At 37.0% G+C, this 142755-nt stretch overlaps 13 protein-coding genes and 1 pseudogene across 18 annotated transcripts; 9 read left to right on the top strand and 5 right to left on the bottom strand.

Annotated features, from left to right (window-relative positions):
• Positions 1–5377, top strand: part of LOC121268496 — a 6234-nt pseudogene extending 857 nt beyond the window's left edge.
• An 8842-nt stretch (positions 5378–14219) lies between these two features.
• Positions 14220–18325, top strand: LOC121267985 (glutamate receptor 2.9-like). Its single transcript, XM_041172077.1, has 5 exons — positions 14220–14524; positions 15750–17047; positions 17524–17830; positions 18086–18213; positions 18314–18325. The coding sequence occupies exons 1-5, from the start codon at positions 14302–14304 to the stop codon at positions 18323–18325; spliced, it is 1968 nt and encodes a 655-aa protein (XP_041028011.1). The 5' UTR covers positions 14220–14301.
• Positions 18326–46570: 28245 nt separating this feature from the next.
• On the top strand, positions 46571–50351 carry LOC121267984 (glutamate receptor 2.9-like). Its single transcript, XM_041172076.1, has 5 exons — positions 46571–46777; positions 47019–48334; positions 48684–48990; positions 49081–49478; positions 49908–50351. The coding sequence occupies exons 1-5, from the start codon at positions 46624–46626 to the stop codon at positions 50349–50351; spliced, it is 2619 nt and encodes an 872-aa protein (XP_041028010.1). The 5' UTR covers positions 46571–46623.
• A 12331-nt stretch (positions 50352–62682) lies between these two features.
• Positions 62683–66610, top strand: LOC121268170 (glutamate receptor 2.9-like). The gene is made up of 5 exons (XM_041172307.1): positions 62683–62971; positions 63330–64639; positions 64771–65077; positions 65172–65569; positions 65849–66610. Exons 1-5 carry the CDS (start codon positions 62683–62685, stop codon positions 66434–66436), a joined length of 2892 nt encoding a protein of 963 aa, XP_041028241.1. The 3' UTR covers positions 66437–66610.
• A 272-nt stretch (positions 66611–66882) lies between these two features.
• LOC121267925 (apoptosis inhibitor 5-like protein API5) lies at positions 66883–73708 on the bottom strand. The gene is made up of 16 exons (XM_041172025.1): positions 73402–73708; positions 73118–73279; positions 72720–72819; positions 72570–72635; positions 72081–72178; positions 71937–72011; positions 71646–71795; positions 70880–70945; positions 70731–70796; positions 70504–70614; positions 70117–70206; positions 69924–70030; positions 68280–68394; positions 68130–68195; positions 67941–68044; positions 66883–67583 (listed from the first exon to the last, which is right to left on the bottom strand). Exons 1-16 carry the CDS (start codon positions 73492–73494, stop codon positions 67394–67396), a joined length of 1659 nt encoding a protein of 552 aa, XP_041027959.1. The 5' UTR covers positions 73495–73708; the 3' UTR covers positions 66883–67393.
• A 959-nt stretch (positions 73709–74667) lies between these two features.
• On the bottom strand, positions 74668–83892 carry LOC121267983 (ATP synthase mitochondrial F1 complex assembly factor 1-like). The gene is made up of 5 exons (XM_041172074.1): positions 83864–83892; positions 82756–83050; positions 76217–76296; positions 76012–76070; positions 74668–75169 (listed from the first exon to the last, which is right to left on the bottom strand). The coding sequence occupies exons 1-5, from the start codon at positions 83890–83892 to the stop codon at positions 74865–74867; spliced, it is 768 nt and encodes a 255-aa protein (XP_041028008.1). The 3' UTR covers positions 74668–74864.
• A 1951-nt stretch (positions 83893–85843) lies between these two features.
• LOC121267742 (peroxidase 19-like) lies at positions 85844–88843 on the top strand. Its single transcript, XM_041171771.1, has 3 exons — positions 85844–86525; positions 86747–86947; positions 88108–88843. Exons 1-3 carry the CDS (start codon positions 86250–86252, stop codon positions 88687–88689), a joined length of 1059 nt encoding a protein of 352 aa, XP_041027705.1. The 5' UTR covers positions 85844–86249; the 3' UTR covers positions 88690–88843.
• A 103-nt stretch (positions 88844–88946) lies between these two features.
• On the top strand, positions 88947–91258 carry LOC121267743 (D-aminoacyl-tRNA deacylase). Its single transcript, XM_041171772.1, has 8 exons — positions 88947–89107; positions 89179–89270; positions 89399–89465; positions 89599–89629; positions 89719–89859; positions 90808–90833; positions 90937–90992; positions 91108–91258. Exons 1-8 carry the CDS (start codon positions 88970–88972, stop codon positions 91136–91138), a joined length of 582 nt encoding a protein of 193 aa, XP_041027706.1. The 5' UTR covers positions 88947–88969; the 3' UTR covers positions 91139–91258.
• Positions 91259–91398: 140 nt separating this feature from the next.
• On the bottom strand, positions 91399–96908 carry LOC121267741 (negative regulator of systemic acquired resistance SNI1). Of its 5 annotated transcripts, none has more exons than XR_005941071.1 (15): positions 96645–96908; positions 96309–96375; positions 95932–96025; positions 95743–95826; positions 95537–95626; positions 94656–94727; positions 94147–94222; positions 94027–94076; positions 93609–93833; positions 93460–93530; positions 93263–93332; positions 93069–93134; positions 92747–92899; positions 92203–92299; positions 91399–91683 (listed from the first exon to the last, which is right to left on the bottom strand). XR_005941071.1 is itself a non-coding variant. In XM_041171767.1 (15 exons), the coding sequence occupies exons 1-15, from the start codon at positions 96739–96741 to the stop codon at positions 91611–91613; spliced, it is 1425 nt and encodes a 474-aa protein (XP_041027701.1). In that variant the 5' UTR covers positions 96742–96908; the 3' UTR covers positions 91399–91610. The 5 variants fall into 5 exon arrangements, 3 of the variants coding, with proteins under 3 accessions (XP_041027701.1, XP_041027702.1, XP_041027703.1); XR_005941072.1 differs by having other exon boundaries at positions 93609–93821; XM_041171767.1 differs by having other exon boundaries at positions 92203–92339.
• Positions 96909–115966: 19058 nt separating this feature from the next.
• Positions 115967–119300, top strand: LOC121266776 (GDSL esterase/lipase At5g45960). 2 transcript variants are annotated; one of them, XM_041170588.1, is made up of 5 exons: positions 115967–116366; positions 116632–116762; positions 117948–118181; positions 118473–118755; positions 118967–119300. In XM_041170588.1, exons 1-5 carry the CDS (start codon positions 116078–116080, stop codon positions 119125–119127), a joined length of 1098 nt encoding a protein of 365 aa, XP_041026522.1. In that variant the 5' UTR covers positions 115967–116077; the 3' UTR covers positions 119128–119300. The 2 variants fall into 2 exon arrangements, with proteins under 2 accessions (XP_041026522.1, XP_041026521.1); XM_041170587.1 differs by having other exon boundaries at positions 115975–116366; positions 118931–119298.
• A 1365-nt stretch (positions 119301–120665) lies between these two features.
• On the top strand, positions 120666–122606 carry LOC121268041 (ethylene-responsive transcription factor ERF091). The gene has a single exon (XM_041172148.1). The coding sequence runs from the start codon at positions 121175–121177 to the stop codon at positions 122051–122053; it is 879 nt and encodes a 292-aa protein (XP_041028082.1). The 5' UTR covers positions 120666–121174; the 3' UTR covers positions 122054–122606.
• Positions 122607–124107: 1501 nt separating this feature from the next.
• LOC121268622 (pathogenesis-related genes transcriptional activator PTI5-like) lies at positions 124108–125244 on the bottom strand. Its single transcript, XM_041172951.1, has one exon. The coding sequence runs from the start codon at positions 124955–124957 to the stop codon at positions 124397–124399; it is 561 nt and encodes a 186-aa protein (XP_041028885.1). The 5' UTR covers positions 124958–125244; the 3' UTR covers positions 124108–124396.
• Positions 125245–134371: 9127 nt separating this feature from the next.
• Positions 134372–135007, bottom strand: LOC121267981. The gene has a single exon (XM_041172072.1). It carries the CDS (start codon positions 135005–135007, stop codon positions 134372–134374), a length of 636 nt encoding a protein of 211 aa, XP_041028006.1.
• A 359-nt stretch (positions 135008–135366) lies between these two features.
• On the top strand, positions 135367–138775 carry LOC121267980. Its single transcript, XM_041172071.1, has 5 exons — positions 135367–135486; positions 135646–136143; positions 137718–138063; positions 138440–138658; positions 138756–138775. The coding sequence occupies exons 1-5, from the start codon at positions 135367–135369 to the stop codon at positions 138773–138775; spliced, it is 1203 nt and encodes a 400-aa protein (XP_041028005.1).
• The last annotated feature ends 3980 nt before the right edge of the window (positions 138776–142755 follow it).

The following is a 142755-nucleotide window of genomic DNA, read 5'->3' as shown; positions in this document are numbered from 1 at the left end:
GCAGTTTTTCAAATTAAAGTTTTCAGTTCATAACCAAAACTTCTATATATTATTTATATGAGAAACGATTTGTACAGTCTTATTAGGGTGTGCAATACACTCCATTTGAATAAAAGTTGAGACAAATCAAATCTCATTTTTTAATGGTGTGCTCGCTTTTATTCAAAGAGAAAGATATGAAACCTAACATGGCTTCTCGGATTAACAAGTATTGTAATGTAGGGGTTGCAATTCGCGTTTGTATTATGTTAAGTCATGGATATTTAACTATATATATCATCCTGAACACGATCTGTTAAACTAAATAAGATAAACTTTCAAACTCTAACATGACTCATTTAAATAATGGGTGACATGACACGATCCGTTTTGACCATTTGAGTAATTAATTAGAAATTAGAAATTAATCAATACAACACCACTCATTTCAACCCGTTTTATGTAAATGGGGTGAACTAATCCACATAATCCATTTGACATAATTAACATAATCTTATATATGTTAAAATCTATACTTATTTGTAGCCATAATATCTCCAAAAAAAAAAAAATAAATAAGGCTACCTACTAAAAGAAATATCTATATTTTTTTTTTCAGATTTTAGCCTATAATAAAACTAATATTAAAAACCCGCCAGTAACAAAATGAACATAGGTCTAAAATTATAAACTCAATAATAAAAATATAAGTATAGTGAGAAATACCGATATCAACCCAACAATAATAAAATTGTAATTTTGAAATAAAATTTAAATGAGTTATTGCGAGTTGACCCGTAATTGACCTGTTTATTAATCGTGTCTTAACCGGTCGGCATGTTTTGACCCGAACCAGCCATTTTTATGATCAAATCTAAACTCGCAAATGTTGTGTCATGCTCGTATTGACTTCACGAGTCGTATCATATATTGCGACCCTAATGTAATGTATGTATGCAAACTAGGGGTGTGCAAAATTTCAAAAATTTCGACTCCGTCCGACTTCCGCTCCGACTTCGTCGGAGTCATCGGAATTCGGAGTCGGAATTCGGAGTAGCTCCGAATATCTATTCGGAGTCGGAGTCGGAGTCGGAGCTCCAAGAAGCTCCGATTCCGACTCTGAAATTTTTTTTACTGTACACTTGCGCTCGAGCGAGGTGTCGAGCCCAAGTCGAGCACACGTTGTATTGAACATTGGCTCGAGCGACATGTCGAGCGGAAGTCAAGCGAACCTCTTCCAGAGAGGTTCACTCAAGCGACATGTCGAGCAGAAGTCGAGCGAACCTCTCTGGAAGAGTTCTGCTCGAGCGACATGTCGAGCGGAAGTCGAGCGAACCTCTTTGAAAGAGTTCCGCTCGAGCGCCACGTCGAGCGCACGTCGAGCTCCGATCTTATGTTGGAGCTCCGATAGGAGGTCGGAGCTCCGACCTCCGATCGGAGTTGGAGTCAGAGCTCCAATTTGGCTCCGACTCTTGTCGGAGTCGGAGGTCGAAAACGAGCACTCCGACTCCGTCGGAGTTGGAGCCCAACCCTAATGCAAACACTAAAAAGGTAGGATATATACAGCATCTTCTTTTGCATTAATTAATAGAACCCCCTTGCCTTTTCGTTTACCAGGCGTTAACTTAAATATCTAATATTGAGTAATGCTAGTAGTACTTGTAATTAATTAACACCATCAACATTACATCCGCGTAGCATTATTGATGTGACAAATTAACATGTTTTGGAGGTTATGATTTGATTATTGAATTTCAAATTTTTTTCTTTTATGACTATTTCATACGTACATGTCTTGTTCATGTTAACGTCACATACGTAGGTGTTACGCTAGCCGGCGTGTCATAAATAACATTAGTATTCTAACCTCATTAGCAAAGAGAAGTACTGAATTAATGTAAGTGTTAAGATGTACCGGTTAAATATCGGAATTTTGGTCGCAGCCGAAGAGATGATTAGAGACCAAAAGGCAAAAGTGATTATTGGCATGCACACATGGCCAGAAGCAGCTCAAGTAGCTGATGTTGGAAGGCAGGCTCATGTTCCAGTCATTTCCTTTGCAGCACCAGCCATTAACCCGCCTCTAATGCCACTTCTTTGGCCATTCATGATACAAATGGCCAAAAATATTGGTTCTGAACAAATACAATGCATCGCAGATATTGTTCATGCTTACAATTGGCAAAGGGTCATTGCGATTTACGAAGATGAAGGATATGGCAGTAACGCCGGCACGTTAGCACTTCTTTCCGAGGCTCTACAAAATGTTGGCTCGGAGATTGAGTAGCGTTTGGTTCTCCCACCATTTTCTTCTGTGCCTGATCCGGAAAGGGTTGTCCAAGAAGAGCTAATTAAGCTACTGAAAACACAAGCTCGTGTCTTTGTCGTCCTTCATTCATCATTAGAGATGGCAACTTATTTGTTCAAAGAAGCTAAGCATATGGGACTTGTCGGGAGAGACACAGCTTGGATAATCTCAGACAGCATAACAAGTCTGCTGGACTCTGTGAACAACTCCGTTATTTCATCCATGGAGGGCGCAATAGGAATAAAGACTTATTATTCTGAGATTGGCAATTCCGAGTATCGAGATTTTTATGCCCATTTTCGGAAAATATTCAGAGCTGAATATCTAGAGGAAGACAACTTCGACCCTGGAATTTATGCTCTGCGAGCGTACGATAGCATTAGAGTTGTTACACAACCGATAGAGAAAATGGCTACTAACACCAGCAATCCAAAGATATTGTTAGATAATATGTTATCGAGCAATTTCTCTGGTTTAAGTGGAAAAATACATTTTGAAGGAGGCCAGCTCTTAGACAGCTCTACACTGAGGATCGTAAATGTGATTGGGAAGAGATACAAAGAAATAGACTTCTGGACACCAGAGTTTGGCTTCTCATTGATCAGCCCTTCTATAGAAAAAGGTGAGCAGAAAAATGGACGTGGTAATGTAGATTCTAACTCGGCCAACACTTTGTCCGGTCCAGTAACTTGGCCAAGAAACTTGAAACGGACTCCAACAGGTTGGGAAATGCCTACCGATGCAAAGCCACTGAAAATTGCAGTTCCTGGCAGAGCAACGTTTGATAAATTTGTGAAGGTTAAGTATGGAGAGAAGCCAAATCAGAACAAATATGATGGCTTCTGCATCCAAATTTTCCATAAGGTACGAGACCTTTTAGGGTATCATCTTCCTTATGAATTTGAGGCACACAATGGGAGCTACGATGATCTAATTACTGGTGTCTATAACAAGGTAACAACTTTTTCTCTGCCATTTTTCATGGAGTTGTTTTTGTACTGTAGAAACTCAATACGTACTAAAATGTTCTCCATATAAACGACGCCTCGTTCTTTTAGAAACCACCATCCACAGCGCTTTCTGATTTACATTTAATATTGTTCAAAACTTCTCTGATAAGTCATTTGAAATTAACTCAGAGGGACAAAGAGACCCTTTAGAAGAGCAATTAATCAATGACTAGATACAAAAGAAGCGCCTGTGAAATAAGTTGAATCTTTGACTAGAACTAATCCGACTCGTTTTTTTTATTCCTTTTTACTCGGGTACAATTGTTTGTTCTGATTAAGATCTTATGCTTGTCATGTGGGACGAAAATGAAATACAATAAAAGACATACGATGCTGTAATTGGCGACTTCACCATACTAGCCAAGCGACTGCAGTACGTGGATTTTACTCTTCCGTATGCTGACTCGAGTTTGGAAATGATGGTACCGGCAAAACCTGAATGGTCAGCATTGATGTTTACAGTGCCTTTCACCTGGGAATTGTGGGTAGTCACTGGTGCCATCTTGATCTACACAATGCTCGTAGTTTGGTTCCTGGAGCACCAATCCAACCCAGAATTTAGTGGTCCATGGAAGAGTCAGATTAGCACTGCCCTATGGTTTACTATCTCCTCTCTGTTCTTTGCTCATAGTATGTATCAATTTCAGTACAGATCCTAAGATAATCTATTAGGCTTTACTTATGAATCGAAGACTCATACCACATGGTTTTATGTTGCAGGGGAAAAAATCCACAACAACTCCACACGCATGGTTATTGTAGTTTGGCTCTTTGTCGTGCTTGTCCTAACATCGAGCTACACTGCTAGCCTGTCTTCAATGCTCACCGTGCAGCAACTTCAACCAACGTTTACAGACATTCAGTGGTTGAAGAAAAATAACCTGAAAGTTGGTTGCAGTGGCAATTCATTTATAAAAGAGTACGTGGAGAATGTGCTTAACTTCAGTTCAGAGAATATTGTGAATCTCAGCAATGAATACATGTACCTTGAGGAATTCCAATGCAACAATATAGCTGCTGCCTTCCTCGAACTCCCATATGAGAAGGTTTTCCTCAATAAGTACTGCAAGGGATACAGTGGCACCATGCCTATCAACAGATACAGTGGATTGGCCTTTGTGAGTAGTTAACTTTAAACATTACACTAAAATTAAACCTTATCAATTTTTCAAGAATTCTGCGTTGACCACTCTAAAATGCTTCTCCATGTTTTAGTTTTATGCATCTGAACACTTTTCAGTATGCTTACCCAAAAATAGATTTTTGAGTATAAGATACATGATCATGACTACTGTGAAAATGCAATCATTTCATGCTTCGCAAAGAAACAATTTAGTTCTGATTTCTATTCAGCCTTTTCCTGCATGCATACATTATTGTTTGGAGTTGTGAGCAGAGCCAATTAAGGTTCACTTTAGACTACTCCCGAAACTTTTTGCTTTTTCTTGTTAATTGTCTTTTTCGATTCTTCTCAAAAGGTTGACAACTGTTTCATCTTCTGCAAGAAAACCTAATAGTAATTCTTGATCTTCTCTTGCTCCCTCTCTTAGGCCTTCCAGAAAGGGTCGCCAATTGTCAAGGATTTTTCTGAAGCCATTCTAAAGCTATCTGAGAGTGGAGAGTTGAAGTCACTGGAAGATAAATGGCTGACTCCATCACATGAGTGTTCAACCAACTTAACTTCCAACACACCTAATAGCTTGAGACTCCAGAGCTTTTTGGTTCTTTATCTAATATCTTTCTCCACATCCACCATTTGTCTTCTGCTATCCCTAATTCATTTCCTTGTAAATCATCGGCGACATCAAGATGCTTACGAAGGAAATGTTACTTCAGGTGATGAGAGCGTTTGGAAGAATGTGGTTAGACTTGTAAGATACTTTGAAATCCATAAGAGAGGAAGAGATGAGGGCGTTTGGAAGAAGGTGGTTGAACTAATAAGACAATTTCATACCAAGAATCCAGGAAGAGCTCCAATTCTGGCAGGCACATTAAGTAGTACTGCAGAAGAAGGGACATCGAGTGTAGTAGAAGACGCATCGAATGTGAATTAATCCTCTTCAAGGCAGGAAGACATGAGCACTTGATCTGATACTCTTAACGCACCGTTACATCTCGCCTGCCCGTATTATATGCTGGAAGGGCAGAACTCCTGACTAAAATAAGCATGCTTTTGTGATTTGCGTATTTTAAGTTATTTTCTGATTAAATAGCGGACATACAAAATGCCTAAACTCATCTCCCTTTTAGTCATTATCTTCTCGTTATCTTGTACGATGTATTATTAAATGATTAGAAAACTATTTGTACGTTACGTCATTTGTTTACTGATCATTTAATTTCCATCAAGAAATGATGAGAGAATAATGGTTAAAAATATGATAATTAGCATTTATCATATATACAGTTATATATATGTTTGTGTGTATGTATCTAGGTTAAGTATGTACAAAACGTTTAATTTGTGTAGAAAGAAATGCACCCTCCGTCTGTTGGTCATGCACATGATCAGCTTGTAGTATTTCAGCTTGCGTGGTAGGCGAGGAGTGACTGCATGCTCATGATGGCAGCTTCCTCCCTCGAAGAGCCTTCCTTCGCATCCAATGTGCCTTTCTTTTGTATTATGAATGTTATATTTTATCAAACATATTTTCCCTTTTGTTAACAATTATGTGCAGGCTAATTTTCCGTCCACTCCCTGCCCATAGAAGTCTACGTTGGAAATATTTCTCAAAATAATATATATTGTATTTATTGTTAATAATATATTTTTAAAAGTTATGAATTATTTTGAAAGAGATTTATTAGGTACAAGCAGTTTGACGCATCAAATTGCGTACCAATACTCATATAACTTTTTTATTATAAAAATAAATAAAAAAATACTTTATATTTAATATTGGTATCCGATTTACTTGTAAAAAGATTTTTTCATTTTAGAAATAGAGGAATTATGAAAAGATATAAACTTATGATATATTATTTTGGGTCCACATACTGTCAGAAGCCATTCAGTGGCTTACAAGTATTGATCGGCATCTACTGGGACTCGAACACCAACCAGTTAGTGGAGAAGCGTGGTGACAATTGGACCAAGTCCGACGGACGACACATTGCTTGGCATTAGATACAATAAATATTTCTATTTGGAACAGATGTTAGTGTAACGAAGTGTTATAACTTTTCGTTCGTATTTTTTGGCTATCTATAAATAAATTTATTGGCCTACAAATTAAACAATTTGATGAGGCAATTTCAAAGTTCTCTCTCCTAAAAGTTTTCTTTTCTCCAAAACAATTTATTAAGATTTGTTCATTAATATGTAGAGAATAAATTTCTGATCTCTTAGTTGAATAGTAAAATCTGAAGATATTCGAGATCTAATTTCATATGTACTTAACGTAGTTAGATAAAAAAAACTTATTCTATACTTCATTGGATCTTAGAGACAAATTTGTTTGTAACCCGTATGTATACCGTTATTGGTGGGGGTAAATATTATCTTAAAGAAAGTGACATTGTAACGTACGTGCCTTAAAGTAGACCCTTTTCTCTCACTATTTTTTGTTTTGCAACCCTTTTGCACCAACAGTCTAATTGGGTTCTCCTTTAGCTAGGTTTTGAATCTTCAAAACCTGTCAATATACATCCATAGAATGGAGATGTTTCCTTGGCACCAAATCAAAGCCAAAAAAATATATGAAAATTCGAACACAAAAAATTGTACTATATATAGAATTTGAATATTTCGTTGTTTTAATTAGACTTTGCGTGCGCGCCATGCAAGAAGAAAACTCTTTACTTGGCCATTGCCAAACACGTCTTCCACTGTGATGATCAGTAGAGTTTGCCAACATGATATTATGCACAAACCAACGTACATTCGATCATTGGATTTAGGGTTAATGGAAAGAATGCTTCGATCCTTGAAAAGCATGCACTTTTCGTGTAATGCCCCGACCCTGAGGGTCTGGAGAGTTAACTCATGTTACCTAAAATCATCTCCAATAATACTTTTAAAATAAACCAGAGTCTCCATAACATATATATTAACATATTTGTTCAACACAGATAGCCATGTTCCTACATAAGGGCACATCAGAAGTGTCTCATTAATATACATAAACTTTTCCATAAAGATTAGAAAAATCCATTACTCAAAATACCTAAGCCACATAAAATATCAACACTACCAAAAGACTCTCCAAAAGTCCTTGTACCCCAAGGCATCAGTCTTCTCTGATAAACAAAACTTGCAAGTACTATCTATTCCTGATTTCCAGCTGTTGCATCAAAATTATCTTAAACATATTATGGAGATAAGGCCGGGTGAGTTATCAACAACTCAGTAAGCAGAGAACATATACTAGTATGCAAACATGAGCATTTACAGAGTTCAGAATGCAAAACAAAATAATTTTTCTTTTTAGAATGCAGACTTAGAACATGCTATCAAAAATATCAAAACGAAAGTTCAAAAATATTCTTATTAAAAATTCCATTGGCACAGCACAACTGAAACATCATATCAGAACAGAATTCCATGTTTAACCCCCGTGGTAGGGTTGTGCAAGCCCCAGTGGCCTACCGAGTAGAAACAGAATGTGAATATTTCATTTATTATTCTCGGAGCCCCGAGTGTGCACACAGGAAAAACTACGCAGAAAATCACTTTGCTTCCAAAGTGAGTGCACCGGAAACAGAAAAGTTGGTACCAACCCAAACAGAGGCCACAATTTTACACCCGTGGTAAGGTCAGAACATAAGCAGAATGCCATGCCAGAGGTTTAAAAAATTACATCTTATCATATCAAAGTACAAAATATTTTCAGAACAAAATAGAATCATATCACAAAATTATAATTTATGCACAAATTTCATATTCGCTCTCTTTTGCATAGTTCTGAAATAAAATGTCAAAATAAGCTCATGTCTACACTAGTCATGTCAGAAAATATTTTCTTCTTATACAGAATTTCATGAGTAATGCAGAATAAATAATTGAGATCGTTTCCAAAATTTATTTTCATAACAAAAACATGCATATTTTCTAAAATCAATCTCAGATCATTTTATTTTATGCAAAGTGTAACATAGGAACCCCGTTTATCTGGACTTCTTAGCTATTCAGAATTTTCTTCAACAATGCTGAATAAATATTAATCGTCACCTATAAAATAAGCACGTAATTCCTGTAAATTTCAGTTGAACATGTATTTCAATATTTAAGCCCAAACTTCTCAAATAACCTATTTTAATTCCTCAAAACCTGAAATTCTCATAACCTCAAAATATATCATCACTTTCTAAAATCATCAATGACCATTTAATAACTTCGACTGAAACATTAAAAATCTAACTTATTTACTATCCAAAATGCAACTATAAAATCTAATACTAGATAGTATAATTACAAAAATATTTGAGTCCAATTACTCATATTTATAACAGTGAAACTTTAGCACGGTAAAAAAAAAAATCTCAGCCCAATAAAATTACTAAAACAGTTTATTAAGCATAATAAAATCAAGCCAAATAAAAAATACACAAATCTATCAAAATGATGTATATCTAATTAATCTCAAATCCAGCCCACTAAAAAGAAGGTAGCTCACTAGATTTAAACACCAACCAGTTAAAACTAAACCCATACGTATAAGTCTTGTAGCCCATTAAAGCAAAACCTTTAAGTTTTAAATAAAAAGGGGTAGAGAGGTAAGAACCAACACACACCCTCCTTCCTACTAGGTTAACTGATATATAATATATGTTTTCCCTTTTTAAGCAAACTATGAACAAAATAGAGGTGAGCTAAGGCGTGAGCGGCGGCAGCAGCAACACTTACAGAGAGATGAAGCCACGATGGCGGCGAGCTGGGCGAATAAAGTGGACAAGGGTTGTCCTGACGTAGGCACACTGAGTGGGAGAAAGCGATGAGCAAGAGAGAGGGAACGGTATGGGGCACTATGAGGGAGGCAGAGAGTGAGGGAAAGAAAAAAAAAAAAAAGGAGAAGGAAACCAGGGCTTACGGTAGTGCACTGGAAGTGCCTCGCGGCTGAGCTATGGTGCACAACGGCAAAAGGATAGGAAGTTTCGGTCGTTGCCTGTGGAGGTGTGACACTTGGCTCTGTTTTGGTTGCTGGAAAACAGGGGCTTTTCCATGAGGTGAGGGGTGGCTCTTTGTTTTGTGTGGCTGAGCAGCAGCTAAGCAGAGGTGTTACGGCGCAACGTTCGACTGGGGTGAGCCGTGGCAAGTGGCACCGAGGAGTTGGGGTGGTGCAGGTGTGGCTCTGTTTCAGGTGTCTAAAATGGAGGATTTTTATGGCTTGCAACGAAGGCTACGAAAGTGTTGGGCGGCGGCTTCGTGTGGCTGAGGTTCTGGGTGGACTGGGTTTGGGGGAGTAGCGACTCAATGGCTTGGCTGTGGGGGGTGGCAGGGCTGCCGAACGCAGCTGAGGCTTACGGTTTGGTGCTTTACGGAAGGGTGAGAACTGGCTGTGTGGCAACGTTTACATGTGTGCTGAGGGCGTGAAAAGAGGCAACGGCACTCATTCTAGGTTTGAGAAAAACTTAGCATATATATAAGCAAGTAGAAAACTAAACAAACCTAAATAAAAGGAAGGGATGGATGTGCATGAAAATAGAAACAGCTTGACACCGTGCTACGTGACGTCCGGACTCGTTCTCATGGGCTGGGCTCTTTAGCCTAAAAAAAAAAAATACACTTGTCCCAAAAATTTTGTAAAGCTGCTTGACTGGGTTCAGGTCTCGTCACGAGCTGTTGATGTTGCCAATCATTGCGATCCCACAAATAACGAAACTAGCCTATGCTGCCTATGTTTTCTTTAACATGAAGTCTTTATTCCACACTGCAGGCCATCCATTTCAACCTCTCGACCGGCATTGATTTTGGTTGCAGTTTCCAAAAGTCTTTTGATTCGTGTTCTACGTTTCTTTTCTTTTTCTTTTTCTTTTTCTTAAAAAATTATTAACCTTTACAAGATCAACAAGGCCAGATTATATTTTCTTGGAACGTATCTCTCACTGTCGAACTGTTAATCATATTAGTGTTCTTTTATAAAGGATATGTACGAGACTTTGTAAAGACAATAGGAACTCAAGTTGTTTGATACAAAGTCTCAGTCATCGTGAGTATGCCGAGAGTCTACCATTGCTATTTATATGTTCATTACATCAACACCAGAGGTATTGTACCATTTGAAGACAAAGTATACAAGGTAAGTTTGACAAAGAATACAATGAAGAATTTGCCGTTGGAGAGGGAGCGAGATTATCTTGAGACGATGATGTGATTGAGGAGGCTGGGATTGATAGTCGTTGTTGGGATTGAGGAGGCTGTGATTACGGGTTCTTCATTTGATTAGTCTTCGTCTATGCTTGGTAATTCTTCAATTGTTGTGCTTAGATTGTTTGTGTTAATATGCCCCCGCAAACTGTGTCGAGGTACGAGGCCAAGTTTTGTGCAAAGAGGAGATAGAGTCGGGCGCCCAAGTGGTTTGGTAAAAATATCAGCAAGTAGGGAGAAGCCCAAGAGCAACATGTTCACGTACATAGTGATAGTCGATCTCAATGTGTTTGCTGCGAACATGGAAAACTGGGTTAACGGTCATGTAAAGTGCATTGAGATTGTCACAAAGTAGTAATGGCGGGGCATGTAGCATGATGCCGAGATCACGAAGGAGGAAAGAGATCCAAGTGAGTTCAGCTGTGGTTTGGGCCATAGTTCTATATTCAGCTTCGGTGCTCGAGCGAGAGACAATATGCTACTTTTTTGCTGACCAAGAAATACAGTTACTACCAAGAAATACACAATAGCCTGTTGTGGACTGTCGAGTGAGTGCACATCCAACCCAATCTGCATCAGAGAAAGCATAAAGATCAAGTGGAGAGTTGGAACTAAAATGAAGGCCTAAGTCAACTGTGCCTTTCACATATCGGAGTATACATTTGACTATTTTAAAATGAGCGTCAGTAGGAGAGTGCATAAATTGAGGTACAAAATTAACACTGTGTGCAAGGTCAGGGCGAGTAAGGGTAAGATATTAAAGAGCACTAACAAGACTACAATAATGAACAGGGTCAGAATATGGTATTGTGGATGTAAGACCTTTGGTCCTAGCCATCATGGGGGTGCCCATGGGTTTACAATCACTCATTTGAGCACGGTCTAAAATATTATGGTCATATTTTGCTTGGGTCAAGGTAAGGTCGTCAGGAGTTTGAGTAATCTGGACTCCTAAAAAATAATGGATAGGACCCAGGTCCTTCATGGCAAATTGATTACTAAAGGTGGAAATAAATTCAGAAAGAAAATCTGAGGAGGAACCAATAAGTAATATATCATCAACATATAATAGTAATATAAGACAACCACGAGAGGAATGATAAATAAATAAAGAGGAATCAACAATACTACAATGAAAACCATATGTAAGTAAGAAACTACTGAATTTATCAAACCATGCACGTGGGGCTTGCTTTAAGCCATATAAAGCTTTGTTTAATTTACAAACATGAGAAGAGTGAGTTGAGTGGATAAAACCTAGAGGTTGTCCCATGTAGACGGGTTCATTGAGATCACCATGGAGAAAGGCATTCTTGACGTCCAGCTGTCGAATGTCCCAATGTTTGATCAAGGCAATAGTAATAACAGTCCGTATAGTGCTTGGACGGATCACCGGAGAAAAAGTTTTATGATAGTTAATACCAGCTATTTGGTGAAAGCCTTTGGCTACCAGAAGAGCTTTCAACCGATCAAGTGTTCCATTTGCATTGAGTTTGGTCTAAAAAATCTATTTGCAACCAATAACATCCATAGAGGACTCACGAGAAACAAGAGTCCAGGTATTGTTAGCATACAAGGCTTTTAGCTCATCAAGCATGGCTTGAGTCCATCCAGGGTCATTGAGGGCAAATCGAACGGTTTTGGGTTCTTTCGGTATGTTACTAAGATCATGGAGATTTGTATATTTAGGATTGGGTTTGCGAATACCAACACGGGATCGGGTAATCATTGTGTGTTCAGGTGGTGGTGAGGGGGTCGATATAGGCGAAGGAGCTGGAGATGGAGATGAAGGAGAGCTGTCGGGAGGGGCTGAAGGAGGGAGATGAGGTGGTGGGTGAGGGGCAAGGGAGGGGATGGGGATGGCTGAAGGTAGTGGAATATTTAGGTCAGAGAGAGAGGAGGAAGTAGGTGGGGTCGATGGAGGTGAAATCCAAATGTCAAAGATAGACAACGTTGACTCGGAGGGTGGAGAAAGGTGAAGATTCCCAAGATTTTTGTAAGGAAAAATAAGTTCATTGAAAACAACATGGCGAGATACATAAGTTCAACAAGTAGGTGGGTGATAGCATTTGTACCCACGATGGCGGTCACTATAGCCTAAAAAGACACATGGTAGGGTTTTTGGATCAAATTTATTTTGCTTAGTGTCCCAAGTGTAAGGATAACATTTGGAGCCAAAAATACGCAATGATCGATAATCAGGAAAGATGCCATAAAAAATAGAGAAAGGAGATTGTAAATCAAGAGTAGAAGTGGGGAGACGATTAATTAAGAAGACAGCAGTGGTAAACGCCTCAACCCAAAAACGTTTTGGAACACCACTATGAAAAAGCATTGTCATACCAAGTTCACGAATGGTACGATGATGACGTTCCATTGAGATTTTGTTTTTACTAGTGATTAAGTAAATATTTTTTTAATAATGTTGTGAATTTTTTTAAAAATATATATACTTAAAAATGTTTAAAAAATACATATATAAAAATGTTAAAAAATAAACAATCAAAATGAACTAGCGGAGTCCCCAACAGGAGCTCCCAGCGGTGGTTGAAGAGCCACCTTCAATTAATTTAGATATATGATAAATACTAAATATAATGCATGATCTTTCTACAAATAATTAATTGTGGCTCTAAAGATGCCAAAACAAAATACTTGTGGAAAATATCTAGCTTGTACAATAATTATTTCGTTTTGAAAAACTGATGATGAACATAATAAATATATATATATGTACATATATGTACATATATGTTTGACTCTTGAGATTATAGTTTTTTTTAATATATATATACATGAAGTGAAGAGGAAGATTCGATTATTGATTTTTTAATGAAAAATTAATATGTTGTTAATTGATCTAAATATCTTGTCCTGATGAGAATATAGTTACAACACTTGGAAATCTTATATATCAGCATTCGCAGTACTGTTCTCCACCACAGATGCGTTTTCACCCACGTGGTTTTGAATAAAGAAAGTCAAACAAGTTCCGTGACGTGCCCGCAATTCTGACACAAAGACTTGGATGAAAGAAGACATTCATTCAACGGTACTGCATGTCTTTTCTGGGCCCAGGTGGTAATGAAATGAAAAATGCTGCATCTATGGAGACCACAAAATTACAGATTCATATTTTATTTTATATCTTTATTCAATTATTAAAAAAATATTTTTAAATGAGTATGTAATTTCTTTAATATATAAAACAAAATTAAAAAATACTTCAAAAAAATATAAAATTAAAAAACACATTTATCACTCTTCGTAGGAATCCTAGAGGAAGCCCCTAGCAGGACGCCCGGTAATTTGGGTGCCAAAATTTTCCAAAATCACCCAAAAAGATAATTTTCAAAATCTTATAAAAATTAATTTTACCCACTAAAATATTATTTTTATAATTTTGCCCCAAGTCGAGTTCCTACTGTGTAAGTCAATTATTGAGGTTTGTAGTTCACACTGAAATGAATGGAAGTTGTAATTGCATGGATGCCCCTTATTCGCTGGAAGATTAACGCGTTTTTCCGTAAGCAGACCAAGCATGTATATATATATAAAAGGAAAAATATCTCCTCTAATTGATCTTTGATTCTTGATCCATTTATTATATGTAAGATTTTTTATAAGGTTTCTGCTAAACTACCAACGTCCTAAACAGTACCAGACTCCCCACCCAAACCACCAAGGTTTCTGCTAAAATGTCTGTAGTACTGTTCTTTCTTCTTCTTATCTTCTCCATTAATGGAGCTGAAGCCCAAACCAAAGTTACGGGTATCGGTATACTCATTGATTCTAATGCCCGTATTGGGAAAGAAGAGAAAGTAGCCATGAAAATTGCAGCTCAAAACTACAACAACCATTCAAACACTCACAAAGTCACTCTTCAGGTACTAGACTCCCTTAGGGTCACTTCTTCTGCCGGTAAGTACATCGTCTCTGTTCTCTTTCACCCATTTTGTTAACATAAACTACTAACGTCCCGTTTGGATGGAGTGCTGAGTTGAATAAAATATTATTAAAATATTAATTTTTAATATTATTAATTTTTTAGAATTTAAAAAAATTAAATTATTTATTATATTTTATATAAGAATTTGACAAAATTATAAAGATAAAATAAATTGAGATGAATTTTCAAACTAAATTGGGACTAAGATACTCCGTCGATGATCATGTAATGAAAGAAAATAAAGCAGAACGGAGTTAAGAAAGGCCTCATTTTCGCAAATGAGATGAGATGAGTTGAGATTAAAATTAAAAATTGAATAAAATATTATTAGAATATATTTTTTTAATATTATTTTTATTTTGAAATTTAAAAAAGTTGAATTGTTTATTTTATTTTATATGAGAATTTAAAAAAATTATAATAATTAGAAGAGATGAAATGAGTTGAGAAATTTAAAACCATCAAAAGGCAGGGATGCTTTTTTATTGAAGAGCAATGCTATATACAGTCCTCATTTTGGAGACTGCAATACAAGTCTAGGCAATTTTTTCTTTAAAATTTTTTAAAATTACAAAAACATTCCTTCTAAATTATTTTTTTCGCATTTAATAAAGGGCCTCCATATACAGACTTTAAGTGAGGCTGTAAATAAAATTTTTCTTTATTGAAATCTTGCTTTTTTATTAAAAACAAAAGTAAGAAATTCAAGTCCTTTGCCATTAACAAAACCCACAAACTAGTGCAATAAATTCTCGATGGCTCGTATATTTCAGAATACACCAAATAATCAAAAGGCAAGGATGCTTCAGAAAATAGTAAGAAATAAGATCTTTCGTATAATAGCACGTCCCTTATTGTTAGAGTGAGTTTCTGATTGGATATTGAGTTGAGTTGAGTTAAGTTGAATTGAGTTGAAATGATAAAATATTATTAGAATAATATTTTTTAATATTATTATTATTTTAAAATTTGAAAAAATTAAATTATTTATTATATTTTATTTTAAAATTTAAAAAAATTATAATAATGGATTGAGATGCGTTAACATAATTTAATTTCCAAACGGATTGACCGTCGGGAATTAGAACTTAGATTACGAGTCACAAACACTCTGTTCTCGATTACCAGTCTAATCACAGTACTGTTCTCGATTACCGGCTTATTTTGCTATATGTGGTATCTAAATGTTGGTTGCAGCAGAGAAGATGATTAGGAAGAAAAGGATAAAAGTGATGATTGGCATGCACACGTGGCCAGAAGCAGCTCTTGTAGCCGATGTTGCGGGGCAAGCTCATGTTCCGATCATTTCGTTCGCAGCACCAACCATCAACCCTCCTCTAATGCCACTTCGTTGGCCTTTCTTGATACAAATGGCTAAAAATGGTTCTCAACAGATCAAATGCATTGCAGATATTGTTCGTGCGTACAATTGGCAAAGGGTCATTGCAATTTCTGAAGATGGATCTTATGGCACTGACTCCGGCATGTTTGTACTTTTGTCCGGTGCTCTACAAACTGTTGGTTCTGAGATGGAGTACCATTCAGTTCTCCCACCAATTTCTTCTGTGTCTGATCCGGAAAGGGTTGTCCAAGAAGAGCTTATTATGCTAACGAAAAAAAAATCTCGTGTTTTTGTCGTCCTTCATTCATCACTAGAGATGGTAACTTATTTGTTCAGAGAAGCTAAGCAGATGGGACTAGTCGGGAGAGACTCGGTTTGGATAATTTCAGACAGCATTATGAATCTGCTAGACTCTGTCAACAACTCCGTTATTTCATCTATGGAAGGCGCGTTGGGAATCAAGACCTACGACTCCGAGAAGGTTGGCAATTCTGAGTATCAAGATTTTTATGCCCAATTCCGGAAAATATTCAGAACCGAATATCCAGAGGAAGATAACTCCGGCCCTGGAATCTATGCTCTACGAGCATATGATAGCATTAGGCTTGTCACAAAAGCGATAGGGAGAATGGCTAATAACACAAGTAGTAGTCCAAAGATATTGTTAGACAATATGTTATCAAGCAATTTCTCTGGTCTAAGTGGTAGAATACATTTTAAAGCAGGGCAACTCTCTGAAAGTCCTGTATTTCGGATTGGCATGGTTGGGAAGAGATACAAAGAAATAGACCTCTGGACACCAGATTTCGGCTTCTCAATGAGCCCTTTTGTTGATAAATATGAAGAGAAAATTTGCCATGGTAGCTTTTTTTATACGGCAAAGTCTTTGGTCATTCCAGAACGGAATCAAACAGGTTGGGAAATGCCTACTGATTCAAAGCCATTGAAATTGAAAATCGGAGTTCCAGGTGGAACCACGTTTAAGACATTTGTGAAGGTTGAGTACGGGGAAAAACCGAATCAAAATAAATATGATGGCTTTTGCATTCATGTTTTCAACAAGGCGCGAGACCTATTAGAATATCATCTACCTTATGAATTTGAGACACACAGGGGCACCTACGATGATCTGCTTTATCTTGTCCATAATAAGGTAACAACTTTTCTCCCGCCATTTATTATGGAGAAGTCCTTTCTTAGTGAACCTAACATTAAAATAAAAGGTTTTGCTGCCCATTAAGCACATTATAGAAGAGTTCTTATAGTTAAAATTAGTAACCAGTAGATTTACTGTAAATGAAATTGATTTGGTACTGTTCCGATGTTTATGCTCCAAAAAGACTCGTCAAATTATCATTATCGACAACATTAACTTCTCTTTCTGAAGTAATGTTATATGTCATTCAACACGAGTTCAGCACCTTCTAGAGAGACAGATCTTTTGGAAGAGTAGTGAATCAATGATTAGGAACAACAAAGCCCTAGGAAAGGCAGTGAATCTTTGACTAGAACTAATCTGACTTGCTGGTACTACTAACTTTTTTTGTTCTCATTTACTGGGGTAAAAGTATTTGTTCTGGCTTCTGATAAGGATTTTCTGCATGTCATCCGGGTCGGATACCATAAAAGACTTATGATGCTGTCGTTGGCGACTTCACCATACTATCCGACAGACTGCAGTACGTTGATTTTACTGTTCCATATACTGAATCAAGTTTGGTACTGATAGTTCCAGCAAAATCCGAGAGGTTCGAATTTATGTTTATAGAGCCTTTCACTTGGGGATTGTGGGTAGTCACTGGTGCCATTTTGATGTACACAATGTTCACAGTTTGGTTCCTGGAGCACCAATCCAACCCAGAATTTAGTGGCCCATGGAAGAATCAGATCAGTACTGCACTTTGGTTTACCTTCTCCTCTCTGTTCTTTGCCCATAGTAAGTATCAATTTCAGTACACAGCCAAAACTGTTCTATTATGTTCAGCAGAAGCCTGCCTAACTATTGCAAGACAGTCTGAGAGAGTTTCCAGTATGGCATTACTGGCTTCTTTCCTCGTATCATTGACTAGAACTCTGTTTCCAAAATGTTCAGAATGGTCAAAATTCATAAGAATGCTTCAGAAGGAAAACATTAATTTACCAATGAGAGGAAATTAAGCTCTAGCTAATGCCACATGGTTTCATGTTGCAGGGGAGAAAATCAACAGAAATGACACACGTTTGGTGATTCTGGTGTGGCTCTTTGTAGTGATGATCCTAACCTCGAGCTACACTGCCAGTTTGTCTTCAATGCTCACCGTGCAACAACTACGATCAAATGTTGCAGACATTGAGTGGTTGAAGAATCACAACTTGACAATCGGTTGTCAGTCTACGTTTATATGCGAATATGTGGAGAATGTGCTTAACTTCACGTCAGAGAATATCGTGAAAATAAGCTATGATTACCCTGAGGAATTCAAGAGCAAATATATAGCTGCGGCCTTTCTCGAACTCCCTTATGCGAAAGTTTTCCTCAATAAGTACTGCAACGAATTCACCGGCACCATGGCTAGCACCAAATATGGAGGATTCGGCTTTGTGAGTAACGCCGGAAACATTCATTACACTGAACCTTACGAATTTCATTACTTCTGAGTTGAGCATCATAAAAAAATTTTAGTGAAGAAAATCCCCCAAAAAGAATACTTGCATAAATTAAAACGTACATGATGCAGAAAAACAATTATGCCCACAATGCAAAATGATTTTCCATGCCATGCATGTCTTCACTGAATGCATTTATTGTTCTGTATATAGAATGCAACTCTGATTGTTAGAACAGAAGATATTCTAGGATTACCATTCCAGCTTACAAGAAACAATTCTGTAAGGAATCTATGGCAGCCAAAATTAATTTCAACTACCCTGCCAACAAGTATTGGAAAAACAACTCCTCAAACTTTTATCTTCCTTTTGGAATCTACTTAGAAAGTTAACATCTGTTTCATCCATTTTGAGAACACCTAATTAGGGAAATATTCTCTGGCTTTTCACTCAGGCCTTCCAGAAAGGGTCGCCAATTGCCAGGGATTTTTCTAAAGCCATTCTACAGCTATCGGAGAATGGAGAGTTGAAGTCACTGGAAGATGAATGGCTGACTCCCTCACATGAGTGCTCAACCAACAAAACTTCCAACAAACCTAATAGCTTGAGCATTAAGAGCTTCGGGTTCCTGTATCTATTATCCTTTTCCACTTCTACCATTTGTCTTCTATCATCGCTAATTCGTTGGCGAGATCCATGCAATGAGAGCATTTGGCAGAAGGTGGTTAGACTGGTAAGATACTTTCACATCAAGAATCGAGGAAGCCCTCCAACTCCCGCAGACATATCGTCCACAAATGAAGGCATATCAGATGCCAATGAATCCCCTTCGAGGCTGGACTTCATCGGCAATTCTAACAGTCCAGAGAGCCATCCTCCCTCGCCTGCTAGCATAAACTGAAAAGCTGCTTACTCTAAATTGTTTCAAGGAGAATAATCAATATATATATACTTACAATATCTCAGAATATCTGTGAATACACACTACGCAAGCGTATGTACTATGCTTATATCTAGGCATTACCCAACATAGTTTGTATAAAAATATCTTCTGAAATACTAGTGATATACAGTTGTTTGGCTGATCCTGGAAATGATCCTGAAAAAGCCTTTTTCTTGTTTACCTGCAATATTGAAAACAATCAATGTTTTATGTTATAATTCTGTGATTCTTTCAATCTTCATATAAATCTTCATATTTTACTTATCAAACAAATAATACTGTAATAACGAGGTCTTTGAACCGGGGTTTAATCCCATAATAACGAGGACCATTTTCCTCATAAAATCTGCACTCAGATGAAAACACTGATAAACGGATGCTTCGGGTCGTTTGGTTTGAGGAATTGCTTTTTATTTTTCTTTTCTTGTGTGTATATGGCGGAGAAACAGAAAATTAAAACGGGAAAAATCCTCAGCACCGACGAGATCCACGAACCTCCACCTCCACCCTTCTTGAAGCACCGAATCTGACAGTAGAATTTCGGGAACCGAGTGGGAATCAATGCAAGCGGAAGTTGGCATCAGAAGAAGAATCAAAAAACGACCAAAAGCTCTGCTTTTTCTCCTACCCACGAACAAGCAGTGATCCAAGACCCACGACGACGACCCCACTGCTAATTTCATTTGGGCATCCCTTGGTTTGTCTTCTTATGTCCGTTTGCATTTTTCTTTTTGCTTTTTTGCATCTTTTTAGCTTTTTGATTTTTTTGATTTATTTATTTTTCTTCCACATAAATTTTACCACGAGATCCTAGATGTTCATCTCTTTTTAAGTCTATCCTCCATTAAATGGAGGTAATAGAGATAAACCTGAGTGTTGAACATCAAGATGAAGGAGATGAACTTCCCTCCTGGGTGTTGAATAGTAAGATGAAGGAGATGAAGATAGGAGATGAACTTACCTCAACAGATGCCTCTTGGGTGTTGAACAGCAAAAGACGAAGGAGACGAATAAAGAATTTTATATTGAGTAATACTAGGATCAGCCTACTGTAGCTCATCATCCGTTGCATACTATACGTGGCTCTTTTTTTTTTTTCAAGCAAAACGCATGTTTTGCAGGTTTTACATTCATGAAGCCATTCAAAATTTGATTCACCGTGCCCACTCCTCCCTCGCCAGGACCCGCGTCGGCTTCCTCTTCCCAGAGCCACCCCACGACGATGCCTCTCTGTTCAGCACCACCTCGCGACGCTCCACCGTCTGCCACTCCCCACGAGCTGATAAAGGGTATAGCTTTTTCACCTCATCTCCACAGTCACGGTAGCAGAATACACCCTAGAAAACCCTCTCGTCTTCTTTCATTTTCAATGTCTTCTTGGGCCTGCAAAAAATGCACCTTCATCAACCCACCTTTTCAAAAATCCACCTGCCAAATATGCTTAACTTCTTCTTCTTCTTCTTCTGCTTCTCTGTCTTTTTCTCCTTCAGCTCCAAAATCGGCATGCAAGGCCAGCACTTTCTTGAAACCATACAGGAACACGAACTTTGAGTTTTGATCAAGTTTGGATTTTTGCATTTTTAGATATTCTTTTGCCTAGTTTTCCTTATTATTGTCGTAAATGTGCTATGTAGGGTCTACAATTTTTATTAGGGCAGGTTTTTTTTTTTGGATTATATATTGCTGGACACCGTAAACGATTGTGGGTGGTCTAATGGTAGTTTCTTTTTCTTTTTTGTTTTCCTTTCTACAAGATGATTGATTCTTTAGCAAGCCATGCTTTGTCCCTTTTGTGGCAATGTCTACATTGGTAATTATGGGAATTGTTAATGGTTGTCTACACAGAGCAATCAGAAAGCATATTGGACCTCATAAATTATTTTTTGGATATGGTTGGTTTCCAATGCACGATTAGTTTTCCATGACTTGGACTTTTCTCTTTCGTATTTTGGTTTTAATGTTTATACAATGGAATATTAGGTGTTTTTAGTTTCACGTGACTAAAATTGTGTGACAAGGACTCAGGTTCGGGCACAATATCTAGTTCATTGAAAGTTTTAAGCTATAATGTTTGGTTTCGAGAAGACCTGGAAATGCATAATAGGATGAAAGCCCTTGGTGACCTTATCAAACTGCGTTCCCCAGAGTTAGCTTTTATGCAGAATACATAAACATCATAGGTCAAGCCTTACTCCAGCCATCGTACTGCTGAATTTGGTAAATTTTTGCTTATCATTGTTGTCATTTAGCCAAGTATTTTGTACTTTTGAAGGTTATATAATTTTTCCAACTGCTCACTTGTTTTTTCTTGTAAAATCTCAAGGAATAGCAATCCAGCTTAGGCCACCAGAGCATGAATAAACCAGCCAAAAAATATTAATTGACGACAATTGATAGCATTCAAAAAAATGTGCTGCTTGTTTTATTTAGGAATGCGATATGCATGTATTTAGTGTATTGACAATTGTGGGGTCTAGCATTATCATTCAGCTATAATTATCTAAGACACACCAGTCTATAGAAGCTCGTTTTACACAGTATTCTCTTGTCTTGGTGATATTTATCACCTGTGAACCTTTTTTCCTTTTGCTTTTGTTCTTATATCATCTAGATTTGGCCTATGGTACTTAATAGGACTTGGTTCATGAGAATTATACGAAACCTTGGCCTGATTAGATTCAGTGATGATGCATACTTTGGTGTTACTTGGATGATGTAGGCACATGCATGCCACACACATGTATGGAAGCATGCCTGTAGGTTTGTATGTTTCTGTCATTCATGTATGCATGCTTCATGTATTGCTAGAAAGGCAATCTCAATCATTACCATTGCTTTCGATTGCTCTGTATAACTGTCTTATCTGTAGTTACATATCCTACCTTTTGAACTATTGTCTATCTATCATGAGCTTATTTGATAAATTATATATGATCTTCTTCATTCCTTGGTCCAGGGTTGCACCCATTGCACCCTTCTCCAACAGATTGGCTCAGGCAGTTCTTGCAAATGTGCAAAGCCTTAGATATTACCGAGTTATCTTGAAAATATCAGCTGCTTGGGTGCTTTGAGTCTTTACAGTGTCTCAGAGTTCCCATTTCTATTATTAAAGGCTCTAATTCCTAAAAATAAACAAGTCTTAAAAAGATAACTCATGCCGGTCTCTTGATTGCATCCCATTATCATCTCACCGAATTATGTAGCAACTTTTTTATTTACCATTTGACTAATAGAATTGCTTGTCAGCAATTATTGGTAATCCTTAAAAGACATTTTTTAAGGCTTATTTCATCAATTCCGAGCTTCTTCAAGCGAAAAACGAAAGCTAAAAGCATTGAAAAGTCAATTTGAAAACATATTATAGCCATCCATCATCAGCAAAGAATATTTTTTTACCTATCATCCTTTTTTTTTTCTTTTTTTTTAATAGATGGGAAGACTTCAGGATGCAAATGCAAGTCATGCTTCGCCAGAGTGATCAAACCTGGAGTCTCCAACCATTACATTTACTTACCAGTCTTTTGCTCAAGTGTTGCTTTGACTTGGAGACCCTTCCAGTTATCAGCCATCTCGAATGTAAGCAGCACTGTAGAAATTGTAATGTAATTGTTAAGGCAGCACTCCAAAATGTGGTTGTAGAGTAGTTTTTAGAAAGTGTAATTTTAATTTGAAGCTTGAAGAATGTTGAAATTTGTAGTTTTTATCAAATTGTGGTTGTAAATTTGCACTTTGTAGTTTGAAGAATGTATTATCTTAAGAGTCAAGATCTCCAAATTATACTCGAAACATTTCATCTTGAAAGTATGAATACAGTTGGGCTAAATTGTGACAATTGTAGTATGAAAATATTGCCCACCGATAGCCATGATTTTATTTTACTTTGCAAGTTCTTTTCTTCTTTCTTTTGTTGGATTTTGTTTTTTAAACTGCTGATTGTGGCATCCATTTCCATTTTGGCTTGATGACTTGAATGGCCTAATGAACAAGAGGAATGCATACAATTATGCTTGTTGATTTTTTAGCTAAATAGGAACCATTTATTTAGATGGAAAAGTAATAATATCTTGTGCAAGCTAAATTAAGGCAAAAACTCACATCAAGACCAAAGGCTTTTTCAATAGAAATGTTAAAGTGATTTTGATATGATTTTTCATCTGTTGATCCGAACCAACCAAAAAAATTACATATTTGATTTTTACACTATGCTTCCAGCTATTTACATATTTTATCCAAACCAACTAGAAACATTACAATAGATACAACCCAATGTTAAAGGGATGGATTGTAGTATTTTGTTGGTACAAATGGCATCCTAAATCTCACTGTCTTTTTCAGCTTTGATTCTGCAGAAAAGTATCGACGAGCGACAATCTTCTTATCAGCGTGAGCAAGCCGACGGGTTAATGATTGCCCAAGTTGCCACAAACCCCGCCTCTCATCTTCTTAGCAAAAAATACCTAATGAATAAAATTGGAGGAAGTTTTAGAGACATTAAATCGTCAAAATCGTCACTAATAAAATGCCAATAGCTTCAAAACAGAAACCAATTAAGATTGGTTAGGCAGACTTACCCAAAAAAGATTGGTTAGAAAGGCTAAAGTTGAATTGTTCATACTTGATTTTTTATCTTCATTTACAACTAGTACACCACCTGATCCAATTAAAAACAACACGCCTCAGCACAACTTGCGGCAACCATGTCCACCTATTTGGTTCCCCCAAAGGCATTTCATATTACATTCTACTTGCTTGATAATTGACTCAACCTGGACATGTTTTCCAAACTACATAACTACACAGGTCGCTTCCTCAAAAAAAAAAAAAAAATATTACGTACATGCACAGCTTGGAAAAATAATCAGCCTGTAAATCATGACAGTTAGGTAATACATAATTATATGAATTAGGAAATAAAAATGTACAGTCTGAGGAAATTGTCGATAAGCCCAATCACTAAACTACTTAAGTGCTTCAATGTTAATTGCCAGGTTGAAGTGTTTACCCATATAGTTACCATAAAGAAGATAAATATTAAAAGGACATCATCTAGGTACAGTATCATAATCAGCAATGCAGCGTTAATAAGAAAATTCATGAAATTCACAAACTCGCGGCTATAAATGAGAAGAGAAGATGAATTGAACATGAGAACTTACACTGTAAATACCACATAAATTGAGTTTAAACTACCTCTCAACAAATCTCGCTTCCTACCATTTTGAAGAAATTCACCGAACTATTCAAGAACAAGAAGGATCTATCTCAGCAGGAAACTACTGAAACGAAAAGCAATTTCCATGGAATCTGATTTCAAATATACAAAGGTAATAGATATCTTTACATCAAACAACAAACAAAATCACAAACCTTATATATCTACACGAACCTCTTTTATAAAGGGAAGAGAGTATCAGAGTGTGGGAGAGAGAGGGAAGCAGAGACTTTGACAACCTTTCATCAAGATGTTTCTAGAATCAAATTGAATAAAAGAGGTCAATAAATTAGCATACCTTGGGGAAATTCAAAATATGCATAGTGAAGATTGGCCAAGCTGAAGTTAGGGTTTCAAAATTTGGAAAAAATTACAGACATTCAAAATGTACAACCAATTCGTCTTAGTCACAAAGACATTCAAAATGTAAAACTAATAAATCAGTGGGAAAAAATCACAGAGAAGAGGACGGGACTTCATATAAAACCAAGAAATCATAGAAAAGAAATCACAGAGACGACATGCTTGGGGTCGAGGGTTTGGACTGGAAGCTTCTTTGCTTGGGAACTTCATCTTCCGTTGGGCTAAGGTCAAATGTTGGGGTCGGGGTGAGGTTGAAGATGAAGCCTTGAGGTGGGGAACTGAGGGTCGAGCCTTGAGGTGAGGTGGGGTTTGAAGACGAAGGTGCCTGAGTTTTGCACGGGAAAGGAAAAAATTCGAGTCTTGAGGTGAGATGGGGTTTGAACTTTGAAGACGAATGCGCCTGGGTTTTACACGGGAAAGGAAAAAATTTAGAAGCAATTTCGAATGAGAGAGGAACCGTGTGATCGGGGAGAGCATGACTGGGTGCCACGTAGAGTGTGCAACGGCTGATGACAACAGTGGGCTGATGAGAAGCTTTTTCGTTTTATATTTCTCTCCGTGTTGTTTTTGTCTTCTTTTTTTTTTCTTTTTTTTTTTAATAACATATCGCTGACGTGGTCAGCTGGTTCCCCAACAGTTTCATTTTAAGGTGGTATATAGAAGAACTGATTCTCTTAATCCATTTTGTTTCTATGTTGGCAATAAGAAATACCTCAAACTTTGATGAAGTAAAAAAAATTGACCAAAAACTATTTTATTGTGTAAAAACAAACAGGAGAATGTTACGAAAACTAAAAGAATAACAATTGTAAATAAATAAATAAAACTAGTAATTTAAAGGTTATGTAGTGTATAAATACAGTTAGAAGTGTTAGAGTACTAATTGACTTAACTAAATGCCAGTGCATTTAAAAATATGCCTCTTTTATCTCTTAAACCTGCTGCATTGGACTAGTTAAAATATGGGATCTCAACTGTTGAGCTACAGTATATCCAGAGTCATCTTCATCTTTAATGTGATATTGTCCATAACCAAAAAGCGTATTTTATTCCAAAATCACTCAGTCCAACTATAGGAAATCCTTTCCCTCGTGAATCCGTTCCCTGACACCTCATTTCACTCTCTCCCTTTCTCCGGACACCCTCTTTTCATTTTTTTTTCTATATTTTCTCTCTTTTCTTCTCTTCTCTTTCTCTTCCTTCTTTCTCCGTCGTTGAACACCCCCTTTTTTATTTTCTCTCTTCTCTTCTCTTCTCTTTCTCTTCCTTTCTCTCTTCCCTCTAGATTGGCCCGACACTCCCTCTCTTCCGTACTCTCCTTTTTTTTTTCTTGCTTCTTTCGTTGTCCCAGGGTTGTCGAAGTACTCTTCTCTCTCAACTTAGCTAAGGAACATGAATTGGCAGGGACAATCGGTTTGCAAGAGGAAATCAACATCGAATACTACCAAGAAGAGTGGGAGAGGACTTGAGATTTTTACCCTAGACTGCCTCTCCAAAGCCTCTCTATTTTGATTTCTATTGTGCTTCACAAGGGTAAAAGTTTGTGACCGTTCTTTTTTTTTTTATTATTATTATTTCTATTTCTATTGTTTGGTTGTTTTTAGAATTGGTCTTATCTGTGGTGTTGGAGAAACCATATTGTTTAAATTGGTGCTTGCTCTGTGGTCTTCTATGTGTATGCTCAAGTTGCTTGGTCTATAAAAATGCGTGCTTGATATGTGTCTGATCTATGTAGGCTTGGTTGATTGGCATTCTGTGTAGGCTTGGTTCAATTTCTTTTTGTGTAGGCTTCGTTCTTGTCATACACAAATTAGACACGAATTAGCATGTGGATATTTGTATAAACAAGATAATTTGACAACTCCAGTGTAAACAATAAACATTTTGTGTTGTTCTTGGATGCTCCAGTGTAAACAAGATAATTAGTTCGATGTGTAAGAGCAGATATAGTCATTGCACAAGCAAAGTTATTACTAAAACTCCTCACAACAAAAATTAATTTGGTTTGCATGTGAAAAACATAAATTGTAATATTATTCCCCAACCCCTCTATGTTCATGTCTTTACAGCATGCATACCAGAACAAAACCAACATGCATGCAAGATTTGCATAGTCATTGTGGGCTGGCTGTTAATTTTTAGAATTGTGGAAATTGATGTTATTCTTTTGTGGGCAGGTCTGGTGGGTTGGATTTAATTTCCAAGACGTTTTGTATTTGAATTGTGGGCTAGTTTGTGTACGGTTTGGATTTAATTTCCAAACTTGAACTTGTATATGGTTTGTGTATGGTCAAGTTGCATGTACCAGACTGCTAATTTTTGGCGTTCTAATGTTGAAAGGCCTCTCTTTTATAGTTGGTTCAATTTCTGGCCCTTTTCTTTTACAGTAATAGAGTAACTCAAAATGTGCATGGATTGGAACGTTCAGATTTTTTTCGGAAATTGCAGCAACCACACGATAATTAGTTTAGAAAATATGTTGGACAGGATTGGACAGTTTTGTGCGTGTATTGGACAAGATTGTTAGAAGACAATGAAAGTTTTTCAATAGCTTATAAATAAGATAAATTAATGTCCATTTTAAAAATAAAAAGAGAAATCTTAAATAATAGAAGTAGTACAAATAACCATATTTGTTGGATAATTAGGTTGAGAAAAAAAAAATAGTTGGGAAATAATAATTTAAGTAAAAATTAAATTTTTATTATAAAAAAATAATATTATATTATTATTTTGACTAATAGATGGATAATCCCATATGGGATTATATCTTGAATAGCAAAAGTTTTAGGCAAAATATGTAATTTTAGGCAAATTTTGGCTTTAGTTTTGGTTAGAACATTGGCATTGCCAATGCACTTAGATTCATGCTTTGACTTGAGTGATATTTAGACCAGATTTAGTTTGGGGTTTTGTGACTGATTTTATTTTATTTTTTTAAACCGAACCAAGCTATGTAATACCCGGAAGTGGAAGGTGTTGGAGTATTTTGGCAGTATGATTACAGGGGGACTACAATTTTTAGTGAGACAGTCGAAATTTATTAGGTTAATTATTCTAAGTAGTTAGGAGTACTATAGTTAAATATGAGTTAGTTTCATAATTCAAATGCATGGTTCAACCACTCCATTACATTATGCCATATCATTACAATGATATAGTTGATAGGACGTGAGTATGTGCTACATCTTCCATATTTCAATATTACCTACTAGTTAATCCTATTTAAAATTAACTACATTGTCATTACATGCTTTTACTGGAAAACAAATAATCTAATTTAACTATTCTTATAATTTCAATTCCATAACATGTGACTTAAGCCTCTTGCAATTATCAGATTCCAATTCTTTAGGGTTGGGCTCCTATCAGAGTCAGAAAGTCTAACTCTAAACTTTGATTGGAGCTCCGACCTCCGATCAGAGTTGAAGGAAAGAAGAAAAGCAAAAAAAAAAAAAAAAAAAAGGTTCAAAAACTAAACTCTCAAATTCTTGCATACAAAACTGTTACACGGTTTGATCAAACCGATCTAGAGTTCCACTAGAAAGGGCGTGATTGAGTTCAGGAGGAAGAAGAGAAGAATTCTCGAGAAGGTTCGGTTAAACACGTGAAGTATGATGGGATTAACAGAAGTCTTAAGTCGTTTGGGAGTCAACAGAAGGGCTGGATCAGGCAAAGCTTCATCTCCACAGGCATTAATTTCGTTAATGGGCTAGGAGTGTGTTTCCCTGGGGCCCAATTATTTTATGTCTTGTATTTCCTTATTCTGGCCTTTTGGCCTTACGACAATATGGTCTTATGGTATGTTGCTTTTATTGTTAGCTTATGTTGTTTGTTTTCTGACCGTTAGCCAGCTGACACCTTTTAAGCTGGATAGTATCCTTTGCTACGGCATACTAAATGAATTCAGACTTTTGTCTTCTTCTATCTTTTCTCTCTATCTCTCATTCTCTCATTTCTGGAGGAGGTCCCCTCAAAGAGAGCAAACCCTAGTTTTTATGGCCTTGTTTCAATAGGCTTGTTACAAAGTGGTACCAAAGACACCTCCTGTGAAATTCTGCATTTCCCTTTTCAGTAATGGCAGAAAACACAAGACTCAAGGACGTACAAGAAGGACTGAGAAATCTAAAAAAAAATACAGATGGCCAATATAAAACTCTTGAAACCAAAATGCTGTCAATAAAAGGATAGATGGATACAATGTTACAACATATGGCAATAATATCGGGTGAACTGCAGAAGAAGGGTCGCAATAACAGCTCTGGAGGATCTTCATCAGGACTACATGATCACGAAGAAGATGGGGACAAGAGGCTTGCGGGTGATGTGCAGACAAGGACTATAAGGCTTGACTTTCCAACTTTTCATGGAGATGATCCAACTGGATGGATCTACAAGGTACAACAATTCTTTGTTTTTCATAACACCCTGCCACAACAAAAAGTTAAGTTAGCCTCATTTCACATGAATGGTAAAGATTTAACTTGGTTTCAAGATTAGGAAGAATCAAGATAAGAACTTGAATGGGAGTCTATAACTAAGGCCTTGCTGGCCAGGTTTGATCCAAATGGGTATGATGACCCAATGGAGTCTTTGACTCGGTTAAAACAAAGCAATACAGTGGAGGAATATAAGGATAAATTTAAATATTTATCTAATAGACTGAGGGGCTTATCGGAGCAATATAAGCTAAGTTGTTTTCTCAGTGGTCTGAAAGATGAGATTAGACTAAATGTTAGAATGTTCAACCCACCAAATCTGACCACAAGTTACAGTCTAGCAAAAATACAAGAAGAAAAAGTGAACCTCTCCAAAAAATCAAACATATTTGGTTTTATGTATTCACCTGATCCAGGAATACTCAAAAGACCCAACCTACCCAACAATGAACCTCCCAAAACATTTCCCAAACCTAACCTGCAGATCCAAAAAATAAGCCAAAACCAAATGAAAGAAAGGAGAGAAAATGGATTATGCTACTATTGTGACTCTAAGTGGACAGTATGACATAAATGCCAAAACCCAAAGTTGTAACTGTTAGAAGAGGTGTTGTTTGAATCGGAAAAAGAGGGGGAGATGAAGGAAACCGTGGGTGAGTTAGAGAACCCAAACAGTTTAAAAACAGAAGTAGACCTAAACATAAACCCAGAAATATCTCTCCATGCCTTAACAAGATCCCAAAACCTAAAAACCATGAGAGTGATGGAGAAGATTGGACCTCAGTGGTTGACAATACTAATAGACATTGGATCAACCCACAATTTTTTGGATCTAGCTGTGTTAAACCAAGTCAAACTACCCATTAATCTTGAAGAAAAAGTTAAAGTGAAGGTGGCAAGCGGGGAAATCCTACCTAGTGAAGGGAAGTGCAAGGGAGTGAGTGTTAACATTCAAGGTACCAACTTTACAATTGAGGTGCATGTATTAGTCCTAGCAGGTTGTGATATGGTACTAGGCATCCATTGGCTACAAGAGTTGGGTACTATTTTATGGGACTTCCAAAAGTTAACCATGAAATTTTCTATTAAAGGAAAGACAGTGCAGTTACAAGGGTTGACAGCAAAAAAATTGATTGAGGAAGGCTCTCTAAATGTCTATAATAAACTAGGAAAAAGGGGCATAATTTTACATTTCATGGAAGGTGAAAACAAACCAGTTGAAGATCAAATTCCAGCAACTATAAAGAGAATACTCAAAGAATATCCTAAAGTGTTTGAGGAGCCAAAAAGCCTACCCCTCACTCGTACCCATGACCATTCTATAAACCTCATACCCAACACCAAATCTATTTTCATACGCCCCTACCGTTACCCATATTTCCAAAAAGATGAAATTGAAAAGATAGTCAGGAAATTGTTACATTCAGGAGCAATAAGGCCTAGCCAAAGCCCCTATTCTACCCCAGTGTTGTTGGTTAGGAAGGCAGAGGGGTCGTGGAGGTTATGTGTGGACTATAGGGGTCTTAATGCAGTCACTATTAAGGATAAATTCCCTATTCCTGTAGTGGAGTAGTTGATGGATGAGTTGCATGGTACCATGGTCTTTTCTAAACTGGATCTAAGGTCGGGTTACCACCAAATTTGAGTGAAACCCTCTAATATACAGAAAACAGCCTTCAGGATCCATGAGGGTCATTATGAATTCTTAGTGATGCCCTTTGGGCTAACTAATGCCCCCTCTACTTTCCAAAGCTTGATAAACGAGGTGTTCAAACCTCATTTAAGGAAGTTTATATTGGTATTCTTTGATGATATACTGATTAACAGTAAATTTGAAACTGACCATTTGAGGCATTTGCAGGTGACTCTCGAAACTTTAAGAGAGCACAAGTTGTTTGCTAAGCTTTCCAAATGCAGGTTTGGGTGCAAGGAGATAGCCTACTTGGGATACTTAATTTCTGGACAAAGGGTGAAGGCAGATCCAGAAAAATTACAAGCCATGAAAGAATGGCCCCTCCCCGGATCTATCAAGGCATTACAGGGATTCTTGAGACTGACCGGATACTACAGGAGGTTCATTAAGGCTTACGGAGACATCGCTGGCCCACTGACGAGAATGTTGAGAAAGGATGAATTCAAGTGGAGTGAGGAAGCTAAAATAGCTTTCCACAAGTTGAAGGAAGCTGTTTCTTGCCCCCGGTGCTAGCTTTACCAGATTTTACAGCACCATTTACTATTGAATTGACGCTTCGGGCGTAGATATTGGGGCTGTCCTTATGCAACAAGGGAGACCCATGCATATTTCAACCAATCACTAAAAGGGAAGGCTCTACACTTATCCACTTTTGAGAAGGAACTATTTGCACTTGTGAGTGCCGTGGTGAAATGGAGACCGTATCTACTTGAGGGAACTTTCAAAGTTAAGACAGACCAGCAAAGCCTCAAGCATCTTTTGAACCAAAGAGTAGGAACCCCAATGCAACAAAAATAAGTTTCTAAATTGTTGGGGTACGACTTTATTGTAGAATACAAAAAGGGGGCTGAGAACAAAGTTGCTGATGCCATATCCCGAAAGGAGCAGAATGAGGAGGGGATATTAATGCTCATTTCCTTCCCCACTGTGGAATGGCTGGAAGACCTAAAAGCTGCCTACGAAACTGACCCCAAGGTATAAGCTCTAATCTCTCTTTTTAAGGAAGATAAATTAGGCCCCAAGTATACCATGAGGTCAGATTTGCTTTTATACAAACAAAGGTTGTACATTCCCCAACATAAGAAGTTTAAGACTTGTTTGGTGGAATTGGGCCATAGTGGGGGGGACACTAGGGTTTTGATAAAACCATTCAAAGGATGAGGAGGGATTTTTAGTAGCCAGGAATAAAGAGTGAGGTTAAGCAGTTTATCAGAAGGTGTGATCTCTGTCAAAGAGTTAAATCCTCTAATACGTTTCCAAGTGGGTTATTATAGCCCCTTCCCATTCCCATTCAACCTTGGACATACATCACGATGGACTTTGTTAAGGATTTGCCTAATTCCCAGGGGTTTAACAGCTTGTGGGTAGTAGTTGATAGACTCACAAAATACAGCCACATAACACCCCTAAAGAACCCATACACTGCCCAAGACCTCACCAATTTGTTCATCAAACATATATTTAAATTACATGGCTTACCCCTTTCAACAGTCTCGGATAGAGACAAAACCTTCACAAGCAAATTTTGGCATGAGCTATTCAGTTTACAAGGGGTTCAAATGGCATTAAGTACAACCTACCACCCTCAAAAGGATGGTCAGACAGAGGCTGTAAATAAAACCCTTGAAAATTTTCTGATATGCTTCTTAGGTGACAGACTTAGGGACTGGGTAACATGGATACCACTAGCTGAGTGGTGGTATAATCATTCCCCACACAGGTCAACTAAATTAACCCCTTTTGAGGCACTATATGGATACCCCCCCCCCCTCCACGTTGGTTAGAATATATACTAGGCACTGCAAGGGTTGCAGCAGTGGAAGAACACCTCCAAAATTGAGACTGAATTTCACGGGTCATCCAACACAACCTGCAAAAAGCCCAAGATTGAATGAGAAAATACGTAGATCTGAGAAGGAAAGAGAGGAAATTCACAGAAGGGGAGTGGGTTTACCTCATACTCCAGCCGTACAAGCAAGCTACGGTGGCTCTCCGCTAAAATCACAAGTTAGCTCCAAAAATTTTTGGGCCATTTCAGATTCTTCAAAGGGTGGGTAAGGTTGCTTACAGATTAGATCTACCACCACACGCACAGATCCACCCCACTTTCTATGTATCTTTGCTCAAAAAGAAAATCAGGTCCTCAAAAACAGCCATGCCAAATCTCCCTCCAGTAGACCACGACGGAGACCTCCGCCTAGAGCCCGCCGAGATACTAGCACGCCGAATGGTGAAGGTTGGTGATCAAGCAAAGGTCGAAGCTTTGGTGCGATGGCAAGGCCAGGACAACAGTGAAGCTACATGGGAGAAATATTCGAAGCTGAGAGAGGATTTCCCACACCTTGCGAGCAAGGTATTCTGAAGAAAGGAGGTTTGTTACACGGCTTGATCAAACCGATCTAGAGTTCCACTAGAAAGGGCGTGATTGAGTTCAGGAGGAAGAAGAGAAGAATTCTCAAGAAGGTTCGGTCAAACACGTGAAGTATATTGGGATTAATAGAAGTCTTAAGTCGTTTAGGAGTCAACAGAAGGGTTGGACCGAGCCAAGCTTCATCACCATAGGCTTTAATTTTGTTAATGGGCTGGAAGTGTGTTCCCCTGGGGCCCAGTTATTTTATGTATTGTATTTCCTTATTCTGGTCGTTTGGCCTTACGACAATATGGCCTTATGGTCTGTTGCTTTTATTGTTAGCTTATTTAGTTTGTTTCCTAACCGTTAGCCAGCTGACACCTTTTAAACTGGATAGTATCTTTTGCTATGACATGCTAAATGAATTCAGACTTTTGTCAACTTCTATCTTTTCTTTCTATCTCTCATCCTCTCATTTCTAGAGGAGCTCCCTTTGAAGAGAGCAAACCCTAGTTTTAATAGCCTTTTTTCTATGGGCTTGTTACAAAAATGTAGATTTGATTGAACTATATAAAATAAGAAATCTAACAAAACACAGAGAGCAACACAAAATTGGTTAGAGAGGGACACGAGATGGAGAGAAATGGAGACGACTTACCGAGGTGGGGTATGACGTGGACGGAGAGAGAAAAATGGAGATAGGGCAGAGAGGGAGCCTACCGGCATGGCATGGTGGGGTGCCGATAGAAAATCGGTAGGCTAGACTGACCGTGGAGGCACAGAATGGAGAGGACAAATCGCCTAAAGGCAATGAAAAATATAGAGAAGGAGATGCGAGACTCAGGAGGTTGCGGTTTAGGCGAAAGGAAAATAAAACCTTGACAAAATGGTAAGCTTAGCAATCGACTGGGGTTTTAAGAACTAGGGAGAAAACAATGTCATTTTCTCCTTTTCTTAAAAAACAATTTTGAAAAGAAAAATTCTAGACATAAGTCACACATTTCTCACACCACTTAAAAATATGTAATTTTACTTTTTTACCATCATATTTCATATTTAAAATATGAGGATAAAAAGTAAAATCACATATTTTTTAAGTGGTGTGCAGAGTGTGGAGCTTATATGCAGAATGGCTTGAAAAGAAAAATATGGTTGTCTCGCATGCAGAGAGCTCGAACACGGGTCAGAGGGTTGCAAAACAGGGTCTCAACCATTAGGTCACTCTACTACTTATTACTTATATTACAATATCAAGTATATTAAGGTTGCATTTGGTTGCAAAACTCAGCTAGGGATGTAAGTTTGAACCGAAAAACCAGTCCGAACCGGCCCAGTTGGGCTAGTTTTCTGGTTTTCCGGTCCGAGTTCGATTCTTGCATTGCACAAACCAACTAGACCCGGTCCAATTCCAGTTTCGGTTCCGTGGTTTCCAGCACTAGATCGGACTGGCCCGATTGGAGAAAAAATATATATATAAAAATATTTTATATATATAAGTTTTATACAAAAATAATATTATACAAAATATTTTTTATATATAAGTTTTATATATAATATATAAAAAGAAAGAAAATCACTTAAATATTATTCCTAAATTTTGATAAGTACATAAGACATTAGTAGTTATACTAATATAGACTATAGTTATACTTATACTAATATAGTTATATTAAATCACTATAACTAATACTAATATATAACTAATACTAATAGTATAATATAGACTATAGTTATACTAATATAATTATACTAAATCATTATAACTAATGCTAACATATAACTAATACTAATAGTCTAATATTAATGCAATTATATAGTCTAATATATAATATAACTATACTAATATATAACTAATACTAATAGTCTAATATTAATACTATTATATAGTCTAATAATCACTATAGCTAAATCACTATAGTATATAACTATGTATTAAATGTATTACAAATATATATATAAATTATAATTATCAATTTCCCAAACCATGAGAAATTTTTTTTAATGATCATTTCAAAAAAAAAAAAAAAGAAGAAGAAGAACCAAATCATTCAAGAAACCAACAGGAAACGGCGTTGTTTCCTCTCCAAATCTCCAGAAACCAATGGGGAATAGCGTCGTTTAGACTCCAAACCATTGAATAAATTCGATAAACCCTAAAACTACCCCTTTCTTCCAGTCTTCCTTGCCTCTCTGCCTCACTCTCTGCCTCACCACCTTGCCTCTCTGCCTCTCTCTCGTCGTCGAACGGTCGAACCTCACTCTCGTCTCTGCCTCTTTGCCTCGCCTCTTAGCAGCGGTTGGCAACCTACCACGCACAAACCTTCGGCCTCACCTCACTCTCGTTGTCGAACCTCGCCCCTCACAAAGTTACGGCCTCACCTTAGTGACCTCACTCTCGTCATCAAACCTCCCCTCACGTCTCTCTGTCTTCGATTCTTCATGGTAATGTTTCTTCATTTTTTTTTCATTTCATTACTTGTTATTTGAAATTAATTTGAAAAGTTTGGATCATTCAAATGAAATAGAAACACTCGGCAATGTAAGACCTTCAATGGAAAGGACCATGGAATCAACAGCTACTAATGATCCGCTTTCTCTCAAATCTAATGTAAGTAAGCTATCTACTAGTCCTAGGAGTGGTAGGAAAAGATCTGTAGTTTGGGATTATTTTACAACGATTAATACTGAGGATAAGTCGAAACCTAGGGCTGCATGTAACCTTTGTGGGATGACTTATGCTTGTGATTCTAATATAAACGGTACAAAATCAATATTGGGCCACTTAGATGTAGCAACTCATTGGAACTCCACCTATATGATGTTGGATAGGGTTGAAAAGTTTCAAAAAGCATTTCAACAGCTAGAGGATGAAGATTCGGGATATGTTAAGAGCGTTGAGGAAGATGATAGTGAGGATGATGATGGTGTTAGTGAGTTGGGTAAATGAGGGGCATCCAAATTAGGGCCTCCAACCATGGATGATTGGGATAAGAGTAGGTTGTTTGTAAAATTTCTAAAACTGTTTTACAATGCAACCTTGAGTTTCTCGAATGCTAATTATGTCACTTGCAACTGTTTTGTATTTGAGCTAGCGACAATTCAAGCTGCAATTAATTTGAAGTGTGAGAAAGGGCCTCATAATTTGAGGACAATGACATTTAGTATGAAATCTAAATGTGAAAAGTATTGGGAAAACCTTGAAAAAATGCATATTTTGTTGTATGTTGGGTTGGTTCTTGATCCTCGATATAAAATATGTTGTCTAGCATTTATTTTTGAAAGAATATGTGAGGATAATAATTCAAAAGTTCTTATGTTCGTGGATCGGGTTAAAGATGGCGTGACTCGTTTATACAGTAGTTATTGTAAAAATGGTGGAAGTGATGTTGGGGCACAAGATAAAACTATGAGCCAATCAAGCGAGAGAGGGGCTAGTACTACAAGTTCAACTGCTAGGGTAGGTCAAGGTGATTTTGGATCATCTATCCATGCACAAATTAAGCAGCATTTGAAGTCGGAGAACTCTTTGGAGAGTAAATCTAAATTGGAGATGTATTTATCTGAAAATTTGAAGAAGATAATGCGACATTCGACTTGTTGACTTGGTGGAATGTTAACTCCATTAGATACCGCGTGCTTTCAAGAGTTGCGTAGGATGTTCTTGCAGTTCCAATATCTACAGTGGCCTTTGAGTCGACTTTTAGCACAACAGGTCGAGTACTTGATCCTTTCCGTAGTAGCCTATCTCCACTTATGGTCAAATCCCTTATTTGTACACAAAATTGGCTCCATTCTTCTACCCCAATTAACATTCACACTTTAATGGTTGATGTCGAGGAGTGAGAAAATTTTGATACAAGTATGTAAAATCATTCACATTTTCTTTAACTGTCTCTAAAGTGTATATCATATTAGTAATTTGTTTTAATTGTTTTGTTTATTATTTTTTTCCCTTTTGTGTAGAGCTCATGGAAGACCTAGAGAGTTCTTCAAGACCTACTTCTTTGGTTGGAGATGATTTGGACTTTTAATTTAGACTTATAATTTTTTGAACTTTTAATTTAGATTTGTAATTTATTGGACTTTTGGTATTTAGACTTGTAATTTTTTGGACATTTGAACTTGTAATTTAAACTTTTGGAATTTGAACTTGTAATTTGTTGGACTTTTGGAGATTTTTCTTTTATTGCAGATTTTTTTTTCCAATTTTGTAGTAGTTATATTTATAGGCTTGTAGCATATTTTTGAAAAGCAATTTTTAGTAAAACAAATTTTAGTAAATTAGATTTTTTTTGTAAAACGGATTTTTTTTAGTAAAGCAGATTTTTATAATAGTATTAGTAACAGATTTTGGAATAAAACTATAAAACAGATTGTTTGAAGCAGTTTTTTTTATTAACAGATTTTTAATGACAAACTAACATTTTAAAAAATCAGAAAACTGGATCAAACCGAAAAACGATAAAACCGAAGATATTGATTTAGGAGGGTAATCGGTTTTGGAAAATGTAAAATCAGTACATACTGGTTCAGTCATAAATTTTGTCTAAAACCGGACCCGTTACACCCCTAGACTCAGCTGAGCTCAAGCTGAGTTCAGTCTAATTTTAATCCGAGTCTAACATCTAAACACCCAACTCTTAAATTACTAAATTCATCTCTCAACTCAAAACCTCCTTACACGTGGAACTTACAACCATTTCAACTTAATGCATATTTATATGTGGGAACCACAGCCTTTTTTAACCTCCCATAAAAAGTATTAAACTCATCTTAATATCCAAACACACTTTAAACTCAGTTTAGATAGACCCCACATAACTCCATCTACTACTCAACTCACTACTATTCATAAAGAACTAAGTTCAGCTCAACATCCAAATACAACCTAAATATAAATATCGGAGTTCAGAGATCGGAGCCGATATAGACTTCGACTCCGACCAGGTTTTTAGGAGTGACTCTAACTCCAAACTCTAATTTTTCCAACTCCACCAGGGTTGGAGTCAAAGCCAACGGTGGTTTTGCCCGCCCTTACAATTCTTTAGAGTTTGAATAGATAAAAATAGAACTCTAGCAACTTATCTAAGACCTAAAATAAAATAGATGAACACATAAACTTATAAAGTGAATATTTATGAAATACTTACTACTGCTCAAAATATTTAATGGGATAGGTAGCTATAAACTATGTGAGATACACTTCACTTCACGTGTCTTCATCTTTATCTTTAAATTCTATAAATACAAATTAACTGGGCTTGGGTTAATTCACGTGTCTTATCTTAGAACCCAATTAGAAACTCTTAGCTAGGTTTGCAATTTATAAATGTTCTCATCATCGGCCTCCTCTTATATAACAACTTCTTCTTCTTCTTCTTTTAAAGAAAGAGAATGGTACTCCAATTTTATTAATTGTTCTCACTTGTAGTTAAAGAAAACTGTGGTAACATCAAAATGCTTGGGGATACAAATAAATTAAAAGTCCAAAACCCAGGCATAAAAAACTAATACTTCCGTATACCATACAAAATATCCAAAATTACAATCATCTCAAAACAACAAAATTGTAAGAAACCAATCCAACAAAACCAGCAAAACCAAAGCACATGCAAATGAATATAAAATAATAAAACAAATAAACCAAATGCTACCTTTTTTTTTTTTTGAACAAAACTTTGCCAAATCTTATATACGGGAGGCCCAACTTGTCTATCTTCAACATTCCTTTCAATAAATGAGGAAGATGAGTAAAATTGTCCCAAGTCACACTAGTACCTTCAGCACCCATCCTTACCAAAAAATCAACTGGAGCATTACCTTGTCTAAACACGTGGGAAATAAAGTAGTTCAAACCTTCAAGAAAGCCAAGAATTTCCTCCCAGAAATCTTCAAAGTTCCAAAGTCCACAATGTGATTTATGTACCCATTGAACAATAATTAGAGAATCTAATTCAATGTCAACATGAGTTAGACCCAAAGTATGCACATGTCGCAACGCAAAAAGAAGCCCCATCCCCACAGCATAATTATTCGATCCCAGACCTAAAGGTTTTGAAAATCCTCTTATATAACTTCGAACGTTATCAAATACATCATTTGTTTACTAAAAAAGTACTTGATGATGATCGGATGACTCCCAAAATGACATGTTATATTTGCTCATCACTGCACACGCCCATGGATTTTAAATTATAATGATCGCCACCAACATTAGCGAGTATTTTCCAAAAGTCGCTTGATTTATTTGCTACATTCCTTTCCCATTTTTGTTTTCATTTTTATAATTTAGTTTTCGATGAGAATTCTCCCCTCAATGATCATCATGTCAGATTCAAATTATCAGCGCCATTAACTTGGGTTCCTAACTATGATTACCAACTGCAATTGATCATAGCAAACGAATTAAGTGAGCTATTATAATTTATTTCCATGATTGTGCATTATTTTTCTCGTACACGTTCGCTACAAAACCTAACAGTAGTTTGTGTTACAAGACTTGGTGTTGCAATATATGACTTTTCTTTTTTAAATGGATTTAATTACTTTTTCATGTTATTGTTGGTAGATAATTTGTATCTTTTAAAAAAAAAAAAATAGCTGAACATCACATATTCAAGAGTGACCACCTCCAAAATTTATTAGAATCTCTCACTTGTGGCGGAAGAATACCGTGAACACAAACCAAGGTCACCTTAGAGTTTACAAAAAATAACACGATCAAACAACTCTAGTGCCCAAAAATAAAACACAGAAACAAAACCAAAAAACCTAAAAACACAAAACATCCACCAAACTCATAAGCTTACACCAACTCTAAATTATTGGTGCCTAATATAGGGAAGACCCCATTTATCAGTACGTACAAGGCCACAAAAACGTTTCTCTCTAAACTCCTCCCCCAAAAATTGAAATGCCGACCCATCACCCCCTCCTTAGCAAGAAAATCTGTAACCATGTTTGCTTCTTGATAAATATGCTGAATACTGACATTCATCAAATGAAATAAATGAATTGCTTCTTTCCAAAAATCTCATAAATACCAAAATTTGCACACACCCAACCAACAATCAGCATCGAGTCTGACTCTACCAAAAAAATCTATCAACCCAAGTTGATGATACAACTTTAAACCATCAAGGAAAGCCCGACATTCAGCAACGTTATGAGTGGCATATCCATAACAATGCGCAAATCCTGCAATAACGTTACCATGGTGATCTCTAATGACACCACCCCTCCAGACATACCTGAATTACCACAAGATCCTCCATTAATATTTAACTTTACTGACCCCACACCCAGCCTAGTCCAAGTAATCTTCTTCACCTCCCTAGTACTCATCGGCTCCACTGGATAGTGTAGTTCCTGCAAGATCAAAGCATCTCTTCCATTGAACTTTTTCAGTTTCCTCAAAGAAGTTGAAAGCTCCACAAAAAAACCTTTAACGCATTGCATAATCTGTTTCCAATCAACAATCCCCCCTCCATACGTGCTATACATCTTGCCCTCCAAATAGACCATGTAATAATAATTGGCACAACCCCACAAAGCCAACCCACTTGAGAAGAAGTGGATACCTGTAGCCACCAAACATTAACAACCCCTTGCCAACTTCTCAACTGCGGCATCCTGATCCCAAACACCCAAGTAAAAAAAATCCCAGACCCTCCTAGCCCCTTCCCCATCACACAAAACATGATCAAGTGTTTCCATCTGAGCAGCAACGCAGCAATTACACTTTGATACAATCGGAATACCCAGCTACCTAATCCTTTCATCCACCAGTAGAGCTTGAAGACGAGCTCACCAAACCATAAACAACATTTTCTTTGGTACTTCATTTTGCCAAAGCCATTTCCTCCACAAGCAAATTGGACCCCTGTGCCTAATTAATTCCTAGGCAAATTTAGACATAAATTCCCCATCATCGGCCAGCTTCCATACATAGAAATCAGTTTCCCCTCGTAGCCTTAATTGGAAACTTACAATTTTCTCCACCATCTCCTTTCCAATGAGCTACCACAATTTAGACAAATCCCAACCATTTCCAACAACCAAATTCCGAATTCTCAAATACAGATCTCCAACCACCACCTCCGAATCAGTAGCTACACCATCCCCCATCCAATTATCAAACCAAAAGCTTGATCACCCCCTCGAATTAAGCACCTAGAATTACTCAACACCATAGGGAACACCCTTAAAATACCTCTCCAAAATATCAATCCTCTTCTAGACAAAACCAACGACACAAGATGTGAATTTCCCACGTACTTCGCCTTAAAGAAATCAGCCCACAAAGAACCACCCTTTAACAACTTCCAAACAAATTTCATGAATAAGGCGTTTTGAACATCCGAGAGATCCCAAATTCCCAATCGTCCTTCCTCTACCGGAAAGCAAATCCTCTTCCATGAAACCCACTTTCTCTTTTTAACCTCCATACTCGAACCCCATAAAAAATTGGCAAAAACCCCCTTAGCTCCTTAACTACTCCTTTTCGGTAAATTTAGCACAGAAAGCAAGTGAATTGGCAAACTATTTAACACAAGTTTCAAGAGGATAATCTTACCCTCCCAAAGGATAAAAGCTTTCCTTTCCATCCCGCAAGCTTTTTTTATGCCTTTGCCAACAACGGCGCAAACATACACAACGTCATACGGCCCACATATAACGACACTCCCAAATAAATACAAGGCCACGATCCTTCGACGAAACAAGTTAAACTCTTCAAATTTTCCTTTCTAGGCAATGTAAAAGATGAAGAAAAAACTATAGACGATTTGCTTGAACTAACCTCTTGGCTCGACATCTTCTCATATACCTTCAAAATTCGCATAGTGTTTCAGATTGAATCTCTACCACCATTCCAAAATAACAAGAGGTCATCAGCATATAAAAGATGGCTAATTACTCTCCCCACCCCCCACCCCCATCTGCTCAAACGGCTTTATTCTCCCCAATAAAAATTCTCGATTAAACAAATGAGACAAAATTTCCTCCATCAAAATAAAAAAATAAGGCAATAATGGATCGCCTTGACATAGGCCCTGAAAGGATCTGAAAAAGCCCTTCGAACTTCCATTTAGCATTACCGAAAAAATCGACGAGGAAATACAATTAAAAATGATAGATCGGCACTTCTCAGAAAAACCCTGCCTCTTCAAAACCTCCATAAAAAATCTCCAACTCACCCGATCATATGCTTTCGCCATATCAATTTTAATCATCACCTTCTCACCTCTAGATTTTCGATTCAGCCCAAGAACCATTTCCTGAGCAATGGATATATTATCAAAAATGCTTCTTCCACGCACAAAAGCAGCTTGTTCTGGTGATATGATCCCCTCTAAAATTGAAGCCAGTCGATTCATCAGCAGTTTCAATAAAATTTTATACACTACCGCACATAAACTTATTGGATGAAATTGAGAAAAGGACAACAATAGGCTGTTTCTTCTTGGCTCCTTGAAGTTTCTTCAGAGAGATATTCAACTCTGTATCAGATTCATAACATTTCCGAACCAACTCCACACCACCCTAACCTAGTTCATCCTCTGAAAAAGAATGCTCCAAAAAATTATGCACATCACTTTCCCCTCCTCTGCCATACTCCCTCCTTTCTATCAAATGGAACAACTCAAACTCCATAGCTTCATCAATGACTTTAAGCAAACATTAGGGGCTCAATAGACCATCACACGAATCCTCTCGATCCTTTCTATTGGCTTCTAGTTCAGATTGTTCAAACCAATTTTCCCTAGTCTTATCATTAGCCGTCACTGACCCTTTCTTCTCTTGCAGCATATAATCTTCATTCCCAGCTCCTTTCTCATCAGATTGTACACATACTCCGATTGTTTGATCCCCAGAAGTTACCTCCATTGCAGACTGAACATGATCACAAACCTGACCAAATCCATCCACATAGAAAACCTCCGAGACTGCCTTTGCCCCCTCCAGGCAGCACTTCTTAATACCTTCCAGCAAGACCTCTCGTCTAGAAGGCTTCACTCCTACCCCTTCTTCTTCTTCCTTCTCTGGTTCCCTCACCCCCATCGACTGCCAAACTTGTTTCAATTTCTCTTTTCCTCCCTCAACATCATTCACTTTCATCTTCCGCTTCCACTCTCTCAACCCGACCACATTTATTCTCCTGGTGCCCCTATCTATGACACCTCGAACAATACACGGGAAGAGATTCATAAACAACCACATGGAAATGACTGTTCGCCACACCTGGAGGACCAATCCAAAATGAACGCCTTATAGGTTTAAAGACATCCACCTCTACACAAATTCTCATCGACTCCAAACGCGTGACACACGCCATTGCATTATCTCATTTCAGAAACCTTCCAAAGCCGCTCCCAATACTTCTCAAAATAGAGACATGAAAAAATTGGGTGGCAACCCCAATAGCGTTAACCAAACCGACACCATTGGAGAATCCTCTTCTTCTCTGAAATCCAAAGTCCAATGGAACACCTTATATGAGACACCCACCATGTCTGAATTTCCCCTCGCCATCACCTGAATAAAATCCTCCTCATTCGCCAAACGAACCAAAACATTCCTAGGATTTCAAAGTTGCCCCACCACAGGAATAGATTTTAGACCCCACCGATTTTTAATAAAACTTCAAATATTATCCAAAGAAGGTCTCCTATGAAGAAATTTTAATGCCACCGAAAAACGAAATGACTCTGAAGATTGTTTGATTTCTGCCTTAGAGAACAGAGAAAACATCTCACCCTCGTTAAATCTGGGCTCCCTCAAAGGCAGATCTACTTCTGGAAGAGGTTGCAGCCATGAACCCACAATATCGGCTAGAGAACGACCAGACGATGCCGCTCTCGTCAACACCACATTCTTATTCTTCTTTTCTGTATCCTGTCCTCCCATAAACGTCAAAGAACCATTTGCTCCCTCCGTCTGCCCCATGGAGGCGACGACCGAAGCCATACGAAAGGCCCTAGGCGCTGCCCAAACCCGAGAGAGAATTTGGGACATGCCACATCACACCCAAACCCAAACCCAGATAATTTGTATCTCATAATTACAATAGTTGAAATACTATAATTGAAAACACATAAAACACTATATATCATATATAGATATATATATATATATATATATATATATATATATATATATCATCCTCTCAAGGACTTAATTATCAGTGTATTTATGATGTCTTGGTTTCAAAGGAATATTCCATTAGTTTGTTTCCCGTATATATAATGTGACTCAATTTGTGTAGAATCTCCTCGGCACTCAACTGATCCCGACCACTTAATATTAGATAAGGAAAATAATTTAGTAACAAAAAGATTATATAAAAATAAACTCATAAACTGACGTGATTTAATATGTTATATCAGATTGTAAATTTATTTTTATTGTAAAATAGATCTAATAAATTCTATAAAATTACGTTAGTTTGTAAATTTATTTTTATATAATCTCTTTGTGTAAGTAATCGTTATCATCAGACAATAATAATATTGAGGGTGTTTCAGATTTTTGCAGGTCTGGAGATTCAAGACAACATGTTTTGAATTTTGAATGGTTTACCAAGACCGGTTCAAGTCTTAAATATTTTAACGAACGGACCATAAGAGCTTCAAACTTTGTTGAATATAAGGAGTCTGACTGCTTCTACATCGATCTCGATCCTGTTTAAATTAAGCTCTGATGACCGTTTGCGTGTGAACAAGGACAAATTAGTACGCTACTGATCAAGGCTTGTAATAAGACTTGACTCGTTCTAATTACTTCGTTACCAATTTATTGACCCCAAAGGTACGTTTATATTGTTACAGTTATAAAGAGATCATTTTATAAAAATAAAATTATAAATTAATGTAATTTTATATAAAATGTTAGATCTATTTTAAAATAAAAAAAAATTTACAATTTAATATATCACATTAAGTTACATCAATTTGTGAATTTACTTTTATAAAATTCATTTATAACTAAAATATTTATGTTATAATTATAGTTATAATTGATTGAAACATTCCAACAAGTTTGGAAAAATTAGCAGGACTAACTTGTACTTCAAACAACCGTCTGTGCTTTTGGCCATTTGCATTTTTCAAAGTACTAGATGCAAGTCAGTATGTAGATTCTGAGAATATTGTCGTTTAGCGGCTCATGCACTACACATAATATAAGTCAATTTAACGCGGTATGCTTGAATTTTAAAATCTGTAATACTTGGAGATATTAAGATTTAGTAATATAATATAAGTCAATTAACGGTTTAATAATTTGATATTTCTAGATTGGAATCTAGAATATTTAATTAACTAGTCAACAATATGCATGCATTTTTCTTTCTAGCAAGAATATTATTTATATATATATATATACATATATATTTTCTTGCCGCTCCTATATATTAATAATGCATGGTACATAGGCTAATTTCCTGTCGCATTGAAAAAATATTGAAATATTTTATTATCAGTTGCGTGCATGCATATATATATACCAAACAGAGATGATTGAATATTTATATATATATATATATATATATATATATATTGAGTATTTTTCTAATGACATGATATATTGATCGAAGATATTTCTTATATCATCGATATTAATATTATAATGATCAAGCTAGAGATGCTGAAATGGTTTAAGATTATGAAAACACCCAAAGGATATATAAATATTGCAATGAGTTTTTATTATTATAATTATTAACATAGTAAGTCAGACTTCAAAAACAATGTCTACAAGAATGTGAGATATTATTGCATGATTCCACACGCTCTCAAAATTCCTCGAAACAGCGTGTTTTCTGAAGCAGCATTCTCGGTGGATCGAAAATGCATCTATATATCAACATATATATATGATGATCAGATGCTCTTTCTAATGATCATTTGCTATATAGAAAGAGAATGTCTCATGTACCAATAATTAAATTAGATAATTAAAACGGAAACAGTTGCGACAGTCGACGCCCAACAGCAAGAATCGCAAATGCCTTTCCCACTCGTAACAGTTACCGCGTTTCCCAGACCCTTGCCTTTCTTCTTCTTCTTCTTCCCGGTAGTACTCTTGATATGTTGTCTTCTCTGTGCCTCCATTAATGGAGCTGAAGCCAACAACAAAACAGTGATGAGTTTGGGTATAATCATTGACGTTAATACCCGTATTGGAAAAGAAGAGAAAACAGCCATGGAAATTGCAGTTCAAAACTACAACACCAATTCAAAGTCTCACCAAGTGTCTCTTCATTTCCGGCATGCTCTTAGATCAGTCACTTCTGCTGGTATGTTATATATATCTACTACTTCAGTGCTTTTTTCAGACGAGGTGTTCGAGTAAGCACGATTAACATACAAGTTATATTATACGCTATACTTTTATCTCACTCTCGTTTCGTAGTGTTCATGCGAAATATATTGATATATTTTGTCATATCAACACAATAAGACGAGTTTAGACTAAGAGTAGTGAAAATGCACCAAAATAATTATATTTAAAAATATATATCAACATTTTGGTTGCAGCAGAAGAGATGATTAGAGACCAAAAGGTAAAAGTGATTATAGGCATGCATGCATGGCCGGAAGCAGCTCTAGTAGCCGATGTTGGAAGGCAAGATCGTGTTCCAGTCATTTCGTTCGCAGCACCAGTCATTAACCCGCCTCTAATGCCACTTCTTTGGCCTTTCATGATACAAATGGCCAAAAATGGTTCTGAACAGATACAATGCATCGCAGATATTGTTCATGCGTACAATTGGCAAAGGGTCATAGCGATTTACGAAGATGAAGGATATGGCAGTAACGCCGGCATGTTAGCACTATTATCTGAGGCTCTACAAAATGCTGGCTCGGAGATTGAGTACCGTTTGGTCCTCCCACCATATTCTTCTGTGCCTGATTCGGAAAGGGTTGTCCAAGAAGAGCTAATTAAGCTACTGAAAACACAAGCTCGTGTCTTTGTCGTCCTTCATTCATCATTAGAGATGGCAACTTATTTGTTCAAAGAAGCTAAGCATATGGGACTTGTCGGGAGAGACTCAGCTTGGATAATCTCAGACAGCATAACAAGTCTGCTGGACTCCGTGAACAACTCCGTTATTTCATCTATAGAGGGCGCAATAGGAATAAAGACTTATTATTCTGAGATTGGCAATTCCGAGTATCGAGATTTTTATGCCCATTTTCGGAAAATATTCAGAGCTGAATATCTAGAGGAAGATAACTTCGACCCTGGAATTTATGCTCTGCGAGCGTACGATAGCATTAGAGTTGTTACACAAGCGATAGAGAGAATGGCTACTAACACCAGCAATCCAAAGATATTGTTAGATAATATGTTATCGAGCAATTTCTCTGGTTTAAGTGGAAAAATACGTTTTGAAGGAGGCCAGCTCTTAGACAGCTCTACACTGAGGATCGTAAATGTGATTGGGAAGAGATACAAAGAAATAGACTTCTGGACACCAGAGTTTGGCTTCTCATTGATCAGCCCTTCTATAGAAAAAGGTGAGCAGAAAAATGGACGTGGTAATGTAGATTCTAACTCCGTCAACACTTTGTCCGGTCCAGTAACTTGGCCAGGAAACTTGAAACGGACTCCAACAGGTTGGGAAATGCCTACCGATGCAAAGCCACTGAAAATTGCAGTTCCTGGCAGAGCAACGTTTGATAAATTTGTGAAGGTTAAGTATGGAGAGAAGCCAAATCAGAACAAATATGATGGCTTCTGCATCCAAATTTTCCATAAGGTACGAGACCTTTTAGGGTATCATCTTCCTTATGAATTTGAGGCACACAATGGGAGCTACGATGATCTAATTACTGGTGTCTATAACAAGGTAACAACTTTTTCTCTGCCATTTTTCATGTAGTTGTTTTTGTACTGTAGAAACTAAATACGTACTAAAATTATTCTCCATATAAACGACGCCTCGTTCTTTTAGAAACCACCATCCGATTTACATTTAATATTGTTCAAAACTTCTCTGATAAGTCATTTTAAATTAACTCAGAGGGACAAAGAGACCCTTTAGAAGAGCAATTAATCAATGACTAGATACAAAAGAAGCCCCTGCATGTGAACTAATCCGACTCGTTTTTGATATTCTCTTTTACTCGGGTACAATTGTTTGTTCTGATTAAGATCTTATACTTGTCATGTTGGTCGAAAATTAAATACAATAAAAGACATACGATGCTGTAATTGGCGACTTCACCATACTAGCCAAGAGACTGCAGTACGTGGATTTTACTCTTCCATATGCCGACTCGAGTTTGGAAATGATGGTACCGGCAAAACCTGAATGGTCAGCATTGATGTTTACAGTGCCTTTCACCTGGGAATTGTGGGTAGTCACTGGTGCCATCTTGATCTACACAATGCTCGTAGTTTGGTTCCTGGAGCACCAATCCAATCCAGAATTTAGTGGACCATGGAAGAGTCAGATTAGCACTTCCCTATGGTTTACCATCTCCTCTCTGTTCTTTGCTCATAGTATGTATCAATTTCAGTATAGATCCTAAGATATTCTATTAGGCTTTACTTATGAATCGAAGACTCATACCACATGGTTTGATGTTGCAGGGGAAAAAATCCATAACAACTCCACACGCGTGGTTATTGTAGTTTGGCTCTTTGTCGTCTTGGTCCTAACATCGAGCTACACTGCTAGCCTGTCTTCAATGCTCACCGTCCAACAACTTCAACCAACGTTTACAGACATTCAGTCGTTGAAGAAAAACAACCTGAAAGTTGGTTGCAGTGGCAATTCATTTGTAAGGAAATACGTGGAGAATGAGCTTAACTTCAGTTCAGAGAATATTGTGGATGTCAGCAATGAATACATGTACCTTGAGGAATTCCAATTCAACAATATAGCTGCTGCCTTCCTCGAACTCCCATATGAGAAGGTTTTCCTCAATAAGTACTGCAAGGGATACAGTGGCACCATGCCTGTCAACAGATACGGTGGATTGGCCTTTGTGAGTAGTTAACTTTAAACATTACACTAAAATTAAACCTTATCAATTTTTCAAGACTTCTGAGTTGACCACTCTAAAATGCTTCTCCATGTTTTAGTTTTATGCATCTGAACACTTTTCAGTATGCTTACCCAAAAATAGATTTTTGAGTATAAGATACATGATCATGACTACTGTGAAAATGCAATCATTTCATGCTTCGCAAAGAAACAATTTAGTTCTGATTTCTATTCAGCCTTTTCCTGCATGCATACATTATTGTTTGGACTTGTGAGCAGAGCCAATAAAGGATCATTTTAGACTACTCCCAAAAGTTTTAACTTTTTCTTGTTAATTGTCTTTTTCGATTCTTCTCAAAAGGTTGACAACTGTTTCATGTTCTACAAGAAAACCCAATAGTAATTCTTGATCTCTTGCTCCCTCTCTTAGGCCTTCCAGAAAGGGTCGCCAATTGTCAAGGATTTTTCTGAAGCCATTCTAAAGCTATCTGAGAGTGGAGAGTTGAAGTCACTGGAAGATAAATGGCTGACTCCATCACATGAGTGTTCAACCAACTTAACTTCCCACACACCTAATAGCTTGAGACTCCAGAGCTTTTTGGTTCTTTATCTAATATCTTTCTCCACATCTACCATTTGTCTTCTGCTATCCCTAATTCATTTCCTTGTAAATCATCGGCGACATCAAGATGCTTACGAAGGAAATGTTACTCCAGGTGACGAGAGCGTTTGGAAGAATGTGGTTAGACTTGTAAGATACTTTGAAATCCATAAGAGAGGAAGAGATGAGGGCGTTTGGAAGAAGGCGGTTGAACTAATAAGACAATTTCATACCAAGAATCCAGGAAGAGCTCCAATTCTGGCAGGCGCATGACATTGAGTAGTACTGCCGAAGAAGGGACATCGAGTGTAGTAGAAGACGCATCGAATTTGAATTAATCCTCTTCAAGGAAGGAAGTCATTAGCACTTCTGATACTCTTAACGCACCGTTACATCTCGCCTGCCCGTATTATATGCTGGAAGGGCAGAACTCCTTACTAAAATAAGCATACTTTTATGATTTGGGTATTTTGAGTTATTGTCTAATTAAATAGTGGACATACAAAATGCTTTTAGTCATTATCTTCTCGTTATCTTACGATGTATTATCAAATGATTAGAAGACTATTTGTACGTTACGTCATTTGTTTACTAATCATTTAATTTCACATCAAGAAATGATGAGATCGGGACAACGGTTAAAAATATGATAATTTCACATATGTTTGTGTATGTATCAAGGTAAGTATGTACAAAACGTTTAATTTGTGTAAAAAGAAATGCACCCTCCGTCTGTTGGTCATGCACATGATCAACTTGTAGCATTTCAGCATGCGTGGTAGGCAAGGAGTGACTGCTCATGATGACTTCCTCCCTCGAAGGGCCTTCCTTCGCATCCAATGTGCCTTTCTTTTGTATTATGAATGTTATATTTTATGAAACATATTTTCCCTTTTGTTAATAAATTATATATGTGCAGGCTAATTTTCCGTCCACTCCCTGCCAGAAATATTTTTAAAATAATATATATTATATTTATTATTAATAATATATTTTAGGATTTATTTTGAAAATTATGAATTATTTTAGAAATAGAGGAATTATAAAAAGTTATAAGCTTATTATGCTTGTATGATTTTGGGTCCACATACTATCGGAGGCCATTCAGTGGCTTACAAGTACCACTGGGACTCGAACCGGTACAAAACTGTTAGTGGAGAAGCGCAGTGATCATTGGACCGAGTCAGACGAACACATTGCTTGGCATTAGTTATGATAAATATAGATATTTGGAACAGATGTTAAAGCGACGAATGGTTTGCATATTTTGACTATCTATAAATAGATCTATTGGCTTACGAATTAAACAATCTAATAAGGAAATTTCAAAGTTCTCTCTCTCCTAAAAGTTTTTCGTTTCTTCATATTATTTATTAAGATTTGTTCATTTTGTAGAGAATAGATTTCTAATATCTTAATTGAATAGTAAATTTTAAGGATATTCGGAGTCTAATTTCATATGCACTTAATACAGTTAGACAAACAAACTTATTCTAAACTTCATAGTATCTTGGAAGCAAATTCACTTGTAACCTATATGCATATTGTTATTAATTGAGGTAAATATTATCTTAAAAAAAACGACATTATAACATGCTTTGAAGCAAATTCTTTTCTCTCATTATTTTTTGTTTTGAATCTTCAAAACCTGTCAATATATATCCACAGAATGGAGATGTTTCCTTGGCACCAAATCAAAGCCAAAAAATATATGAAAATTCGATCGAACACAAAAAAAAGTACTATATGTATGACTCGAATATTTCATAGTTTTAATTAGACTTTGCGCGCGCCATGCACGAAGAAAACGCTGTACTTAGCCATTGCCGGACGTATCTTCCACTGTGATCAGTAGAGTTTGCCGACATGATATTATGCACAAACCAACAGTCGTGTTGAAGTCCCTGCCCCAAGCAAGCAGTCAACAATGACTGCTTGCTTCTGAACCTTCGGCACTCAACGCCCAACACCCAGCATCCAACGCTCAACTGTCCATTGAATGCAAATAAATGTATTCATACGTGAAGCGAGTCGCCTATAAATTGAGGCATTCGTCGAGAGTCTCAATTCACACCCAAGAAGAAGAGAAAAGAGAAAGAGCCCAGAGAGCTCTGAGAGAAAAGAAGAGAGTTGAGTTGAGTGGAGTGTGATCCTCCTCCTCTGTAATATTTTCTTGTGTACCACTATTTAATTAGTAAAACTCTTTTCTGTGGATGTAGGCAGTTGCCGAATCACGTTAAATTATTAGTGTCACTAAGTGCGTAGAGTGTACTCTTTAATTACCGCTTTTATCCCTTCCGCTGTGTTGATTTCTCAACAAGTAGTATCAGAGCGATTGTTGGGAATAGTTTTTTTTACAGAAAACTCGTTTTTAGTGTATAGCTCAGTTTTCAAATTTGAGCATACCACTGTGTTCGTCTCATCGAGACAAGAAAAGCGGTGAAAACCAGAGGCCGGACGGACGCCGCACGCTCCCTCATGCGCCGTCTGAAGATAGGAGAGTGAGCCCACTATCGACACGCGCCGCACACGCCCAGGGAGGTACGAGCGCGTGATACTCACTCTCGGCACGCGCCGCACGCGCTCCTGAGAGAGTCTTGCGCGTGAAGTCCACGCGCACTTGAATCCAGAAGGCACGTTAGATACACGCGCCTACGCGTTCCACGCGCTCCAGTGAGGTTCTGGCGCGTGAAGAACACGCGCCTAGGTGCTGTTAGTCGCGCCACGTGCCGCACGCACGACAATGTTCCTGTTTTGGTTCTTTTGCTCATTCATTGTGCTATCTGAGTCCGATTTTGACGAAACAAGACTCGTTTCCAACAAAATCAAACGTTCCGGACACAACGGTGCTGTCCGTTTTGCGATATTCCACTTTAAAGATCCTGTGTAACGCCCCGCACCCGGAAGGGTCAGAGAATTACTACCTGTCACTTACAAACCCGTCTCTCCAAGCACTTAAAACTCCATGGACTTCATGATTAGCACACAAACTCATATTTTCCAAATAACCATAATACAAACTCCATAAGTCATCATTTCAAAAACATAAACCAAAGGGGGTCCAAAATCTCCCAATAACCTCAACAAAATTAAACAATACATCTTTAGGTCTCAATAGGTCCAAACAACATAAAGTACTTCAAATACTCAAGTTAAATCCATCTACTAACAATGGTACTCTTAAGTACCCAACCTTTCATCCATATCTAGCCAGCTTCAATTCTATTCCTGACCCCCAGCTGGGTAATCAATGTCATCTAAAAATATATGAAGATAAGGGGGTGAGTCATCCACAACTCAGCAAGCAGAGAACATATACTAGTATGTAAACATGAGCTAATTTTAGAAAGTTTAGTATGCAGAAATAAATCATTTCATTTTTATATACACATCTCAAAACGTATTATCAGGAAAAATCAGAGCTACTTTTAAAATCTTTTCATACTCATAAACCAAATTCATATTCAAAAGCTGCTTTGGCATAACGTAACTGCACATCTTATCTTATTATATCATATCATGTCACATACCATATTTAACCCCTGTGGTAGGGTTGTGCTATCCCCGGTGGCCAAACCAGACAGTATCATGTTGTGAAACTTCCCCTTTTTCAATCTCGGAGCCCCGAGTGTGCACACAGGAAAGAACACGTAAAAGATCACTTTGTTTCCAAAGTCGGTGCATTCATATCATATCATATCATGTTGGTACCAACCATATCACGTGAACCTGTATCATCATATCAGAACCATATTCAGAATCAGATTCAGAACAGATAAGTATGCCAAAATTTTATCATATCCATATCATATCAAAACACGTACGAAACATATTCATATCATTTCCATTTGATCAAAAACAGATCCAAATCATTTCATACCACATGTATGAAATTCTCAATGGTATCATATTCGCTCTTTTGCATATTTCAGAAGCATGTCAAGTATTGCTCATGTCTATACATTTCATGTCAAAACATTTATTTTCTCTTTTATCCGTATCTTATGATTGAATGCAAAACATACACTGAAGTTGTTTTTCACCTTTTCATTTTAAAACAACATGCACATTTTTACAAGCTAACCTCAGTTCATTTCTTTTTATGCAAATCTAGCATAGGAACCCCGCTTACCTGGGCTTCTTAGCTTTTTCAAAAAAAAATTCCCAAAAGTGTCGAATAAATACTAATCTTCACCTACAAGAAAATCACGTAAATTTTTATAAATTTCCAATCAATCTCGTATTTTGATATTCAATCCTAAAACTTCTAAAATAATCCATTTTTAATTCCTCAGACCCAAAATTCTCATTATTCCTGAAATACCAACATCACGTTCTAAACTCATCACTATCCAACATCAAAACTCCGACTAAAAACATTAAATTCCAACTTATTTACAATTGAGATCTTACTATAATTTATAAAACTAAAACAACATAACTATATCGAGATCATCATAAGTAGAAAATCATACTTTTGTTTCTTTTTTTTTTAAATATTCTTTTAAAAGGATTTAAAAATTAAGATTTTGCATTTGCCGATCACTTCAAAAATTCATCAATATTTATATGAAGAAAATATTCCGTTAAAATATCAGTCTCTTACAAAAACCAACTTCACAATATAAAACCACACGTTGCCGTCCAAATAAAAACATACTCTGTAACCCACGTAATATATTCATTGATTTCAAACCCAAAGTACATAATATAAACTCATTAACTTGAACACCCGAAACAGTAACTCTGGAGTAATACTATAAGGGGTAAAAGTAATATTACTTCCTACTATAGTTAACGTAATTACACACATATATATATAGACCATAAAATGAACTACTGGAAAAACAGAAAACAAAAACGTAATAGTAGTGCAGCGGCAGCACTTACGGGAAGGTGGGGGTACGATGGCGTGGAGCTGGTGGTTGGCTACGGCGGAAGGGGTCGCGCTTGGTCACTGGCTGCGAGAGCAAGAGAGAGAGAGACAAGTAAGAGTGGCACACGGTGAGAGAACAAGGGAGAGACCGAGAGAAAAGGAACTCCAACCGGAAATGGCGTGAGCTTACCGGGGGCTAGAGGCGGCGTGCGACGGTCTGGGATGATGGGAAGTCCTCGCCGACAGTTTCTGTGGAGGCACAGCGCGGAGGAGCTCACGATGGAGGGTGATTGCAGCGGCTTGGAACTGCTCTGTTTTTTACAACTAAAACAGAGTATTTCGGGGCTGCAACCAAGGCTATGGCGTTGGGTGGCAGCACCATGTGGCTAGGCACGGTGGACCGAGGGTGGTGCGACGACAGCTTGCGGTGGCTTTGTACGGCTGAGCACGATGGTGAGGACCGGACTAAGCTTCAAGGTGATGGGTGAAGACCGGATGGTTTGGGGTGGCAGTTTACCAGGTGCAACCCGAGCCTTCGGTTTGGTGTTTAGCAGAGCAAAGATGGCCTTCTGCGAAGAAGAGAACGAGCGGCGCTTAGTCTAGGGTTGAATATGTTTAACATATATATAAGATAAAAGTAGTAAAGAGATAAAACCTAGAGGAAAAATGATGAACGGACATGCATGAAAATGGAAAAGAAACTGGACGAGAACCTGTGCAACGAATGGCGTGAACCCGTGCGAGCGATTCTGGAAACGTGAACCACGTGCATGGATGGCAGTGGCTGGGTCTTACATCCTGTACTTGCATTTTGTATTTAGAATCAGTCTAAATCCATGGAGGATTTAGCATCAGGCGCCATGATAAAGCTGACTGCCTCAAACTATAGTCTAGAGGCCTTGGATGGAGGGTCTATTGAACTGTAAAGATCTGTCTGACCCTTTAGAAGATGAAGGGAAGAAACCAGATGAAGTTACGGATCAAGTGTGGAGAAAGATGCACAAGAAGATTATCGGTCAGATCAGACAATGGATTGACCATAGTGTTTTTCACCACGTGGCCCAGGAGACAGATGCATATAGCCTCTGAAAAAAGTTGGAGGATATGTATCGAGCTAAGACTGCTCGAAACAAGGCCCTCTTGATGAGACGGCTTGTTAACTTGAAGTTGAAGAGCTTCACCTCTGTTGCAGAGCACACTAGCGAGTTTCAAAACGTAGTTAACCAGCTCGGATCCGTCAACCTGAATCTTGGCGATGAAGAACAAGCCCTACTACTTCTCAGTTCGTTACTAGATAGTTGGGAGACGCTGGTGGTCTCCCTCAGTAACTCTACTCCAGATGGCAAACTTACCATGACGATGGTTAAGGATGCCCTGTTTAATGAGGAGGCCAGACGAAAAGAGACAAGCATGAATCAAACTCATGTCCTTGTCACCGAGAGTAGAGAAAGGCCTCGGGGTGATGATAGAGGGAGAAGTGGAGGCAGAAACAGAGGGAAGTCTCAACCACGTGGAAGATCCAGCAGTAGCAGGAACCAGCAGACAGGTAGCATGAAATGTTACCATTGTGGCAAAGAAGGCCACATAAGGAAAAACTGCAACAAGTTTTTAAGGGAGCAAGGTCAAAGCAATAAGCTGAAGAAAGAAGATGGTGAAACCCTTGTCACTCTTTCAGGAGATGTGGCAATACTCTCCACCAGTGACGAGACGTGTCTGCACGTTGCAAGCCATGATGTTGAGTGGGTGGTAGACACAGCAGCATCATACCATGCCACTTCCCATAGTGAATTTTTCAGTACGTACAAAGTAGGAGACTTTGGTACGGTAAGGATGGGGAACGCCAGTTCCTCGAAGATCGTGAGAGTTAGCGAAGTGCAGATAAAAACCAACGTTGGTTGTACCATGGTGTTGAAAGATGTTCGACACATTCCTGACCTTCGACTCAACCTGATTTCGGGAACAGCCCTTAATCAACAAGGCTATGACAGCTACTTCAGCAATGGCACTTGGAAGCTGTCACAAGGTGCCATGGTTGTCGCCTGAGGACATATTTGCGGTACGTTATACAAGACCCATATGAAGATTGGTACTGATAGCCTCAATGCAGTGAAAGACGAGGCATCACCAAATCTGTGGCACAAGAGACTCGGACACATGGGTGAGAAATGGTTGGATACGCTTGCGAAGAAGGCACTCATAAAAGTTGCCAAAGGAATAGCGTTAAACCCTTGTGAGTATTGTTTGTTTGGCAAACAACGCAGAGTCTTGTTCAATTCCTCTACGAAGAGAAGATCAGAGTTGTTGAGTCTGGTACACTCTGATGTATGTGGTCCCATGGAAGAAGAGTCATTAGGAGGTAATAGATATTTCGTGACATTCATTGATGATGCTTCACGAAAGGTCTGGGTATATGTTTTGAAGTCAAAGGATCAAGTCTTCGAGCACTTCAAGAATTTCCACACCCTAGTGGAAAGAGAGACGGGAAAGAAGTTGAAGTACTTGCGAACGGACAATGGAGGAGAATATGTTTCCAAAAGGTTCGTTGCATACTGCGCTGATCACAGTATTCGACATGAGAAGACGGTCTCATATACCCCTCAGCACAATGATGTAGCTGAAAGAATGAATCGGACTATCATTGAAAGAACAAGATGCATGCTCAGTATGACCAAGTTACCAAAGCCATTCTGGGGTGAAGCTGTTCGTGCTGCCTGTTACCTAATCAACAGATCACCTTCTGCACCACTGGAATTTGAAGTTCCTGAGAATGTTTTGTCTGGAAAAGATGTCTCTTACTCTCACCTGAGAGTGTTTGGGTGCAAAGCCTTTGCACACGTATCCAAGGAGCTGAGACAGAAGCTTGATGTCAAAACAACTCCATGTATCTTTGTTGGATATGGAGATGAAGAATTTAGATACAAGCTATGGGATCCAGTGACAAAGAGAATTGTCAGAAGTATGGACGTTGTGTTCCATGAAAACCAGCATATAGGAACTGAAGCTTCCTCGATGTCAGTAGAGCTTAGTTCCTATACACATCATGCACCATTACAGTTTGCCACAGATAATGAGAATATGCATGATCGAGATCCAGAAGCAGAAGAAGAAGAAGCTCAGGGTGTCGAGCAGGGGGAGCAAGAACCCTCTCCACCAGCAGCTGGTATACCACCACAAGGGTTAGATGGTGATGAACCTACTTTGGTTGATGAAGCTCAACCAAGAAGATCGGCAAGAGGCTGCCTACTGATTCCGTCGATGAGATATCCGGAATCAGACTATATTCTGCTTACTGATGAGGGGGAGCCGGAGAGCTTCCAGGAAGTTCAAACTCATGCTGATAGAAGCCTATGGGTGCAGGCAATGCAAAAAGAGATGAGTTCTTTGTAGAAAAATCAGACCTATGAGTTGGTGAAACTTCCTGAAGGAAAGAAAGCCCTAAAAAGTAAATGGGTGTTCAAGCTGAAGAAAGATGGCCAAGGAAAGCTGATAAAGCACAAGGCTAGATTGGTTGTCAAAGGATTCCAACAGAAGAAGGGAAACGACTTTGACGAGATATTTTTCTCGGTGGTGAAAATGATGTCAATCTATACTCGGATTGGTAGCCAGCTTGAATTTGGAACTCGAACAGATGGATGTGAAGACAACCTTTCTCCATGGAGATTTGGAGGAGGAAATCTATATGGAGCAACCAGAAGGGTTTGAAGCTCCAGGGAAAGATCACTTAGTCTGCAAGCTAAAGAAGAGTCTCTATGACCTCAAGCAAGCGCCGAGGCAATGGTACAAGAAGTTCGACTCATTCATGATGAGTCATGGTTACAAGAGACTTGTTGCAGATTAGTGTGTCTATGTTCGAAGGTTCCAAGATGACAAGGTCCCAGCACAGCAACTTTTGGGCATGAAGATTGTTCGTGATAGGAAAGTTAAAAGAGTGTGGCTATCACAATAAAAATATGTTGAACGGGTCATCAGACGTTTCAACCTGGGAGATGCTAAGCCAGTCAGTACTCCACTTGCAAACCACTTCAAGTTGAGCAAGAGCTCGTGTCCTTCTTCAAAGAAAGAGATTGAAGAAATGGAAGCAGTCCCCTACTCTGCAGCAGTAGGAAGCCTAATGTATGCAATGGTTTGTACCAGACCAGATATTGCTCATGCTGTAAGTATGGTGAGCAGATTCCTTTCAAATCCAGGAAAGGATCATTGGGAAGCAGTCAAGTGGATTCTCAGGTACCTAAAAGGTACATCAAAGATGTGCTTGTGTTTTGGGGGAGCTAAACCAGTTTTGGAAGGCTATACAGATTCAGATATGGCAGGGGATCTGGATAGCAGGAAATCTACTTCAGGATTTCTCTTCACTTTTGCAAGAGGAGCTATCTCTTGGCAATCCAAATTGCAGAAGTGTGTTGCTTTATCTACAACAGAGGCAGAGTACGTTGCCGCAGCGGAAGTAGGGAAAGAAATGTTATGAATGAAGCGTTTACTCCAAGAACTATGGGTTAGTCAAGAAGACTACACGGTACATTGTGATAGTCAAAGTGCTCTAGATTTGAGCAAGAATTCAATGTACCACTCCCGCACCAAGCATATTGATATCCGCTATCATTGGATAGGCGAAGCGATGGAACAACAGCTATTGAAGCTTGTGAAGATCCATACGAAAGAGAATCCAGCGGACATGCTGACGAATGTGGTTACAAGTGAAAAGCTTGAGTTATGCAGATACATAGCTGGGATGGAGAGCATCTAAGTAAATGGGCATGGAGGGGGAGAATTGTTGAAGTCCCTGCCCCAAGCAGTCAACATGTGCTTCTGAACCTTCAGCACTCAACGCCCAACACCCAGCGTCCAATGCTCAACTGTCCATTGAATGCAAATAAATGCATTCATACGTAAAGCGAGTTGCCTATAAATTGAGGCATTCGGCGAGTGCCTCAATTCACACCCAAGAAGAAAAGAAAAGAAAGAGAGCCCGGAGAGCTCTGAGAGAAAAGAAGAGAGTTGAGTTGAGTTGAGTGGAATGTGATCCTCTTCCTCTGTAATATTTTCTTGTGTACCACTATTTAATTAGTGAAGCTCTTTTCTGTAGATGTAGGCAGTTGCCGAACCACGTTAAATTCTTAGTGTCACTAAATGCGTAGAGTGTATTATTTTATTACTACTTTTATCCCTTTCGCTGTGTTGATTTTCCAACAAATCGATCATTGGATTTGGGTTAATGGAAAGACTGCTTCAATTAATCCTTGAAAAGCACGCACTTTTCATCACGAGCTGTTAATGTTGCTAATCATCGCGATCCCACAAATATCCAAACCAGCCTATGCTGCCTATGTTGTCTTTGACCAAGTCTTTATTCCACACTGCAGGTCCATTTTAACGTCCCGACCGGCCTTGATTTTGGTTGCAGTTTCCAAAAGTCTTTTTATTCGGGTTCTACGTTTCTTTTTTTTTTCATTTTCTTAAAAAATATCAGCCATTACAAGATCAACGAGGTCAGATTATATTTTCATGGATCCTATCTCTCACTGTCAAACTGCTAATCATATTGGTGTTCTTTTGTAAAGGATCTGTACGAGACTTATGCATTTAAAACTAATATATATCATTACTCTTAGTTTAATCCACCTTTAATATTTATTTAGTTTAGTCTCCCTAGCTCGAACGCATAAAGAAATTAGCATGGCATGATAGATTACGTACGTAGCGCCCCATTGGGCGGGATTCATCTCAAAATTACAGTTCTAGCTGCACAATTCATGATGAATCTTGGCAAAATCCCATCCTGCATGTATTCAAGTAAAGATCATATCTCATACTTTACTTTTATTGTAAAGTAGATCTAACAGATAGTATGAAATCACGTTAGTCTTTGAGTTTATTTTTATGTAATATCTTTGTGTATCAAGCTGTTATCATCAGACAATAGTAATATTGATGGTGCTTCAGATTTTTGCAGGTCCGGAGATTCAAGACAACGTGTTTTGAATTTTGAATGGTTTACCAAGACCGGTTCAAGTCTTAAATATTTTAACGAACGGACCATAAGAGCTACAAACTTTGTTGAATATATAAATTTAAGTTAATCTGACCGTTTGCGTGTGAAGCCGCAAGGACAAAGTTATACGCGGCTACGTACTGATCAAGGCTTGTAATAAGACTTGAACCAGTCTTACTTCGTTACCAATATATCGACCCTAGCTAAAGGTTTGCATTCTAAAGGTTTGCATTGCAGTTCTCACGTATCGTTTGTCAACCGAACGGGAATTCCAACTTTAAAGTACTCGTCTAAAACCTGATTTTAAGAGTACTAGTGTTATAGTCACACAAAAAGGTCAATTTCATAAAAATAAATTCATAAATTGATATAGTTTTATGTTATACGTTAAGTCTATTTTACAATAAAAATAACTTTACAATCTGACGTACCACATTAATATTTAAGTCACATCAGTTTGTGAATTTATTTTTGTGAATTAATCTCTTTGTGACTAAAATATTTATCTTATAATTATAGTTATAATATTTGATTGAAACATTCCAACAAGTTTGGAAAAATTAGCATACTAATTAACTTATACCTAATAATTCAAAGTTCAAACTACCGTCTGTACTTTTGGCCCTTTGCATTTTTCAAAGTTGTATGCAAAAACTTGTATACTATGCTTTCTTTCTAGCTTTTAAAAATTTAAAATTTGCACCCCAATATGTCAATTCTAACGGTTAAAAATAGGACACATGAATCTTAGTAGTTTGAATGTGAAAGTGTCGATTCTAATAATTTAGGATATTGTAAAATGTAAAATTAAGTATATATAGAAAGTATATTTATCCCAGCAAGTCAGTACGTAGATTCTGAGAATGTTGTTTAGCGGCTCATGCACTACATATAATATAAGTCAAATATTAACGCGGTATGCTTGAATTTTAAAATCTGTAATTCATATAATCGAAAAGACGTCGACCGACTACGGTTCAATAATTTGATATTTCTATATTGGAATCTAGAAAATTAAATTAACTACTAGTCAACATTATGCATTTTTGTTTCTAGCAAGAATATTATTTTATGAGTTTTGCTATATACAAACAAGTTTGCGTACCAATCTGCATACTAATGTTGTTATCTTCATATTCTAAAGTCAAATTAGTATTATTTTCAATAAAATCTACTTTCTGACCAATCATATTGAATGAGTACGCGTATTAGTACGCATAATCGTTTACAATTAGATTTTTCCTTCTTTTATTTATATATATATATATATATATATATATATATATATATATATGTTTCTTCACAGCTTGGAGGCAACGAATTAAGCCTAGCTAGCTACATTTTGACTTCTGCATGATTTTCGCCAAACTTTAGCGTTCAAAGATAAGGCAGTACTGGAGATCACGACATGATAATCCTCAGCCTGATGATCAGTATGAAAACACCCAAAGGATATAAATATTGTAATGAGTTTTTATTATTATTATTATTAACATAGTAAGTCAGACTATAAAAAAAGTCTTCGAGAATCTGAGATATTATTGCATGATTCCGCACGCTCTGAAAATTCCTCGAAACAGCGTGTTTTCTGAAGCAGCATTCTCGGTCGAAAATGCATCCGTATGATCAGATGCTCTTTCTAATGATCATCTGCTATATACAAAGAGATTAATGTCTCAAGTACCAATAATTAAAACGAAAACAGTTGCGACTGTCGACGCCCAACATAAGAATCGCAAATGCCTTTCCCACTCGTAACAGTTAACGCGTTTCGCAGACCCTGGCCTTTCTTCTTCTTGTTCTCGGTAGTACTCGTGATATGTTGTCTTCTCTGTGCCTCCATTAATGGAGCTGAAGCCAACAACAAAACAATGATGAGTATGGGTATAATCATTGACGTTAATACCCGTATTGGAAAAGAAGAGAAAACAGCCATGGAAATTGCAGTTCAAAACTACAACACCAATTCAAAGTCTCACCAAGTGTCTCTTCATTTCCGGCATGCTCTTAGATCAGTCACTTCTGCTGGTATGTTATATATATCTACTACTTCAGTGTTTTTTTCAGACGAGGTGTTTGAGTAAGCTCGATTAACATACAAGTTATATTATATGCTGTACTTTTATCTTACTCTCGTTTCGTTGTGTTCATGTGAAATATATTGATATATTTTGTCACATCAACACAATCGGACGAGTTTAGACTAAGAGAGTAGTGTATAATATTTTGTTTAATTGTACAGAGTAGTACCACATACATCAGTGAAATACATTGATAATTAAGAACATATACCTTAGCTTTCATTATCAAAATATATTAATTTTTTTCATATGAAAATGCACCAAAAAAATTATATTTAAAAATATCAACATTTTGGTTGCTGCAGAAGAGATGATTAGAGACCAAAAGGTAAAAGTGATTATAGGCATGCATACATGGCCGGAAGCAGCTCTAGTAGCCGATGTTGGAAGGCAAGCTCGTGTTCCAGTCATTTCGTTCGCAGCACCAGCCATTAACCCGCCTCAAATGCCACTTCTTTGGCCTTTCTTGATACAAATGGCCAAAAATGGTTCTGAACAGATTCAATGCATCGCAGATATTGTTCATGCGTACAATTGGCAAAGGGTCATAGCGATTTACGAAGATGAAGGATATGGCAGTAACGCCGGCATGTTAGCACTATTATCTGAGGCTCTACAAAATGTTGGCTCGGAGATTGAGTACCGTTTGGTTCTCCCACCATTTTCTTCTGTGAATGATCCAGGAAGGGTTGTCCAAGAAGAGCTTATTAAGCTACATAAAACGCAATCTCGGGTTTTTATAGTCCTTGATTCTTCATTAGAGATGGCAACTTATTTGTTCAGAGAAGCTAAGCAGATGGGACTCGTCGGGAGAGACTCAGCTTGGATAATCTCAGACAGCATTACAAGTCTGCTGGACTCTGTCAACAACTCCGTTATTTCATCTATGGAAGGCGCAATAGGAATCAAGACTTACTATTCTGAGATTGGCAATTCTGAGTATGGAGATTTTTATGCCCATTTTCGGAAAATATTCAGAGCTGAATATCAAGAGGAAGATAACTCCCACCCTGGAATTTATGCTCTGCGAGCATATGATAGCCTTAGAGTTGTTACACAAGCGATAGAGAGAATGACCACTAACGGTACCAGTAGTCCAAACATATTGTTAGACAATATGTTATTAAGCAATTTCTCTGGTTTAAGTGGAAAAATACATTTTGAAGGAGGCCAGCTCTTAGACAGTTCTACACTGAGGATTGTAAATGTGATTGGGAAGAGATACAAAGAAATAGACTTCTGGACACCAGAGTTTGGCTTCTCATTGAGCCCTTCTATAGAAAAAGGTGAAGAGAAAAATGGACGAGGTAATGTTTCTAATCCGGCCAACACTTTGTCCGGTCCGGTATTTTGGCCAGGAAACTTGAAACGAACTCCAACAGGTTGGGCAATGCCTACTGATGCAAAGCCACTGAAAATTGCAGTCCCTGGCAGAGCAACGTTTGATAAATTTGTGGAGGTTGCGTATGGGGAGAAACCAAATCCCAACAAATATGATGGTTTCTGCATCCAAGTTTTCCTTAGGGTGCGAGACATTTTAGGGTATCATCTTCCTTTTGAATTTGAAGCACACAATGGGAGCTACAATGATCTAATTTATAGTGTCCATAATAAGGTAACAACTCTTGGTAGTAATATTATAACATAACCTCCCTTTTTTGTTATTTTCTTCTACTTGGGTGCAATGATTTGTTCTGAGTATTATTTTGTCATTGTTATGTGTGTGGGTATCTAAATACAATAAAGACTTACGATGCTGTAGTTGGCGACTTCACCATACTAGCCGAGCGACTGCAGTACGTGGATTTTACTCTTCCATATGCTGAGTCGAGTTTGGTAATGTTGGTTCCACAAAAACCTGAATGGTCAGCGTTGATGTTTACAGTGCCTTTCACCTGGGAACTGTGGGTTGTCACTGGTGCCATGTTGATCTACACAATGCTCGTTGTTTGGTTCCTGGAGCGCCAATCCAACCCAGAATTTAGTGGCCCATGGACGAGTCAGATTAGCACTTCTCTTTGGTTTACAGTCTCCACTCTGTTCTTTGCTCATAGTGAGTATCAATTTCAGTACATGAAATCCAACGCTATTCTATTATTGCTTTACTTAAGCGCTGAAGACTCAAACTACATGGTTTCATGTTGCAGGGGAAAAAATCCACAACAACTTCACACGCATGATTATTGTAGTTTGGCTCTTTGTCGTCTTGATTCTAACCTCGAGCTACACTGCTAGCCTGTCTTCAACGCTCACCGTGCAACAGCTACAACCAACTGTTACAGACATTGAGTGGTTGAAGAGAAACAACATGAAAATTGGTTGCAGTGGCAATTCGTTTGTAAGGAAATACGTGGAGAATGAGCTTACCTTCAGTTCAGAGAATATTGTGAACGTCAGCAATGAATACATGTACCTTGAGGAATTCCAAGGAAACAATATAGCTGCGGCTTTCCTCGAACTCCCGTATGAGAAAGTTTTCCTCAGTAAGTACTGCAAGGGATACACTGGCACCATGCCTATCAACAGATACGGTGGATTGGCCTTTGTGAGTAAACTCAAACATTACACTAAAGCCTTTGTCAATTTTACAAGACTTTTTGAGTCGACCACCCTAATTAAAATGCTTCTTCCTGTTTCAAGTTTATGCATCTGTGATTTTTAAGTATACTTGCCCAGAAGCCAGTTAAGGTTTTAAGTATTACACCCAATACTGTTAGCTTTTCCATGTTAATTGTCTTAGAAAGTGGACATCTGTTTCATCCTCTATGAGAAAACCTGATAATAATTCTTCTTCTTCTTCTTCTTCTCTTGCTCCCCAACTCAGGCCTTCCAGAAAGGGTCGCCGATTGCCAAGGATTTTTCTGAAGCCATTCTAAAGCTGTCGGAGAGTGGAGAGTTGAAGTCACTAGAAGATAAATGGCTGACTCCATCACACGAGTGTTCAACCGACTTAACTTCCAGCAAACCTAATAGCTTGAGACTCCAGAGCTTTTTGGTTCTTTATCTAATATCGTTTACCACATCTACCATTTGTCTTCTGCTATCCCTAATTCGTTTGTCTGTAAGTCATCGGCGACGTCAGGATGCATACGAAGGAAACATTACTCCAGGTGATGAGGGCGTTTGGAAGAAGGTGCGTAGACTCGTAAGGTACTTTCATATCCTTATTAGAGGAAGAGATGCGACTCCGACAGACACAGATGAGAGCGCCTGGAAGAAGGCTGTAGAACTGATAAAAATATTTCATACCAAGAATCTGGGAAGAGCTCCTACTCTAGCAGGCACATCGAGTGCAGAAGAAGGCGCATCGGACGTGAATGAATGCTCTTCGAGGCAGGAATTCATGTGCACTCCTGATACTCTAGTGCACCATCAAACCTCGCCTGAAGGCCACGAACTCCTGATCGTTTAAGCACTGAGTTTGAACTATTCTTCGTCCCTAAACCTTTATGGTCTCAGGCCAAATACGTTGATTTGACGTATAAATTGAACAATGATGACAAAATGTCAGTATCGATTTCAGACAGTCTGTAAATATTTTGTGCTAGGATATTATTTTGTATACTGGTGACTTTGGCTAACATCTGAAAATGATTCTGATAAAAGAGCTTTCCTTAATTTGATTTGAACTGAAAATTATCATTATCCATATCTAAAATCATTTAATTATGAAAATAATTTCTTGCATTCACAGTTCAACTACTTGAATTGCGTCCCAACTAATTTTGAGAGTGTCCAAACTCTTGGCAAGAAGTTTTCTACAAGTACACTTCAGGTAGTACAAGTCCTTTAGCATCCTTTTGTAATAAGTAAATAGAATATAAAGTCGTAGATTCTTCTCTCTGAAAAAAATAATAAAAGAGAGAGTCGTAGACATAATCACTACTATGCTTCCAACAACACAATACATAATTTGAAAAAAAAAAAAAAAAAACATTTTTGAACAAAAACAAATAAAAACCTTATTTCGAGTGCATAATCATTCAACCAAACATAATTACATTCTACAACTTGTCTGAATTATAAAATCATTCCTCTTGAGTGCAAGTTAACTACCATTAAAATACAAACTCGCGCATACACAAAGTCACGGGCATGCACAGATGAGAGATTCCTGAATCAATACTGGCTGCTGCTTTCATCAGTTAAATTAGAAATGATCAACAACTCAAGGCACGAAAACTACTGGACAAGCTCCATAGGAATATGATTCCTACTGTTAGACCATAATCGAATCTAGAAACTCATCAGCTTCCACCATGAATCAAATCTAGCTCCAACAGAAAAGAACTTGAATAAAAAATTGCTTCTAGTCATATACTTCCGGTAGGCATTGAATTTGTCCATTCATGCCTGGCAGATACCAAGCCTACTGGTTGCCTCTTCCTCTTCCACGTCCAGCCCACCCCCATCCCCTGCCTCTGCCCCTAGTCCCCCCGCTTCTTCCACCATGAGATAAACCTTCCAATGCCCTATTAACCAGATGATTTTGCAAACCACCAGCTCCACGGCCCTTTTTAGATGTCACATTGCTGGCTCCATTAGTGGGTCGTTTTCCTCTGCAAACAAAGTTCATGAAAAGATAAAAATGTGTCCACCATCAATAGTGGCATGGAATATTGCAGGGAAGTTGTGCAAGAATCTGGGGAAGTGAAAGGAACCCTTATACTTTAAGCCACCATTTACCACTGGCACAGCCATAGGAAACTATGTACTATCCTACATTCAAGTAACCCTTGTACTACTATCCTGCATGCTTATGTTGGTTGGATGAAATTGTATAGATCTTTCAGTAAAAACAGATGAAGATTAAAATAATCATTAAAGTACAATTATATATAGTGTGTGTGCGAGCGCATGCGCGCGCGAGAGAGAGAAGAAGGGAAGAAGAACAGAGCCAGGAATATCTCTCCTACCCAGTTGTAGCTGTGGCAGCGGGAACAGGAGGTTTGGTTGCTTCTTTCCAAGATAAGTTGATACTTTTATCTCCGATAAATGAAGGCGTTTTTGAATGCAATGGCTGGAAATAACAAATTAAAGGTCAGTTTTTACGTACATAAATAGAGGACAATACATTAGATGCAAAAAGCTTTGTTTATTTTCACCTTTGTCATTGCCAAGATGTTATTACACGTTCGCAACCCAGTGGTAGTATTCTGCTTTTGAGTTTTCTGCCCATTATGGGAAAAAAGTCATAAGATAAATGATAAGAAAAAAGGCACAACAGAGACCAAGAGCTCTTGGGAACTACTCACAATGCTTTCTTTTGCTTCATCAGATTTGGCAGCAGCCATAGCTTTGTTGTGCCCAGCCATTCCCTGAGTTAATTTCTTCATGGTAGCCCTGGTTAACTCCTCGACATTACTCAACCTGCAATATCAATTACAAAGTATCAACTAGAAACCCTTCCACAAAACTCAAAAGTTAAAAAATTTAAAAATGGAGAGAGAGAGAGAGAGAGAGAAGAGAGCTACTGCTTTGTTGGGTGACCTTTTTCTGTTGGGTTTGTTTGTCTTGGTTAATGCCAGGCAAAATAATGGATCTATTTGACTCTTGGAGAAGTGAAAGTCCATTAATTGCTAGTGTAGAAAACGGATCCTACTTGCCTCATATGGTGTATTTGGAAGGAAAGAACTGATAAAACATTTTAGGACTGTGAACAGACCATGGACGAGCTCAGGACTTACTTTTTCAATGCTCTACTCCTTTGGACTACTTCTATTGACTTTAATTAAGGTGAATTTACATGATTTTCTTGTATCTTTTCCTCTTTGTAGATAGGTCTTTCTCTGGTATACAACCTGTGCACTGGGAGTATGAATTTTGAGCTTCTTGATGAATTTTTATTACTTATCAAAAAAAGATTATGAAATATTTTGAATTGAGTTAGTTCAAATCACAGAAATATTTTTGTGTCCACGGCATCCCCCTTGTTGTTAAAGTAAAGACTCAAGCATGGCCAGCTCCCACAGTGTGACAGAGAGGGTGTACAAGCCCGGCCTAAGAGCAGGCAAGAGGGTGGCAAAAGAACATTTAACCAACAAGAAAAGCACGAATAGGGAGACAACACTCAATGCTCTCTTAAGGCAGGATGATACCAAATCACTTTTTGTTTAACCTTAATAAACAAAAATAAACAATTGCTAAAGCAAAAGATACAAGCTAACTTCCACAATTCAAGGTACAAAGAAGCAATGCAAGTGGAAGGCTTGGCCCAACCATGCAGAACGCATGCAAGGAAAATTTGGTCCAAGTTCAAAAGGTTGCAATCAAGACTACATTTATTTATTTTCCTAGGCAGAAACGGTAGGAGGGGGCAACCAAAGGTGGCCTCCCTAGTTGGGCATAACCATAGTAAGACCCTATCCACTGAAATCCGGACAGGAGACACCTAGATTGCGGAAAGATGCAGACCCCTCAATAAATAAAGTGAATCCATATTCGGATTCAAACCGAGGATCTAGTAGATGCCAAAACACATGGAAGTAACCCAAGGACCATTGAGCCATCACCTGTGGTGGTAATCAAGACTTCATTTAAAATGTCACAAATAGGTCTTTATGCTGAGAAGGGTCTTTTTGCTGTTTATATGGCTTATCCATAGATGAGGAAAGCATGCAAATGTTTAAGTGGACTTTTTTTAGCCCTATCAACTGCTGCATAAGAAGTTAACATAGCACATTATCAATAGCTACTAGTCATTGATAAAAGAACTACTGATTACAACTTTTCGATTATTTAACATAGTTGCAACTTTTTAAATTTTAAGGACCAAATTAGAAATTATGTACTTTACAAGGATGAAAATAAGTACTTGCCCAAAAAATATTAATACGAAGAACCAATTTCATCATAACATATATAAACGAAAAAAATAACAACAAAAAGTAGTCAATTACCTTTCAGTGAACTCCTTATAAAACTCTGAAAAGTCCTCCCCGAGCCTATCCGACGGTTGGCCAGTCACTATCTTGTAACCACATAGACTGTTAGTTGCATTGGGAACCTAAAGAACAAAAAAAAAATAGAATAAGTATTATGCAATAGTGACACAGGAGTTCAGACAAAGATAAACCATTGCAAACCAACAACCTTGTGAGCTAGATGGTGAAATGTGTACAACAAGCACTCAACATAAGTAAAGTTCATCTCTTCTCCAGTCTTCCTCCTGGGCATGTAATTCTAAAAAGGAACACAAACAAACGTGTTATGAGATTGAGAAACGTAACCTTTATACGGCCAAAAAATCAGTTCTTGTACTTCAAGCAAAGCTTCAACATTCAATACATCTAATAACAATGATCAAAAGATGTGAAAACAACCAAAATTCTGATATGAATGTACATATACCAATACAAAATCAACATGTATTTGTCTGTCTTTTTTTTGTTTGATCAGTAAATAAAGATTTTATTGATGAGGAATAGGCATAGGCCAAGTACAAGGGACGTATTTGTCTGTCATTTTAAACATGCATACCTTTAATAGCTCAACAACATTGGCAAGAATCTGCCGGGAATCCTGCGGTGTTGTGTAAGGAGATATTTCTGCAAGAGCTTTGAGCATATCTAGCTTTCGCTCCTCGGGAAGCTGGAACAAATAAATATCAGTAGAATTAATTTCTTGTGAAATGAATTTTCACTGTCACATAATCAAAAGGCTCGAGTCATCTGCTTGCTATTGAAGACAAGGAAAGTGAAGCTTACCTTATCAAATACAGGTATAATATGTTTGTTCAAATAGTTAAGAAACTTGCTGCTTGAAGCACCCCTCTGTGTGCAAATTCAAGGCATCATGCGTCAGAAATACATACAATGACCCTTTAAATTGAAAAGTAATATCACCCGGTCCATACCACAACAAATGGAAGTCCCATGTACAGGCATGATATCAACCTGTCAATATGGTCTGCATCTGAAACCTGGTTTTTGAAGTCATTCAAGCAAAATTGTAACAGCAGATTAATAGAATCATAAAGCAAAAGATATTATTCATCGCGGCTACTCAATAAGACAAAAAGGAGGAAGAAAGAAAAATTGGTCACAAATACAACCACAAGTGACAGTACTTCCAGAATGATTACCACAAATTCATTACAAGAGTATAGCCCTAATTGCAATTCGCAATATAGATTACCAAGTTCCATTTTCAAGAGTAAAAATTTCAACCTCCACAAATCTCAAACATTAATTATACAACCCTTGTGAACAATGCATGTCTTCATACTCCAAAACTCCCCAAACAATGCATTCTTTAACCCATTCTTAAAGCATTAACGTATCTCTGAGTATCCTGATTACCACTTCTAAGATCTACCTCAGGACCAGGAGGACAGATTCGACAGAGATATCAGTATATGCACCATCTAAAGTAAGGAAAACTTAAGAGAATTTAATGGGGTAGCAAATAACATATATCCGCATCCCATAAAGCCTAAATAAAAATCCATGGACAAAGGAATCGTATAAATGGGCAATAAAAAGAAAGGCAAGCTCTTTCAAAAGAATCTGCGCGATTATAATATGCACCTAAACACCTTATAAATTTGATGCATTATAATGGCTGTTCAAAAGTTACTTCTCTTACAATGCCCCATGGTCAACACAGAAGCAAGTACTCACATTGAACTGTGCATCTAAATCAGCCTGTCCTTCAACAATTCCAATAAGTTCTTTCATGCGTTCCAGGGGAGCTTGTTCTCCAAAAATGCTTAAACTCTTCAAGAAGTCCATGAACATCCTGAATTCTGCTCCAGTTACATCTTCTAAACTCTGCAATGGAACTCAAATTATACCAGTCAGAAATTTTCCAGTAGAATAACAAACCAAAAACTAAGATTTACTAATTTAAAATGCCTTCAAAAGGGGAAAGGATAAAATGCATTGATCAAAGTATTAAAACCAAGAAAACACCTTTTTTATCAAATCAGTTATATGTCTTTCCATTTCTTCCCGAGGCGTCAACAATTCAGCTTTAATTGGAAAAACCTGCAGACCCAATTACCTATCAAAAAGAAATGCAGGGTAAACCAGTATACTACAAGCAAGTCTTCTTACCTTGTCTCTTATAAAGCTTAGAACTTTCTCACGAATAATTTCATCTGTACTAGGTTCATCGACACTCCCAATGTGCTTAAATAAGGCCGTCAAAGAAGCTACACCAAGAAGATACAAATCCATGGAGAAATTAACACTCAAAAAAAAGCATACTATAAAGATGACATGGGACATCTGACATGACCAATATGGTTGAATGATACATAACCAAAACAGGCCACAGATTAAAAGGTCATTCCTACTTACATACAAAAGATATTATCTTCAAACAAAATTGTGGGAAATAACACTTTCTTGGACAGACTCGAATAAGAAAAAAAGCCTACTCATCCTCTGCAACACCTATTATAATAGTTAGAATGCGTGGATAGATACAAAAACGCATCGAACTCTTGCAGAATCCAAAGGACGAAAGCTTATGTCCTACCTCCTGCATAACACAACATGAACTTAGGTAACATCACCCAACCAGAAGATAAAGCACAGTACCTTTCACATCCTGCGTTAACAGCGACATGAGGGCTTTATGCACGGCATCACGCTCCACAAATTCCTCTAAAAGCATGAAAGAAATCCAATATAAGAGCAGGATATTATAAGAGCTCTAAAGAGAACAGACAATGCAAATCCATAGTTTACCGGATGCAAGGAGTTGCACAAGAATGTCTACGATCTTTGCAATATGTTCTGGTGTATCCTTGCAGAAAAGCGGAAGTCCCCTAATTGCTTGCACCCGGACCTGCACGATAAATTAGCGTTTCAAATGAAATATAGAGCATCATTTACAACCAAAGCATAAAGAATATAAAAAATTTAGCTGCACAAGCAAGTCTATGCAAAACTGAGAATTTTTTTAGCATAAGTAACAGAACTCCAAACGCAATGCATATTGAGGGACACTCAACCAATAGAGAAAGACGTAGATATCCGATAACTGACGTGAAATCAATTTCTTTCCCTTTTCCTTTTGTTTGTTCCTTCCCCACAATTTATTAGCTACAACACGAACTAATACGTTATGAGACAGAATTACTGACCCCGAGCTCTTCTTCTTCGATCAAATCGAGATGGGTGTCGATTGCGGGGCCGGAGAGAGTGGGGAAGAACTTGAAGAACCTGGGGATGAACTGGGCGGCCAATTGCTTGGCCTTGATGCTGGACTTGGCAGTGTCGATGATACCCTGATACTCCTTCACATTCTGCAAACAACCGAAAAGAGGAGAACGATCTCATAGAGGAACGCGAGGCGGGCTAGGGTTGTAGAAAACACTAGCACGAAACGCAGCAAAAAAGAAAAATGATCCCATAAGGGGAAGAGGACCTGGGACTTGTCCGTGGACTCATTGAGACGCTCGACGTACTGGTAGAGCTCCTCGATATGCTTGGAGTCATCGGCGGCCGAGGAGTCCGTCATTATGGGGGAGCCGAGAGCCAAATCAAGATCGAGGTTTTGAGGTTTTGACTCGCTAAACGGTTTATGTGGGGCTCTGAATCTCTCAGCGAGGAGTACTACTCTCTACTAAGAAGGAAGGGAAAGATCAAGTCTTCAAGACAGAGAGCTCCACAAAAGGGTTTGGATTTGCGCATTCGTGGAGCCGAGGCGAGGGGTCCTACTATTATCTGCTCTCTCAACCGATGTCGTTTTTCAGGTTTGCCATTAAAGATTGATTCATTATTGAAAGAAAAAAATTTTTTTTTCTCTTATAATTGGTATAGCAGAATTCCTCGTTAATGATAATGTACATTAATAAATAGGTTTACAAATTTTGTAAATTCCTTTTGTAAAACTGGGATAACATTCCATTTTTGTTTTTTCCTTTGAAAAATACTTTAGACACAGTGAGATATCACAAAAATAAAATTACAAATTGACTTGACATGATATGATACACTATATTTTACAATAAAGTAGATTTAATATATCATATAAAACCACATCAGTTTATAGATTTATTTTTGTAAAATCTCTTTATAACGGTAATACTTTTCATTCAGGCGAAATGTGATGTGTTGAATCTTTAACTCCAGAGGCATGAGATTCAAATATTAAAGCCAGTTTAGATCCAAGACCTTGTAAGATTATGATGTAGCAAGATCACTTAGGAGCACAGGAAGTATGGTAACCATTAGCCGATCTACAAGAAAGAGACAGAATATATAGAAAATTGCTCTTTTCGAGGCTCAGTTTGGATACATAAAATATTTCATCTCATCTCATCTCACCCCATCTCATCATTACAATTTTCTCAAACTCTCACACAAAATATAATAAACAATTCAACTTTTTCAAATCTCAAAATAAAAATTACATTAAAAAATTATATTCTAATAATATTTTATTTGACTTTTAACAAAACATCTCATCTCATCTGAACTGCGTAACGGAAGAATTTCGTGAGCCCTTTTTATAACAGGTATAAAGGTTTTATAACCTGGAAATACTTTTTAAGTTCCAAAAACTATGATGTCCAATGTCCTACTCCAGAAATGTAATAATAAAAAGGGAAAACAAGATCATATCAATCGTACCTTAGAGTGCTTAAAGAAGCGAGCAAAAGTTCGTAATTTAATCGGGGGAAAAAGAGAATACCAGAACCTTATTTTTGAAGAAAACGGAACCGTAGCAAAAACCAGAACCTTCAATGTGCTTTTACATGAAATTAACTTCCAAATCTCCCACCTAGTTGTTTCTTAATATATCAAAACGTAATGCTACAAGGAAAGTTCCTATCTATATCCTTCTCTCCCGCTCAATATTAACAGAAGTTCCTGTCTTTTGGCAGATCACAGAATGGGCATGTCTAATGCTTGCAAGACATCCTTGAACTCAAAATCATGTGTTTTTTTGTTGAACTGTTCAACCAGCTTGTACCTCGCATCATTCAGATAAAAAGATTCGGCAGTCTCCAAAAGCCATTTTGCCTCTGTGTCACTAAGCTTGCTGGTGAACACTACATCACCACGGATAAGCACCAAGCCCTTCCTTTCAGCAAATTCTTTGTAATAGGACACGGTGACGCATGGGGCTGCTTGAGTTCCTCTTGCCTTGTAATCTTCAAGACCAGTGAAAATGATGTGTGGCATCTGCACTGCAAGACAGCTAGTACTTTCAAAGATGTTTTAAGAATGCTAAAGGTATTATGCTTCACATATGAGGTTTGGATATTGAGATTGTTAAGTAATACGGTCCCCTTCTATAATCTAAGCCAAGAAATATGCCAGTGCAGGGCGAGATGATTTTCATACTATGTCACCTCCCCTTCGTTTATTGTTAACTGTTTTCATGAGTTGCATCAGGCGTCTGTGCAGTGATGGCAACAGACAAAGGGGAAGGCTAACTGCTTGCAGCAGGAGCTGTATGAGCGGTAGCTTCCACATATAGCTCCGTGAGAAGGGTGGTGGACAGATTATAATTCTCATTTAAATAACCAAGATAAACTATGTTATCTTGTTATTGAGTCTGCTAAGGACCACATGATAAATATAACGAAAAGAAAATGTCTATTCTATCTAATAGGTTCCCCAAGTAGAGGAACCCAAAGCAGAAGAAAAACTCTATGTATGGGCCTATTTGGGAGCACAACTGTTCTCAAATATTGTCATATTTCTTCACTATTATTCATAAACTATTCACTACTATTCACAAACTATTTCACTATTATTCATAGATATTTATTCACAGATATTCTGAGATATGCTTAGCATCCAAACACAATTATTTCACTACTATCCGTAGATATTATAAGACTACTAAATGGAATCTCTTGGTGTAGGTGAATCTGGTGATGTGATTAATAATCTCAATTCATTTCACAGAGCATATCACTCCTCAAACAGAGTCGAGAACATCAAAAATCAATGTTAATAAAGAAGGCAACGTCTAATAATTATGAAGACAATAGGATATAAAGCCTGTGATTAGAAACCACACCTTGTGCGAACATTGTCGTATAACCACTTCCTCTCCACAAAGGAATGACAAGATACGGGCTGAATGATATATAAAAGTATGATTGGCAAAATATAGAAAGAGGACATACAAAAGATGTAAACATCTTTTCTTCTTTTTTCTTCAATAACTTAGAATTTAATAAAAATGTGTCAAAGGGGACAAAAACATAATCTAAAGGGATTACCAATCTGCAGCTCTTTGCTCCAACAAATAATAAAGATTTGCTCTCATAGATGCCCCAATATGGCTTCTTCCCAAGTGATACTGAAAACCACAACATCTCCAACAATAACTAATTATGGACACGAAAAAAGTTCGATGTTGTTGCAATTTTGCAGCAAAATAAGGATATTCAATTCATTCATAATATGCAAGTTGCCAAAAGAAATATTATCTTTCCGAAAATACAACAATAAGGTTTAATATGAAGGCATAGTCCATGCAAAAGATACTCAAAATGACCATTTGTAGATTTTTACAAAGAAAAGGAATTCCTTGGATGCAACTTCATTGAGTAATATAGGTGTTCGACAACAATAGCCTTATTCTACAAGGCACGTTCTAAGTTTGGCCAAAGAATTTAGAAACGCTTGTAAACTTAGGAGTAATAAGAATTTCAGAGTCATGTACGCAGAGACATTTCCTCTCCCGAGAAGTAAAAGAGAAACATCTGTGGATTTGTCTAAACGTTGTATTACGGTGACACAAAAAAAGAAGGTAATGGCAGCAAAGAGTAGGGAGTAATGCCTACAGAAAAATGTTGGGGAAATCAACACAGCGGAAGGGATAAAAACGGTAATAAAAGAGTACAATCTACGCACTCAGTGACACCAAGAATTTAACGTGGTTCGGCAACTGCCTACATCCACAGAAAAGAGCTTCACTATTAAATAGTGGTACACAAGAAAATATTACAGAGGAGGAGGATCACACTCCACTCAACTCAACTCTCTTCTTTTCTCTCAGAGCTCTCCAGGCTCTCTCTCTTTTCTCTTCTTGGGTGTTAATTGAAGCTCTCGCATGGAGCTTCAATTTATAGGCGACGATTGTGTATGAATGCATTTAATTTTGCATTCATTTGCTGGACGTTGGGGCGTTGAGCGTTGGGGAGATGAGTGCTGAGCAGTCAACAATGACTGCTCAGGGCATGGACTTCAACAATTCTCCCCCTCCATGCCCACTTACTTAGATGCTATCCATCCCAGCTATGTCTCTGCATAGCTCAAGCTTATCACTTGTAACCACCTTCGTCAGCATGTCCGCTGGATTCTCTTTCGTATGGATCTTCACAAGCTTCAATAGCTGTTGTTCCATCGCTTCGCGTATCCAATGATAGCGGATATCAATATGCTTGGTGCGGGAGTGGTACATTGAATTCTTGCTCAAATCTAGAGCACTTTGACTATCACAATGTACCGTGTAGTCTTCTTGACTAACCCCTAGTTCTTGGAGAAAACGCTTCATCCACAACATTTCTTTTCCAGCTTCTGCTGCAGCAATGTACTCTGCCTCAGTTGTAGATAAAGCAACACACTTTTGTAATTTGGACTGCCAAGAGACAGCTCCTCCTGCAAAAGTGAAGAGAAATCCCGAAGTAGATTTCCTGCTATCCAGATCTCCTGCCATATCTGAATCTGTATAGCCTTCCAAAACTGGTTTAGCTCCCCCAAAACACAAGCACATCTTAGATGTACCTTTTAGGTACCTGAGAATCCACTTGACTGCTTCCCAATGATCCTTTCCTGGATTTGAAAGGAATCTGCTCACCATGCCTACAGCATGAGCAATATCTGGTCTGGTACAAACCATTGCATACATCAGGCTTCCTACTGCTGAAGAGTAGGGGATTACTTCCATTTCTTCAATCTCTTTCTTTGAAGAAGGACACGAGTTCTTGCTCAACTTGAAGTGGTTAGCAAATGGAGTATTGACTGGCTTAGCATCTCCCATGTTGAAACGTCTGATGACCCGTTCAACATATTTTTGTTGTGATAGCCACGCCCTTTTGACATTCCTATCACGAACAATCTTCATGCCCAAAAGTTGCTGTGCTGGGCCTAAGTCCTTCATGTCAAAGGACTTGGATAGTTCCTTCTTTAGTTTGTTAATCTTGGACCTATCCTCACCAACGATTAACATATCATCAACATAAAGAAGGAGTATGACAAACTTGGCATCCTGGAACCTTCGAACATAGACACACTGATCTGCAACAAGTCTCTTGTAACCATGACTCATCATGAATGAGTCGAACTTCTTGTACCATTGCCTCGGCGCTTGCTTGAGGCCATAGAGACTCTTCTTTAGCTTGCAGACTAAGTGATCTTTCCCTGGAGCTTCAAACCCTTCTGGTTGCTCCATATAGATTTCCTCCTCCAAATCTCCATGGAGAAAGGCTGTCTTCACATCCATCTGTTCGAGTTCCAAATTCAAGCTGGCTACCAATCCGAGTATGACTCGGATTGACATCATTTTCACCACCGGGGAAAATATCTCGTCAAAGTCGATTCCCTTCTTCTGTTGGAATCCTTTGACAACCAATCTGGCCTTGTGCTTTATCAGCTTTCCTTGGCCATTTTTCTTCAGCTTGAACACCCATTTGCTCTTTAGGGCTTTCTTTCCTTCAGGAAGTTTCACCAACTCATAGGTCTGATTTTTCTGCAAAGAACTCATCTCTTCTTGCATTGCCTGCACCCATAGGCTTCTATCAGCATGAGTTTGAACTTCTTGGAAGCTCTCCGGCTCCCCCTCATCAGTAAGCAGAATATAGTCTGATTCCGGATATCTCATCGACGGAATCAGTAGGCGGCCTCTTGCCGATCTTCTTGGTTGAGTTTCATCAACCAAAGGAGGTTCATCACCATCTAACCCTTGCGGTGGTACACTAGCTGCTGGTGGAGGGGGTTCTTGCTCCCCCTGCTCAACACCCTGAGCTTCTTCTTCTGCTTCTGGATCTCGATCCTGCATATCCTCATTATCTGTGGCGAACTGTAATGGTGCAGGATGTGTATAGGAACTAAGCTCTACTGACATCGAGGAAGCTTCAGTTCCTATATGCTGGTTTTCATGGAACACAACGTCCCTACTTCTGACAATTCTCTTTGTCACTGGATCCCATAATTTGTATCCGAATTCTTCATCTCCATATCCAACAAAGATACATGGAGTTGACTTGACATCGAGCTTTTGTCTCAGCTCCTTGGATACGTGTGCAAAGGCTTTGCACCCAAACACTCTCAGGTGAGAGTAAGAGACATCTTTTCCAGACCAAACCTTTTCAGGAACTTCAAATTCCAGTGGTGCGGAAGGTGATCTGTTGATCAGGTAACAGGCAGCACGAACAGCTTCACCCCAGAATGGCTTTGGTAACTTAGCCATACTGAGCATGCATCTTGTTCTTTCAATGATGGTCCGATTCATTCTTTCGGCTACACCATTGTGCTGAGGGGTATATGGGACCGTCTTCTCATGTCGAATACCGCGATCAGCGCAGTATGCAGCGAACCTTTTGGAAACATATTCTCCTCCATTGTCCGTTCGCAGGCACTTCAACTTCTTTCCCGTCTCTCTTTCCACTAGGGTGTGGAAATTCTTAAAGTGCTCGAAGACCTGATCCTTTGACTTCAAAACATATACCCAGACCTTTCGTGAAGCATCATCAATGAATGTCACGAAATATCTGTTACCTCCCAATGACTCTTCTTCCATGGGACCACATACATCAGAGTGTACCAGACTCAACAACTCTGATCTTCTCTTCGTAGAGGAATTGAACGAGACTCTGCGTTGTTTGCCAAACAAACAGTACTCACAAGGGTTTAACGCTATTCCTTTGGCAACCTTGATGAGTGCCTTCTTCACAAGCGTATCCAACCCTTTCTCACCCATGTGTCCGAGTCTCTTGTGCCACAGATTCGGTGATGCCTCGTCTTCAGCTGCATTGAGGCTATCAGTATCAATCTTCACATGGGTCTTGTATAACGTACTGCAAATATGTCCTCGGGCGACAACCATGGCACCTTGTGACAGCTTCCAAGTGCCATTGCTGAAGTAGCTGTCATAGCCCTGTCGATCAAGGGCTGTTCCCGAAATCAGGTTGAGCCGAAGGTCAGGAATGTGTCGAACATCTTTCAACACCATGGTACAACCAACGTTGGTTTTTATCTGCACTTCGCCAACTCCCACGATCTTTGAGGAACTAGCGTTTCCCATCCTTACCGTACCAAAGTCTCCTGCTTTGTACGTAGTGAAAAATTCACTATGGGAAGTGGCATGGTATGATGCTGCTGTGTCTACCACCCATTCAACATCATGGCTTGCAACGTGCAGACACGTCTCGTCACTGGTGGAGAGTATTGCCACATCTCCCGAAAGAGTGACAAGGGTTTCACCATCTTCTTTCTTCAGCTTACTGCTTTGACCTTGCTCCCTTAAAAACTTGCGGCAGTTTTTCCTTATGTGGCCTTCTTTGCCACAATGGTAACATTTCATGTTACCCGTCTGCTGGTTCCTGCTATTGCTGGACCTTCCACGTGGTTGAGACTTCCCTCTGTTTCTGCCTCCACTTCTCCCTCTATCATCACCTCGAGGCCTTTCTCTACTCTCGGTGACAAGGACATGAGTTTGATTCATGCTTGTCTCTTTTCGTCTGGCCTCCTCATTAAATAGGGCATCCTTAACCATCGTCATGGTAAGTTTGCCATCTGGAGTAGAGTTACTGAGGGAGACCACCAGCGTCTCCCAACTATCTGGTAATGAACTAAGAAGTAGCAGGGCTTGTTCTTCATCGCCAAGATTCAGGTTGACGGATCCAAGCTGGTTAACTAGGTTTTGAAACTCGCTAGTGTGCTCGGCAACAGAGGTGTCGCTCTTCAACTTCAAGTTAACAAGCCGTCTCATCAAGAGGGCCTTGTTTCGAGCAGTCTTAGCTTGATACATATCCTCCAACTTTTTCCAGAGGCTATATGCATCTGTCTCCTGGGCCACGTGGTGAAAAACACTATGGTCAATCCATTGTCTGATCTGACCGATAGTCTTCTTGTGCATCTTTCTCCACACTTGATCCGTAACTTCATCTGGCTTCTTCCCTTCATCTTCCAAAGGGTCAGACAGATCTTTACAGTTCAATAGATCCTCCATCCGAGGCCTCCAAAGACTGTAGTTTGAGGCAGTCAGCTTTATCATGGCGCCTGATGCTGAATCCTCCATGGATTTAGACTGATTCTAAATACAAAATGCAAGTATAGGATCTTTGAAATGGAATATCGTAAAACGGACAGCACCGTTGTGTCCGGAACGCTTGATTTTGTTGGAAACGAGTCTTGTTTTGTCAAAATCGGACTCAGATAGCACAAGGAATGAGCAAAAGAACCAAAACAGGAACACTGTCGCGCGTGCAGCACGTGGCGCGACTAACAGCGCGTATGCGCGTGTTATTCACGCGCCAGAACCTCACTGGAGCGCGTGGAACGCGTAGGCGCGTGTATTTCACGCGCTATCTCTGGGTCAATGGAACGTCAGGCGCGTGAACTTAACGCGCAAGGGCCTCTCTAGAGCGCGTGCGGCGCGTGCCGAGAGTGGGTCTCACGCGCTCGTGCCTCTCCTGGGCGAGTGTAGCGCGTGTCGAGAGTGGACTCACTCTCCGATCTTCAGACGGCGCGTGGGGGAGCGTGCGGCGTCCTTCTGGCCTCTGGTTTTCACCGTTTTTCTTGTCTCGATGAGACGAACACAGTAGTATGCTCAAATTTAAAAACTGAGCTACACACTAAAAACGAGTTTTTTGAAAAAAAAACTCTTCCCAGCAATAGCTCTGATACCACTTGTTGGGGAAATCAACACAGCGGAAGGGATAAAAACGGTAATAAAAGAGTACAATCTACGCACTCAGTGACACCAAGAATTTAACGTGGTTCGGCAACTGCCTACATCCACAGAAAAGAGCTTCACTATTAAATAGTGGTACACAAGAAAATATTACAGAGGAGGAGGATCACACTCCACTCAACTCAACTCTCTTCTTTTCTCTCAGAGCTCTCCAGGCTCTCTCTCTTTTCTCTTCTTGGGTGTTAATTGAAGCTCTCGCATGGAGCTTCAATTTATAGGCGACGATTGTGTATGAATGCATTTAATTTTGCATTCATTTGCTGGACGTTGGGGCGTTGAGCGTTGGGGAGATGAGTGCTGAGCAGTCAACAATGACTGCTCAGGGCATGGACTTCAACAAAAAAATCATCAAATCATATTCTCTTAAAAGACCCCAATTCTACAATAGAATTGTCTTAACACAACACTTTTGACCAGTTTGCAACAAGAACTCGTTGATATTGAGGTAGTAAGTTAGCCAGAGAGTAAATTGTCTAAATCTGGCCTTGCCCCTCCACCAATAAGAGCAAATTGGATACGCCATATAGCACATACTGAAAGTTCCCATTTTAACATACTAAAAGTGTGTCTGAATCTTTTAAATCCATCTCTATAAGAGCAATGATAATAATCGTATTAGATACATTTAGAAGTCATCATGACAATAAGCTTGATTCTATTTGTTTCAGACCCTTAAATGTACACACAAACAAATGCACCGATTTCTTGTAACTTGTCAAGCACCCAAACTGATCAAAGAAACTATTTTATTAGACCAAACCCCATTAAAAAAATAATTTAGAACTTCTGAAAACTCAAATCCTAGGGAAAGAAAATTCAATGGAAATTTTCAGACATTACATCATCCCAAATTGAAGTGATGTCCTCGGGTGAGCGATCCTTCACCCTCTCGACATCCATAATCGAGTCCAACGGCTTCGGCTGAAATGGCGTGAACCTGGTGGCAAACCTTGATGTCCTACAAAAACCAAGCGAGCCCCATTTCACAAAACCGCCCGGGAGCGCTCTCTTTTGCAGTTTTTGGAGATTTTCTTGCAGAGACAAGGCACTGAAAAAATGTTTCGGGAAAACACAGGCTGTTGAAGCATGGCTGAGTAGTGTTGTTGAGAAGAAGAAGTTACGATTCTCAAAATACCTGATGTTAAACGTTGCATATTCAGACTCCAAATGTAAAATTCGATGAGAAAGTCTACTTTGCCTCCCCAATTTGACACTTCTATTTGACCGCTAGTCAAAATTTATTTATTTATTTATTTATTTTTACTTAATGGTTAAGGAAGTGATTTTAAGTGTATTGATATATTTTTTTTATTTTTTAAATATATTTAAATATGTTAAAAAATGTGAAAAAAAAAAATTTACGCTGGACATACCGCCCAGCGGTCAAAATGGGGCGGCATAATAGCCGCCAAATTCGATAGGTATGAACTGTTTTTTAAACTATTTTTTTCATGCGTTTTTTTTCAGTGCGGTATTTTTCTGTGCTTATTTTTGTTTTACGTTTTTTTACTGTGCGTTTTTTTTGTACCTTTTTTATGCATTTTTTGTACTTTTTTTGCGCGTTTTTTCCTATGCGTTTTTTTTACGTTTTTTACCTGTGCGTTTTTCCTGTGCGTTTTTTTTTGCTTTTTTGTACGTTTTATTTTCTGTGCGTTTTTTCTGTACGTTTTTTAACTGTGCGTTTTCCTGTGCGTTTTTTTCATGCGTTTTTTGTACGTTTTATTTTCTGTGCGTTTTTTATGCGTTTTTTTACCTGTGCGTTTTTTCATGCGTTTTTTATGTACTTTTTTTAACTGTGCGTTTTTTCTGTGCGTTTTTTATGCGTTTTTTACTGTACGTTTTTTCAATGCGTTTTTTCTTGCGTTTTTTATCTTCATTTTTTTATGTACGATTTTTATGTGCTTTTTTTCTCCGCGTTTTTTTATGCGTTTTTCTGTACGTTTTTTACCTCTGCGTTTTTTCTGTACGTTTTGTCATGCGTTATTTTGTACGTTTTTGTAAGTGCGTTTTTTATGAGTTTTTTTCTGCACTTTTTCCTGTACGTTTTTTTCCATGCATTTTTTTACCGTGCATTTTTTCTTATGCGTTTTTTTACTCTGCCTTCTTTTACGTACGTTTATCATGTGCGTTTTTTCTGTGCTTTTTTTACTGTAGGTTTTTCCTGTACGTTTCTTTTTTTCCTGTGCCTTTTTTTTACTGTGTTTTTTATGCGTTTTTTTACTGTAAGTTTTTATGTGCTTTTTTTACTGTATATTTTTTTCTCCGACTTTTTAACTGTACTTTTTTGCTGTGCATGTTTTTTCTCCGCATGTTCAAAAAAGAGAGAGTTCTGATACATGTTGAAAAAGAGAGCAAGAAAATAAATAAAATGTGTAAAATCAAGAAATAGAACTATCTATTGAGCCAAGGTAAAACCATAAAAGCACGTCTCTAAATCGGGAGTTGTGCTGGAGCTTGGCCAACACGTTTGGAGTTGGAGGAGACAAAGGAGTAGACATGACTCTCTTGCAGAAGGACGGCAAAAGTGTACAAAAGGTGTACAAGATTTTGATATTCCAATTTTTAAAGGAAATAACATAATATTTATTAAAATAGTGTTATATGTATTTATATTCTTATTTATAATTTTACTTACAACACTCATTCTATTAATTTATTTTTTAAATTCAAATTTTAAACATATTAATATAGAAAAATAAATTCTTTTAAATATATTTAACATTTTCGTAGAGAGGGAGGAGGGCCTCGAGTCATGTGAGCAGACGAGTATCACTCCTGTTCAATGGGTGCACACCCACAGGCTTTCTCATCCACAGCTTTTCATTTATTTATTTTTTTGTTCCGATCCAGACCCAGTTGATGGGCAGTCTAAACCACCCAGCATTTTCCCTATATTATAGGCTCCTAAAATACTTCCTTTTTAAAAAAAATTAAATGGATGATTGTTTTTCTCAAACCTAAGAGTGTAAGACCCAAAAGAAGATTAAAATGTTAGTCTACAAATGAGAAGAGGTGAAATGAGTTAAAATAAAAGTTAAAAATTAAATAAAATATTATTAGAATATATTTTTTTAATATTATTTTTATTTTAAAATTTAAAAAAAAAATTGAATTGTTTATTTTATTTTGTGTAAAAATTTGAAAAAATTATAATGATTAGAAAAAATGAGATGAAAAATTTTGTGAAAATAAATGAGGTCAAATTTAAAATGATAAAATTTAAGTCGAAGAATATTGATATTCAATGAATTCAGAAAAAGTTCAATTTTTCAAATGTTAATAAGGTTGGAATATTGCACTATCATGAAAAATTAGAATGGCAGTAACACATTCTGAAGTGTGCAGATTGCCACTGCAAGAGCTTTTTGTATTTTCAAACCTTTTCTCTCCCATCTGTTTTAATGCAAGGAATGAGGACAGAGTAACATGGTCCATCAGCTTTTACTATTCTCACGGCAAAAAGCTTACTCATCCACTTATTATTAATGCTGTCTTTTATGAGGTAAAGTAAATAAGCAATTCATCTTCCGTCCGCTTACGTCTATTATATTTCTTTATTGCCTGGTTGTAGTGGGCGCTCACTCTATCCCCACCAGTACTTCTGCACTGCATTCTATTTCTGCAATCAAAATCAGTTGCATGTCTTCAATGCCTATAATCTGTTTGTCAAAACTCCCATTGCGCACTAGGCGTTGAAACTATCGTTAATGTCTCTCGCATAATACATTCATTAAAACTTTTTTGTGGGCCATGTATTAAGATGCCTTGCTACTCTCTGGATCATAATTTGGTGTGTCAATCAAGAGTGATTGAACATGATTGTCAATTGTCCATACCCGTGAGTGGTCTCGCATCCTAAATATATATAGTTTCGTATAATCTGATAATCAAGAATAAGCATCGAGATATCAGACCCCACGTTTTATTTGAGTAAAAGCACCCCATTTATGCAACCATTTGTCGGCAAGTCGTCTTGGCTGGGTTCGAGCTTAAAACAATTTGTTTTACTAATTCCAAGGCCTTTCTTTTTCTTTTGGCTCTTTCTCCATTTTCATCATCATGTTTTTCTTCCTCTCCGTGTTTGTTCTTCCACAACTGCATCTCTCTCTCACTCACACACACCCCAGATAAATATATATGTATATATATATATATATATATACATGTATATATTATATTTAACCCCATGTTTCAAACTTTAGGGCCTCACGGGTATTGATTCTCTATTTTTATAGACGGCAATTTGTCCCCAACAAACTTTCACACCTGGTCTTAAACGTTTTATATTCTCTCACTATTCATCCTTTGTCCTAAGCTGCCCCATAGTCCAAACCATGTCTGTCTCTTCTTCTTCTTCTTCTTCTTCTTCTTCTGTCTTTGTTTTCACTTGTTTGCTCATTATTTGCTTGATTACCCTCCACATCACAATGTGTGTAGCCAAACCCAAAAATACCACTCGCAGTCCCCGCCAACTCTCCATTGACTATTACGCCAAAGCATGCCCTCAACTTGAGCAGCTCGTTGGGTCCGTCACCAGCCAACAGTTCAAAGAAGAACCAGTTTCTGGGCCTGCTACCATTCGCCTCTTCTTCCATGACTGCTTCGTAGAAGTAAGCATAATTCCAAGGAATGCATTGATTTTGCATGCATGCCCGATGCCCATGTTAGATGTTAGCATAACATATCATATCATGATCTAGCACGCACCATTGCTCTGATGCCTCTTAGATAACATTAATTCATGTTCATTAAATGCATTTCAAGTTTTTTATCAGACACATCACTTTTAGTTTTTTCTATTAGTATTTATTGTCTCAATTTTTGCTTGAAGGGCTGTGACGCATCAATACTGATATCATCCAAGCCGGGAAGCAAAATGTTGGCGGAGAAGGATGCAGAGGATAACAGGGACCTAAGAGGGGAGGGATTTGAGACCATTAGGAAGGCCAAAGCTTTAGTGGAGAGCAGGTGCCCTGGTGTTGTATCTTGCGCAGACATTCTAGCAATTGCGGCCAGAGACTATGTGCATTTGGTCAGTGCCTGCTTTTTTTCCACCTTCTTTGTGCGATAATTATTATTTTACAATCTCAAATTATGGGGAGTTGAATAGTTAAAACGCTAACAAGGAGGCAATTTACATCCTTTATAACGCTTCATCAATTTTTATGAAGTGCTAGCTCGCCCCTTGTTCCAAAATGTTAATGGTCTTAGATGGCCTGTGAAGCATGTGCGTCCACTTGAGAAATACAACGCACACCAATGAGCTACTCCGTCAAATAATCAACTTCTCGTCATCCATTAGAGAAAATTGTCTATAACTAAAATTTGCGTGATAAAAGAAAGAGAACTGCTACATATATAAAGAGATTACACAAATTAAACCCACATGCTAATGTAGTTTCATGAGATCCATTAGATCTATTTTACAATAAAAATAACTTTACAATCTGACGTACCGTATCAAATCACATCAATTTATGAGTTTAATTTTGTGTAATACGTTCGTATCTAAAATATTTTCCTAAAAGAATATCTCTTGTGATTCTTTTTTCCATTTTTATTTTTCACTTTCTTATTCAGAGTGGTTGTCACTGTATGTTTTTTGCTATTGATGCTGCCGAAATAGAAAGATTGATAGCAGGATTATTTAGTCCTTTATCTGCAGAACAAGTAAACCTGCCAATGGATCAACAGAGTTCCATGTGCCTAACTTGTCGTTATGTTTATTTGTCCTACATTGATCTTTTGTCTCCAACGCTTGTGAGTGTCAGTCTTTATGAAAGTCAAGATCGATTATTTCGTCCTTAGGAAACAGTCCAGGCCATCTTGATTGGCTTTGAAACCATCTGTTCGTCAGTAAATAGGGACAAGTTGTATCATATAAATATGTTAGACTCTGTCCAATTTGGGGAATTTCAGTTTGCTCTCTGGGAGCTAATGGATTGTTTGGTCCGGTTTATGTGCCAAGCTACATTTCAAATTTTGGTTTAAAAATGTGGGTGCTTGATTGGTTGAGTTGTTGAAGTCTCCTGTTATTAAAAAGGGACTTAAAAGTTGGAATTTCACTTAAATTGGATAGTACATTTAAGAGGATCAGAATTCCTTGTAATCGTCTGTTCTAAATATTTTCTATAATTATGACACTGCAATGTGCTGCATTAAAGATTGTAGGATTCATATACTATGTTGCAGGCCGGAGGTCCGTATTACCAAGTGAAAAAAGGAAGGTGGGACGGAAGAAGATCAATGGCATCAAGTGTAGCCTCCAACATCCCACGAGCAAATTCTACAGTGGATCAGCTGCTCAAGCTCTTCAGCTCAAAAGGGCTAACCCTAGAGGATCTGGTGGTCCTCTCGGGTGCACATACAATGGGATTTGCACACTGTGACAACTTTGTGAGCAGGCTGTATGACTATCATGGCACAAAGCAGCCCGACCCAGCCATCGATCCAAGGCTCCTCAAGGAACTGAGAATGTCATGCCCCCATTCTGGTGGCAACACAGACATTGTAGCACCCTTTGATGTTACCACCCCATTCTTGTTCGATCACGCTTACTATGGCAATTTGGTATCTAAACTAGGCTTGCTAGCCTCGGACCAAGCTTTATTTTTGGACCCAAGGACCAAACCACTGGTTCAGGCTTTGGCAAAGGACAAGCACAATTTTTTCCAGGCATTTGCAGAAGCTATGGAGAAAATGGGTTCAATTGGTGTGAAGAGGGGAAGAAAACATGGAGAGAAAAGAAAAGACTGTAGTATGCATATCTCTTGATGGCTGTGTTTTTCTTTTCTTTTTTTTTTTTTAATTTTATGTGTTTGGTGGAGATGATTGGCTTTTGGTCCATTTTCGGTTTAATTTGGTAACCACATTAATTCAGAACACTTTTTGTATCCTATTTCTGTTATATATTATATCTTCATGGAAACATTCAAGATTTAATTTTTCTTTGCAATTCTTTGGGAAAAAAAAAAATACATTTTATTTTAATTAAAATAAAAAGAATTTCGCGTTTAAAAAGTCTAATAAAGTAAAATAAATTAAAGAAAAGAAGATGTACGCCATCTCTGCCTTGTCTTCCTTTTCAGCCAGACCCACCAACCCCACAAGGTTGGCTACTTGCAGTAGGAAAGCCCATCCGATCAGAGCAATGAGAGCCGTCGTTCAGCGTGTTGCCTCCGCAAGCGTCGAGGTCACTCTCTCTCTTTTTCTGTATCTGTCTCTCTTAACCTGCTTCACTGGCTCATAATAGCATTTCTTCAGGTCGAGGGGCGCATCGTATCAGAAATTGGTCCCGGCCTGCTCGTCCTCGTCGGACTCCACGAGTCAGATTCCGATGCCGATGCCGACTACATGTATGTGTGTAACCCCCCCCCCCCCCCAACCATTTCTCTGTTTATCTCTATCTCTACATGTATTTAATCTATTTGTTCTTTAAATCTAATTTCAATTCCGGTGCGAATTCATGAACTGATTTGTGCAGCTGTAGAAAGGTCCTGAATATGAGGTTATTTCCTAATGAGAATACCGGCCGAGGATGGGACCAAAATGTAGTTTCAGCTCTCTTTTCCTTTCTTTTTTCTTTTTTTTTCCGTATGCCGCATATAAGTTAACTGCTACTGAAACGTTCATTTATTTAATTCAAAATTAAAGGTCCTTCTTTTATAATAATTTAAACTGCAGGTAATGCAGAGAAATTATGAAGTTCTTCTAGGTAATCTGGAAAATTTCAATTGTTTTCTTTAATTTTAGCTAGTATATTGCTAAAATATAGGGGGAGAATAATGTTATGGTGTTTGACAGTGAGTCAGTTTACATTGTATGGATTCTTGAAGGGTAACAAGCCGGACTTTCACGTCGCAATGCAGCCCCAGACAGCAAAGCCCTTCTATGCGTCTCTAGTAGAGAGGTTTCAGAAATCCTATAATCCAGATGCCATAAAAGGTTGATGTTGCTTCTTTTCTTTACTTTTGTTTTCTTGATGTTAACGTTACCCTCGTGTGGGTAGCACTGAGTAGATCCTTAGAATCACATTAGTATATATGGTGGTGTTTTTTTGTCCAATTTGTATTAGTGTTGACACTCTGCTTCGTAACATGCCAAAATATGCTGCTAGATGTGTAAGAATCGCAAGTTTGGCTGCAATACATATTTGCAATATGCCCTGACATTAGTATACGTTTCAAGCGGTTTAAACTTGTTATGAAACACAAGCTAGGCATATCTATATAAAAAATGAAATCAAAGTTTTGTTCTCATGCATTTTGATACTGTGCATCTGATCCAGTTGACGAAGTCTATGATGGTTCATCATGGTTCCAACAAAGTGTATAATCAATATCCCACGCATTTTTTGTTCGCACCTCTATTTTATGCAGTCCTACTGAGGCTAAATTAAGAGAAGATTGTGGATACAATTGTTTCTATGTGTGTTGATTATATTCCTTGTTACTAGAAAGCAATTGCCCCATTGATTAATTTTTTTTTCGATAAGTAAATTGCCCATTGATTATTTTACAGCAATGGTTTTCATTTGCTGTATTGGGGAATATGCTAAGACTGTTAGCGAAGGTTAGTATTTGCATGATAGATATAGTTACTTATGTTAGCTGGAAAGTTTGTTTATGGACTGACCTATTTCTGAAATCTTATGAGAAACTTCTTAGGGACTTGCCGGAAACCGTAGATAACAATTTTTGTTGTTCCTGTCGTCTCCGATGATTGTTCCTCAAAGCAAGCATGCACCAGTTTCAATATTCCTACTACACTATTAGGCCTTTCAATGTAGCTATGCTCTAACTACACGACTGTAATTAACATTTTGATGTGCTAAAAAGTAGATGCGGTCATGTTTGATTTTTCTTATAGTTATTTTCAATTTTGTGATTGTAGATGGCATATTTGGAGCAATGATGAAGGTAATACAATATCAGTTCCTTTCTTTCTTGTTTATTCCAACTATTGTTTCAAATGTTTTCTTTAGAGAACCACTTAGCTTTCGATCTTTCCAATGGCATACAGGTCAGTTTGATTAATGATGGACCAGTCACTATGCAGCTGGACTCACAATCCCCAAAGTGAGTACTACCTACCTCAATGAGCTTAGCAGCTGCATTTGATTCACTTCTCCTCATTGTACTGATTACTTTTTTAATTACAATTGCTTAACTTGAAGAGTTGGAACCATTTCAGGAATTCAAATGATGCAGTAGAAGAATCATAATGACAGATTACTCCTAAATTGTGTTTCTTAGTTTTCTTATATGCTGCAGTACTTGGCAAGTAGTTTAGCAGGATGTAAGACATGATTTCTTAATTATAAGCTCTTCATCTGTTGCTGTGATCTCTCTCTCTCTCTCTCCTTTCTTTTTTTCTCTTTAAATCTTAGTCAATCCATTTTATTTGGGTGATGATTGATGAAATTGATGCCAAAAAAGAGTATATGTTAGGGAATAGATACACGGGGATAAAAAAAACACAGGGTTGGTGCATTATAACAGTTAGCACGTAAGCATGGCGGACCAAAAATATGTACAGGGGGAAGAAAGCAGTAAAAAGAATGAGAGAACTTCTTGAACTGTGTTGTTACAAAATGGGCAATATAATGAAGGCGGCAAGCCCCATGAAAATATGCTTGCTGATAATTCAGGTTGTCCGCAGCACGGCATCCTTCAGGAGTCAAATGTTCCATGCTCCTATGACTTTGTGGAGAGGATTGTTGCCGCTGTAAACAGTGCTTCTTTTCCAAATGACAAAACCTCCATGTTCCTACACCATGCCAATTAATTAAACACGAAGCATCGTACTGAAAAAGTCCACACTTGTCAACGTATTACACTCAAGATACTGTCATGCAAGGACAGCAGACCCTTTTGATATCTATGAACAAAAATGATTTGATTGAAGGGGTATGTAATCCTCGTGATATCCTCAGTTTCCTGATGTTCATGTTTAAGAAGGTGTTGGGCTCCCATATTTGTTTGATGATCCCACTACTCAAATGTAATAAAACAGGAAGTATATGACCAAACCAATTTTTTGTAATAATTGAAAAGGATATAAAAATTGGGATTCCAGTAATATTCAATAACTAGGGTCAAATCGCAATAGGTCTGAATGTGTATGCCCGACATCATGTAACATGCCTGTCTTAAAGGCCGAGGTTTAATTACTCAATGCTTGCTTATCAGATAACCACATTACTATAGGACATAAGAAGAAACTCATGCAAAAGAGAACAAGCAAAAGTAAGTTAAACTGCTGAATGCTGATGAGTGATGAGCTTACTCGTCTACTCGTCTCAAACTATTGAAAGCAGAGATCATATTCTCGCATATCTCCACAAGAGGGTTGTCTCTCACATCTTCCTTGGAATCTGGGTCACCTAGAGCAGGTCGTTTTCTGGACGAGAGAAACAAATGAGCCTGAAAGAGAGCGAAACATAAATAGATAGATAAATATGGTAGAGGTTACTACTGAATGAAGATACAATTTGATCAATATTTCAAAACAGGGAAATTGCAAGGCAAGGAAATTAGCTGTCAGCATGGTGAGGCAAGTGTCAAGGCATAAGGCATAAGCCTTGTTATATATATCGTGGTTTTATGTCAAGAGATACGGAAAAATAAATCATATAAACATATGCTGTAATGACATATATGACAAATAATGACTCATGCAGTAAAACAGTGTACATCAGAGCTAATAGCCCACAGCTTCGAGAATCAAGGAATGGAAAAAAATAGAAAAGTAACGAACAACATCACTCAAGATTAATCATTATCTACTTAACTATGTTACCAGATATTGTTTGAAAAACAAAAAGGATCACCTTAAAAGCATGTGCCAAGAGCAACTGAATTACTTCAATGCCAATCTTTTTTATGATGCTTTTTGTACTTGTAGTACTTGAAAAGCACTTCAAGGCTCCACTTAATGTTGCATCATCGGTAGAACCATTTGATCTCCGAGTGCGAACAGGAGGCTGGCAAAAATGAAATATAATTAACCTATGAAGATATTTTATAGTGGGAGATACTTGCTGTATTGCAGCCATAACTACGTCAAAGACTTAAGGACGATATAAGATTGAACACCGTAGATATAAATCTTTGGGACAATTGAAATCATGGAACAATAATCTGACTACTTACCTTAGGTGTGTATTTCCAGATATACTGCAAGATTATTTCCAGCTTCCATTTAGGGTCATTGAAGACCTGCAAAACATCGTCATTGTTGGCACAAACATGGAAAAAGATCTAGGTCTTCTTAATCACCAGAAACTAAGGAAGCATGGGCCTTTTACAAACTCAAAGCAAATACTTAATATGCAGTAAATGAATACCTGGAAAAATGGGGAAAGAATCTCATCATTGTAAGTTAGTTCATCTAGAATTACCTCTATCAGCGGGGTTCTGCACCAGATTGCAGTAACACATTCATCTATCAACAAACATATAAAACAAGCACGTGCACAGTGCACTGCACGACACCCGCAGACACAAATGCATGCCAAAACTTTCACCATATAAGAAACTTAACCTCACACCATCAGCTCTGGTAGTATAACCTTGCATATCGGCTTCCTTCTTCGACATATCAAGCTCCATAATCTAAAAGGTTGACAATATTAAAGCTCATGATGAAACTGGTTCAAACTGCTCTAAACGAAATGATTACGAGGAAATTACCAGCGTCAGAAGTTTCTGCACTGCAATGCAAGTATTATTTCCTATTTCCGGCAAAGCAACTGCCACAGCAGGATCACAATTATCAGATGGCTTTGCCACAGAAGTCTCTAGATACGTTGGATCATTACTGAATGTAGATTGGATTTGATACAGCCCACACATAACAGTCAAGCAATCCCTCACTAAGACTTTGCAGTTTAATTTTCTTGACCCCTGCAAAGAAATCTAGTTTGAACATCCTCACATTATTTCAATTAAACAAGAAATAGTGCCCCCAAGGAACTGGCATTAGGAAGTTAAATCTGAGAGCAAGCAAGACAACACAAGAGCCATGATATAAAAATCACTTGATGACTATGTATTAAAAATGGAAGAGATAAAATCCCTAATGTTCATGGCTTGAAGGACAAGAGTATACCAGAACCATGTTGAGCAAAGATTCCCTCAGAAGGGTCCAGTTCATAGTTTCTGCAGTACAAAAATTAGCTGCATAAACCGTCCAAATATGGAAGGCATAAAAACAATGATATCAGCTTACCTCCACTTTTACGAGGTAGCATATCTCCTTCTAAAACATTCAAAAGATACTGGAACACCAACATGCTCCCCAAGGTCTGCAAAAAGAATAAGAATGAATTAAGAACGTAGCAAAGTTGTGCAAAAGCAAAATGATAAACTATTGGCATTGAATAGCAATAACCTAGCAGATATTAAAAAGCTCAATGAAAGAATAACATTTTTCTTTTTTTTTTTTTGGTAAGTAGAACAGCATAAAACACTTAAAACACTTGCATCAGATATTAATTTTTTTTTTCGTTTACTTAAAAAAAAATAATTTTGCAGGTTTTGTATTGGGGATAGAACTGCTATAAGTATACTCTAAGCAGACAAGGAATTACAGGTCAAGAAATCTAAATCAAAAGATAATATCAGGTCGAGAAATCTAAAAGCAATATGGGGAGCTAAACTTGTTCGGCTTCTCTATAATCAATTATGAACAAATACTTCACGCCCTTCCAAAAAAACTCGGAAAATAAATATACCAACCTTGGTGTCTAATGTTTTAAAATTTGCATCACGAGCCACTTCAGCAAGGTCTTGTATCAGAAGATGAAAACCCTGAGGTTGGCAGAGACAATGAAATGAAATGCTGAATTGCAATCAAGTTCAACAAATCAAACCCACTAGAGAATATATAGAGTAGAACTGAGAACATCATCCATCACTCTGCACCTATGTTCTACAAAGCCCTCTAGCATCCTCCTCACATGGAAAAAGTCTATGCACATATATAATGCAAAAACCTGCTATAAAATTAAATGGAAGCATGCCTTTGATATTCATTAGTAATTTACTGCTATACACTAAGGCCCCATTTGGATGTTGAGATGGTCTCCTCTCATCCCATCTCATCTTCATCTCAACTCAACATCCAAACACCACTCAAACACAAATATTTTTCAATTTCAAATCTTAACTTTTTCTTCTAATCTTACCTAATCATTACAATTTTCCGAACTTTCAAACAAAACACAAAAAATAATTCAACTTTTTCAAATCACAAAACAAAAATTATATTAAAACGATATTTTAACTTGACAATATTTTTATTCATCTTTTTCTCTCTCCTTTCCCAAAACCCCATAAAACATTTTAACTCAAATCACTTTACTACTATTCACAAACAATTTTTTAATATAATTTCATCTTTATTCACAAACCATTTCACAAACAATATTTTTATTCATATTTTTCATATCAACTAATCTCATCTCAACATCCAAAGATTCCAAACAAGGCCTAAGGTGTGGTTTAGAACTTCCTTTGGGAGGTGATTTGACCCCTTAAGTTAAAATTACATAAAATATAAAAGAAAAACAAATTAAGGAAGCATTTAGACAGAGTCAAGAACAACAGATAGTACTCACAGAAGAGTCAAATGGTCCACCCAAGTTTTTGTCAGCCACTTCCTTCTCACTACTACTAGTACCTAAGTCAGCAACAAATGGCGACCAAGCCTAAAAGCAAACAGAAAAGGAGATTGATTATCTAGCAAGATGTTTAAATTGAAGCAGCATATGTATTATACCAAAAGGATGAGGAAACACATTAAGTAGTCATATCTATATCCTACCTCTTTAACCAGGACAAGTTCAAGTGGGGCACTAGAGGATGATTTGGATCTATCTGAGCCTGATAAATACAGCCGAGGGTAACGCTGCATTGAAAAATAAAATTACATCAGATTGGAAATTATCAGAATAATTGGGCACCTGCAAATGTAAATTTAAACTGAATTAAATTAAAGGGGTCGATTAAACACCTTATCTAATTCATTCAAAAGCTGGAAACTTGGCATAATCAGTTCTAAAGATTTGCCAACCCTTAAGATCCGGAACACCGCTGCACACATTTTGCTTCACAACAAAATTCGTACAAAAAAAAAAAAAAAAGTGGTCATTTAGATAAAGACGAACATAACACATTAATCTGTGGTTTTCTTTTCCTGAAAATAAGTTACAAATTTCCATTCACATTGATTGGCATATTTGCAAGTAAATATACAATATCCTTACCATAAAAAAGAGGAGATGATGGTTAGTAGTGCTATAAGTCTTCTTAGATTAGTAAACTGATAAAAACAGTCAATCGAAAAAAAAATAAAGATGATAACTAACATGGGCACACAGAGACAATTACTTAGTTGGGGGTATTCCACTTTCTGGAACAATAGATGCAGCGCGAACAGCTTCCAGAAAAGCAATCCCTGTGCATCAATCAACATAATGAAGAGACATAAAATGTAGGAAATGTAGGAAAAGTTCAGAAATTCAAATTCCAATTTAAGAATCTCCTATAAGATTCCCCACACTGTTTATCAGCAGTTCCAGTTGCGTTCGACCTTCCATTTTCCGGGAACAAGAACGACAAAAAAGTAAAATCTAAAACTTTCACTTCCCTTTTATTTTCCTGCGGTTATTTAGGAAACCAAACAGAGAATAAATAAGCAAAAAGCAAATCAAATAAATAACGTACTATCATCGTTGGCGTCCCGATTCTCTTTAGTCTCAGAGGCGTCGAGAATAGCCAAGATGTTCTCTTCGATTCCGCCTCTCCCGATAGAATTCTCCATCTCCCACTTATCTGTCCGATGAAGAAAAGAAAAATCAAGCCCTAAAATTAGTTCTCTACAGAGCAAATACAGATGAAAATGGCGGAAATATTAAATAATTAATTAATTGTTTTATTTTCCCGCCAAATTCGAGAACCCTCTAAAACTGATTACTGTTATATCCATCAAATAATCTCACAAATTGACGTGATTATATTTAATATCTTATATCTATTTTATAATAAAAATAATTTTATAATCTAATGAATCACATTAAACTATATCAGTTTATAAAATTATTTTTATATAATTCTTTTATATCTAGAATATTTCACAAAACTAAAAGATTAATACCAAAAACACTTCTAGATGGCCCCATTTTTAACAAAAAACTTGTAAGCTTGTACATTTGGAATTTATACTTATCATTATTTCTAGGGATGAGTATCGACTTAGTTCGAGTCCAATTCCTCTAAATCCAACTCTAACTTTAATTTGCGTAGGTTTCGATTCGACTCCGACTTGTCAAAGTATAATCGGATTTGGACTTTCAAATTTGGGTTTCCTTTTTTTTAGTTTTATATTTAACCCATTTAAAAAATAATTTTTTGCGGGCTTTCAAATATCAATTTTTTGAAAAAATTTAAAAATTAAAACTAAATCATTCACTGCTAATTTACTTCTATATTAATATTTAACTTATTTTTATACTGTATTGTATAATTACATGTTATCATACTATAGTATTACATATTATTTTTAGTATATAATTACATGTTATTATACTATAGTATTACATGTTATTATATTATGATAGTGTCTAACTTATTTATAATTTATTTCTACACTATACTTATTTCTAGTGTCTAATTACATGTTATTATATTTTAGTAAATTAGTATTTGTGTTATTAACTTATTATACTATACTTATTTAAATACTAGTGTCTAACTTATTTCTATACTCGATTATGTATGGTAATAATATAATGATGTTTGCAAATACTGAACTATCATTAATCTATTTATATTATAGTATAAGTATATTATTTTATAATAATTAACTCATACTAATATATTATTGAATTTAACTATATAAGTCATTGTTATATAACTATATAACTAATTTACTAGTATATATGATAAATATATAGATAAATATATATTTTTATAATATATATTACTATATATAAAAGTAGAGTAATATAATTCTAACATGGCATTCTACCTATAAAAGTAGGCATTATACTCATTAAATTTAAAGTGTTATGTTTATGAAGCGGTAAACCTTTTAAAATCAATGTTTCATTATGAACCGTTATAACTTTTAAATTTTATTTATTTTCTTACATATAAAGATATGAAACAGTTTAAGACTTCACCTAAAAGTACTAATTCAACATTTATATTGTTTTGCATTTTAAGTGAAGTCATATGACTCCGATGTGGCATTCTATCCATAAAAGTAGGTGCTCTACCTATTAAATTTGAAGTGTTATGTTTATGAAGCGATAATTCTTTTAAAAGCAATGTTTCATTATGAACTGTTGTAACTTTTAAGTTTCATTTCTTTTATTACAAATAAAAATATAAACCGATTTAAGTCTCCACCGAAAAGTGTTATTTCAACTTTTATATTGTTTCGTCAAATAAACCGCCCTATAAACCATTTCGAATTTCTCTACTATAAAGCCCAGTCTCTCTCTAAATATCTCTTCCTCATACACAACAATCTGCGCATTGTGTGGATTATAGGCTCGTATATATAATATCGGAGTTAGATTCAGAATAGGAGTTGAATGGTAAAGTCGGAGTCAAAGTCGAAGCATAAAGTCAAAGTCGAATCAATACTATGAGGACTTGAAGAAGTACTCTTATTGCCCCGTTGAAGGGAGACTTTGCAATGGTCAAGCAACAGTACGATCAAGGAAGAAGAATAAGCAGCTAGCGAATCATAAATCCTCCTGTAACCTGTTACTTTGTTATCAATCATTTTGTGAGTTAGGAAACTGTCCCCTGCATCAATATTACTACTGGCTCTCTCTCTTTATTATATCTGAGCTGCAAACGTACGTTTGGAAAGAGCTATGTCGACATACATCCATGCTAGCTATCCATTGCAAATTTGCAGTTGACATGAATACAGACTTCATTGTTTGAATTAGGTATTTAGGTTTGTTTTAACAGAGTGGGTTTGTCTTCCTTTCACTCTCTTGTACTCTATATTTTGATTAGTAGATTTATTTGAGATTGTCTACGTCAGGAAATGTAAACTATTTTTTTTAGAGCCAAACTACTTAAGTCTCGGTGTCTTGTGTGATCATTGAAACTTATTCTTAGGGGTGCTACCCGCACCATACGGTGCGGGCCCACCCCTCCCTGCCCCCGCGCCGCATAGGATGGGAGTGGGGTTTTCGTTAAAGTTTTGAATGTCGTTTCAGTTAAGACATTGGAACGAAATATTTTGATATCGGCATAGTTTCGTGATAATTTATATATAGATAAATTAATTATCTATGTATAAATTATATTTCAAAATAACATCAATGCAAGTCTTAAAAAGTTAAAACACATATTTATAAAACTCAATAATACTTCTAAGTTTTTAATCCAACTATTAAAAACAATAATCACTCATTTTCATCACGAAAATGGGAGTATGAATTTGATTTTCAGTCCTTGAGAAAAGATGATTAAAAAAGTTAAGAAAATAATCTGATGTGAGAATTGGAGTGAAAATTATAAAAATACACTGAAAATACAAAAATTCACTAATTTCGGCCGATACACCGAAATCGGCCAATACACCAAAAACCGGTCAGTATTGATCGAAATGCACTGGTACGACTTGTATTTGACCCGATATGAAACATATATCTTCCCTATACCTGTACCTGTCACTGTCCCGGCGCGGTAAATACCAACCAGTACAACACGATATCTAAAACTCTAGTTTTCACCCCGGCACGTGCGGGGGCAGGGTACCCCGTTCTGGTACTGGGGTGTGGGGCAGATCCCCCCCCAAAAAAAAGGGGGGGGGGCATGGGCTTAGAAGCAGCCCATTTCAGCGTTTCTCGGCTATTTTGGACCCAACAATAAAATAAAAGTATAATAATTAAATAGAAATAAACAATGAATTGAATTTGCAATAATAAAAATACGAATTAAAAGAAAATGAAGTACTACTAATACTCCTAACTCCTAACTCCTAAGCTATTACAATTTACAGTAATACAATTTATAATAAAACTATAATAACTAAACTATTAAAATAATACAAATTAAAAGAAAATAATTACAAAATTACAAACATAAAATGGATATTGTATCAACATTACAAAGAACTGAATATGTAAAATCTAAATACAATTAAACATAAATGATAAAATTGAGCCGTTTGAACTTTGACTTTGACATTTTGGGGTGGGTGGCCAAGGGTGGAAATAGAGTTTAGTGCTGCCTGCTATGAGTCGTGAAATCATAAAATCTGAAACATTAACAATTGAATAGGAAGATAAATTAGAATTATAAATAAGAAATAAAAGTTAAAATTACAAAGAACCATTATAAATGAAAAAATTACAAATTAAAATCTGACTAACCAAAATGAGATGGGGATAAAGATTCAAGATGCAACATTGAGAATATATCATTTGAATTTCGGCTTGGAATTAGGGTTGAAATTTGAGACTTGAGGTGCCCATATGACAGTAAGATTATAAAAACAATTAGAACCAATAATTATATAAATACGAAAAAAATTAGGGAACAATATAAATTATACAAACCTATGACAAATGGCAATGGTGGGTCAGGGTCTAATATGGTGAAGTCATACTGCAGCGGAGGTAGACGTTGTATCATGCATGGTTATAATAATTAAATTTGAAATTAATGCCGATGAAATGAATATAAATAAAATAAATAAAAATAATAAAATGAAATCAACGATTACTATATCCAGGCTAATCACCACCCTCCTCCTCGTCGGCTTCATTAAAGTTAAGAATAATCGAAACATGAATTTGAGTCCATTTGATCCAATTCTGAGTGCAAATCAATGCCTCCACAGTGATCGTGGACAAATAACTCTGGAATAGATCCAATATATAGCCTCTGGTACTAAAGGCCGACTTTGAGACTACGGTGCTAATAATGATGAACAAAATACTACGAGGTATCTCTCCAAAAACAGGGTACTTCACGGCATTGTTCTTCCAACAACCTAATATATCAAACCCTTATGTATATGGGAGAAGATCTCCTGCCAAATATTGATCTACATCCGACTTCGCTTTTGTAGATTGATGGACTAGTTGGGGGTTTTGTGAGAGGCTTTGGGCCCACACTAACCTACTGAGAGTGTCTCTAACCATGCCCCTATAAGCTCAGCCCATGCGGCCCCGTGCATAAGTCTCAAACCATATATCATGTCATCAATCTTAAGCTGGGGGTCAAGAACAACAGCCAAATAACACAAAATATTTTGCTTACTCAAATCCCCCAAATATTTGTCATATTTGACTCTCATTATCAATGTCATCAACGGCATCTTAGTATGGCCACTCATACACATCTCATCTAATTCTTCTTTCACCCAACATATTTGTTGAGTGAACTCATTGGATATAGGGTACAAAGAACTAGATATTTTCAATGTCACCTCGTAAAAAAGTCTTAAAAAATCTATAAAGATAGCAACCACTTCTCAATCATTATTAATAGGCTTTCCTAATCCTCCATGCTCATCAAAATAGCTGACATATTGGATGTCTTCATCACCCAATAATTCAAAAGTTGCCTTATATTCTTGGGCCGCCTCTAACATCAAGAAGGTTGAGTTCCATCTTGTAGGAACATTAGTACAAAAGGCCTTCTTGGATGTTATGCCCACATTTCTTGCAGCAACTTTGAATTTCTCCAATCTAGCAGGAGAAGATCTTACAAATCTCAACACCATTTTGATTTGTGCAACTGAGTCATCAACAACTTTCAAGCCATCAGATACAAATAAATTCAAAATATGTGCAACACATCTAACATGCAAACAATCACCACTCAAGATTATCTTATTCGCCTCTCTAGGATAATTCTTAAGATATGTTAATGCGACATCGTTAGATGAGGTTAGCAACTGTAACCTTCAAAACCCGTGCCAACCCCCAATCCTTTATTGTGGTCTCCAAGGCCTTCCCAATTGTCTCACCCTTGTGATTAAAAATTTGACAAAATTTCACAAATTTCTTATATAGTGTCAAATCACAATCAATGAAATGCACAGTAAAAGACATGTAATTAAAATTTTGGATGGATGTCCAATTATCGGTAGTGAGGTAAACAACTTGACCCGCCAATTGGCCCCTTAATAAATCATTCTTCTTTTGGTAATGTTTTTTAACACCCTTTGCCACATTGTGGCAAGAATGAATATTAAATCTAGGTTCCAAGCAATTGAAATATTCTTGGAACCATCTCTCCTCCACAAACTGAAAAGGTAGCCCGTCTATGATAACCATACATACTAACTTTCTTCTACATTCATCGGGGTCATACTTAGTATACCTCTTCAAAGTAGAACCTCCACTACTCCCATCCATCATTTTTTTTAGTCCAATCTCTCATCTAGATTGACTCTTCTCTTGTATATTGAATTATTCTTGCATTGTTCTTATAAGTGCATATTTAACTATGATGTACCATATTTTCTATAGTGATATATCCATAGAGTTTATCACAGTAGTTACCTTTTGCTTGAGAGTTATTGGGGTTACGACCCTCTAGTTTGATAAAGTGAGACCAAACTATGGAAATAAGTTTCTTGCTTTGTGTGGAGCCGAGATTGGGGGCGGAGATTGGTTCCGTGGGGTTGGGACTAGGGTCCGTAGGGTTAATGCTGGGTGTAGGGTTAGGTGTTGAGGTAGGCTCGGTAGGATATGACAACTATCACTAAAATCTGAGGGAGTAGAGGAAGACATTCTCCAAAACAAGCAACAAATCTGAAAATAAAACAAAAACATGCCACTAACATCAACAATCAACACATAGGGATGATGATCAATAATCAAAACTTGCCACTAACATCAACAATCTAGTGAATTCTTTTTAGTACTGTTGCAACTTTTTTTACAACTATTTTCAAGGGCCATTATCTTCAATTTGTTTATTTGCATATCATTATAAGCGTCGTGTATGTACTTGCACACAAAAATCAGAAACAAATACATTCGTTATAACTAATGAATGAAGAGAAGAAAAAATAAATCTGAATTAATGTTTTAATTTTTAAAGAGTCTTTTATCAAATTTTGGTATAGACAAGTGCTAACTTAGTTAATAGTGATCTAATACTACTTTTTTTCTTTTTTAAAAAGAGGACGGTACTCCAATTTTATTAATAGCCCTCACTTATGGCACATACTACTTCATTTAATTAATGGGCAAATACTAAGAGCTAACTATTGTACTAATTAATAATCTAATGCTACTTCATTTAAATGATGCACAATCATATGTGCCAATAAATTAAAAAAAAAAAACCATAGTTGAGGCTATGTTTAAGAGGATGCGGGACCATCAAAGTTTGATAACAAAAGTCAAAGTTTTAGCTTTTAGCATTACCATACTTGCATGTACTAGGATGCATGAAAAGAAAAAGACTCAAATATTAGGACTCGTAGACCTAAAATTCTTCCTTAGTTGTGGCTAATGTTTGGTAATTCATAGATAAGACTTCTACTTTTTCTTCTTTTTCTTTATCTTTGGTTGCTTTGCAAATTGTTTTGGTAGTTGGTGTATTAGGTTTTAACTTCTGAATTTACAAATTCCAGTGTCAATCAAGCCCATGGCTTGTTTGGGTTTTGTCAAGTGTGGTTGGATCTCAAGAGATACTCGTAATTTAACGCTAATTATTTTGCTGCAACGCATTGGGGGTACTCACAACACCCCCCCCCCCCCCCCCCCCCCCCCCCCCCCCCAAAAAAAAAAAAGAGAAAGAATTTTAAAATAAATAAATAAAATATTGCTTCAAACTCAAACTCTCCAAGATGTTAAAATAAGGGAAAGTTAATAAATTTCTCCGTAAAAGAAAATAATTGAGATCATAAGTATATTCTTAATATTTGATTTTAACCTTGGATGGGTTAAGGTTATTTTTCTAAAGTTTTAACTTTTATGCTTAAAATTTGGAAAAAAAAAACACATAAAATAAATCCTATAATATTTTTCTAAGCTAAATCCTATAGATTTATTAATGTTGTCCTTCAATATTTTCATCGAAACTCCTAAATTAATTTAGGGTTTTAATTCGAAACTCATGCACAAAATCACAATAGTTCACCAATCACATGCACAATCAAATCTCGATTCTCCACAGCACACAATTCACAAATCTCATCATCGATTTCCATTTAATCCTAACCTTCCTCCAATCTCCATAACTAAAAAAAAAAAAAAAAACATAAAATACTAAAAGGTTTGGATTTGGGGCTTACCGATGCGACGGACACAGAGAGCGACGGTGACGGCGACGGTGGCTACGACAGACACAGTGACAAAGACTCAGAGAGCGACAGAGAGAGAATTGAGAGAGAGAATAATTCGAGAAGGGGAGGGGGAAGGAAGTTGCGGGAGGGGAGGGGAGGGGAAGGGAAGGGAGGGGGGACTTAACATTGACAAAACGACGTCGTTTAATTTATGAAGGTTTATATATATATATATATATATATATATAATTATATATTATAATATATGGGGTGCAGAGCGGGGAAAGCCAGAGTGGAACTAAGCCCTCTCCATCCCCCTCCTCCATTGGGGCTATAGATGTGGGCAGGGCCACCCGCCCCCTGCATCTGTAGCATGGATCCCCCACCATGCGGGGCGGGGTAGTGGGGGCCGCTGCCCACCCCTACTTATTCTTAGAGACGAATTTACATGGGGCCAGGGTCTTGGTATGGTATCAAAAGTCTCATTAGTCATTAAAAACTTGAGTTACGAAGAGAGCAAGAGAGTGCAGGCTGGCTACAACTGGAGCCTATTTTTTTGTGCCATCACTTTATTCTTCTTTGTGGGATTCAATATTTTATCATTTTAACAATGAATCAATTAGAAACAAAATAAGAAAAAGTCTAAAGAAATTATGCTTTCTTAATTTTGAAGGTATGGTGATTTGAATCATATAAATATTTTTATTTTAAATTTTCATATTTCATATAAATGGAGAATGATTTGTTTGGAGTAAATTTAGTAGTCTATATTGAGAATGAAGTTAGTGAAAAATTTAACACGGATGTCATAATTGAAAAATTTTATTTAATAAAAAAGCGATGGGGAGTTATGTCATCATGTTTTTTATACAAATTTTTAAATGTATCTTGGTCCCATAAATTAGATTTCAAACTCGGTTCTTTCCTATTGAGACAAATTCCAACTTACCTACAGATAAGCAAGGGGTGTGGTCGTGGCAATCATTCATCTAGTTTGCCAGCCATGTCTACTACCAACTCTGGTTCTTGCCCACAGTGCCAACTTTGCAACAAAGCTGGTCACCTTGCAGCTGCTTGTTGACACAGGTTTGATCAAGTTTTTCAGGCTGCCTCATTCCTCAAGTTTATGTTGCTGCCTTTCACCAAGTTGTAGATTCCTCCTGGTATCCAGACACCGAAGCAACATCTCACATTACTTCTGAGCTACAGAATCTCAACCTCCATGCTGAAGAGTACACTGGACAAGATCAAGTGCGCATTGACAATGGTCAAGGTCTAAATATTCATCACACTGGTTCTTATCTATTGCTCTCATCCTCTAAATCTTTTTTCTTAAACAATATCCTTCATGTACTTGCAATAATTAAAAAAAAAAAATCTATTGTCAGTATATCAATTCACCAAAGACAATAATGTAAAATTTAAACTCCACTCATCTTTTTTCAGTGTCAAGGATCAATCATCAGGAGCTATCCTACTCAGTGGCAACAGTAAAAATGGGATTTACCCTCTCCTAGCAATCTCCTCAGTCTCTTCATCATCCCCATCAATCGTCAACTAGTTATTCCAGACTTGGTCACCTTGCTCTACATACAGTTCATTAAGTCGTCTCCAAAAAGCATCTACCAGTCTCAAAGATTAAGTCTCTGTATGTCATGCTTGCCAACTCGGCAAGAATCACAAACTTCCATTTTCTTTATCCCATTCGTTGTCTTCAAGTCCCTTTGAGTTACTTTTCATTGATGTATGGGGTCTTGCCCCCACTGAATCTATGCATGGAAATAAATATTATCTTTGCATTGTTGATGACTTTTCCAAATTCATGTGGATTTTTCCACTCAAGCAAAAATCAGATGTCCTTCAAACTTTTATTTACTTCCAATCTCAAATGGAACAAATATTCTCATGTAAAATCAAACATGCTCAATCTGACTAGGGGTGGAGAATTCAAGCCCTTACATATGCATTTTCTATTTGTTTGCATTAACTATTGACTTGCTTGCCCCCACTCTTTATTTACAAAATTGGATCAAATCTCATGTTTCTTCTTATTTATGTAGACCATATTCTAATTATTGGGCCCAACCCACTTGCTCTCACAACTCTCACAGAACAACTACAATATGACTTTGCATTGAAGGATCTCGACCCAATACATTTTTTTTTGGGCATCAAGGCCATCTCCGATTCTAGTGGCTTATTTCTATCTTAGCAAAAGTACATCACTGACCTACTCAAGAAAACTAATATGTTAGAGGCAAAGTCAGTGTCATCTCCAATGTCCACCACTGCCAATCTTTCTCATTTCAAAGGTGAGGCATTTTCTGATCAAACTCTTCAACGTAGTGTCGTCGATTCATTACAATATCTCTCATTCACCAGATCAGATCTCTCTTATGTCGTCAGCAAAGTCTACCAGTATATGCATCGACCAATTACAAAACATTGGAGTGCCATGAAGAGGATCCTCTGCTACTTAAAAGACATTATACATCACAGGCTACTAATTTGCTGCAACTCCAACCTACAGCTAACAACGTTCTTTGATGTCAACTAGGCTGGGTGCCCAAATGACCTACGCTCTATGAGTGGGTATTGTGTTTTCCTCGGCTCAAACCTTCTCTCTTGGAGCTCATGAAAGCAAGCATAGAGGCTGAATACAAAGCAATTACGAACATTGATGCCGAACTATTATGGCTTCGTTCTTTTCTACTTGAACTAGGTATTACCCGAGTCTGCCCCAACCTTGTGGTGCGACAACATATGAGCAACTTACATGACTGCAAATCCTTTGTACCATGCCAGACAAAGCATGTCAAGATTGACTTACATTTCGTTCGAGATCATGTTTCTAAATGCATACTATCAATACGTTTTATTTCAAGTAAAGATTAATTGAATGATAGACTTATCAAACCACTACCAATTGCACGGTTTTTCCAGTTACGAGCCAATCTCAATGTCCACGAATTACCCTTGAGATTGAGGGGGCGTATTAAGACAAATTCCAGCTTACCTACAGATAAGCACCAAGCGCAGATAAAGAAGGATAAAGATCAGAACAAATCAAATGAAGTTAAAATAGGATAACAGTAGAGTTGTATTCAAATACAAATACCTCATAAATTGTTTGATGAAATGTCTTTATAAATACACGTGAAGGTTGCCTCATATTAATTACGGAGGAAATCATTTCTACATAATTATTTCCATGTGATTCTTTACTGTCTATTCTTATATTTTCTATTTCTTGACAATCCTAAAATATCCATTTGTCAGATCGGTTTTTCTTTTTTTTTGTCATGCGTGCCCCAGATTTTTTTCCATATATTTGTCAATTTGAATTGAATGAGAAGCCTAATTAATTTATTATAATCTTGATCTATGCATGCATGTTATCTTTTTCATTATTGTCTTGACAATTAATTGCATGCACCAAGAAACACACATCTTTAAACTAAAAAAATGTTCTTCTTATAGCACAAATTCCACATATATATAATGAGAACAAACTGAATAAAAAAAATAATTTGAAAAAGACATATTACAAAGATCAAGTCAATCTAAATCTTTTGAAAGAAGGATGAAAAAATAAGGTAGACTAAACTATTATTAAAATTATTTGTTAGATCATTTTGGAAAGAAGTTTTGAAATTGAAATTAGGATAGAATTAGCTGGTTATTATTATATATTGATGGGATAATTATTTTAACAATTCCTCTTCAGAACAAACCGACTAGTCTTATGGGATAAACAACCTCCACTTATAGCAAGACATGTAGGGTATTTCATAAAAATCAAGATAGACACTATTGCATCTAATTACTGATGAATGCCTCCCACTCGTGCACTTCATTTCCTCTAAGACCCGTGAGACATCACTTTCCTCCATCGTCGCGAGACACCAGACCCGTCGCCCCCACCAAGCTCAGTCGCCAACCACTTTTCCTCCATTGCCCCCCACCTCGACTTGCTTCGTCGCCCCTACTGCAGTATTTTCCTCCATGCCCCCTCCCCAATTTGCTCCGTTGTCGTCGCCACCCACTAAAGCTGTTCCTCTGTCGCTCCACCAAGCCGTCACCCACCAAGCCACTCCTCGATGGTAAGTTGTGTAATTTGTCTAAGGGCTGTAATTTTGAAGACCATCCTTTGACTATTTGATGTTCATTTCCTGTGACATATTTCACATGTCAACAAGCTAGCTAGAGATGTCTTCTATTGGGTAGTTGACCTATTTTACATAGACTTATTTTGAGTCATTTTTCTACAAATTGTGATATGATGGTAGATTGGTAGTGGTTGGGTTTTCTTCTTCTGTAAGGAATTACCCAAAAAATTTCATCCTTTTTTGAACTTATTTGTGCACTGATTTGAGGGTCTTTATGATGTATACAAATGTCTTATGATGTAATTCACATGTGCATTGATTTGAAGTGTTTTGTGCACTGATTTGAAGTGATTTGTTCACTGATTTGTGCACTATTTTTTTTGTTTTTCTTATTTTGTAATAAAGGATCAAATTTAGAGTTCTGATAGTGATGAAGATGTGAATGTAGAAGATGTTTTGAATTTGAAAGATGAAATTCGTCTGGATAATGATTTGAATGTAGAAAATGTAGTAAATGTGGAAGATGGAGTCTGTGTGGATGATTGAGTAAATATGGAAAATGGAGTAAATGTGGATGATGGAGTGTATTTAAGACCTTGTTTGAGTAATGGTCCCAATGAGCCATTCCTCGGTATGGTCTTTGATGACACAAAAGATGCTCAAGCATTTTACAAGGCGTATGCAAGAAGAAAAGATTTTACCATTTGGACCAATCATACTCGACTGTCGAAAGAGGAGAAAAAAATAATTGTTGTAGCTTACGTTTGCTTAAAGGAAGGATTTCGACGGGAAATGAGCAAACAAAAAGAACGAATAATTTTGGAACCTGCTGAGACAAAGATTGGTTGTAAGGCATTGATGGGGATAAAAAAAGAGTGAAAAGTGGATAGTATTTAAGTTTGTGATTCAACATAATCACATGCTACTTACACCGAGAAATACTAGTTTGTTTCATGGATAAAGGGTAGTGACACGTGTCCAAAAAATTCTTATTATGACTTTGAATGAGTCTGGTATACCGACAAGGAAGATAATGTCGTTGTTGAGTAAAGAAGCAGGAGGCGACTTTAACGTTAGTTGTATTGGCAAGGATGTGAAAAATTACTTTGGAAACAAAAGGAGAAAATTATTTGAAGAGGGAGATGCACAATGGTTATATGCCTAATTTTTTGATTGACAATGAAAAGAGTCTATGTTTGTGTACTCCATGCAAATTGATGAGAATGAGTATGAGAAGTTATTTTTGGGCAAATGCAAGATCAAGGGTATCATACCAATATTTTGGAGATGTGGTTACATTCAAAGCCACATATTTGACAAATATTTATAAGATGCCCTTTGTACAATTTTCTGGAGTTAACCATCATCTCCAAACCATAATGTTTAGTTGTACCTTGTTGGTTAATGAAACAGTTGAGTCATATACATGATTATTGAGAACATGGCAAGAAGCAATGATTGGACGTGCTCCTTCAACTATAATTACCGATGAAGAAAAGGCTATGACAAAGGTCACTGGAGAGGTACTCCCAAATATAACTCATAGGTTGTGCTTGTGGCACATTTTGCAAAAAAAATTTTAACATTTGGCTCATGTATATAACAAATTTTCAGATTTTAAAAAAGATTTCCGTCATTATATTCATCAGACAATTACAACTGATGAGTTTGAGTAGGAATTGAGTGTTATATTAGTGAAGTATGAGGTAAAAGATAATACTTGGTTACAAAATCTTTATAACTGACGGGATAAGTGGGTTCTGGCTTACTTGCGTTCAACATTTTGTGTCGGTATGTCAATAACTCAAAGAAGTGAAAGCATGAATAAGTTATTCAAGGATTATGTTCGTTCCAGTACTATGGTAAGTGATTTTGTGCATCAATATGAGAAAACATTAGATGCACGTTATTTTAAAGAGAGAGAAAATTACGTGCAAAGAAAATTTACCCGGGCCATATTGAAAACATGTCACAAAATTGAAAAAGAAATTACCATAGTCTACACAAGAAAATCTTTCATGATCTTCCAAAATGAGCTTTTCAGTAATCAACGCTACAATTCAACCAAGTTTTCCAACAAGGGCGAAAGCAAAACTTATAGAGTGGCACCTCATGGCAAAAAAACTCCTCTCTATGATGTAACCTTGGAGAGTGGAGGAGATAAGGCGACCTGTACTTGCCATATGTTTGAGTTTATGGGAATTCTCTGTAGGCATATCCTGTGTGTACTTGCCAAGAAATCAAAATTAGATTGTTTGTCAGAATACCATATTCTCGAAAAATGGACTATCAATACTAAGAGTCGACCTATTATTGACTTATCCATTCTCGAAGGACATGTAATGCCACATGATGATCTAGCAATGAGAAAAAAAAAAGTTGATGATGCAATTTTACGTCATTGCAGAACTAGGAACGAAGTCAACAAAAAAACTCAATCACCTCTCCCTTGCCTTAGATAAGGTTCATAAAGAGTTGCTTTTGATAGAAGATGATGACGATATTGAAGAATCAAATTGCCAAGTTGTAGGGGTTGAGTCAACCTATGATTCCCATAACAAAATACCTCAGGTTGTAAACGCTACAGGATCCTCCAAGTGTGCCCACAAAAGGGCGTCCAAAGTCTTTAAGGACAAAGAACCCAAAAGATATGCAACCAACCAAGAAAAAGCGTTGTAGTATTTGCAAAATTAAGGGACATGCTCGAAACAACTGTCCTTCAGTGAGATATTATAGCTTTTGAATATTTTTTTATTTATTGGTTTTTAATCAAACTAAACTTATTTTGTTATATTCCATCCTTGTTTATGTAAGGATATTGGGCATACAATTGAGGTTGATTGCACTAAATTGGATTCTTAATCGAAATTTGGTTATATTTGTGATTAATATTCTTTTTTGTTATTATATTCTCTATTAAATCCTTAAATGTAATATTATGTTTTAGAAATTTAAGTTGTATATAATTATTGATTTTGTGATTAATGTGACAGGAGAGTTGTGAAGCTTTTGAAGCTCGTGATTCTTGGGATGACAAAGATCTAAGCTTGTGATGGACTACATCCAATTGAAGCACTATGTTATTTTTTATGGCACTGTTATTTTTTATGGCCACTTGAAATAGTAGAAATTGTATTGCAAATGGAGAAGATGCTCCAGATATGATGGCTTTTTGATATTTTTGATGGCACTATGTTATTTTTGATGGCCACTTGAAGTAGTAAAAATTGTATTGCAAATGTATTTTGATGTTCCAGATATGATGACACTATGTTCTAGATATGATGGCTTTTTGATATTTTGATGGCATTATGTTATTTTTTATGGCCACTTGAAATAGTAAAAATTGTATTGCAAATGGTTTTTGATGTTCTAGATATGATGGCACTAAGTTCCAAATATGATGGCTTTTTGATATTTTTGATGGCACTACGTTATTTTTTATGGTCACTTGAAATAGTAGAAATTGTATTGCAAATGGTTTTTGATGTTCCAGATATGATGGCACTATGTTTCAAATATGATGGCTTTTTGATAATTTTTTTATGACACTATGTTATGGGAAAACAAAGAACTCAGATTGTATGCAGGATATGGGATAAAAATTGTATGATATGCAACAAAAAAAAATAACTGATATATGCAGGAAAAAAGAATTTAGATCTTTCGTTTGATTTTTTGTTTTTGAGCCATTGAGTTTGTGTGTGTTAAGTGTGCAAAAAGACCTGAGAGTCATTTTCCTCCTTGATATATTTTTAGGTTAGGTATGATTTATGGAAAAAAAAAACTATTGAATACTAAGAAGCATTTCCGTTCTTACTAGTTTCTTTTTTAAAAAGGAAAAAATTAAAAATCATGCATGGTAGAGTTGGCTAGCTTGAATCTGATTCTCAAGTAGTGTTACATTGTGTGTACAAGCCAAACATAACGTGAAACAGAAAATAACTTACATGAGTCGAAGCACTACCCGACATACACTAATATTTTTGGAATATGTAAGAATTACATCAAACATTGCAATAAAAACCAACCACGATATCAACAACGCTTTCAAGCTTCCCTTATATTTCTTCTTTATTGTTTTATATTTGGCTTCTTCGATCAACTGATATTCATGAAGTAATCTCTCATTCCTTCGTTGAGCTAACTCCAACGTCATTTTGCAGCTTAAGTTTTGTTCACTTTCAAGATCAATCTATTAAAAAAAATCACATTATTTATTGATCTAATAGTTTGGGCAGTTGTAAAATTTTCTACCAAAACTATTACCCTTTCCAGAGATTTGGAGTTTTGAAATAATGCTACAGTAGTAAAGTGGCTTGTCCAAACTTGCTTTGTCTTTCCCTCTTAAAGTCCACAAACTTGAACCGCCATAAGAACCTGAACTTTCCATTTTCTGGAAAATTAGTAAGAAAAACAACTGAGAAAAGCCAAAAAATAAAATAATGCAAATGTTCCAAATGTTCCTTTTAAACTGATATCATACACAATCAATATGAAAATCAGTATGAGACCCACTATCAATCTAACCCATCCATAGCTTCAATACCCTATCTTGAAACTTACATGCTCAGGTCCTTCTAGATGCTAGATGAACTTGGAGGACAAGTACCTCCCTTGATGGCATCAAGGATACTCAGATATTAATACACATATGAGCTTCTCATTCAAAACCTAGAGGACCAAAATCTAAATGCAAGGATGGACCATTTCTAAATAAAACTAAATAGGCCAAACACCTTCTCAACCAACAAATTTGCCATATGAGCTTCCATCTTCCCCGCGACTTTTTGGCTTTGAATCTTCACCAACAAATTTGCTACTCAAGCTACTATTGGCTACCCTGGCTACAAGGAATGACAAATAAATATTGTTTCGTTGTTTCAGTAGCTCATCCACCTGATTTCTGAAAACTGAATCAGACCCACTATCAATCTAACCCATCCACAGCTTCAATACCCTATCTTTACCATATACAAGACCATATAAGAACATAGAAATACACTCCAATCAACATGTCAAATAGAATATCATCCCAAATCCTATCATAATCAATTTCAAAAGTCTATTAATGCATAATAGAATATCATCACCTTGTACATGGCAAAAATACAAAAAGGAAAAAAAAAAACTAGCATTTTACAGGTTGGTTTTCTGTGAAATATTCCATCGAACACTTGGTGCCATAATCAAAACAAGGCACCGCTAAACTTAAAATTCATCATCCATACAGAACGACAATTCATCACCTACTGCTAAAACTAATACGGATGAAGTTAATGGAAAAAAAACAAGGCACTGACAAAACCATAAAGAACGACACTTGGTGCCATAATCAGGTTGAAGTTAATGGCAAAAAAAATCATAGAACTCTGATGAGAGAATCATAACAAAAAATCATGCAATGTGAGGTTGAACGATGAGGAGGGCTCGCGAAATGAGTCTGTCGTTGAAGGCCCTAGGTTTGGGATGGGTGATTGGGGGTCGCGAAATCAATCCACCGTGGCTCAGTGGGTTGATCTCCGTCCGTTGTGGCTCGGTAGGAAACAACCCCTCGCGGCTCGACAAGGTATACTTCAAGACCCTTGGGAATGCACGAAATCAGTCCTTCAGCAGGAAGAAAAATGGGGACGAGAGGAAGGGTGGAAGACCAATGTTCAAGACTTCAAGACCTTTGGCTCGGCAGGAAATCAATCAGTCCGTCGAAGGGTGGAAGACGAAAGAAGGGGGATGGGACGAAGGTGTTTGTCTCTAGGTCTGTTCAATTTGGAAGATGATGGAATTTTGCTTTTTGTGGAGTTTTTGGTCTTCTGTAGGATGGGTGCAGGATATATATCTTGGAGTCCTTACATGGAGGGCTATTATTGGGGGCTGTTGTTTGGATTTGGTTAGCCCGACCGGTTTGAAGGTATTCTTTTATTTTAAACTTGCTATGAAACACGTATGTACAAGCTGGCCGGGTATATCTCATTTATAAAAAATGATAACAAAGTTTTAATTGTTCTGATGTGTTTCGAGAGTACTGTGCATCTGTTGATCCAATTGATGAAGTATATGATCAATGGATCCAACAAGTGTACATGTAATTGATATCCCTCACATGTTTTGTTCGCACTTCTATTTTATGCAGTCCTATTGAGGATAAAATAATAGAAGCTTGTGAGAAACTTTTTAGGGACACCCATAGATAACAATTTTTGTAGTTCCTGCCACATCTTCCATAGTGACTGCCTTCTTGTTGCCGAAATACAATGTTGATTTCCTCTCACTTACTCATATCAAAGAAACTTTTAGCAAGTTCTCTTGTTGTTCCTTTACAAATATTCCCAAATGTATTTAATATATATTTTGATATGCTAAAAAGTAGATAGGTGTGGGCACATTTGATTTTTCTTATGGCTCAATCTTTACATGAATTTTGTGATTGTTATGGCGTATTTAGAGCGATGTTGTAGGTAGTATGCAGTACTTTTGTCCTTAAAAAAATAAACAAGAAGCAGTGTGTTATGAATCAGCTACAAATTAACAGAGCAGCTCGTGAATAGCTCGAGTTTGGCACGTGTATACTTGATTTGAACTCAATTCATTTAATAAATGAGAGGTTCCTAAACACTAATATAAGTTCGAATATTAAATGAGCAAAATTTGTATAAACTCGGCTTGACTCGGTTTAGACTTGTGAACAAAACTCGTATAAGTTCGACTTGACTCATTTGAGCTCGTTTTTGAAGTTTGTAATATGTTTTATATATGTATGTGTTATATATATATATATATATATATATTACATGTTAGTTATATTTTATATACTTAATTATATATTATTAATTTATTTACAGCTTACCTTATTTAATATATATATATATATGTTATGTTCCCAAAATGTGTATAGGGTAATTTGTATAATAATATATCATACAACTACCAACAACTCTTGATTTATTATATATTTATATGTATTAAATAGTTTAGTTTATTGCATTTATCTTGTGTATTATTCTTTTAATTTATAACTATAAGTTATTTTTATAAAAAAGTTATATCATAAGAATTTCGAATCAAAATTATTTGGTTGAATAGTTAAATTGTTTATTATTTTTTTTTTGTAAAATTAATTTTTTTTATTAATGATAAGATTTAGAAATTTAAAAATAAAAAATCGAGTTCGAGCTCAAGCTATTCAAACTCAAGTCTTTTGTTTATTTTTAGTCGAGTTCGAGTTGAATTTGAACAACATTAATGATTGACGAACTGAGTTTAAACAAAGATATTTGAATTCGAGCCGAGTTCGAACGAACAAACATGTTAATCGAGCTCGAATACTCTTATTTAAATTCGACTCGACTTGATTCGTTTACAGATATTTAAATTTTTTACTATTATTTATAAATTATTTATAAATTATTCATCTCATCTTAACCTAGAGTAGGCCTAGATTATTATTTTTCCCTCAGCGTTCAATAATTTACCCATATTTCATGTTAGTACTATTTTCCCTGAACCCCGTGAAACGTGTGTTCATTATAACTTGACACCTGGCAGGGACAGTTGAGAATATTAAGGCAGCAAAGGTTTGGCTCCCAAACCACAGCGACCAATAAGAATATGGAACAAATGAAACTTCGAAGTTACATCTCCAGGCCCGACTGGGGGCATTTCGGTCATGAAAATTCCAACTATATATACAGGACTCTACTGCATCAAATATTTGAAGAGTTCCCATATCCAGTTTCAGTTTCATTTAGCAGCATTACAGCTTTCAGAAAAATATGGAAGGCTCCTTTAAACATAAACTTCCTTTACCTCTTGTTCTTCTCTCCTTTCTGGTCCATATTTCAGGCATCATTTCCATTAATGCTCAAGGTCTATCAAAGCAAGGGACTTTGAACAAGAATATTTCAGCCTTGTTGGTGTTTGGGGACTCTACTGTGGATTCCGGAAACAATAACTTTGTAAGCACCGCTTTCAAAAGCAATTTTCCGCCATATGGGAGAGAGTTTCCGAACCAAATGCCCACTGGAAGGTTCACTGATGGCCGGCTCTGCACTGACTTCATTGGTAAGTTTCAATAGGTCAGCCAGCTTCCAAGGATATATACATACATACATACATACATATATATATATATATATATATATCTTAATTTGAAGGATATTTATAAACTTTTTTCCTTTCTTCACTGTTTCTTCTTGCTGCTTTATTTATTTATTTATATTTTATCATTTTTATTTGCCTTAGTCGGATAGAAAGTGTTGTTTATGAACATGAAATGAATTAAGCATGAGACTGATTTACTGTGGGTTAATGTATCGATCTGGTACAGCTTCCTATGTTGGCATAAAGGAGGACGTACCACCATATCTGGACCCAACTCTTAGCATGAAGGAGTTGATGACAGGAGTCAGTTTTGCCTCAGCCGGAACTGGATATGATCCACTTACAGCAACGCTGGGTGTAATTGTGCAACTCTCTCTCTCTCTCTCTCTCTCTCCATAGAAAACTATAGAAAATATTATGTAGATCGTACACACATTGGAGCACAAAATATAATGTGAATTTGATAACACTTTTATTTCCTGCATGCGTGGAATGCCATCACTGTCTTATGGGTTTTTTCAGTACTGATCGATATTAATGCATGGCATGACATGTATTACGAAGGAAAACATTACTATGCCGACTCATTTTGATATTTTTATTTGATTATTGGTTAAATTTTATTTTTTTTATTTTTTATTTTTTTACTTAATAATTTAAGAAGTGATTTTAAATATATTGATGTATTTTTTTTTATTTTTTAAATGTGTTTAAATATGTTAAAAAATATGAAAAAAAATAAAGAAAATCTTTTTTACGCTGTATGCCCAGCGGTCAAGATGGAGCTGCATAGTAGCCGCACCCTTTACACTTATCTCTATGTATATTTCATGTCGATCTGTAGCTTTGATTAAATGAAAGCGATCCAACTGCTTTCAAATAATTTCAACTAATTTTATGTAATGTCAATTTTGCATATTTTATTAATGAGATTGTTTGTATCAATTTTTTTAATATACAACTAATTACATCAGTAGAAAGTACAAAACAGTATATAAAAGTGACTATAAATAATTTTTTTGAATAATTCCACTGTTAATATTGGAGAATCCAATTAGATGAGCAATTTGTCAAGGTTAAAGTTGGCATGTGCAAGAGAGTTATTTGTCAAGGAATCCCTTTTACATTTTATATAATTCTCTCTTCCATGATCCCATAGATTGATCGTGAGAATGATTCACTTACTTTCTAGTTAATTTTTAGTCAAACTCAATTTCTAGTCATCATAATTATATAAAAAAAATAATGTTAGATAAAGTCTTAAGATATACAAGTTTCATGTATTCCCTTTAAAATAATGGAACCCGCCATTAAAAAATATAATTTTCTTTTAAGTTCTTTTTTTCAAAAGAGTGCACAAGATTTTGTATATTTTAGGATTGTAAAGATAAGTGCCGATTATAGAATTGGTGTTTTAACTTTTTCCTCAACTTTAAATTTTGTTCTTTTGTAATAATATTGTATATATTCTGCATGTTATATGCTAATTATGTGGAAACTGAATTAATTCATTTGATCAGTGGGTATACTTTTTTGTTTCAGAATGTAATTCCAATATCAAAGCAACTGGAATATTTCAGGGACTACAAGAAAAGGCTGGAGTCCTCTACAGGAAAGCAAAGAACTAAAGAGCACATCAAGAATGCATTGTTCGTCGTCAGTGCCGGTACAAACGACTTCGTAGTCAACTATTTTGTTCTACCAACCAGAAGAAAGAGCTATACCGTCTCGAGTTACCAGCAATTCCTGCTTCAACAGTGTAAAGAGTTGATTCAGGTTGGGTTTTATTATAGAGAAATACTTTAGTAGTAAGAAGACAAATAAATTTACAAGCTGACGTAGTTTGATGCAATGCATCAGATTATAAAGTTACTTTTAGTGTAAAGTAAATATAACGGATCACATCAAACCATATTAATTTGTAAGTTTACTTTTGTGTAATCTCTTTATATTTGTAATAGTTCTCGTTATTATATATTTATAATTAAGCATGAATTAATATGCTCTAAAACAAATATTAATTATACACATTTTTGTGAATATTTTTTTGGGCTTTACTATTTGTAGGGTTTGTGGGAGGAAGGGGCACGAAAGATATTGGTGGCTGGGCTACCTCCAATGGGCTGTTTGCCGATACTCATCACTCTTTTTTCCAGCACTACTACTGTTTTTGATCATCTCCAACGAGGTTGTCTAGAACAGTATTCCTCAGTGGCAAGAGATTACAATGGATTACTTCAAAATGATTTGAATTTCATGCAACTAAGTTTAGCAAGTCATGGCGCTAGGATCTTTTACCTTGACATATATGGACCTTTGATCCACATGATTGAAGCGCATGAAAGTTTTGGTAAGTCATATACACTGATACAGTACCGTATATACCAGTCAATTTAATTAATGTGAGAAATGCTATTGATCTAAATCTATATATATATATATATATAAACATTTTTTCCAGGAATTTTGGGAAAATCACGAGTACTTACTCATGTAATTATTTTCGCTTTTAATTTGTTTTGTAGGCTTTGATGAGATTAATGTGGGATGCTGTGGGACAGGATATATGGAAGCATCATTTTTATGTAATCCGATGTCTTACGTATGCAGTGATGCTTCTAAGTATATATTTTGGGACTCAATACATCCTACTGAAAAGACATACTACAACATCTTCAAGGGTACTATTCGTCCGATAATCGATCTCATCATCAGCAATTAAGGATTCTACGGTTGCGATGGATTCGATCATGTTCTGGGCCATGAAATTTATAATATTATATATAAATTATCAAGTTACGTAATTATAATGCAACCAACGTGATTGTAAGTCTACGTAAAAACGTTATAAAGTGAAACTTTATAAATTGACGTGATTTAATGTCATTTGTAATATCTATTTTGTAATAAAAATTTTATAATTTTAATGTATTATATTAAACTATATTATTTTATAAATTTTGTTTGTCATGGCGACCAAAATCAGTGAATACTGAGTCGGTGACAGGAATAGGATGGGTATCTCCTGCTTTTGTGGGCTGACAAACTATCACATTGGCGGCTAGCGCCTAGCGGGATGGGCTGTTTTCCTTTGCCTCAGCGCTCACCTTCGACAATCTTTGTTCTGGACTCGAAAAGGCCCAAAATCCATAGAAGTTAAAGAGCTGAAATGAATGCTCGCCAACTTCTCCAATCTGCACGTATACCGAGCTAGATGCGAAGGGAACGTAAAAAAAAAAAAAAAAAAAAAAAAAAAAAGGAGAAATAAAGAAAAAGACAAAACGTAAGAAAGGATCGAAGTCAGACCCTCTCGCCGTTATTCCATCAAAGACATTCCCGTATTACGCTCACACGAAAATGTCAAATGCCCCCACAGTTTAATTTCTTCTCTCTTATACATTGAATTCATATCACAGTGACCACATATTCATAAATATGTCATGTCTATTGTATGGTCCTTTTCTTTGATGTTAAGCACATTAAAATTTAAAACTATCTCTGGACTTTTATTTTGAGAAAACCTATTTACAAATATATTTTCATTTTATTTTAAGTTTTTTGGATACCTTGGTTCTGGTCCTTTATGATTATCTGTAATTCCTATGTGTCTGTTTGTAATCACGATTTTCTTCTAACACAAATGAAGGCTATTAATAAATTTTGAGTACCGTCTTTTTTTTTTTAAATTCTAATTCTTGAAAGCTTGTCACGTCAGTTAATATGAAAAATACATGTATTTGATTTTTGTTTTTAATATCTGTAATGGGTTTTATAATTAAGTAATGTGTTTATACGCTGACTTCTAAATAACAGAACTCTTTTATTCTTTCTTTTAATCCGCCTTGCTTGGGAATGTTTATTTTCAAAAGATGACTAGGATCAACATGTAAAATAAAAAATTGAACAATTAACCCGAGAAATATTGAGAACATTATCTTTGAGTGCATGTGGTTTCAGATAGGAGAGGATTAAGGGATGTCTGAAAAGGGTGGATTGAAAATTGGGTTTCTCCATTGAAACAAGGATTTTAAAGGACAAAAGGCCATTGCTAGGAAATTGTGTTTCCAAAGAAACAAGTACTGTTTACTCATGCCTAGCATCTTCTTTCCACTCTTTTTTCAGAATCACTCAAGCATTATCGAGAACTGGTCAATGTGGTTTGCACGGATACTTTTATTATCTATACTTATAATCCCTTGAAAAACCTGAAGCCATACAATCTGACCCTGCAATTAATATTTATAATAGGTTGTTGAAATTGTATACTGATAAGACCCTTTTTTTTCTTCCCTCTAAGCTGTATACAGGTGGACCTGCAATTGAGGGAAGGACAATGAAAATTGAGGATTGATACAAACATGCCAAAATATATGGTTGACAAGGCGAAGGCAAATAGAAAAATATAAATAAAACTCTAGCCATCTCTATATTCTTCTGCTTCTCTGTTGCTTATGTAAATGATCATGAATTGTAGGAAGGTTTTCCACTCAATAATGCAAAGTGCATAGAATCTACATAGATTAAGCCCATTCATGAATGATTACAACAACCACACATGTCAACATATAATATTCAACCTGATCACTATTTTCTTAGCTTTCAAATCCTATTATCCTCCTTGATTTTCGCTGTCAGTGGATGAAACCTCAAGTTTCCAACTTGGTTCCGGTTGATGAAATATGAGCTGTTCAGATCACGCGTAGTGCTCTAACACTTTATATTTCTCTGTCCCGAAACTGATCCCCTCCCGCCTCTTGATCTCCACTTCTATGTGGGTTTTGGAGTCAAAGCTTGTAGTTGGAAATATGGCAAAGAATGGTGAAGACCCTCCAGCATCCGCAGGATCAATTCTGGAGAACGTGTGGGCGAGCTTTATTGGTGGGGATGGAGCGTGTGGGGGAACAAGATTATACACAGCAGAAATGTCCAGATCCTGGGAAGAACTACCTTGTCTTGGTGGGAAAGATGGCTCGATGGAAACTAATCTACAACGGCTACCGAGTCTAGGAAGATGGATATCAATGGGAGCCGAGACCTGGGAAGAGCTCCTCCATGGTGTTATCCCTGCAAGCGATATGGAACTGTCCTGTAACGAGAATTTACAGAGCAATGGAGCCGCGAGTTCGTGCTTACAGAAGACTAATGCCAGAGCAGAAAAAGTGGTTGCACGCCACTACCGGGGAGTAAGGCGGCGGCCCTGGGGGAAGTATGCTGCGGAGATTAGAGACTCTTCAAGAAAAGGAGCTCGACTTTGGCTTGGGACTTTTGACACTGCAGAAGAAGCAGCTTTGGCCTATGACAAGGCGGCTTTGAGAATTAGAGGGCGCAAGGCATTTCTTAACTTCCCACTTGAGACGGTTGCTAAGGCTTTAGGACTTGATAACTCTGGAAATGATGTGAACTGTCCTTCCTTAACGAATCAAGGAGAGAACCCATATTGCACCTTTCTTGGGTGCAATACTGAGAAAGTCTGCAATCCTCGAAAGAGGGCATTGAGAGAGTGGGAAGAAGATACTGACATGATGATTGAACAACCCTCGTTGAAGAAAACAACGAGCATGGAAAAGATACCTGAGAATCAATTTGGTGTTCTTGAGTTTCAGGACCTTGGGAGTGATTACTTGGACAGTTTGCTGTCTTCTTTTTGACAAAATGATGGATGAGATACGCACGGACAATGCTAGGAGAACGGAAAGATTAATCTGAGTTACTGATATGTTTGTAGAACGCATGTATATGCATCTAGATGACATTGTTTGCAGTATGGAATTTACAAATAGGGAATTAGATGGTCTGGATTATCTGTACTTAGGGATCCATCTACTAAATTATTGTTGTTCATAGACTAGCATTGTCGAGCAGAACAGAACGAGTGTAAATGCATTACATGACCCAACTTTTAAATTAAAATGCTTTTCAATTTGGTCCAAACATAATTTTCTACAGCATAGATATCTGTGGAAGAACAAACTAGGATTATAATTAAATGAGTGATTTTATATTAGCTTAAATTTTTGGGATAAATGTTAATTTAACATGGTATATATAATAACAGAGGAGATGAAGTTCGAACCTGATTCCATTCTACCTTCCATTTAAAATCTCAAAAATACCGTATGTCATGCTTCCATTTGGATGCACAATTGCTAAGCAGCTCAACATCTCTGGTTTTCATTTTGTATGGTGGGTTCAGAGCCAACAAATGACATTAGTTGCGTTTTACTTCAGCTTTACCCAATTAAGGAAACATCAGAAAGATTCATTATTTTTGGGAGTGAGTTTCTTGAGTGGATTGAGGATTCAATACAAGCACTTTGCCTGCAGATCTTGGTGATCTCTCTAATAGCAATAGCAAGACTTCCTAGTCCTATTTGATCAGCAATCTGCAATCTTGGAAGTCCTAATGATATTTTAGCTCCAAAAATGAAAAATCAAGCAGCCCAAATCATCCCATTACCAGATACTGGAATGAAAATCTTTAAACATTGCCATGTTTTATAAATTGTGAACCCAATACCAAGAACAAAAGGGAAGAATTTTGACCAGAAGGAAAAGGACATGAACGGACCCGCTTTCACTTTCATAATCACTCGGGATATTACGCTAAATAAACACACACACACACACATTACCAACTCTTCAAATATAGACAAAAGGAAATCTTCAAAGGGCCTCGTGCCTCTATGTAAAAAGTGACTTTAATTAGTAAAAATATTAATATAAAGCAGAAAGAAAAATACATGATTGAATTTAGCCGCCTTCTATAGGGACTTTCTAGAATCTAGAGAATGATTCCTAATGGATAGGTTTTTGGTTTACCCACCAGCCAAATCGTTTGACCACTTGACGAGTATAGTGCATGCATATTCTTTCATTCCCATGGGATGAGGGATTTCATGTATTTTTCATAACATAATAATTCTTAGATATTTAAATTAACAAAAGGTAAGTTCAAGTTGAAGTTAGATATAAAAATTTACTTCTAGAAACCTTATCTTAATAAAACATTAAAACCACGCGAGATAACCTAGTACATGACATGGAGGTACGTAATACAAGGTAATTATAGTACCATTTGACAACCACAGGTTTATGATTCTTCACGTGGCAGAGAAGAGTTTTCTAGATGTGTTTCGCAACTTGCTCGTATATATATTTTTTGGTATCAAAATACTAATACTTCTGTATAAGCTGATGTGGCATAATTTCATATCAGCAGCCATGATTGATGTATACGTTTAAGCTAGCCTAATACACGGTATTGTTTACGCCAATTGACTTGTAAATCTATGTTATAGACCTGCAGCCTCCCAAAGGGGAGTGTTCAATTTGTGGTACGCACACGTTTCTACGAGTTCTGGTCAGAATTTGATGCGTTTGAATGTTGAAGTGAGTTGAGTTGAGTTGAGATAATAAAATATTATTAGAATATTATTTTTTAATATTATTATTATTTTAGAATTTGAAAAAGTTGAATTGTTTATTATATTTAGTATTGGAATTTGAAAAAGTTGTAATGATGAATTGAGATGAGTTAATCATCCAAACGAAGAATATTGCTGCCAAAGTTTGTTTAAGAACCACACAAAACCATCGTTGCTTTCAACAATATGAAAGGCACTTCGGGTCAAAATGGGATTGGAAATTTGATTCTTATTGCTAAGCAAACTTTATACTAGACTAACTCCATAACCCCCCCTTCTTTTTAACGATCAATCTTCATTTCTGTGGCCTTGCGGCCTTCCTATTACAGTACGCTAAACAATAAAAGATGACTTTAAGATCACATTTCGAGCATTTATTATCTCTGCAAAACAACAGGGGAAGACAAATTAACCCTGTAACTGGACATATACACAAGCAAGGATTCGTCAAATTAAAGACAACAAAAAACGAGAGAACTGACATGAAAACCAAGAACTAACCTTCACACGACTCTATCATTATAACATAAATGACCAAAATCCTATCTTTTTTCAAGAAACCTATAATTATATTTCTGGGTTGTACTCTACCCGGATATGATCTTGTGCCTCCCCGCCCGTGCTACAGCTACTTTCAGATTCTATACGTGAAGTTCCCATGGAATGCGAGCTAGTGCTGCCACTTGACACTGAATCTTGCCTATTTAAGCTGATTCCCTGGCCGGTATTCGGATGAAATCTTTGCAAGGTGGCAGATGCAGCCACCACTTCGGCTGGAAAGTTAAGAAGGGCCTTGGCGCCACGCATCCTAAAAGCAGCCCGATCATAAGCCAAGGCAGCCTCTTCAGCGGTCGTGAACGTGCCTAGCCATATACGCGCACCATTTCGCGACGAGTCACGAATCTCGGCCGCGTACTTCCCCCACGGCCGACGCCTCACGCCCCTGTAGTGTTTCTTGGCAATGTTCCGGGCAGGCTCGAGGCTGTTCGACGTATTCATCATTTGGTGTCTTTGGGGCACATAGGAGCTATTGAGCGACATGGCTTCGTTTAGGACATCGAATATAACCATGTCTTGCGAATCATTCTCATTCAATGGTAGCTCAGTAATTTGGGAGGCTAAAACCATGGCTCTCTCTTCTATTTTCTTCTGCTGATCTATATTAAGGAAACTTCTGATACTCAAGATGACAGCCCTCAACGCCAGCAGAGTGGAACGTGATTCTAGTCCCTTCCCTCACGCAGTGATAACAATCTACAAGGGGTCTACAGGGGGAGAGTTTCTTGGTGGAGGTTTTGGCAAGATATTGTGTTAGGCGGCTGTAGACTAATATTTATCTTTGGAAAATTATGAGGGAAATTTAGGGTCAAGGATTTCTATAATTTGGCAAGATACGAAGGTTCCAGGAACCCTTTAAAGAGGAGAATGAACATTTCTATTTTTCCTTCGACTTGTTGGTTGGTAGGTAGATCTAGTACTGTATACATTAACATTTAATTATTTCCTTAAATATTAAACACATGAAATCTTCCTGTAGGTAACGTTGTGGTGTGAAAAGAATCATAGCAAACAAACAAAAATAATATATATATATATATATATATATATATATTTTACACACATTTTGCTATTGATCTTGAGGTTAAAGATGCCCCAAAGATCATCCCAAGGGTGGAGGCATTGTTGTGAACTTTTGATGCTTCATTATGCTAAAAGTGAGCATTTCATTTGGTTATTTTTTTAAGACTAATACTAATATCATCTTGGGTGTTCAAATTCTGTAAATTTTTTTTTTTTTTTTTTTTAACAAGTGAGATCTACCATGAAAAAGTTAATTTTTGAATTTGTGCATGTCTTAATTTTTTTTACGTTTTTTTTTTAAATTTACTATTTATCATCTCCACACATCACACACCACATTTTTTTTTTAAAAAAATAGTTTTATTTTTTTAAAACTTATTAAATTATTTTACTCATCATCCATATATCACACATTTGGTAAAAGAAAAAAATTCTAAAAAAATATATAATATGTGGTGTGTGTGAATAGAATTTTTCTTTTTAAAAAGAATATGTAAATTATATTTTAAAACTGTGCAAATCTTTCTTTTTAATAAATCGTTTTGCTTTACAAACATGATGAAAACGAACCAAAGTGTACCTTACGGATGTGATTAAAGTTCACGTGACATCCTCTCAAAAAAAAAAAAGGTTCACGTACGTTACATCGATCATCTGTTGAATTATGGTAGCAAATTGCGCGTGCAAGTATCAAAATCATGTGAATCTTGCCCATTTTATTAAAGTTAATGTTACATCATTTTATGGAATAATTTCTCTTTAGCGAACTGTGAGCATAAAAACTTAGAAGCATCTGGCAACAGGAACGTGTACAAATACAGCGTATTTTATTTTTATTTTTTATCAAAATTGAAACGACACCTCCCTTTATTGAATTAAAATCTCACTTGTGGCGGAAGAATACCCAGAATACATACCCACGCTAAAACAAAATCAAATACTCCTTACAAAAAGCCATCTACTTTCTTACAAAGTCTCCCAGAGAATTTCCACCCTTACCACAAAAGCATTTCCTATCGAATACGTAAATATGGAAGATTTAGCTTATCCATTCGAATAAGCCCTTAGAGTTTCATAGGTAGTTGCGAGGTGTTGTGCCAAACTCGGTCGTGTCCCTGGGCACCATATTTTGCCAAGTAGTCGGCAGAGGCATTTCCTTCCCGAAATACATGCTGTATTGAGCGTTCTCATTCTCTAATAAATCTCAAGATTTTCTCCCATAATTTTTCAAGATACCACACTCCACACTTATCACTGCTAACCCACCAAACCACTATCAAAGAGTCGGATTCAACAACCACCCCCTTGATCCTTCGTTCTTGACACAACTTCAGCCCATGTAGGATGGCTTTAATCTCTACTGCAGTGTTGCTACTGATTCCAAGATTAACAAAGAATGCGAATACTACATTACCTTGATCATCACGGAACCTACACCCGAATCCCTTGGGTTATTCAAACTACATCCATCCATGTTTAACTTGAATTTTCCTTGTTGCGGCTTGATCCATTTGATCACTTGGATTTTTTTTTGGTTTCACAGGAAGCACTATAATATTCAAGGCCCTTAATGTTTCCATATTTCCATTTGCAAGCTTCCAAAATTTTGTAGACTCTTTCATTATTCTTGTTAACCAGAACCTAGCCACATGTCATACTTCTTCCAACGTTTCTGTTGTCCTTCCATGCGCAATCTACACCTCCTCAACCATAGCTTCCACATTATAATGGTTGGAAGAGTTCCCAAAATTACCTCCATTTGAGAGGACCTGGATGCACGCCTAAACCACAACTTCTTGTTTTCTTTCCATGTGCTACACTCCCGAAACGGGATGCTGAAGGATTGAGCACATTGTCTCCATATCTTTTGGGCGAGTTCTCCAGCATATAGGACATGGTTGATATCCTCATAGCCTCTTCTAGTACAACAATCGCACTTAGACACCACCGTAATCCCAATCCTCCTCAATCAACTATCCACACTAAGGCTATTATTACATGCTTTCCAGACCATAATCGACATCTTCTTTGGTAGAAATATTGGGGTCTATGTGGAGACTGGTTTGGAGCTGAAAAAGTGTTTGCTGAAAGTTGGCTTGACAGTTGGCTCGAGCCAAGTTCGCTCGACTTCGCTTGACAGACTGCTCGAGAGAAGGCAAGTCAGAGAGGTTCGCTCGAGTCTCGCTCGACACTCCGCTCGAGCGAGACACAAACCCTAGTGTTCGCTTGACACTCCGCTCGAGCCAATGTTCATTTGGCTGTTCACTCGAGTCGCGCTCGGCACTCCGCTCGAGCGAAGTACGTAGATTTTGCCATATTAGGGTTTCCAGCGCCACTCACTATATATATGTCATAATAGACTTGTGTCGTACGGTCAGAAGCATATTTTGAGAGAGAACAATTGTCTTGTGAGTACATATTCTGTGAGAGAGCAAAAGCCCTAGAGAATGTGAGTTGAGATTGAATGATTGTAATCTCCTCTAGTTAATAAGATTTCTGCAGCTCCTGTGGACGTAGGCAATTTGCCGAACCATGTAAATACTGTGTCGTGTTCTTGATTGTGTTGCTTTTACTTTATTTGTCATCGTTGGTGTGTGTACTTTGCATAGTATTTTACAACAACTGGTATCAAGAGCCAAGGTCGGATCTGAAAGAGAATGATGGCTGGAGATAAAGTAAATGCACCCGGGATCGAGAAGTTTGACGACACTGATTTTGGGTACTGGAAGATGCAGATTGAGGATTATCTCTATGGGAAGAGACTCCACCTTCCACTGTTGGGAAAGAAGCCGGAGAACATGGCTGATGCTGAGTGGACCCTGTTAGATCGACAGGTTCTAGGTCTTGTTCGGCTAACTTTGTCAAGAACAGTGGCACACAATGTCAGTAAGGAGAGAACCACAGTATATCTCATGGCGACTTTGTCAGGAATGTATGAAAGCCGTCTGCGAACAATAAGGTACACTTGATGAAGAAATTGTTCAATCTGAAGATGTCTGAAGGTATGTCTGTACCCCAACACTTGAATGAATTCAATACAATCACAAATCAACTATCTTCTGTAGAGATTGAGTTTGATAATGAGATCAGAGCATTGATTTTGTTGGCATCGTTGCCAAATAGTTGGGAGGCCATGAGGATGGCTGTGAGTAGTTCAGCCGGCAAGGCAAAACTGAACTACGATGACATACGTGACATGGTGCTTGCTGAAGAGGTACGTAGGAGAGGCATGGGCGAGTCTTCGGGTTCAGGATCTGCCCTGATTGTTGACAATAGAGATAGAGGACATGGCAGATCAAGTTCCAAGAGTAGGGGAAATAGCAAGATGAGATCTGGGCAGCAGATCACGTGCTGGAGTTGTGGCAAGCCAGGCCACATCAACAGAAACTGCAGGAATCAAGAAATGATGATGCTATGAATGTAGTGGCAGAAGAAATTCATGATGCCTTACTTCTTACAGTGCACAGTCCGATTGATGATTGGGTGTTAGATTCAGGGTCTTCGTTCCATAGTACTTCACATCGAGAAATCATGCAGAATAATATTGCTGGTGATTTTGAGAAGATGTATACGGCTGATGGAAAGGCACTAGATGTAGTAGGAGTGGGTGATGTGCATATCACACTTTCAAACAGGAGCGTGTGGACTTTACAGCAAGTCAAATATGTTCCAAATCTGAAGAAAAACCTGATCTCTGTGGGACAGTTTGATGACAGCGGTTTTGCAGTTGCGTTCTCTAGAGGGGTTTGGAAGATCATTAAGGGTGCGCTGGTCTTAGCGCATGGTAAGAGATCTAATTCTTTGTATTTGACATCGGGATCCAATGATGTGCAGGGAAATATAAGAGTGCAAAAAGGCAGGCTTGATCGCGCGAAACATGTGAGGAAGCCAAAGGGAGTCAGCTTTGTCGTTCCTCATGAAAGCTTGAGAAAGTTGGCTAAGGTTGCCAAGATCGGTTCGAGACCGAATACTCCTGGTGCAGTGTGAGTTGTGAGTAGCCCTAAGGGCAATGTATGTGGAAAACTGAAATCGGGCTTGACTTCAGTGCGTCTTCTAGCTTGAAGACGGGAGCTGTGAGCTGCAGAGATGATAGGGCTTGGCTGGAAACAATGGTTGGCATGTGGAGACCCAGTCTCTAAGTGGGAGATTGTTGGGGTATATGTGGAGACTGGTTTGGAGCTGAAAAAGTATTTGCTGAAAGTTGGCTCGACAGTTAGCTCGAGCCAAGTTCGCTCGACTTCGCTCGACAGACTGCTCGAGCGAAGGCAAGTCAGAGAGGTTCGCTCGAGTCTCGCTCGACACTCCGCTCGAGCGAGACACAAACCCTAGTGTTCGCTTGACACTCCGCTCGAGCTAATGTTCATTTGGCTGTTCACTAGAGTCGCGCTCGACACTCCTCTCGAGCGAAGTACCCAGATTTTGCCATATTAGGGTTTCCAGCGCCACTCACTATATATATGTCATATTAGACTTGTGTCGTACGGTCAGAAGCATATTTTGAGAGAGAACAATTGTCTTGTGAGTACATATTGTGTGAGAGAGCAAAAGCCCTAGAGAGTGTGAGTTGAAATTGAGTGATTGTAATCTCCTCTAGTTAATAAGATTTCTGCAGCTCCTGTGGACGTAGGCAATTTGTCGAACCACGTAAATACTGTGTCGTGTTCTTGATTGTGTTGCTTTTACTTTATTTGTCATCGTTGGTGTGTGTACTTTGCATAGTATTTCACAACAAGAAACTCATGCCATACCCACGCCGACCAAGGGGACTTGGGATACTTCACTCGCAGACAGTCCCATGCGTTACAAGCCGTGAACTGCCCATCTATGGCAGGGGTCCATATTAGCAGGTCCTTCCCCTCAAGTGGATTTCCAAGTTCTTCAATGATCTCCTCTGTTTTTCCACTCCCACCAAACTCTCAAGGTGGTGAACGTCCCACTCATTAGCCAATTTACAATCACAAACATTTAGCCCAGGGTAATCCGTAATCTCTAACGAATCTACTAAGGGACCCTCTCCAGCCCATGAGTCGAGCCAAAATGACACATTAACTTCACGTATTTTCCATTGTGCTTGCTCCAACACATTTGGGATTTGCTTTATTACCATTCTACAAAACCCAAGTTCCTTTTGTTTGATCAAAAAGAGATAGATGCTTTTCCTTCACATACTTTCCCCTGAAAAATTGTGCCCAAACAGAATTATCTTTAAGAATGTTCCATGCAAACTTCATGTGTAGTGATTTTTGAACCTCCTCAAGGTCCCGGAAGCCTAATCCACTTCATTTATTGGCTTGCAAATTTTGTTCCAAGCTCACCATTTCTTTTTAGGAGAGCCATCCGATTCCCCCCAAAAAATGTGCTAAATAGACCGACTTCGGAACTTGTAGGATAGATAGAAGATAAATTGGCAAACTAGACAAAACATGTTTCAGATAATTAGTTTGCCTCCAGCCGATAAAAGTGTAGTCTTCCAGCCACTTACCTTCTCACGTATTTTGTTAATTAGTCCCTCCAAATGGCTAAAAGTAAGCCTTCCATCAACTATGTTCACCCCCAAATACTTCATAGAAAAACAACCCTCTCCAAATCCCGTTAATAGCTAGATGCTTCTTCTCCTAGTCGGCCTTATATGCTTCGAAAAAATTATTACCGATTTCTCTCTACTCACTAATTGACCCGACAATTTCTCATAGAGTTCCAAAACTTTAACCAAAGCTTTTATAGACCTTTTGGCTCCATTAGTAAAGATTACCATGTCATCCGCGTATAATAATTGTGAAATTAAAGGCGTACCTCTAGCTTGAGAGTAGCCTCCAATTGTTCCACTCTCAATTTTTTTTTTTCTTTAGCATTCTCGTGAAGACTTCCTCCATTAGGATAAATAAATATGGTGAGAGGTGATCCCCCTATCGAAGTCCCCTTTCTCCCTTGAAGAATCGCTTAATGGTTCCATTTAGAAGGATGGAAAACCACGGCATCGTAATACAATTTTTGATCAACTCACATACCTTCTCATCAAACCCAAAGGAGGCCAAAACATGTATCAGAAAATTCCAATTTACTTAATCATACGCTTTGGACATTTCCACTTTCAACAACACATTTCCACCATTCGTCTTTTTGTGTACGAATTGGGTCATTTCTTGTGTAAGGCTAATATTTTAAAAAATGTTTCTTTTGGGAATAAAAGTGCCTTGCTCCTGTGAGATCACCCTCGGCCAGTAAATGTGTTAATTGACCAACAATAATCTTAGAACATATTTTGTATATCACGGAATATAGGCTAATTGGCCGAAACTCATCAAATCCTGCGGGCTGTTATACCTTTGGGATAAACGTACGATGCCGTGTAAAACCTTGGTAGGTGTTTGCCTCCAAAAAATTCCACAATGGCGTCCACTACATCACCCTGTACAATGTCCCAGCATGCTTTGAAAAATCCCGATCCAAATCCATCTGGACCTAGGCTACTCTCCACCGAGATGCTAAAAAGTGCCTGTCGAATTTCTCCCATTGACGGCCTCTTGTAAAAGCTTTTATTCTCTTCTTTTGTAATAAATTTATCAATGAATGAGCTCAATTTTGGTAGCTCACCTTTGGTTTTATGGCTCATGAATTCTTCAAAAAATTGGACGGCACCCTTATGAATGGCTTCAAGATTATCGCATGACGTTTCATTTGGTTTGGTCATTTTGGTGACTTGATTTTGCTGCTTTCTCTTCAATATTGGATGGAAGAACCTTGTATTGTTATACCCTTCACGTAACCATTTAATTCCAGCCTTTTGCGCAAACAAGCTCTCCTATCTTTTTTGCCAGTTAACAAGTTCTATCTTAGAGACAAAAAGATCATGCTCCACCTCTACCTCATACCATCCTGCAGGTTAGCTTCAAGCGACTCAATCCACTGCTCTAGCTCTTTAATAATTAATTCGACATGACCAAAAACTTCCTTATTCCATGTTCTAAAAACCTGCTTTGAAAGCTAAATTGTCCTAACCATGTCCCCGACCTTCCTCGGTCCAACTCTTCTTGACACAAGGAAGAAAATCCTTATGTTCCACCCACATTTGTTGAAACCGAAAAGGAGATGGTCCATATCGTTGAGAACTTTGGTCACACGACACTATCATCGGAGCGTGGTCCGATGTGTTACGCCCCAAGTACCTCAGCAAGGTTTGAGGAAGCAACTCTAACATGTGTGTTTGGCAAGTGAGAGTATCTCAAGTACTCTCACTACTATGCTTTACTTTATTATTACTTTTCACCTACTTTTTACTACTATTTAATATTTTATTATTATTTTTTCATTACTTTTTCACTACTATTCACAAACATTCTCAATACTTTTCAGATATTCTCACTACCCAAACCAACTTGGGTTAACAAAACCTTTGTCAAGACGAGCCCAACTCCTAGCTAAACCTTCTTGCCCATTACACCAGGAAATATTATTTCCTCGAAAATTAATATCCAACAATCCACAACCAATTATCCAAGCATTAAATTCCTCCATTGCTATCCTCAGACGAGGAAAGCCCATCTTCCGTTCTTCATTACTTTTTATTATATTAAAATCTCCTAGGATCATCCATGGAATATTATTCGGGCCATCCTTTTCTAAATCCCTCCAAAGTTGTCTTCGTAGTCCATAATAGCATTTGGCATAAACAAATGTGATGAGAAAAACCATACTCCCCTCTAACACTTTGACCGTGATAAACTGATCACTCATGCGGACAATGTTAACATCTACATTATTTTCCCACAATAGCCAAATCTTCTCAGCCTTCAATTGATTAGAGCTGCCCTTCTCTAAGAATAAATGCCTCATCAAAATTCTCATGCTACTATCATCAACGAAGTTTTCTGCCAATGCAATTACCTTAGGTTTAAATTTCGTTACCATCTTCTTCAACCTTCCCCTTGGGTTTAAATTCCGATGCTAATTTTAAGGGACGGGTGATGACCCATTTGTTGCTTCTTGAAGTTCTCAATCCACTCTTGCCATTTTTACTCTTGGAACCACATTGATGCTCCTCAGATTGATAATCTTTTTCTCTTCCTATTGCCACATTCACCCTATCCTCTTCCTGATCAAAAAGGATTGATGCTCTTCTGTTTCGCCTGCATTAGTTTCTTGCCCCCATTCATCCATTGGAACATCTTCGATTAGAACCACATTCTCCATCCAGATATCATTTCCATTCTCCTGGTCCCCACTTTGCAAATCATAATCTCCCTGTTTCATACTATATAAGACAAATTCTTGCTCTTCAATATCCCCAACTGTCATTTTTTCTTATTCACTGGAGAATTCAAACTGCCCAACCTTGTGTAAAAATCTCATTCTCCCCTTCATCTCTTATCGGATTTTTCCCTATCTCATTTGGCATTTCCTTTACTGTTAAAAGTTCATCTCCTTACTCTGCCACTTTGTCAGTCTCCATTGCACCCTGGTCCTCTGTTATTTTTCCTCCACCAACTACATTCAAAGTTCTTATCACTTCACGGTAAATCATACCATTTTTTTCCTTCCTTGTTTTCCCATTTTCTCGATTGTTTTTTCCTTTTCTACATGTTGTCTTATTATGCCCCTACAACTTATAGATTAAAGCATTGTTTGCATTCAAAACCCACCTCAACTCATATAATCTCGTCATTACAACTTTATCAAATTCTTACACAAAATATAATAAATAATTCAACTTTTTCAAATCTCAAAATAACTTTCTCAAATTGTCACACAAAATATAATAAACAATTCAATTTTTTCAAATCCCAAAACAACTTTCTCAAATTTTCACACAAAATATAATAAATAATTCAATTTTTATTCTATTATTCACAAACCATCTCAACCCATCTCAACTCATTTCTGAATCCAAACCACTCCTAAACAAAATGCCGGCAATGTCTCGAAAACAACCTCTTGTTTGAAGCCAGAACCAGATGCACCAATCTAGAATGAGTCCAACTGCTGTATTGAAGCATCCATCTCTAGACAGACGCGAGCTCCTTCTGTTCTCGTCGCACAACGAGTGGAATTATCGGATCGGATGAACTTCCCAAGTGGTGCCGTCAGTATTTTGAGGATAGATTCGTGATAGAAGTTTGGAGGGAGACCTGGTAGCATCACCCATACCAGAACAAAAGGAGTTTCCTCCTCTTCCGTAAAGCCCAGCTTCCAATGGGAAACTCTATATGGAACTCCATTTATGTCGCAAGCCTCTCGTGAAAATGCCTTATTGAAGTCATCTTCCGACGTTAAGCGAACGAACATGTTACGATTTTTGCTCCTGGAGGAGACGACCACATTTCCCATTAAGCCCCATCTCACCCGAATAAACGTTCTTATCGCATTTAATATAGGTCTCTGCCTAAGAAACTTCAGAACCAAAGAGTATCTGAACGGAGCTGCCAATAACGCCATTTCTTCCTTAAAAAACATAAAACATACCTGACCTTCTATTATCTTTAGAGGCCTCATTGGAAGATTTACTTCTGGTAGAGGTTGAGGAATGGCCATGACCAGGTCCGCAAAAGACCTGGCCTTCGTTGCCAGCACGGGACCACCAGGCGGGGTCAAGGCAGTCATCATGACGGCGCGAGAACCTCAAACGAAGAGACATAAAAATCTCTTTTTTGTTTGTTTCCTCTATTTTTTTCTCTCTCCTCACTTTTTAATAAAAATACAGTGTATTTAAATGACGTGAAGCCCCAAGAACATTCTGGATAGAGTTGAAAGGCAGAATTGGTAATTGGAAGATGAAATATTTATCCCAAGCCGGGAAAGAGATATTCTTCAAGGCTATGATTCAAGTTATCCCTACATGTTGCATTGGAGTTTTTAAGATTCCTAAAAATATACTGGTAGAGCTAAATAGAATTATGTAGCAATATTGGTGGGGTCAGAAAGCTAAAGAAAAGAAGATCCATTGGTGTTCATGGAAAGAAATGGGGAAAGTTAAAGCAGTAAGAGGGCTTGGATTTAGAGATCTAGAACAGTTTAACCTTGCCATGTTGGCCAAGCAAGGTTGGAGATTGCTCCAGAATCCAAATTCACTAGCTACTAGAGTACTCTCTACCAAATATTTTCCAGATGGTAATTTTTTAAAAGCTAGACAGAGCAGAAACCTCTCTCTTATCTAAAGGAGTATTATGGCAGCAAGGCCTCTGCTTAAGGAAGGACTTTTTTGGTGAATTGGTAATGACAAAAGCACCAAAATTTGGCAGGATAAGTGGCTACCACATCCAACTTCTTATAGGATTCAAAGTGGAGTTAAAAGTCTTGATACAGAGGCAAATATGGAAGCTCTTATTAATCCAGTTACAAAATCTTGGAAGATGCAGCTTATTAAAGAAATATTTTCTGAAGAAGAAGCAGCCAACATGAGCCAAATTCATGTTAGCCTTTGCAACAGCCCTAAAAAAATCTGGAGTTGTACAACAAATGGAATTTTTTTTGTGAGAAGTGCCTATCATCTGCAAGTAGAGATTCAACAGAGGGCTAAGGGACAATCTTCTAACACCTATGAGCAAAAGGAAAGATGCGGTAAGCTGGCAGTTCCAAATGTTGAAAAGGTGTTCCTATGGAAAGCTTGTAATGATGGCCTACCTACAAAGATGAATCTCTTCAAAAAGAAGGTTGTTGAAGATTGTAGTTGTCCTATTTGTTTACAGTATGAAGAAAGTATTGAACATGCTATAGGAGAATGTGAATCAATGAGAGATGTATGGAGTCAAAGCTCTACACAACTGTAGAAGATGAGCATTATGCAACAGACCTTTAGAGAACTCATGCTTAGAATGCTGGATGATTTGGATGAGGAAGTGTTGGTAGAAATGGCAGTGGTGGCTTGGAGGATATGGAAGAGAAGGAATGAGGTGGTGTTTCAGAAAGATTTCACCAGTCCTACATCTCTTCTAAAACAGACTACACAAAAACTGCAAGATCTTAGGCTACTGCACCACAAGCCATTAGTTCATTCTAATAGAGTCTGCACCCTTGCCTCAGTGGAAAGCTCATTCTTGCTACAAGATCAACTGGGATGCTGCAATAGACAAACAAAAATGAAAAATTGGTATAGAAACAATTAATCAAGGCTATGAAGGGAAGATCATAGCCACAATGAGAATAAACAGATCTCTATTTCCTGATCCACATCTTGCAGAGGCGTATGCAGCTCTTCATTATGTCTTACTGGGTTCAAATATTGGCCAAAGCAAGATAATTCTTGAGAGAGATGCACTTAATGTTGTCAACGAGATCAATGAGAAATGAGAACATTGGGGTCAAGATGGTTTGATAATATCAGATGTAAAGAAGAGTCTTAGCAAGTTCGAGAACTGGGCAGTGAATCACACTAAGAGGTCTACCAATGAGGTGGCTCATTGTCTAGCTAATAAAGCTCTTGATATAGATCATGATGTACTTATTAAGCTTGAGGAAATCCAAAATTGTATTGTTACTCTGGTATAGAGTTTTTCATAGCAATAAAGTTAAAAGCTTCGTTAAAAAAAAAAATGATGTGAAGCCCAAAAGGCTAATTACAGGCTGTGTTCCTAGTATCAGCTTTAAAAGATGTCTAAATATGTGAGAAATGAGAATTTTTTCCATTGTTGAAGGGGGCATTGATGCACACACTAATCTAGCAATGATGGCACACGAGAATAATTTTACTTGGTAGCAAAAGAAGGCGTAATCTGCTCAATTGGGAATGCCAATTGCTTTTCTTACTTCTATTTATTTATTTTTTATAGTAAAACATTTTTATTCAATCGAAAGCCTTACAACTATTTCTGAGACCACATGATTTGTGAAATAGCAGTAGGAAAGGAATCCCACCATACACATACAAAGATCATTTACATACCATGCATATATATCTAGCAAGCCCATGAGCAGTTTCATTCCCTAAACGCTCAATGTGTTGAATTTTGAAACTTTTAAAGTCCTTCATCAGCTCTTTTGTCTCATAAATGAGGTTCAAAATGTGCTGAATTCCTACTTTTCGTTTCATATTGTTTGTGTAGTATCTTAAAATATCTCAAGATCTTATCAACTTTAAACGGTCAAAAAATAAATTTAATCAATTTCAAAATAAAGTAGCTCTAGTCTAATCAATTTCAAAATAAAGTGGCTCATGACAGGGTGTAGATGGAGAATAGGGGATGGCAGAAGTGTAAATATTTGACAGGATAGGTGGATTCCAGGACTTAACTCTCTAGTGGCTAAATGGAATGTGGTGAGGGATGATACTCAAATGTTTTCTGTGGATACACTATTTCTGCCTAATGAAAAATAGTGGGACATTACTAAGCTTAGGGTTGTCTTCAATCCAAATGTTGTAGCTGATGTTCTCAAAACTCATTTGTGTTCTGTTGTAAGTGAAGATAAGAGATTGTGGGCTAATGAAAAGAATGAAATGTTCAGTGTTAGAAGCTGTTATTGGTTCATTTTTTACCATATGGGTTCTCAATCTGCTGAATCCTCAACTATGCAAAATCTGAATGTATTATGGAAGCACTTGTGGAAGATGAAGGTCCCTAATAAGGTAAAGATTTTTGCTTGGCGTGTATGCAAAAATAGTCTTCCTACAGGAGCTAATCTAATGCAGAAGCGTGTTTTGACAGAGGATATGTACAGATTGTGTCTCTCGAATAGAGAGGATACTACTCATGCTGTAGTGACTTTTGCTTCTTTGCAGGGATTGATCTAGGTTTATTTCCCAGTTTTGGTTTTTGATAGAAGTAAAATTGTATGTGATATGGCCATGGAAATATGTGAAAAGCAAATGTATGATGAGTTATCAATTTTTTTTTGCTTTGGCATGGAGTTTCTGGTTTCGCAGAATCAAACTTGTGTATGATCATTTGTTGTTAACTCCTAAACAAGTAGCAGATAATGCTTTTTCTGTTTTTAAAAGTTTTGCTCAAGTTAAACAACAGACATGGGTATAGTTAATGCAACATTATAAGTGAAAGCCTCCTGAATCTAAATGGTTTAAATTGAATGTTGATGGTGCAGTGTTTTCTGAGTTGGGGAGAACATATATTGTAGCTGTCTTAAGGGATGCTTCTGGTAGGGTGTTAATGGCTGTAAGTAAAGCTAAAACCGATATGGATGGCATTAAAGCTCTAGAACTGATGGCAATTTTAAGGAGATTGCAATTGTGTGTTACCATGGGACTCCCGAAACTTGTTATAGAAAGTGATAGCTTGATCTGTATTGAAGCTTTACAGGAGGGTAATATGTATAACTCTTTGCTTGGGGGGTTATACTTTATGATATTAAACAGATTACTTCACGATTTGAAAGTTAGGTTTTTTCACATGTATTTCAGGAAGGGAATATGGTAGCTGATATTTTGGCTAGGAATGTGTGTTGGGTTGACAATGTTGTATTATGGTGGGATTGTGTTTCATATTATATTTCTCAAGCCTCATGGCTTGATGATTGTTTGTGACTGGTTTGTTTTCTATTGATAAATGAATTTCTGACTTCTATAAAAAATAAATAAATAAAAGGTTTATGATAGTTTAATAAAAAAATATTTTTTTTACACTTTTTTAAGGTGTGATCTATTTTTTTGTAAGTATTTACATAAAACTTATCTATTTAAAGTTTATACAAATCATTTCTCCTTTTTAACATAATATATATAAGCACTACTAATCAAATTTCTGTCGGTAAGAGTACGTGGAAAATTTTGTAAAAACTATAATTTCTTCTTTAACAGCTCTCTCTTTCTCTCACGCACGTGCTTGAAAATAGCATACCAAATATATTTACTACCATTAATATTCTGAAAGAAAAATATACTTTGAAACTTCAATGTTCGAATTATTGACCGCCTGAAAAATAAAAAGCAGAAGTTTAATTTAAACTTTCAAACCAATTTCATGTTACGTGCTTATGTCATCACAAAATTACATATATATATATACACACGTGTGTACAGCTTGTATATATAGATATGAATTATGATTTTCTTTTAAAAAAAAATGTGCGTGATTTACATGTACGTCTTAGAATTGTAAATATTATTTTTTTAAAAAAAATAAACTCACGTGATTTTGCATGTTTTGACATCGATGCCTCAAATACAAGTCTTTACAAATTGTTAAGATAAGAATTAAATTAAATTAAATTAAATTATGAAAGAGAAATAATCTACACAAAACGGCTATCTATAAGTTTTAAGTTTTTTAAAAAAATTGGTTGAAGTGGTTATAATTGATTTAGACTTCTAACTATGTCAGTGCTTTCAATAAATAAATAAATTCATGTTCCCAAAATGAGTACTAATTATTGAAATAAATTCGTAATAAAAGCTAACTATGTCCGATAACACAAACATTTCTGTCTCAATCTTGCGCATACCAATATCATGACAACGAATGTATATATATATATATTACGTTATAATTTCCATGATGTGAGTAATGTGGAAACTTAAACACCATAGAAATATTGGAACTTGAGATCAAGATCAAGGGAAAAGAAAACGTACTCGAAAATTATGGATCGGAATTTGAAAAGTATATATGATATAATCTCGTGGAGTAGGACATAAGTTAGAAATTTAGGTAGAATAACGCAAATGGTGGGTGTCTCTGGCATGGTCGACAACGGGCCAGTCACATAGATGTGATGAGATGTTTGAAGAGATGTTTGTTTGTACCATGGACCCACGCCCTTGGAAAAAAATACAACGATCCACGAGACCAGAGATCATGTCACAATCCAACGTACGTATTCAATCCAAGTTGGAATTCCTCCCCCAGTCTAAGTTCCTGACGCTCGTAACGTCTCTTCGGCCACCGTTAAAATTAAAATGCCTTCAATTATTTGAGAGAGAATTCATTTTATTTTATTATTATTATAATTTTTTTAAAATTTTTATAAAAAAAATATTTTAAAAATTTTATTTTTTTAAATTTTAAAATAATAATAATAATATTAAAAAATAATATTTTACTAAACTTTCAATTTTCATCTCAACTAACTTCTTCTTAACACTCAATCCAGCAAAATAATTGTTTTGTGTGTGAAAGCGAGAGGGTCCGAATTGAAGACTGGGAATTCACGTGTTTTGAATGGAAAAAAAGACCACGAACCACGAGACCAGAGATCATGTCACAATCATACATACGTATTCAATCTATTCGAAATCCAATAAAAGTAAAAAAATTAGAACAACCTGTAATAAATTGTAATAAACTCAGATACCCAGATAATGTGGAGTAGAAATAAAGTTGAAAAGGAGACAAAAATTAATAGGAAATGTGGAAAGTTATGAAATTAATGTCACAAGTGAGAACACAGCTCTCTTTGAGGGGAGCACACCTAGGAAAACAAGAAAGAACAATTGGAAATATTCTAATGCCCTCTAACAACCTTCTGCTACGAACTATAACCAACCCAGACGCAACTCCACTAGATGGCTCCAAGCCAATCGGAAATTAGAAGTAAAATACTATTCAAATCAGAAATACAATTGATAAAATAATATTTAGATTTAGCACATCCAATAATGCTATGACCCAATGGCTCAACTCATTTACTAACTATCCTTTCCTTTATTAGGCCCACGCGTGCTAAAAAGCCCATGGCCCACAACCAGCCCACGACCCTTCTTCACTCCTCGCAACATTCACTTTAGTTCCTCTTCAACTCATCACTCCAGTTCACTTAACCCTAACTCCCCTTTAGCTGCTGTATCACACAACTTGAATTTGACGACATGTCGAAGATTGGTTAGGTTTTGAGTGACGTTTTTTTTTTTTCAAGTGATGATATATGCTGAATGGTATATTTTTCAGCGACGACTGAAAAGTAAATAACTTTTCATTTGGGCAGAACTTTGGTATTGGAAAGATTTTAGTCTGTTTTTCATAATAGGTTGGTCGCATTGATATATCAATGCCCGGCCCGTTCAATGCATGATTTTTGGGTGGAATGAGTTTTCCAATTTGGTTTGGAACAGAGTAATGCTAATCATCATCTTCATTTTTATTATCTTCTCATTATCTCATAATGTGGTATTAGATGATTGAAAATTATTTATTATATTTTACTTATGAACCTATCATCTAATGCCACATCATGAAATGATAATAAGAATTGAAATGATGAATAAATTTTTTTTTGAAACAATTTTCCTCCGACACATTGATTAAAAAAAGTAAGCCTTGCATGTGGAAAGCACATGCTTTTGTAAACGTTTTAAGTTAAATTGGTCATATGTCATTTCGTTAAAAAAATCTACTTCTGAAGGGGTGGGCAGCAGGGACTATTTCGCCTTGCTCCACATCTAGCCCCCCAGCGGGGGCGGTACTTATATATTTTATTATATAAATATATATTTATGCTATACATATTCATAAATATTTATTATTTATACTATATACAAATATAGTAATATGTATTAAGTAAAATTTTTACTTAATATTTTGTATAAATTGTAATGTAATAAGATGACATTTTTGTAGATTGCCAAGGCAATACAAGAGTCTCATATTGTTTAAGTATAAGACTTATATTGTGAAGACAATCTATTAAAAGATCACCCTACTACACTACAACTTATGCAAAACATACATTAACAAATTTAAAAATTACGTAATTTTTAAATTATAGTCATATTTACAAATTTAAAATTACAATTTGGATCCAAAATTGTGTTTTTGATCATTTTTTAACCTATAAATAATTTTTTAACCTAATAAATTATAATCTATTATTGAAGTGGGCGAGAAGCAAAGTAGATAAGGAGTTCGCCTCAGCCCTCGGCATGTGGGCAGGGTACCCCACCCCTGAATCCCAGAGGCAGGGGCAGGGAAAACCTCACCCTTAACTCATATGAGGCGGGGGCGAGGAGGGAGCAACCCCACACCGTATGAACATGTAACAATCTTTTAAATGAGTGGAAGGAAATTTTCTATAACCTAGATTGAAAGAAAAATTTGTCCTTTATGGGTTCGCAGCGAGGACAAAAAAAAAAAAAAAAACCATCCGGAGTTGTAGCTGGTGTCTGGTTATTAAAGATCGTGTTGGATTAATTAGATTGGAATCATTTATGAAATAACAACTCTATCACCACATATAACTATGAATAGGAATAAATTAGTGCTTTATTCAATATGATAAAAATACTTAACAAATATTTCATCGAGAAGTGCTTGTTCTACAAGTTCTTACGAAAACAAATTTAAAAATTGATGTAGTTCGATATAAAACGTTAGATCTATTTTATAATAAAAATAATTTTACAATTTGACATTCAATATAAAACTATATCAATTTATAAATTTATTTTTATATAATTTTTTTTTATACAC

Source organism: Juglans microcarpa x Juglans regia, chromosome 5S (assembly GCF_004785595.1).
Source record: "Juglans microcarpa x Juglans regia isolate MS1-56 chromosome 5S, Jm3101_v1.0, whole genome shotgun sequence".
In the NCBI taxonomy this organism is placed as follows: domain Eukaryota; kingdom Viridiplantae; phylum Streptophyta; class Magnoliopsida; order Fagales; family Juglandaceae; genus Juglans; species Juglans microcarpa x Juglans regia.
This window is presented reverse-complemented; position numbering and strand designations above follow the sequence as displayed.

Excerpts from the sequence above, each read along its gene's own strand:
- LOC121267985 (XM_041172077.1), top strand. The coding sequence starts at position 14,302 with ATGTCTGTAGTACTGTTCTTTCTTCTTCTTATCTTCTCCATTAATGGA. Across the intron at positions 14,525-15,749 it reads TAGGGTCACTTCTTCTGCCG|CAGAGAAGATGATTAGGAAG; the intron begins GTAAGTACATCG and ends TGTTGGTTGCAG. Across the intron at positions 17,048-17,523 it reads TTTATCTTGTCCATAATAAG|ACTTATGATGCTGTCGTTGG; the intron begins GTAACAACTTTT and ends ATACCATAAAAG.
- LOC121267984 (XM_041172076.1), top strand. The coding sequence starts at position 46,624 with ATGAGTTTGGGTATAATCATTGACGTTAATACCCGTATTGGAAAAGAA. Across the intron at positions 48,991-49,080 it reads CTCTCTGTTCTTTGCTCATA|GGGAAAAAATCCATAACAAC; the intron begins GTATGTATCAAT and ends TTGATGTTGCAG. Across the intron at positions 49,479-49,907 it reads GATACGGTGGATTGGCCTTT|GCCTTCCAGAAAGGGTCGCC; the intron begins GTGAGTAGTTAA and ends TCCCTCTCTTAG.
- LOC121268170 (XM_041172307.1), top strand. The coding sequence starts at position 62,683 with ATGCCTTTCCCACTCGTAACAGTTAACGCGTTTCGCAGACCCTGGCCT. Across the intron at positions 65,078-65,171 it reads CACTCTGTTCTTTGCTCATA|GGGAAAAAATCCACAACAAC; the intron begins GTGAGTATCAAT and ends TTCATGTTGCAG. Across the intron at positions 65,570-65,848 it reads GATACGGTGGATTGGCCTTT|GCCTTCCAGAAAGGGTCGCC; the intron begins GTGAGTAAACTC and ends TCCCCAACTCAG.
- LOC121267925 (XM_041172025.1), bottom strand. The coding sequence starts at position 73,494 with ATGACGGACTCCTCGGCCGCCGATGACTCCAAGCATATCGAGGAGCTC. Across the intron at positions 71,796-71,936 it reads TAACTGATTTGATAAAAAAG|AGTTTAGAAGATGTAACTGG; the intron begins GTGTTTTCTTGG and ends GTTCCATTGCAG. Across the intron at positions 70,031-70,116 it reads TTCACCATCTAGCTCACAAG|GTTCCCAATGCAACTAACAG; the intron begins GTTGTTGGTTTG and ends TTTGTTCTTTAG.
- LOC121267983 (XM_041172074.1), bottom strand. The coding sequence starts at position 83,892 with ATGACAAAACGTACAGAAAAAACGCAGAG. Across the intron at positions 76,297-82,755 it reads TCACTTCAATTTGGGATGAT|TATCACTTGGGAAGAAGCCA; the intron begins GTAATGTCTGAA and ends TGTGGTTTTCAG. Across the intron at positions 76,071-76,216 it reads GAGCAAAGAGCTGCAGATTG|CCCGTATCTTGTCATTCCTT; the intron begins GTAATCCCTTTA and ends TATATCATTCAG.
- LOC121267742 (XM_041171771.1), top strand. The coding sequence starts at position 86,250 with ATGTCTGTCTCTTCTTCTTCTTCTTCTTCTTCTTCTTCTGTCTTTGTT. Across the intron at positions 86,526-86,746 it reads TCCATGACTGCTTCGTAGAA|GGCTGTGACGCATCAATACT; the intron begins GTAAGCATAATT and ends TTTTGCTTGAAG. Across the intron at positions 86,948-88,107 it reads CCAGAGACTATGTGCATTTG|GCCGGAGGTCCGTATTACCA; the intron begins GTCAGTGCCTGC and ends ACTATGTTGCAG.
- LOC121267743 (XM_041171772.1), top strand. The coding sequence starts at position 88,970 with ATGTACGCCATCTCTGCCTTGTCTTCCTTTTCAGCCAGACCCACCAAC. Across the intron at positions 89,860-90,807 it reads TAATCCAGATGCCATAAAAG|ATGGCATATTTGGAGCAATG; the intron begins GTTGATGTTGCT and ends TTGTGATTGTAG. Across the intron at positions 90,834-90,936 it reads TATTTGGAGCAATGATGAAG|GTCAGTTTGATTAATGATGG; the intron begins GTAATACAATAT and ends AATGGCATACAG.
- LOC121267741 (XM_041171767.1), bottom strand. The coding sequence starts at position 96,741 with ATGGAGAATTCTATCGGGAGAGGCGGAATCGAAGAGAACATCTTGGCT. Across the intron at positions 93,333-93,459 it reads ACCAGAGCTGATGGTGTGAG|AACCCCGCTGATAGAGGTAA; the intron begins GTTAAGTTTCTT and ends AATCTGGTGCAG. Across the intron at positions 92,340-92,746 it reads TCTTGGCACATGCTTTTAAG|GCTCATTTGTTTCTCTCGTC; the intron begins GTGATCCTTTTT and ends GCTCTCTTTCAG.
- LOC121266776 (XM_041170587.1), top strand. The coding sequence starts at position 116,078 with ATGGAAGGCTCCTTTAAACATAAACTTCCTTTACCTCTTGTTCTTCTC. Across the intron at positions 116,367-116,631 it reads GCTCTGCACTGACTTCATTG|CTTCCTATGTTGGCATAAAG; the intron begins GTAAGTTTCAAT and ends GATCTGGTACAG. Across the intron at positions 118,182-118,472 it reads AGTGTAAAGAGTTGATTCAG|GGTTTGTGGGAGGAAGGGGC; the intron begins GTTGGGTTTTAT and ends TACTATTTGTAG.
- LOC121268041 (XM_041172148.1), top strand. The coding sequence starts at position 121,175 with ATGTGGGTTTTGGAGTCAAAGCTTGTAGTTGGAAATATGGCAAAGAAT.
- LOC121268622 (XM_041172951.1), bottom strand. The coding sequence starts at position 124,957 with ATGGTTTTAGCCTCCCAAATTACTGAGCTACCATTGAATGAGAATGAT.
- LOC121267981 (XM_041172072.1), bottom strand. The coding sequence starts at position 135,007 with ATGACTGCCTTGACCCCGCCTGGTGGTCCCGTGCTGGCAACGAAGGCC.
- LOC121267980 (XM_041172071.1), top strand. The coding sequence starts at position 135,367 with ATGGGGAAAGTTAAAGCAGTAAGAGGGCTTGGATTTAGAGATCTAGAA. Across the intron at positions 135,487-135,645 it reads CAAATTCACTAGCTACTAGA|GATAAGTGGCTACCACATCC; the intron begins GTACTCTCTACC and ends AAAATTTGGCAG. Across the intron at positions 138,064-138,439 it reads AGAGGATATGTACAGATTGT|TGTTTTCTGAGTTGGGGAGA; the intron begins GTCTCTCGAATA and ends TTGATGGTGCAG.